Source organism: Manihot esculenta, chromosome 11, assembly GCF_001659605.2.
Source record: "Manihot esculenta cultivar AM560-2 chromosome 11, M.esculenta_v8, whole genome shotgun sequence".
In the NCBI taxonomy this organism is placed as follows: domain Eukaryota; kingdom Viridiplantae; phylum Streptophyta; class Magnoliopsida; order Malpighiales; family Euphorbiaceae; genus Manihot; species Manihot esculenta.
The window spans coordinates 25,025,832-25,160,482 of NC_035171.2; the positions used below are offsets into that span (position 1 = coordinate 25,025,832).

The 134,651-nt window shown below is 36.0% G+C and overlaps 6 protein-coding genes and 2 non-coding genes across 14 annotated transcripts; 5 read left to right on the plus strand and 3 right to left on the minus strand.

The window, feature by feature from the left end:
• Positions 1-26,497: 26,497 nt before the first annotated feature.
• LOC110626271 (glycine-rich RNA-binding protein RZ1A) lies at positions 26,498-36,334 on the plus strand. 5 transcript variants are annotated; one of them, XM_021772077.2, is made up of 4 exons: positions 26,515-26,651; positions 34,212-34,328; positions 34,702-34,820; positions 35,558-36,334. In XM_021772077.2, exons 3-4 carry the CDS (start codon positions 34,710-34,712, stop codon positions 36,083-36,085), a joined length of 639 nt encoding a protein of 212 aa, XP_021627769.1. In that variant the 5' UTR covers positions 26,515-26,651; positions 34,212-34,328; positions 34,702-34,709; the 3' UTR covers positions 36,086-36,334. The 5 variants fall into 5 exon arrangements, with proteins under 5 accessions (XP_021627768.1, XP_021627772.1, XP_021627769.1 ...); XM_021772078.2 differs by having other exon boundaries at positions 26,523-26,651; positions 34,246-34,328; XM_021772076.2 differs by lacking the exon at positions 34,212-34,328 and having other exon boundaries at positions 26,498-26,651.
• Positions 36,335-44,636: 8,302 nt separating this feature from the next.
• Positions 44,637-49,203, minus strand: LOC110626065 (putative calcium-transporting ATPase 11, plasma membrane-type). Its single transcript, XM_021771802.2, has 7 exons — positions 48,707-49,203; positions 48,551-48,605; positions 46,428-48,358; positions 45,868-46,026; positions 45,581-45,752; positions 45,171-45,469; positions 44,637-45,095 (listed from the first exon to the last, which is right to left on the minus strand). The coding sequence occupies exons 1-7, from the start codon at positions 48,878-48,880 to the stop codon at positions 44,781-44,783; spliced, it is 3,105 nt and encodes a 1,034-aa protein (XP_021627494.1). The 5' UTR covers positions 48,881-49,203; the 3' UTR covers positions 44,637-44,780.
• A 6,969-nt stretch (positions 49,204-56,172) lies between these two features.
• Positions 56,173-61,872, minus strand: LOC110627187 (photosystem II stability/assembly factor HCF136, chloroplastic). Of its 3 annotated transcripts, none has more exons than XR_002489855.2 (9): positions 61,473-61,872; positions 61,154-61,389; positions 60,937-61,067; positions 60,311-60,443; positions 57,929-58,051; positions 57,512-57,586; positions 57,307-57,422; positions 56,557-56,684; positions 56,173-56,475 (listed from the first exon to the last, which is right to left on the minus strand). XR_002489855.2 is itself a non-coding variant. In XM_021773459.2 (9 exons), the coding sequence occupies exons 1-8, from the start codon at positions 61,774-61,776 to the stop codon at positions 56,618-56,620; spliced, it is 1,185 nt and encodes a 394-aa protein (XP_021629151.1). In that variant the 5' UTR covers positions 61,777-61,872; the 3' UTR covers positions 56,173-56,335; positions 56,609-56,617. The 3 variants fall into 3 exon arrangements, 2 of the variants coding, with proteins under 2 accessions (XP_021629151.1, XP_021629150.1); XM_021773459.2 differs by having other exon boundaries at positions 56,173-56,335; positions 56,609-56,684; XM_021773458.2 differs by having other exon boundaries at positions 56,173-56,684.
• Positions 61,873-66,996: 5,124 nt separating this feature from the next.
• On the plus strand, positions 66,997-68,082 carry LOC122725029. Its single transcript, XM_043961446.1, has one exon. It carries the CDS (start codon positions 66,997-66,999, stop codon positions 68,080-68,082), a length of 1,086 nt encoding a protein of 361 aa, XP_043817381.1.
• A 53-nt stretch (positions 68,083-68,135) lies between these two features.
• On the plus strand, positions 68,136-73,544 carry LOC122725030. Its single transcript, XM_043961447.1, has 6 exons — positions 68,136-71,838; positions 71,905-71,999; positions 72,545-72,850; positions 72,963-73,096; positions 73,188-73,371; positions 73,428-73,544. The coding sequence occupies exons 1-6, from the start codon at positions 68,136-68,138 to the stop codon at positions 73,542-73,544; spliced, it is 4,539 nt and encodes a 1,512-aa protein (XP_043817382.1).
• Positions 73,545-74,388: 844 nt separating this feature from the next.
• On the minus strand, positions 74,389-86,114 carry LOC110627029 (probable prefoldin subunit 5). The gene is made up of 4 exons (XM_021773250.2): positions 85,871-86,114; positions 85,680-85,783; positions 85,424-85,501; positions 74,389-74,695 (listed from the first exon to the last, which is right to left on the minus strand). The coding sequence occupies exons 1-4, from the start codon at positions 86,076-86,078 to the stop codon at positions 74,612-74,614; spliced, it is 474 nt and encodes a 157-aa protein (XP_021628942.1). The 5' UTR covers positions 86,079-86,114; the 3' UTR covers positions 74,389-74,611.
• Positions 86,115-86,190: 76 nt separating this feature from the next.
• TRNAT-UGU lies at positions 86,191-86,262 on the plus strand. The gene has a single exon. It is a non-coding gene; the product is annotated as a tRNA-Thr (tRNA).
• A 189-nt stretch (positions 86,263-86,451) lies between these two features.
• On the plus strand, positions 86,452-86,523 carry TRNAT-UGU. Its single transcript has one exon. It is a non-coding gene; the product is annotated as a tRNA-Thr (tRNA).
• The last annotated feature ends 48,128 nt before the right edge of the window (positions 86,524-134,651 follow it).

Consider the following 134,651-nt stretch of genomic DNA (forward strand, 5'->3'; position numbering starts at 1 on the left):
TGGCCAGAAAGCTGAAGTCCAGCGCCAATATGAGGCCTTAAAGGCTGATTTCGAAAGACTTCAAGCTTACCTGGATGAGGTGAAAGCTCAGAAGGGAGGTGCCCTAGCCCGGGTGGAGGTCCTTGAGCAGGAATTGGGTGCAAGTTCTGTGGAGTTCAACCTTCGCCATCAACAGCTTAAAAATGAAGTCAGGGCTGTGGAGCGTAAATGTTTAGCCCTGCTCGAGGTGGTAAAGTATGCCGAGGGGAAGGCTCAGCTAAATCGTGAACAGTATATAGCGGAGTATCAGGAGTCTGATGAGCTGAAGGTTAAAATCGAACAGGCCTGTGAAGCTCATCTTCAGGACTACAAAGACTCTTCTGAGTTTAAGGAATTTGTAGCTGAGGCCTGTGAAGAGCATCTCGATGAGTTTAGAGCTTCTGGTGAGATGAAAAAGGCTATCCTTGATAAGGCCTTCCGCATGTATGCGACTGGCTACAATCGCGGTTTAAGAGAAGCTAGACAGGCTCCTGATATCCCTTTGGCCAAGCTTCGCAAGCGAGAAGTGGACTCAGATGGTGAGTCAGTGCTGTATGGGGAGGATGATTTCCCTATGCCTCGAGGAGATTCCCGGAGGAACCGAGATCGGCCAGCTGAGTCTTGTTCAGAGGAATCCGAGCTAGGGTCGGAGGAAGACGACTCTGATTCTGTGAAAGAGAGCCTTCACCCTGGGTCAGATGTTGCTCCTGTCATTAATGTTGCGAGCTCTGGCCCAAGGGACACCGAGCTTCCTTCTGAGGGGGCTGTAATTAGAGATAATGTAGGTGAGGGTGTTCTCACTGGTGTAAGTCCTTTAAGGGCTATTTATCCTCCCACCTTGCCGGAGGGATAATTTGTAATTATCACCTTAATGAAATATCAGTTTCCTCTACTATTCTTGCTCTTTATGTGTCTTCTTTATGTATCTTTGAATTCATCTTAAGTTGCGAACTCAGCTCTTTAGTCTGATAGTCAGAGAGAGCAAATCTCATACCTTTTTATTGGCGACTTTGCATGTTTGCTTTTTAGCCCTGCCTTCTTGGCTGTGACTTTGTATACTTGTTCCAGATAAACTGATTTAGGCTTTGATTACAGCCGTAGTATCCTCCTAAGGATTTCATTTATGAGTCCTTCTATTGAGGGAGCTCGGTCTTTCTTCTTGGCCTTTATGTCTTGATCTTTTGAGGATATGAATCTATCCGAGCTGGGAGCTCGGTTTTGGGCTTTTAAGCATATCGATCCGAGTTTGGGAGCTCGACCTTGGCACTTCTTTAGCTGTTACGTCCCTTTAGTAGGTCGGAACCTTGAATTTTCTTAGCGGCTCCGGGCCTCTCTGTTTTTGTGAGGTCGGAAATATATTGTTGTAAATTGTCCCTGTATGGGAAATTTTTATTTTTGGGAGGCTCTTAAGTCCTTCGCCAACTAGTTTTGTTTTCAGGAAATCTTGGGGATCCTGGTCTTCTGCCTCACCGAGGTCTCTATGTCTCAGTAAGGTTTTCTTTTGCCAGGAGATCTTGGGGATCCCGGTCTTCTACCTCCAGGAGGTCTCTATGTCTCAAGGAGGTCTTCTAGTGCCAGGAGATCTTGGGGATCCTGGTCTTGTATCCGGGAGATCTTGGGGATCCCGGTCTTCTACCTCCAGGAGGTCTCTATGTCTCAAGGAGGTTTTCTTTTGCCAGGAGATCTTGGGGATCCTGGTCTTGTAATTCCGGGAGATCTTGGGGATCCCGGTCTTCTACCTCCAGGAGGTCTCTATGTCTCAAGGAGGTTTTCTTTTGCCAGGAGATCTTGGGGATCCTGGTCTTGTAATTCCGGGAGATCTTGGGGATCCCGGTCTTCTACCTCCAGGAGGTCTCTATGTCTCAAGGAGGTTTGCTTTTGCCAGGAGATCTTGGGGATCCTGGTCTTGTAATTCCGGGAGATCTTGGGGATCCCGGTCTTCTACCTCCAGGAGGTCTCTATGTCTCAAGGAGGTTTTCTAATTCTTGTTCTTTCTTTTTCAAAGAGAAGTAACATTCATAATGGGGATAACATCATGGCGTTATTTTATTTATTTGTGCTTTTCAGGGTACAATATTTTTCTTTACACATATTTCAAGGGAAGTACCTTTTTAAGTGCTGGATGTTCCAAGCGTGGGGCTCGGGGTTTCCTTGCATGTCTTCAATTCGGTATACCCCGGGCTTAACCACCTTTGTTACCTTGAACGGACCTTCCCAGGTCGGTGCTAGCTTGCCTGCGGCTGCTCTTTTTCCTGTGGCTTCCAGGTTTCTTAAAGTCAGGTCTCCCACCTTTAAGCTTCTTTCTCTGACCTTTTGATTGTAATACCTTGCCGCTCGTTGTTGATAAACAGCAGTTCGGACTTGGGCTTCTTCCCTAACTTCTTCAAGAGCATCGAGGTTACTTCTTAATTTGTCCCCATTGGTGTCCTCACTGACAAATTGAATTCTATGAGTGGGGATCTGTAACTCAATTGGAACTACGGCCTCTGTACCGTAAGCGAGTGCAAACGGTGTTTCCTTAGTGGGTGTTCTGGGAGTAGTTCGGAGTGCCTATAGGATGCTATTGAGTTCTTCTGCCCAGTTTTCCTTTGCACCGTCCAGCCGCTTCTTTAATCCTTGGAGGATTGCTCTGTTAGTGACTTCCGTTTGGCCATTGGTCTGAGGATGGGCTACAGAGGAGAACTTATGCCATATGCCAATGTTTGTTGTGAAGGCTCTGAAAGTGCTGCAGTCAAATTGTCTACCATTGTCTGAAATAAGTACTCTTGGTATGCCAAATCTGCAGATGATATGTCCCCATACGAAATCTATCATCTTGCGAGCTGTGATTGTGGCTATTGCTTCTGCCTCTGGCCACTTCGAGAAATATTCCACAGCCACTACTACAAATTTCCTTTGCCCCGTAGTCTTGGGGAAAGGTCCCAGGATGTCAATTCCCCATTGTGAGAAAGGCCATGGACTGGATATGCTTGCTTGAGGAGTGGCAGGAGTCCTGATGGCATTAGCAAATCTCTGACATACGTCGCATCTTCGGACGAACTCTTCTGCTTCTTTCTTCACAGTGGGCCAGTAGTATCCTTGTCTGAATATTTTGTTAGCTAATGTCCCTGCTCCCTCGTGGGCCCCACATAGGCCTCTATGTATTTCCTCCATTACCTTTGCAGCTTCTTCTGGACTCACACATCGGAGCCATGGGCTGGACTTCCCCTTTCTGTACAATGTTCCCCTTATTACTTGGTAGTTGGCAGCTCGAGCTGCTATCTTTTTGGCTTCGTCTTTATCTTCAGGAAGTTCGCCCTTCTCTAAATATTTCAGATAGGGGCTCATCCAAGTTAAGCTCTGTTCCACCTGCAATACAGTGTTTGTTTTCTTGTAAGCAGGTGTGAGGACATGCTGTATGTATACTTCGTCAGGGAGCTGCTCTAACTCTTCTTTGGTCAATCGACTAAGCAAGTCTGCCTCCTCATTTTCGTCCCGAGGTATTCTTTGAAATCTGACGATAACTCCCCGTTCTGTGAGCTCGGCTTCTATGGTTTTTACTTTATCAAGATAGTTCTGCATGACGGGATCTCTGGCCTGATATACCCCCGTTACCTGGTTGATCACCAGCTGAGAGTCACTATTCACCTCGAGGTCGGTTACCCCTATTTCCGAGGCTACCAACATCCCATTCACCAAGGCCTCGTACTCGGCCATATTGTTAGAAGCCTTGAATTCTAATCGCAAAGCATAACACACTCTGAAGCCCTCCGGCCCCTTAAGCATTATCCCCGCGCCGCTGCCCTCAGAGCCTGATGCTCCGTCTACATATAGCTTCCAGCTGAATTCTCGGGAAAGCTCTCCCTCTCCTTCCTTTCTAGGTATCTCCGAGGATGATCCTTCCTTTTCCTCATTGAATGAGCATTCTGCTATGAAGTCAGCCAGCGCTTGAGATTTTATAGCTGTCCGAGGTCGGTACTCCAGACAGTAAGGGCTGATTTCCACAGACCATGCTAACATCCGTCCTGAAGTTTCCGGCCTGCGTAAGATCTTCTTTAAGGGTTGGTCCGTCATTACAACTCCCTGGTGGCCTTCCAGATAAACTTTGAATTTCCGAACTGCCAACAGCAAGGCATAAGCCAATTTTTCAATGCTCGAGTACCTGACCTCAGTGTCTCTGAGTACCTTGCTGATGTAGAAAACAGGTTTCTGCTCGCCTTCTTCCACCCTTACTAGTACCGCGCTGATTGCCTGTTCTGAGGCTGCCAAGTATATCAGAAGCTCTTCCCCTTTTATGGGACTGCTGAGCACATGAGGCGAGCTAAGATACTTTTTAAGTTCCGCGAAAGCTTCTTGGCAATCCTTTGTCCATTCAAAATTCGGAACCTTCCTCAATTTTTTGAAGAATGGCAAACACTTTTCTGCCGACCTCGACATAAATCGGTTAAGCGCCACTACTCTCCCAGTTAATCTCTGGACGTCCCTTACGCAGGTCGGCTCTGGCATATTCAATATGGCTTCTACTTTCTCCGGATTGGGCTCAATGCCTTTTCCACTCACCATGTATCCCAAGAACTTTCCCCCTCTGATGAAGAAAGCACATTTTACTGGATTTAACTTCATTCTGTATTGATCTAACACCCCAAATATCTCCTTTAGATCTGCTACATGCTGTTGAAAAGTTGAACTTTTAACCACCATATCATCCACATACACTTCTACATTTCTGCCGATCTGATTCTTAAAGATTTTATTCATTAATCGTTGGTAAGTTGCCCCGGCGTTTCTTAATCCGAAGGGCATAGCTTTGTAGCAGTAAGTCCCATCTTCAGTTATAAATGAGGTCTTCTCCTCATCCGTCTTTTCCATTGGGATTTGGTGGTAACCAGACATAGCATCCAAGGAAGACATGTAATCAAAACCGGCCGTTGAGTCGACCATCTTATTAATATCGGGGAGGGGGTAACAATCTTTAGGACAGACCTTATTCAGGTCGGTAAAATCTATACACATCCTGTATTTGCCATTGGCTTTTTTGACTAACACAGGATTTGCCAACCACTGTGGGTACATAACCTCCCTAATAAAGCCTGCCTCTTCTAGCTTCTGCACTTCTTCCTGGGTAGCCTGCTGCTTCTCTCTTCCCACTACTCTCTTCTTTTGCTTTACTGGTCTGGCCTCGGGGAGGACGTTCAATCGGTGTGTCATCACTTTGGGGTCAATTCCAGGCATGTCTGAGGGCTTCCAAGCGAAGGTCAGCGCGTGACTTCGAATCAGGGTCATGACTTCACCTTTTTGTTCTTTGGTAAGGCTGGCATTAAAACTGAAGACCTTGCTTGCATCTGCTTCTGATAAAGGGAAGGTCTCCAATTCTCCGACTGGCTCTGTCCGGGCTTCTTTTGTTTCATCTCTGACCTCCAGAACTTCCGAGTCAAGTGCTTCTCCAGTTGAGCTTGGCTCTGTTACCGTGGCCAAGTATACCGCCCTCGCTTCTTCCTGGTTGCCCCTGACCATTCCCACTCCTTCTTTCGTTGGGAACTTGAGTGCCAAATACCTGATGCTAGTGACAGCTTCAAAGTTGAACAACGCCGGCCTCCCCAAAATCACATTGTAGCTCAGCGGGAGTTTGACCACCACAAACACCTCATGATGGGTGCGAGCTCTGGGTGCTTCTCCCAAAGTAAGGGCCAACTTCACCTTCCCTTCTACTAGTACTGGTGCTCCTCCGATCCCTTTGATGGGTGACTGGTCTCGAACAAGCTGTTCCTCTGGGATTCCCATCTGCTGGAAAACCCGATATGGCAATAAATTGACCTTACTCCCATCATCCACCAGAACCTTTTTCACCCGAAAATTATGAATGACTGCTTCAATGACAAGTGCGTCATCATGGGGCATCTGGACGCCCTGTGCATCTTCTGAAGAGAAAGCGATGGTCATGGGAGAATGTTCAACGATCTGCATAACCTCGCCGTTGCTGGTCTCCCCTTCCCGGTTTCTCTTCTTTCCTCGACGGCTCATCCGTCCTCCGGTTCCTCCAACAATCATATTAATAGTCCCACTAGACCCATCATTCACTGGTCCGGCTCCAGTTCTCCTGGGCATCTGGGCTGCCGGACCGGGCTGAGGCCTCTGCCCCTCCGGTTTCTTCACAAAATTTTTGAGATGCCCCCGTTTTATCAGTCTTTCAATCTCCGTGATTAATTGAAAACAGTTATTTGTGTCGTGGCCATGTGTCCGGTGGTACTGACAATACTTGTCGGGATTCCTCTGATCTGCTTCCGACCTCATGGGTCTAGGCCACTGGAGGAACTCCTTATCCTGGACTGCCATGAGCACTTCGGCTCTAGAAGCGTTGAGGGGAGTAGGCTTCTCGGGCACCCAAGGAGGGAGTACTCGTGGCTCATGAGCCTTGGGAGGAGGGGGAGGCCTTTGATCTCTTCTTTCCCAGGCCTGTTTGTACGGCTCAGGCCTCTTTCCACGCTTCTTCTCGTGTTTCTCCGGCCTCCCCTCCTCTGGGGCTTTCTCCTTTTCTGCCACCCCTTTGGCAAATCTACTCGTTACTAAGGCGTCATCCTGCCTTATATACTTTTCTGCCCTCTTCATCAACTCGGCAAGTGAGGTCGGAGGTTTCCTGCTCAGAGAACCGAAAAACTCGGCAGAGGTTGTTCCCTTTTGCATGGCCTCTACCGCCCTTCCTTCGTCAAGCTCGGGGATCTGCAAGGCCTCCGTGTTGAAACGGGCGACATACTCTCTGAGGGATTCACCAGCTTTTTGTCTCACTGTTTCCAGATAGCTCGTCTTTCTTTCTGCTGGTACCCCGGCTACAAAACGGCTGATGAAGCGGATGGCAAGATCTCCAAAACTCTTAATGCTTCCGGCCTCCAGGCTGTTGAACCATGCCCTCGCTGGTCCCGAGAGGGTTGTTGGGAACACCTTGCACATCAGAGCATCCGACATGGTTTGCAACTCCATGAAGGTCTTATAGTTCATGACATGCTCCCTCGGGTTACCAGCCCCATTATAGGCCGTCATCGGCGGCATCATAAACTTTTTGGGAACGGTCTCCTGCTGTATTAACTTTGAGAAGGGAGAAGAAGTAGGCAAGGAGGTTTGACTCTGATCTTTCTTACCTAGCTCGGCTAGGAGTTGCTCCTTCAACCTTTTCAACTTTTGGTTCATTTTCTCATCTTCCGGGCTGGATCTTTTGCCTAAACTACACTCTTCCTCCTCTGTTTCAGTTCCCGTTTCCCTGGTTGTTTCAGCAGAATAGTCGTCCACTTCTTCATTTTCTATCAACTCTCTTGCCCTTCTCCCATGGATTCGGGCCTCCAGCTCTTCCTCTCCTCCGGCATCGTGGCTGTTGGTTTGGAGGCGGGCAGAGGTAGGTCGGGGTTCATCGGTTCTGGGTTCCTCCACTACTGGGAGTGCGTTTACTGGGGTACTAAGTCCCCTTTGTTGCATTATCTGCCCCAACCAGTGAGCAGTGGTTTGTAGCTGGAGAGCCATGGTTTGAATGTCTTGGTTAGACAGGGTCATGGTGGGAGTATTCCCTACCAAGCTTGGCGAGGGGTTAAGAGAAATAGGAGTTTGGTTATTCATTGTTGTAGGGCTAGAAAAAGAGAACTGCTGCCCATCTTGGGCAGAGCTCAGGTCATTTGGAATGTTAAGGTTACTTTCTTGGTGGTTTGTCATCGTGGATCTCAGTGGGTTTTGAAAGTAAAAACTCCGGTGATGAAAAGATCTCCTTCGTTTCCCACAGACGGCGCCAATTGATGATCTGAGATCCAATAGAATAGGGTTTTACAAGGGTTCTTGTATTACAGAATAAGGCTTAAAACTTTCTGAGGAGGGGACTCCTCTTTTATACATTGTCTTGCTTGCTGGTGACGTGTAAAGGTCTCTCCAGGATTGGGCCACGCGTCTCTGCCATACAGATTCGGGTGTACTAGGGTATCAGCTGCCTGCTACATGCGTAACGGCCTCTGATTCTCCTCATGCGTACGTTCGAGCGGATCTGCCAGGCTGTCTGGTGAGTACTGTTCTGGACCCCGGGCTGGGCCGAGAGTTGGGCTGGACGCTGGGCCTGAGAGGGGTCTGCTGGTCAGGGATCAGGCTGGACTGAGTGAGGAAGCTTGGTCGAGCCCGGCCCGGAAGCTGGAATGAGCCAGGCTTGTTGGAGGTATCAAGTACGTGGGCCTCTGTGTCATGGGCCTTTGGCTGTGGTCAAGCCCCTGTTCTGGGGTGAAGAAATCCAGCGGTCATCAGGAGGTAATAAGAAGCTTGATGATGAAAATTCATGATGAATTTAAGATTTTTAAAATCGCTGGGAAGATAATCTGAGTCATAGGGGTGAGCAGTATTCGGTTCAAATCGAAAAAACCGATCGAATCGAATTGATTTAAAATTTTGGTTCGGTTTTTTATATATTTCGGTTCGGTTCGGTTAGGTTTTTAATTTTAAAATTTTTGGTTATTTTGGTTCGGTTCGGTTTTGATCAGAAAAAAATCGAAAAAACCGAACCGAACCGATTAGTGATAATAATATATTTTTTCAATAATATAGAGAAATTAAATCATATTAATATTAAAATATTTTAATTAAATTTTAAAATATTAAAAATAAAGTGTAAAAAATAAAAAAATTAGTAAAAATCGAAACCGATTAAACCAAACCGAATCGAACTGAATCAGACCGGTTCGGTTTGGTTTCTGACCAAAATCGGTTCGGTTCGGTTTCTGACCAAAATCGGTTCGGTTCGGTTTTCATAAACACTAAAATTTCAGTTTTCGGTTTATTCGGTTCGGTTCGGTTTTGAATCGAACCGACCGAATGCTCACCCCTAATATGAGATGTTCTATTTGACAAAAATAAATAATATGTGAGTTAGGTTTTAGGAGTCCAATGGAATCCATTTGAAACATAAAGCTATTTTTATTTGGGCTTAACCTTGAATATTTTCATTCTATAGCGATTAAAAATATTCATGGTCGAGTTGAATTAAAGCAAGGATCAATAGACCCATTGGAGCCCCATTTGACTATAAGCGACACATAGGGGCAAATTTGATAATTCTTAAACATAAAGATTCAACTCATGAATATTTTTCCATTTTCTGAGTGGAATCGGCCGTTTTTAACATTGGAAAATCGGGAATTCAAGTCTAAAATAAAATAATTATATAAAAAATAAAAAAATAATTAACAATTTTTTCAAAGATAATATTAGATTCCTGGGAGGCCTTTGGTGCAGTAAAATGCTTGGTTACATAAAAGGCGGCCCAACCCAAAATAAAATCTACCAAGAATTACAAGCCCAAAAGCAAAAACCTTAAATTAGTAGAATTCCAAGAGAAGTGGCACCACTCTTATTGTCGTTGCTGTGCCTCTGGCCAAAATTCTAAAGAATAATCACTAGCTAGAAAGGAAGGAAAAAACTAAAATCAATGACTTTATTTAGGCACAATGGGAAAGAAAAAGTCATTAGCATCATAGAAAACATGAAAGGATGGATTTAAGGAGCAGTTTTGTATCGTTATAACACCGGCAAAGAATGAAGGATTAACATCTCATGAATTAGCACGTGGAGTAGAATCATTGCATGCATATTATATCACTAGTTTAAGACTACCTTTAACTTGAAAACCAAGACCACAAACAAAACACCTCAGGTAAAGAAGTTTTGTAAAGCCCTGGAAGAGAAACCTCGAGTACTTTGCAAACTCAGGTGATAGGAGACAATGATAGGGCTTATCGGCATTTCACTCATGCCTTATGGATCAGTGCTACTATCATAGTCTCAAGCTATTTTTCCATTTTAATAAAGGATAATCATAAATATAAGATCTCTAAAACCTAGAAAAAAAATCACCAAACAACTACAAAGAAAGCAAGTAGATTGAAAAAAAAAAACTCACTTAGTAACTTAAATCTACTAAAAAAACTTACTTTATTTGAAAAATAAAACCCCACGCGAGAGTGTGGAGGGAGAGACCCACTCTCCGGACTGAGGAATGACAGTCGTCTCCTACCTGGACGGATACTAACTGTCATGGACCCGTATTTTGACACTTATTTGGAACCATACGGCATTTGACTTGAACGCCTTCAAGTCAAGTCAGTTTTAAGAATCACCCAATTTCTTGTGAATATGAATATCCTGATTAATCAAGGTTAAATTGGCGAACAACGAAGGCAACATGCAACATTCAATCAGAAGAAGCTTCACAGTAGCACAAAAATAAGAACTGAATATGAGAATTCATGAACAAGCTACTTATTTTATTTCAAGAGCAAAATAGTAATTATACATTATATCGATACCATCATTACAATAATTCTCACCTCCCTTGTAGACAGGGGAACAGTCTACATTACAATAATTCTCACCTCCCTTGTAGACAGGGGGGCAGTCTACAAGGAGAGAAGGCACAGCTCAGGATTTCCGTAGGTCTATGGTAGTCAATTGGGCCCGGCCCCTACTGGTGGCCAACTTTTAAAGAAAAATACCCATATTAGTACTCATAAATTTCTACATAGAAAAAAAAGAAAAAAAAAATCTTTTAAATTTAGTAAACTTATTTAAAAAATAATAATTAATATGAATCGATGATAAATGAAAAACCATATTAGTACTATTCTAAATGAATGCTAAATGTATATCTATACCCTTAAATTTTACCAACAAATTTTTTATTATCTTAAATTTTTGAAAATTATTCATAACATACCCATTATAAATTTAATATTTTATGGTGAGATTATTTTAGAGTGCGTTCGTTTTTGCTGTGGTTTTTTATTTTTTATTTATTTGATAAAAAACCATAAAACTTGTTCCATTGTAAGTGTTTCATTTTATTTTTATTATTTGTTAGAAATTATTTTTAAAATTAAAAAACACAAATATGGATTTTTTTATTATAATTCCTATCAAACCATTATATTTCTTTACGATTTTTATTAGATTATTATTAACAATTTTAAAATCATATCTTAATCAATCAAATTCCTTTTTTTAAATATATATTCATTCAATTAATTTATAAATATATTTTTATTTTATTGTTATAAGAAAAATATACTATTTAGTTTTTTACTCATTAAATAGCTCCTTTATTTTAAAAATTATATTAAAAAGTATTTGAAATTTTAACAAATCTATTAATTATCCTTCTATTAGTTTTAATTTTTAAATATTTTATTATTTAATTTCTGTAATATATCGAAGGTATTTTAAACTTTTTACAAGAAAAATTTATTATTTAGTCTATATTATATGACAACGGATGGATTAATTAATATATTTTTTAAAATTTCAGGATATTTTAATGTATTTTTTAAAATTAAATAACTAATTGTGTGTTTTCATATATTGCAAGAGCTAAATAATAATTTTTTATTTTTGCAACACTTAATGGCTAAATTAATGGAAAGATTAACTAGTAAGCTTTTTAAAATTTCAACGATATTTTAACGTATATTCAAAATCAATAGACTAATTAATGAATTTTCTATATTATAGGGATCAAATAGTAATTTTATTATAATATCATATACTCTGTAAAATAATTTAATATTTATTTTTATGTACAATTGTTTATAAAATTATTTATATTATACTTAAAAAAACTTATTACTTATTTTTATGTAATAGAGTATAAATTTATTTTTATACAAATAATTTTTAAAAAATAAATATGAAAAACAAAAAAAAATATTTTTAATGTTTAAAAAATAAAAAACAAAAATCATACTGTATATATTTTTAATTTTACTTTTAAATAATTTAAATGTATTATATAATATTTTTAAATTTCATAGCGACATGTGAAACTTTTCTATATTATATATCTAAAAGTGAGAAATGGGAAGAGGATAATATTAGGATTATCCATTATGTCTCTAAATTATTTATTTATTATAATTAACTTCGATTTTTAAATTATTTAAATTTATTGTAACGATCCGGAAATCGGACCGCTACCGGCACTAGGATCCAGATCGGCTTAAGACTGCGGGGACCCGTAGCAAGCCTAACATACATCTTGTATACCTGTTTAATCCCATACATGATCAACATATACATAAAAATTTTGAATTTTCTCATTCATTTACCAAACTTAAGTATAAACATCAATTCCCACACTGGAGTCCTCATCAAATGCTCCAATGGGGTAACATAACATACCTTAAGTTTGGTTTACATAAACATTGATAAAACACTTTATAGATTATGTACAAAGGGATTAACCAACATATTAGGGTCAAACACAACTCTAAACCTTATTAAATATCATTACATTACATTACTGTACTATACTTTACATTATATCATTTTCATGTCCACATCTAGCTATTACATAAAACATGACTTCTTATTCTTGCTGACCTCCTGATTCTATCCCGTACCTGCAACCTGGGGGACTAAGGGAATGGGGTGAGCTACTAGAGCCCAGTGAGCAGAATAGTAAAATATTTAAAACATATGTTATCATGGAATGCATCACATCACAGACAAATTACATTAAGGATGAACTTGTCACCAATAGCCCACTACACATTCCAATAGTGCCAAGGGCGTAGAATGGGCCTCACTGGTCTTTCATACCGTATCATCACTATCTCATATCATATCATATCATAGTGCGGGCTAAAGGATCATCCAACATTCATCCACATCAACAACATAATATGCAATGCAACATATTCGTGAATTCTAATGCAAGCACCCTAATATATCTCATGGCATTCATGATGTGTGAATCATGCTAAAACTTTCATTATTTACTTTGAAACGTAAAGAGTCATTCTACTCACCTCTGGCTAGCTCTGACAAGACACTGAAGCAGCTGACTCACTGCTGGGGTCCTCGGTTCCTCGAGTCCAAACCTACACAGGTGGACTCAAATGAGGGACCAAACATACATGAACATGACTCTAAAATACTCCCCAAAAACCCCTAAAACACCTTAAAACAATCATAGGAATCATGCAAAGGAAGGCTGAATAGGGCACTTTCGGCGGCAGGTTCGGCGGCCGAAAGTCCCTTCCAGAGGCGAAACTCCCTTCCAGAGGCGAAACTCATGCATGTTCGGCGGCACCTTTGGCGGCCGAATCTCCCCTCTAGAGCCGAAAGTCCACTTTCAGGGGCAGGGTTCGGCAGCCAAAGGCTGGCCTCCACAGGCAGGTTCGGCGACCGAAAGTCCTTCGGCTGTCGAACCTGAGTTCTTCCAAAGGGCAGAACTCAGCTCCACATGCACATTTTGCCTCCCAAACCATTCAAACATGCATTTACCTATTATACAACATGCATACACAAGCAAATCAGCATTTAGGGGTCTCAAACTATCCTAAACCCCAACACAAACGCAAAAAGCGACTCAAACAACATACATTACTCATAAACTCAACATTAACCCTACATGCAATCAACTAACTTACACATGCATTTCTACCCCATAAACTTCATAAAACTTGTTTAAAACATACAAGAAAGGTAGGATCTAGGCTTACCTCTTGAAGATCGAGAGGAAAGACGATCCTAACTTGGAGATGGGAGAAATCTAGCTCCTTGGACCTCCAAGCTCCAAAACTTGCTCTAAGCTTCAAAAATCTTCAAAACCAAGTTAAAAACTTGAAGGATTTGAGGAAGAACATCAAAACCAACCATGGGAGGGCATGGACTTACCGTTGGCCGAAAATAGGGGAGAAAGTTCGCCCATTTTCAGCCATGGGTTCTTTTATAGGTGGCAAGCCAGGCCACCTTTGTAACGCCCCGGAAATCCGGACCGCTACCGGCGCTAGGATTCAGGTCGGCTTAAGGCCGCCGGAACCCGTAGCAAGCCTACATACATCCTGTTTACCTGTTTAATCCCATACATGATCAACAAACATACATAAGAATTAAAAACTCTTCTTTTTCTTCATATACCAAACTCAACCTGTGCATGCACTGTAATCATCATATACATAAACATTAATCCCTCTGTGGGATTTCATCAAAGCCTTTATGGCAATATACATTCAGTGTTGAGTTGGTTCACATATTCATCATAAAAATAAGATCATGTACATACCAAGGGATTAACAAATACTATGGTCAAGCACAACTCTATCCTCAATAACATAGTTACATAAACATAACTGTTTCAAACTTTACATTACATTCTTATCATTTGTCATGTCCACATACTCTAGCTATTACATACATATGACTTTTCTCTTCTTTTCTTCTCTATCAATCCCGTACCTGCAAACCTGGGGGTTAGGGGAGAGGGGTGAGCTAAAAGCCCAGTGAGCAGAAACTAAAAACATTATATTAAAATTCATGCTTTCATGAAATGCATCATATCACAGACAATTCACATCAAGGGTGAACCTGTCACCAATTAGTCCCAACATAGTCTCGTGCCAGGCCGTAGCATGGGGTCCTGGTCTTCCTGTCACAACATACATAAAGTCTCGTGCCAGGCCGTAGCATGGGGTCCTGGTCTTCCTGTCATATCATATATAAAGTCTCGTGCCAGGCCGTAGCATGGGGTCCTGGTCTTCCTGTCATATCATATATAAAGCCTCGTGCCAGGCCGTAGCATGGGGTCCTGGTCTTCCTGTCATAACATACATAAAGTCTCGTGGACTAATTGGATCATACAGCATTCACCCACAACCACAAAAATAAAATGCAATGCGACATATTCGTGAACTAATGCAATCAGCCTATTACATGTCATCATGATGCATGAAACATGCTCAAAACATATAATTACTTGATTTAAAACATTAAGCTTGTTTCCACTCACCTCTGGTTAGCTCTGACCAGACACTGAAGCAGCTCACTCACTGCTGGGGTCCTCGGTTCCTCGGGTCCGAACCTACACAGGTGGACTCCAATGAGGGACCAAACATATATAAACACAACTCTAATATATCCCCCAAAAACCCCCTAAAACATCATGAAAACATCATAGAAAATATGCATGAAATGGCTGAACAGGGCACCTTCGGCGGCACCTTCGGCGGCACCTTCGGCGGCCGAAAGTCCTGGACAGAGACGAAACTCAGCTAGGTTCGGCGGCACCTTCGGCGGCCGAAAGTGCCAGACAGAGACGAAAGTCTCTTTTCGGGGGCACCTTCGGCAGCCGAAAGCTGCCTTCACAAGAGGGGTTCGGCGGCCGAAACTCCCTTCGGCTGCCGAACCTGGTTTCTGCCAAACGGCAGAAACTTGGTTCAAATGAACCTCCTGCCTCCCAAAACCATAGATCATGCATATTTCTCAACCAAAACACACATACAAGTTCCTAGGGGTCTCAAACATGCATATACCCCATCTACAACACTTCATACACACACAAACAAGCTACATTGCTCAAACATCATCAAAACCCATAAACTCAACCTATGTCCTAACATGCATTCCTACCCATAGATCTTACTTAAAACTTGTTTAAAACATAAAAAGGGTTCAAGATTGACCCTTACCTCTTGAAGAAACGAGAGGAAAGCGATCCTAGCTTGGAGATGGAGAGATTAAGCTCTTTGAACCTCCAAGCACTCAAAACTTGCTCAAAGCTCACAGATCTTCAAAACAAAGTTATAAACTTGTTAAAACCATGAAAGATCTAGAGGAAACACTCAAGATCGAGGGAGGAACGGTGGAGACTCACCTTGGCCGACAATGGGAGAGAAAAAGCTCGCCCGTGCGGACCAAGGGGACCCTTTTATAGTGGCTGGCCAGGCCACGTTCGGGGGCCGAATGTGCCTCCGCATCCATGCAATGTTCGGCGGCCGAACATAAGGTTCGGCGGCCGAACCTGCACTTCCCTCACTTAGACTTTCGGGGGCCTAACGTGCCTCCCAAAGTCCATGCATGTTCGGCGGCCGAAAGTGAGTTTCGGCGGCCGAACCTGAGTTTTTCCTTAAAGAATCTTCATGCAAAAACTTATTTAAAATCATACTTAAAACATTAAAACACATGAAAACATTTTATAAAAACATGCTTTTACCCTTCTAGAGGTTTCCGACACCCAAATTCCACCGGACGGTAGGAATTCCGATACCGGAGTCTAGCCGGGTATTACATTCTCCCCCCCTTAAGAACATTCGTCCCCGAATGTTCCTCAACTAGTACATGCATAGCGAAACAAACATAACATACACACATATAGCACATGGAACACATCTCAACTGACCTCAGAAGAGGTGGGGGTACTGCTGGAGCATGGACTCCCGGGTCTCCCAAGTGCATTCTTCCAAATTGTGGTGGTTCCAAAGGACTTTCACCATCGGGATTTCCTTGTTCCTCAACTTTCTGATCTGAGTGTCAAGAATCCGCACTGGCTGTTCAACATAAGTGAGATCCTCTTGGATCTCCACATCAGGCTCGCTAAGAACCTTGCCCGGATCTGACACGAACTTCCTCAACATGGAAACATGGAAAACCGGATGGATTCTCTCCATAGAAGCAGGCAAGTCCAGCTTGTACGATACATTCCCAATCCTTTGCAGGACTTCAAAGGGTCCAATGTACCGCGGAGCTAGCTTACCCTTTTTACCAAATCGAACCACCCCTTTCATCGGAGACACCTTGAGCAATACTAGATCCCCCTCCTGAAACTCTACTTGTTTCCTGCGGATGTCTGCATAACTTTTCTGCCTGCTGGTGGCAGTCTTTATCCTTTCTCTGATAATGGGCACCACCCTGCTGGTGATCTCAACAAGCTCAGGCCCTGCTAAGGACCTCTCTCCAACCTCTTCCCAGCAAACGGGTGACCTGCACTTCCTCCCATACAAAGCTTCATATGGAGCCATCCCTATGCTAGCATGATAGCTGTTATTGTAGGCAAACTCCACCAAAGGTAGATGTTGCTTCCAAGAACCGCCAAAATCTAGCACACACATTCTGAGCATATCTTCTATGGTCTGGATGGTCCTCTCTGACTGTCCGTCTGTCTGTGGATGGAAGGCAGTGCTAAAATCCAACCTAGTACCCATAGCACTCTGCAGACTCCGCCAAAACCTGGAGGTAAACTGGGGCCCTCTATCTGACACTATAGATACCGGGACCCCATGTAGTCTGACAATCTCCTCAACATACACCTGCGCTAACTTATCCACAGAGTAGTTGCTCCTAACTGGGATGAAGTGAGCAGATTTGGTGAGTCTGTCCACAATCACCCATATGGAGTCTAGTCTGTTGGATGTTGCCGGTAACCCCACTACAAAATCCATAGCTATGTTCTCCCATTTCCATTTTGGAATAGGTAGCGGGTTAAGCATTCCAGCCGGCTTCTGATGTTCCAGCTTCACCCTCTGACATATTTCGCAGGCTGACACGAATTGTGCCACTTCTCTCTTCATAGCTGGCCACCAATACACCCTCTTCAGATCTTGATACATCTTGGTGGCTCCAGGGTGAATGCTGTATCTTGCATTATGAGCCTCTCTCATAATGTCTCCTTTAAGCCCGATGTCATCTGGTACACATAGTCTGTTCCCATAGCGGAGGATCCCCTTATCATCGAATCTGAACTCACTATCTTTGCCTGACTGAACAGTCCTGGCAATCTTCACTAACTCTGGGTCCTCGTGCTGTTTCTGAGCCACCTGCTCCAGAAACACGGGGGTTACTTTCATCTGTGCAATCAAAGCACCTGTACCAGACAACTCCATCTGTAGACCCTCCTCAATGAGCTTATAAAATTCCTTCACCACCGGTCTCCTCTCTGCCGTGATGTGGGATAGACTGCCAAGTGATTTCCGGCTTAAGGCATCAGCTACTACATTAGCCTTACCCGGATGGTACTGTATCTTACAATCATAGTCACTGAGCAGTTCTACCCATCTCCTCTGCCTCAAGTTCAAATCTCTCTGACTCAAGATGTGCTGCAGGCTCTTATGATCTGTGAAGATCTCACATTTTACCCCATAGAGGTAATGCCTCCACATCTTGAGGGCAAAGATAACTGCTGCCATCTCCAGATCGTGTGTGGGGTAATTCATCTCATGCCTCTTTAGCTGTCTAGAAGCATAAGCGATCACCCTACCATTCTGCATCAACACACAACCCAAGCCTACTCTGGATGCATCACAGAATACTGTGAAGTCCTCATTGCTGGTTGGCAGAGCTAACACTGGTGCTGAAGTCAACCTCTTCTTGAGCTCCTCAAAGCTTTCTTCACATCGATCGGTCCACTCGAACCTCTGATTCTTTCTGGTCAATCTGGTTAAAGGAGCTGCAATTTTGGAGAAGTCCTGTACGAACCTCCTGTAATAACCAGCCAAACCCAAGAAACTTCTGATCTCTGTCACTGAGGTGGGTCTGGGCCAGTTAGTCACAGCCTCTACTTTCTTGGGGTCTACCTCTATTCCATTCTCTGACACTATATGCCCCAAGAATGATATGCTCCTTAACCAGAACTCACACTTGGAGAACTTGGCATACAAGCCATGTTCCCTCAAGGTCTGCAAAACTATCCTCAGATGATGGGCATGCTCCTCTGCATTCCTGGAATACACTAGGATATCATCTATGAAGACAATAACGAAGTGATCCAGGTATGGTCTGAATATTCTGTTCATGAGGTCCATGAATGCTGCAGGGGCGTTGGTTAACCCAAACGGCATTACAAGGAACTCATAGTGCCCATATCTGGTCCTGAAGGCCGTCTTTGGCACATCCTCCTCTCTGATTCTCAACTGATGGTACCCTGATCTCAGATCTATTTTGGAGAAACAACCCGCTCCTGCTAGCTGGTCGAATAGATCGTCGATCCTTGGCAATGGGTACTTATTCTTGATGGTGACTTTGTTCAACTGCCTGTAGTCGATACAAAGCCTGAGGGATCCATCCTTTTTCTTCACAAAGAGTACTGGAGCACCCCAAGGTGAGGTACTCGGTCGGATGAAACCCTTGTCGACCAGTTCTTGCAACTGTTCCTTCAACTCTTTCATCTCGGCTGGTGCCATCCTGTAGGGAGGGATAGAGATCGGTCTGGTACCAGGCATTAACTCAATTTCGAACTCTATCTCCCTAGCAGGTGGTAACCCTGGCAGCTCGTCTGGGAAAACATCTAAGAACTCACTCACCACAGGCACTGAGGCGGGCTCTCTAACAAGACTATCCAACTCCCTCACATGAGCTAGAAACCCCTGACATCCCCTCCTAAGCAACCTACGAGCCTGAAGAGCTGAAATTAGACCTCTAGGTGTACCCCTCTTGTCTCCTCTGAAGACGACCTCTGACCCATCCTGACATCTGAACTTAACTACTTTGTCCCTGCAGTCCAAGGTAGCACCATGGGTAGATAGCCAATCCATCCCTAGAATGACGTCAAAGTCTGTCAAATCTAGAACCACAAGGTCGGCGGACAAGCATCTTCCCTCTATAAAAACTGGACTACACTGGCAGACTGACTCTGCAACTGACGGGTCACACTTGGGTCCACTGACCCATAGGGGACACTCTAACCCAGAGACCATCAATCCTAACCTCTGAACGGCTCTCGGTGCAATAAAAGAGTGAGATGCACCCGGGTCCATTAATGCATACACATCAGAACACCCAATGATGAGATTACCTGACACCACGGTGTTGGATGTGTTAGCCTCCTGCTGCGTCATGGTGAAGATCCTGGCTGGAGCTGATGGACCTTCACCTCTGAATCCTGCTGAGGAAGAAGCTGACCCTCTCCCTCTGCCTCTGCCACTGGCCTGTGTAGCAGCTAGAGCTACTGGCTGTGCCACACTTCCTGAAGCTGTCTGCTGTGTCTGTGCCATAGGAACTGCTTTAGGACATTGCCATGACATATGCCCCTCTTGCCCACATCTGTAGCAGGTCGTCGTCCCATACCGGCATAAACCCCTGTGTGGCCTACCACACTTCGCACAAGCTGCATTATCTGCCCCAGAACTAGAACCACTGCCAAATCCCAGACTAGACTTGACCTTGTTCCAGAACTTATTCTTCTTACCCTTGGGTTTACCCCATCTCTTACTGCCTGAAGCTGCTGCACTCAAGGTAGAGGGATCTAACCTTCCCCCACCCGGAGTTTTAGAACCAGAAGCTTGTGCCACTGTCTGTTTGACTGTCCCCTGAACGATGGCACTAGCCTCCATTCTCCTAGCCATATCCACTATGGCGTGAAAACTCTCTCTATCTGCTGACTGTACCAAGGAGGAATACCTGGGATGGAGCTTCATGATATACCTCCTCGACTTCTTCTGGTCTGTGCTAAGGTCTTGCCCAGCAAAAGGCAGCAACTCCATAAACCTGTCAGTATATTCATCTACACTCATGTCATCGGTTTGCCTCAACTGCTCGAATTCTATCATCTTTAATTCCCTTGAACTATCAGGGAAAGCCCATCCTGCAAATTCATTAGCGAACTCTTCCCACGATAGGCTATCCACCCTCGGCTTCACATAGTTTTTGAACCACTCACGGGCCTTTTTGCATTTCAAAGTGAAACCAGCCATCTGAATGGCTCTACTATCATCAGCTCCGATCTCCTCTGTGATCATCTTGACCTTCTCCAAATACACAAACGGGTCATCACCTGACTCAAACTGGGGAGCACCCAACTTCATGTAATCTGTCATTTTAGCCTTACTTCCCCCAGATGAGCTAGGCTGAGGTATCTGGGTATCTGGGCATGTAGGTGCTGGTGGTGGTGGAGGTACAGCATCCCCAGGGGTAGGGTTTGCTGGATTTGGATAGTATGGTGGAGGTGGGTACACTGGGTACTGTGGATATGGTGGGTAGTATGGTGGGTATGGCATCTGTGTGGGGTAGGGGTTAAAACTAGGGTAATCCGATGTACCTCCCATCGAATACCCGGGATTTTGGGTGTAGGGCGGATAGTGAGGTGACTGAACAAATCCCGAGGCCTGAGTGCCTCCTTGGGATTCTCCCATACCCTCTTCTGACATACTGACGCCCAAACTGCCATCCCTCCTTTGATCAACATCCATCTGATCCCCCATATCCTCTGACATACCTCCCTGCACTGTTCCTCTGACTGATCTGCTTCTTCCCAGATCTAAAGACCTTCTAGGGTCTCTCACTGCTCGGTCCCTGTTGGACCTACTTGACATTGCCCTAGGCAATGTTGAAGGACGGGCATCAATGCCCTCGTCCTGAGGTGGTATTCCAGTCAATCGTGCAGATCGACGGGTTCCTCTCATCCTGTTTTCTGAGAAACAGTAAACATCACATAAACATCAGCATTAAATGGTTCATGTCGGCAAACATGAACCTATCAGCTACATTACACACATAGCATATCATCATGGCATATCATACAATCATAGCAAGACAGGACTCTACATCCTATCCTAGTGGACATGATTTTTGCCTATTGTGCTTGACCTTCTATAACTTCTATGAGCCCGACACTCTAGGTCCGACCATATGAACCTAGGGCTCTGATACCACTCTGTAACGCCCCGGAAATCCGGACCGCTACCGGCGCTAGGATTCAGGTCGGCTTAAGGCCGCCGAAACCCGTAGCAAGCCTACATACATCCTGTTTACCTGTTTAATCCCATACATGATCAACAAACATACATAAGAATTAAAAACTCTTCTTTTTCTTCATATACCAAACTCAACCTGTGCATGCACTGTAATCATCATATACATAAACATTAATCCCTCTGTGGGATTTCATCAAAGCCTCTATGGCAATATACATTCAGTGTTGAGTTGGTTCACATATTCATCATAAAAATAAGATCATGTACATACCAAGGGATTAACAAATACTATGGTCAAGCACAACTCTATCCTCAATAACATAGTTACATAAACATAACTGTTTCAAACTTTACATTACATTCTTATCATTTGTCATGTCCACATACTCTAGCTATTACATACATATGACTTTTCTCTTCTTTTCTTCTCTATCAATCCCGTACCTGCAAACCTGGGGGTTAGGGGAGAGGGGTGAGCTAAAAGCCCAGTGAGCAGAAACTAAAAACATTATATTAAAATTCATGCTTTCATGAAATGCATCATATCACAGACAATTCACATCAAGGGTGAACCTGTCACCAATTAGTCCCAACATAGTCTCGTGCCAGGCCGTAGCATGGGGTCCTGGTCTTCCTGTCACAACATACATAAAGTCTCGTGCCAGGCCGTAGCATGGGGTCCTGGTCTTCCTGTCATATCATATATAAAGTCTCGTGCCAGGCCGTAGCATGGGGTCCTGGTCTTCCTGTCATATCATATATAAAGCCTCGTGCCAGGCCGTAGCATGGGGTCCTGGTCTTCCTGTCATAACATACATAAAGTCTCGTGGACTAATTGGATCATACAGCATTCACCCACAACCACAAAAATAAAATGCAATGCGACATATTCGTGAACTAATGCAATCAGCCTATTACATGTCATCATGATGCATGAAACATGCTCAAAACATTTAATTACTTGATTTAAAACATTAAGCTTGTTTCCACTCACCTCTGGTTAGCTCTGACCAGACACTGAAGCAGCTCACTCACTGCTGGGGTCCTCGGTTCCTCGGGTCCGAACCTACACAGGTGGACTCCAATGAGGGACCAAACATATATAAACACAACTCTAATATATCCCCCAAAAACCCCCTAAAACATCATGAAAACATCATAGAAAATATGCATGAAATGGCTGAACAGGGCACCTTCGGCGGCACCTTCGGCGGCCGAAAGTCCTGGACAGAGACGAAACTCAGCTAGGTTCGGCGGCACCTTCGGCGGCCGAAAGTGCCAGACAGAGACGAAAGTCTCTTTTCGGGGGCACCTTCGGCAGCCGAAAGCTGCCTTCACAAGAGGGGTTCGGCGGCCGAAACTCCCTTCGGCTGCCGAACCTGGTTTCTGCCAAACGGCAGAAACTTGGTTCAAATGAACCTCCTGCCTCCCAAAACCATAGATCATGCATATTTCTCAACCAAAACACACATACAAGTTCCTAGGGGTCTCAAACATGCATATACCCCATCTACAACACTTCATACACACACAAACAAGCTACATTGCTCAAACATCATCAAAACCCATAAACTCAACCTATGTCCTAACATGCATTCCTACCCATAGATCTTACTTAAAACTTGTTTAAAACATAAAAAGGGTTCAAGATCGACCCTTACCTCTTGAAGAAACGAGAGGAAAGCGATCCTAGCTTGGAGATGGAGAGATTAAGCTCTTTGAACCTCCAAGCACTCAAAACTTGCTCAAAGCTCACAGATCTTCAAAACAAAGTTATAAACTTGTTAAAACCATGAAAGATCTAGAGGAAACACTCAAGATCGAGGGAGGAACGGTGGAGACTCACCTTGGCCGACAATGGGAGAGAAAAAGCTCGCCCGTGCGGACCAAGGGGACCCTTTTATAGTGGCTGGCCAGGCCACGTTCGGGGGCCGAATGTGCCTCCGCATCCATGCAATGTTCGGCGGCCGAACATAAGGTTCGGCGGCCGAACCTGCACTTCCCTCACTTAGACTTTCGGGGGCCTAACGTGCCTCCCAAAGTCCATGCATGTTCGGCGGCCGAAAGTGAGTTTCGGCGGCCGAACCTGAGTTTTTCCTTAAAGAATCTTCATGCAAAAACTTATTTAAAATCATACTTAAAACATTAAAACACATGAAAACATTTTATAAAAACATGCTTTTACCCTTCTAGAGGTTTCCGACACCCAAATTCCACCGGACGGTAGGAATTCCGATACCGGAGTCTAGCCGGGTATTACAACCTTCGGAAGCTGAAGGCGACTCCAAAACGCATGCATGTTCGACGGCCGAACATGAGCCACATTCGGAAACCTAACGTGCCCCCTTAAACTATCCCACGTTCGGCGGCTGAACTTGAGGTTCGGCGGCCGAACCTAGAAATGCCTCCATGGTCTTTTTCATTCAAAACTCAATTTCTTTCTTACTTAAAACCTTAAAATACATTAAAACATTTTATGAAAACATGATTTTACCATTCTAGAGGTTTCCGACATCCGAGATTCCACCGGACAGTAGGAATTCCGATACCGGAGTCTAGTCGGGTATTACACTTTTTGTAAATTTCAACGATATTTTAACGTATGTTCAAAATCAATAGACTAATTAATGAATTTTCTATACTATAGGGATCAAATAGTAATTTTTATTATAATATCATATACTCTGTAAAATAATTTAATATTTATTTTTATGTACAATTATTTATATTATACTTAAAAAAATTTATTACTTATTTTTATGTAATAGAGTATAAATTTATTTTTATACAAATAATTTTTAAAAAATAAATATGAAAAACAAAAAAAAAATATTTTTAATGTTTAAGAAATAAAAAACAAAAATCATACAATGTTACTGTATATATTTTTAATTTTACTTTTAAATAATTTAAATGTATTATATAATATTTTTAAATTTCATAGCGACTTGTGAACCTTTTCTATATTATATATATAAAAGTGAGAAATGGGAAGTGGATAATATTAGGATTATCCATTATGTCTCTAAATTATTTATTTATTATAATTAACTTCGATTTTTAAATTATTTAAATTTATAATATATAATAATTGATTTAAATAATGTTTTATTTTAAAATTACCTAAAATTATTTATTTTATAATAATTATCTAGTATATTATTTGATTTAGATAACTATTCGATGGATGAGTTTTACTTTTTTTTTTTATAATAAATAATGATTTATTATTTAAATTAATTAAAATTAATAATTTCAAATATATTTATTAAACTGCACTTTTTGAATATAATTTTTAAATTAGTTAAATTTATAATAGATAATAATTTATTATTTATAATTAATGATTTATTTGAAAATTATAATTTTATTTATCAAAATGCATATTTTAAATTTGATTTAAAAATTATAATAAAATAAATAAATTTTATTCGATTAATAATAATTTATTTTATAATATATAAATGAATTTAAAATTATTTTTTTATATGCACATATTTGAATTTAATTCAAAAAACTATAATTAAATAAATTATTGATGAGTTTAAAATTATTATATTTATTCAAAAATTATAATTTTATTTATCAAAATGCATATTTTAAATTTGATTTAAAAATTATAATAAAATAAATAAATTTTATTCGATTAATAATAATTTATTTTATAATATATAAATGAATTTAAAATTATTTTTTTATATGCACATATTTGAATTTAATTCAAAAAACTATAATTAAATAAATTATTGATGAGTTTAAAATTATTATATTTATTCAACTATTGTATTGTTTAATTTAAATAACTATCTAAGTCGATGAATTCATTATTTAAATTGTTTAAAATTAATAATTTTAAATATATTTATTAAACTTCACGTTTTTTACTTTAATTTTTAAATTAATTAAATTTATAATAGATTAAAAATTGTTTTTTACTTTGATTTTAAAATTAGTTAAATTTATAATAGTTAATAATTTATTTGAAATTTTTATTTATATTAATCAAAATGGGTGTTTTTGAATTTATTTTAAAATATATAGATGAGTTTAAAATTATTCAAAATTTTATTATATTTATTTAATTAGTATATTATCTGATTCAGATAATTATTCAATTGATGAGTTTTATTTATTTTTTTTTAATGTAATAGATAATGATTTATTATTTAAATTATTTAAAATTAATAATTTTAAATATATTTATTTACTGCATGTTTTTTAGTATAATTTTTAAATTAGTTAAATTTATAATAAATAAAAAAATAGTTTTTTACTTCAATTTTTAAATTAGTTTAAATTAATAATAGACAAAAAAATGCACCTTTTTTTACTTTAAAATTTAAATAGTTAAATTTATAATAGATAATGATTTATTATTTAAATTACTTAAAATTAATAATTTATTTAAAAATTATCTAATTTATGATGGATATTCACTGTACTTAAAGGATAAATTAATTTTTTAAACGAAATATATGATAATAAATAAAATAATAGATTAATTATATCACTAATTAATTTTAATTTATATATATAAGAATTACGAGAAATAATAATTTATATATACAAATCAATTTTATTCGGTTAATAATAATTTATTTTATAATATGTAGATGAGTTTAAAATTATTCAAAATTATTATATTTATTCATAATCTATTAAGTTATAATTTAATATAATATTAATCTTGATAATAAAATATCTTTTTTATAATTTGGAATATAAAAATTTAATATTTTAAATAATATAAAAATTAAAAAATGCATAAAAATAGTAAATAATTCTTAAAATTACAAAAACAAAATTTTATTATAAAAATATTTTATTTATTAAAAACTAATATTTTATTATTAAAAAATATTATATTAATTTAAGACTTAGTTCCACTTAGCAAAAATATAAGAAAAAAAAAATAAATTAGACTTACCTTAGTAAAAAAGAGTTTAATTAAATTTATTTTTAATAAAAATTTAACAGTTGATTATTTTTATTATTATTATTATTTTTTAATAGAAATGGATGTCCCAGTAGTTTTAGATGTAGGGTTACCACTCGCCATTAAAAAAACTTCTCTCACTTATTCCCATCGGCAGCCGCTCGCTCTTTCTCTCTCTCGTTTTCCATTTCACGCCCGACCTTCCTTCCTGCCGCTTACCCAACCCCTGCTCTTGTCAGATTGTAAAGGTATGGTTTCTTTCTTTCTTTCTTTATTCTTTGTTTGAATTTTCATATGAACTGGTATTTCAATTCTCCGAGACTAACAACGGCACCCACCCATTTGAGTATCATTGTTGTTGAGTGCTAACGTTTGTGCAAAAAGTTGGGAACTTTTCCTTTTGAATTGATTAATTCACTTCTCTCTCTTAATTTCACAATTTCCCTTTTTCAATAGCAATTACTTCTCTTCATTGAATTGTGAGAATATTATCTTAGAGATATATGTTTGAATTTTATGTATTTTTGACCTAGAGATGTACTTACTCTGAAATAATTAATAATTAGTTTGATGTGGATGTGTAGCAATGACTTTGGTTTCTGGGATTAGATGATTATCACCCTTAGAGCGCTTCATCTTAATTAGTTGATCCTGGTGCCTCAACCATTAACTCGCACTTAGGCAAGGAGGAGACAAAGATAGGGAGCTGCTAAGAAGAGGCAAGCATAAATTAAAAAGAGCAAGTCTTTGAAGAAAGGCAAATTTGAATACAATTTTATTGAAGATCTAAAATCGGCAGGAAGTTTAGAGGATAAATTTACTTTGTGTAAGGAAGCAAATATGAGGTTGTTGATTGTGACATAACTTATGTAGCGTTTCTTTTAGCTTTTCAAGTACCTAAACTAAGAGAAACTAAGCTACTGAACCAATACCTCTGGACTTGGAAGTGTGTAATAGGGTTACAATTCAATTTACCAATCCTAAGGAGCCCAAGAAGATAATCATTGAAAAACCTATATAACGGACGTGAAAGCATCTAAGGTTATTAGACATTTCAGCTTATTTGAACATGAAGCTTGTCTCTAGAGTGGTATTAGCACTAGTGAAGACTGAAAAGGGCTTGATTACTATAGAGTTACTAGTCTCGGGATGTATCCAAGATTATTGAGGCATTCCAGTAGAGGTAACTTTTGGAAGTAAGACTTATTACTACATTTTTCATTGTAAGATCCATAGCTAGTTAATAGATATTCCTTGAGAGGGATTGCATTCATGCTAGTTGGTGCATACCTTCTTCCTTTCATCAATTTCTTTTGTTTTGGATATGTTTTAGAGATGGTATAGGCAGACCCTAGGCAATTTACTGATCATATAGGCGCCTTTAAGGCCCAATTTTATGATTCTGATATTAGCCAATCCAATTTGTGAAAAAAGAAGACTTAAAAGGCATCAAATAGTGGGATTCCAAAAGAAAATGTCACAGTACCTACTAAAAGAACGATAGTCTCATATGATGAATTGCATGACAAGTCAAGAACGTAAGTAGTATCAAGTGATAAAGTAACTAAAGAATATTATGATGCATTAACTGATGTGTCATAATAAGAGTTGATAATCTAGAAGAGGAAGATGTAGTGTTTTTCAGTTATATGATTATGACCCCACACCTTATAAACTTACAAATTTACAAATATTCTTGCCAGTGTATAAGACCCGCTGGAAGAAGTCAACCTTGGGTCATCAAAGGATCCTAGTATAACTTTTATTAGTTCACTTCTTCATGGGTTTAAAGATTGTTTTTCTTGGAACTATGATAAAATGCCAAGTCTTCAGAGGAGTTTGGTAGAGCATTAATTGCTGATTAAAGAAGATTTTATGCCTCATTAACAACCACTTAAAAGAATGTCCATGGAAGTTATTTTGAAGTATAAGTCAGATATTGAGAACTTATTGAAGGCTAATTTAATTGGACACGACCAAGGATAATTCAGAGTAATGAAGAAGAATAAAAAGTTGCATATATATGTATTGATTTTAGGGATCTGAATATTGCATACACAAAAGATATGTATGTGATGATTATAGCAAACATGCTTGTTGATGTCACTGCCAAACATGATTTGCTATATTTCCTTGATGGTTTCTTTAGTTCCATTGAAACATTTGAATGGTTGGTCATACCATTTGAGTTGAAGAACACTAGAGCCATATACTAGGGAGCTATAAATGTGATATTTCATGACATGCTAGGACACTTTATGGAAATGTACATTGATGATATTTTTGTAAAAGTTTAAACAATTCGGTAATCATGTGGATCGTTTGAGAAAAGCTCTCAAAGGTTGAGATAGCCCTGATTGAAGATCCTTCTACTCAAATGTGCTTTTAGAGTTAAAACAAGTAACTTTTTGGGTTTCCTGGTATATGAAAGAAGAGTAGAAAGTAGAATAGAACAAAGCAATGGCAATTCAAGAAGCAAGGCCACCCAAGAATTAGGAATAATTACAAAGGTCCTTGGGGAAAATAAATCACCTAAAACAATTCATTTCTATCCTTGAAGGGAAAGCCAAAGACTTTTTATACCCCCTTAATTTGAAACATGAATAAGAATTCATATGGGAAGAGAGGCATTAGCAGGCTTTTGATAGAATCGAGAAGTACCTTACAAAGCTACCAATGTTGGTCCTACCTAAAGAATAACATTCATTGCATATGCATTTATCTGCAGCTTTTGACTTTATTGGATATTTGTTGGCTCAAGATAGCTATTTAGGTAATGAGCAATGTATATTATCTCACTAGGATATTGACTAGTACTAAGGTTAGGAATTCTCTAATTGAAAAGTTTGCTTAACTCATATGCCTAAAGAGATGAACATAGAAGTTAAATAGTTCGCTTAGTTGGGATATGGGTTAAGAATCTATGAAGATTGATATATAGAATGGTCTTAGTCAAGAAAAGGAGGCACCTGTCTATAGAAGAGAGGTACATTAGTTAATGTTTTTAGTATTGGCATCACTATTCCAAATGACTAGAGACTTCGACTGAAGTACTTAGAATCTCGTCCAACCAAAGTTCCTTATTGTGTCATGATTGAAGCTTTGAATTGTGTCATTGAAGGTCATTATTCAAAAAATTGTATGATGGGTTACTGCTATGGTGTTTGAACGATGTAGAGGCCATAAAAGATGCAATAAGTATATGAAGGTATCTATAGTAGACATCAAGCTGAGATCAAAATGAGATGGCTTCTCAAGCAATTTGAATGAAATTTTTGAAAGGTTGCATTACCTATTCCAAACGGCATCAATATTTCTAGAGAAATGGAAGTATCAAGAGGAGGCTACTAGAAGAGATGCATCCAGTTTGCGAACCTTAGCCTTTTAGAGGATAAGTTATTGACTTGATTCATAAAATCTATTTGTTATCATCCTTAGATCATTCTTCCATTACCGTTGCTGCAATTTACTTTATACAAGTGGTTAAAGTTGTTCATGCTAAAAGACTTAAATAGGGAGACTTGAATAGTTTCATTAAAGAAAATATCATATATAGGTTTTGGATACCACAAACATTATAATTGATCAAGGAACCTTGTTTACTATGCAACACAATTAAAGATTTTACCAAGGACTAATGGTATCACTTTTCTTATTTCAATCCCATTTTAAGTCTAAGCGATAGGAAAAAGCATCTATTAAGATTACTATTATGATTTTGGAGAAAGTGATTGAAAAGAAACTAAAAAAGTGGCACCTTCTTCTATCAGAAACCTTATGAGTGTGTAGGATTTCAAAGCAGAACGAAACTTAAATAAGTCCCTTTTCTTTAACTTAAGGCCATGATGTTGTTTTGCTAATGGAGGTAAGGTTCCTTTGACCACTTTCTAGAAAAATGGTATACCACATATAAGTACACATAGGATATAGTTGTAGAGCTAGAGGATTTGGATAAAGTTCGAATGTAGACTTTACCCATATAGATACGTAAAAGAAAAAGGTTCAAGAATTTACAATTAGGAAAAAAAAAATCAAAAGATAGTTTTTTCAAAAAGATGATATATTATAGAAGACAATGTTACTTGTTGGCATAAAAAAAGAGAAGTTTTGGCAAGTGGTGCATCGAGTCTTGAGAAAAAATGCCTAATGGTTGTCAAGCCTTTCAGAGAAACTGCATAAAATATTAATCAATAAGCAGCGTCTGAAAAAATAGTTTTCCATTATATGGGAAATCTAATAATAAATAGAAAAAGCCATAGCCGATTCTACTATCTTAAGAATAAAGTTGATATAACGGGTTAATTTTAAAAACTCCTTGCAATATATAAGGTTAAAATTAATTACTGCTATAAATGGCTAAGTATTTATTATTTTCATATGTGTCACATTGGAATATGTAAACAAAAGGGGCACTTAGTCATTTGTTTAGAGAATTTTTGTAAAGACGAGAACACAACTAAAATTATTGAAATAACGATGTATCAAATATAGTTGAATATTTAATTAATTCAAGTGGGGGAAATTGTTGGTGGAGAACCTACAACCAGAGAACTACCTGAATTGAAAGGTCAAAAGTATCTAGTTAGTAAAAATTTTAGTACAACCTCCTCTGTAAATAGAGCATTTCAGTAAATTGCTTTGTACTTTTAATTAAATCAATGTCCACATTATTAATGATCAATACAACCTGTAGGAAAAATACACAATCCTATTTGAATGTTTTCAAGTTCCTTACTAGTGAACATGTTTTAGAAATGGGTGATTTTCATTCTTAATTCACCTTTTTAGGTTTAAGAAAATCTTGAACCAGAATAGACCAAAATGGGACACTTTGTAGGATGGTTTATGAACCACCGATTTCGGTTCAAAACTATTAGATAGACTGTTTGGAATTGGAAACATGGTTTAAAGGGTTGTTTGAGGGGTTTAAAACAAAAAATTTAAAATTAAATGAATAAAAACATAAGCAATATATTAGCAATAAAATACACAAGCAATAAAATGAAAAATTTCATTTAAAATGAAGCAAATAATGGAATCAATTTGTCTTTTAAAATTAAATTAAATCAAATTAAGTAAAAATAATTTAATAAAAATATATTAATTTAATAAAATAAATAAAATAATTTAAAAGGGAGAAAACTAATTAAAAAAAAAAACTAAGTTTTCCATTCCCAAGAAATCCTTAAACATTAGTTGTTTTTGGCTATTATGGATTAAAATGGTAATTTTATAACTAATAAGTAGGGAAAATTACACTTTAGTCCTTGAATTTTAGTGTAATTAATGGATCAGTCTTTGTATTTCAGAATCGAATACTTAAATCCTTGTATTTTACAACCATCCAAACTAAAAGTCCTTGCGTCCATTATTCTGTTAATTCAATCATTTAAAGGTTAGTCAAAGGATAAAAAATATTTTTTATTTTCAAAAATACCCTTTCATTCTTTTCCACTACCTTCAACCAATTTTCACTTGTATATCTCAAATTTTCCAATATTTGAAGCATCTCTAGAGCCAATAGTTCTTCAACCATCAAACTAATACTAAAAAAATAATGAAGTCAAATTAACTTCTTTTTAAGAGTGCTTTTTCTAGAAAATTGCAAAAATGAAATGTTTTCATTAACAATTTTTAATATCATTTTAACAAACACATTAAGTGCAAACCAACCTGGTGCCACTTTCCTTTGATTTGATGATATTTTATACTATCTTCATCAATAGTTTTCAAGCACAACAAAAGGATGATAAAAGGAGAAAATAGGTTGAAAGTCTCAAAAAATAAAATTTCATTATTTTAAAAAAAGATGGCAATTACAATATCATCAAAAGTAATACCTAGGAAATGACAACTTGTTTATTGTTATACCCATGAAAGATTTCCTTAAACACACAGGCTGCTCTCAATGCCTCAGCTCCAAATTTCGGATTTGTATGTACTAATGCTCAACAAGTAGATTCTTTCCTTAATAATTCATTTACAAGTTTCCTTCATAAGTATATGATCATCTGAAGGGGTTACAATTGGGATAAAATACACGTGATTGCAGACATGCAATAGGGGATGCATGACTTCGTGTTCTACCCTTATTTTAATCAGCAAATATATATGGTTGTGCTCCATGATGCCTTTGCAACCCTTTTGATCAGGAATTTTTGCTTATAGGTTGAAAAAGCTTGCACAAATTCTTCACATATAGATAAATAGTAATCTCCAGCAGCTTGTAAGCCAAATTCTTCACATAATGAGGGATGGTGTGTAGTGATGAGGAGCTTTCCATATCCACTTTGGGGATACATGTGATAGAGATCTTTGTTGTGATTTTTGTAGCAACAATATTGAGGTGGAAATTAGATTTAAGTGGAATTGAGAATTCTATAGTGGCAAAATCTATGGGTAAAGAAGAATAGAAGCATATTGAGAGATGTATGTATCTTGTTAGATAAAATATTTAAGAGAGAAACTGAGCTATTGTGTTAGAGTGCTAGGTTTTTTTAAGAGATTTTTTAAGTTAAATGAGTGTAATGTGGTCATTACTATTAGATAAATTACACTTTGGTCCTTGAGTTATAGTATAATTAATAAATCGATCGCTGTATTTTTTAAATCGAACAATTAAATCTCTTTATAATCAATCTGTCTAAATAAGAGCTGTTAAAAGTGTGAAAATGTCTTTGTTACCCTTTTAAATGGGTAAACTACACGCTAGTCTTTAAGTTTTAGCATAATTAATGGGTCTGTTCTTGTATTTTTAAAATTAAACACTTAAATCCCTCTATAATCAACTTGTTTAGATTTCAATCTTCTCATCCATTTCTTACAATTAAAAGTATGAAAATGTCTTTATTGTCCCCTTTTTAAATTAAAAATATTAAGGAGTTAGGATTTCATCCATTTTTACTCAATTATTAAAATTTAAACATTTCGATCCTTTATTTTTCATTTGAAAGATCACTTAAGTCCCCATTAATTTATATCCAGATTATCATATTCAACTAAATTTTAACACTTTTTGTTATTCAATTTTCATTCATTAAAATACTCCACTACTTGATAATTTCAGAACTTTTAGCAACTTAAGCCATTTTTAAGTGGTACCAAGTAACTTTTAAATAGATTGTAGATTTTTATAAAAAGTATTTTAGGAAAAATTTATATTTTCAGAAGTTTGACTACCCATTAGCTTTAAACTAATGTCTATAATGGATGAAAAAACTGGACTGAATATAGAGGGATTTAATGATTCAATTTTAAAAATATAAGGACTAATATATTAATTATGCTAAAACTCAGAGTTTAAAGTGTAGTTTATACAATATAAAATATTTTATCCACATTGGCAAGGATTTAAGTGTTCATAATGCTATTTTAGATATTTAAAATGTTTATTCTTCTTTTGATCTGTTGACCAACAGAATTATGGATGGAATATTCTCTCATTTGGATGGATTGATTATAGAGGGATTCAAATGTTCTATTTTAAAAATACAAAGACTGATCAATTAATTATCCTAAAACTCAGGAACTAAAATATAATCTATCCTTTTTTATTTTCTTAACGATAATTTTAACAGAATTTAATTTGGACCGTGATAAAACTTAGGAATTTAAGTGCTCAATTTTAAAAATATAGAGTATCTATTTGTTATTAAAAAAAAAAGTAAATATTGTTAATTCATTAAAATTATTTACTATATTATAATAAAATCAATTAAAATTATTAACACTAATTAAACATTGAACCTCACATCCATTACTCTATATATATATATTAATTTTTTCTATTTATCCAATTAAAATTGTAGAAAGGTTGACTGGGTATCTCCGCTTACCATCTAGGATATGCTGCCTTCTCTCGTGTTCTGGCTTTATGTAAGGCAAACCCAATAGAAAAATCTTAGCAGCTCTGTTTTAAGTTTTAGGTAAGCCGATTCAATTCCCTTATGATTATTGTTTCCTTTTGCTGTTTTTTCATTCAGAAAAAGCAATTCCCTTTTCTTTTAAATTTTAGCCTTTTCAGGTCAACTCCTCGTATATGCTAATTTGGCTTTTGTTTCAGAGCAATCCAATTTGTTTATTTCAGTAAGATCTGTCAACAGATATTTTTTTGAGTATATAAACTTTAATTAGCTAATTCTGACGATAAAGGGACTCATTTTTTGGCTGAAATTTTTTTCAAAAATTTAATTTCAAATATATGTTGTTTAATTTATTGGGATGCTTTTCTTTTTTTGATTTAACCCTTTTTTCTTGATAATTTTGAGATTTACCCTTCGTGATAAGTATACGTTGCAGTTTAGGATATGTCAGAAGAGGTAGAGTACCGCTGTTTTATTGGTGGGCTTTCATGGTCTACATCTGATAGAGGTCTGAAAGAGGCATTTGAAAAGTTTGGTCATCTTCTTGAGGCTAAGGTAATCATTTTTTATTTCTTTTTTTTATCCTTGCTATGTTTTTCTTGTAGTCTCTTTTCTTGTTCCTCTTATGGTTTTGTTTTTTTTATTTTTGTTACTTATTTTTACGTGCATTATTGTTTGGCGAGAATGAGATGGAAGGAGTTTCCCTCCATTTTTGTTATGGCTAGTATCCTTTGTTTTCTATATATGTATACGCACACACACACACAGAGGAAAATAGGATAAAATTGTAAAATACATTGGTTCCAATTGATTTGGATTTCACTGTTGAATTGGAAACTGGCTTTTATTATATTTATATAGATGGTAGTGTTCCCTTTATTACTGGAATCTGGAGTTGGTTTCTGCTCCAATTTCAAGGAGAAAGTATGATTGGGATTAAGACTTTTGAGTTTATATATATATATATATATATATATATATATATATGCGCTATTGTTCCCTTTGTTATTGGAATCTGCAGTTGGTTTATCCAATTCGAGGAGAAAATATGATTGAAATGAGATGATGTGTCCGTTACTACTTACAAATTTAGTGGCTATTTATTTCTTTGAAGATGTATGCATAAGCTTAGATTGGGATTAAGACTTAATTGAATTGCTCGTCTCTTAGAGTGTGTTAGTACCTAAGGAAAAAGGTAATATCTGTAAAAGTTATGTTGTGATGAATATTCTTAATAAATGATATATAATGTCACTTTATTGTTATCAGTTATCTTTTCTTATGTGATTTAGGTAGTTGTTGACAAGTTCTCTGGACGATCTCGGGGGTTTGGATTTGTCACTTTTGATGAGAAGAAAGCGATGGAAGAGGCTATTGAAGCAATGAATGGAATGGACTTAGATGGGCGAACGATTACTGTTGATAAAGCCCAGCCACAACAAAGTTCTGGCAGAGATTATGATGGTGATCGCAACCGTGAGCGTGGGAGGGATCGTGATCAGAACCGTGAATCTGGAGGCAGACGGGCAGGTGGTGGTGGAGGAGGAGAATGCTTCAAGTGTGGTAAGCCTGGACATTTTGCTAGGGAGTGTCCAAGTGAAGGGGCAAGAGGTGGTCGGTATGGTGGCAGAGATGAGAGGTATAGTGGTGGAGGTGGCAGTGGTGGTGGTGGTCGCTATGGTCCTGATCGAAATGGTGATCGATTTGGTGGTCGTAACAGGGATGCTGGTAATCGTGGAAATCCAGGAACTGATCGATATAATCGTGACCGGTCTGGACCATATGAACGTCGTGGTTCGGGAGGATTTCGTTCTGGATAGAAGTACTTCTGATTGTGGTATGCCACTTAATACTGAACTCTGCATGTTCCAGTCAATTAGCAGAAAATGTTTGTCCTGCAACTGAGGAAGTGGAACTCTTGGTGCTACTGTCTATGAATTGTTGAAGGTTTTTGTTTTACTATTGTTATTATTTTTAGATTATTATGGACATGTTACTGTTATTGGTGTCTTGTCTTGCTGAATCATTCAGCTTTATCTAGTGCTAAATTTGACATTCATGTTTTGATCTGATAGATCTTATGCTTGCTTGACATGCGCATTCGAGTTGGGTCTTATTGTCTTAGAGTGCCATCACTACTGCGGGTTACTTGTGACTTTTATACATAAGCAGCTTTGAAACCATATCACCACTTTGCTTAGGCAATTACAGTAATGAGAGGTGTTTTGCTGTTGGAAGGCCCATTTGGAGGACTAATGGTGAGTGTTCCACCATTGGGATTGTGCCTTTCTTACTCAGGAACAGAAGCTGTCTGATACATAGATGATCATTTGGGTTACCCTGTTTTTCAGTGTCTTATTATATTGGATGGGATCGGGTAATTCTTTTTTGTTTTTTGTTTTCCTTATACAGGCTACCTGCTAGTTGTTAATTTATGGTTTTTTCCCTATTAATATTATTAACCTTTTGGCAGGATGCGTGACTATTTATGGCCTTTTTGGATACATGATTGGGTTTCTTTGTTGCTAATTGGACATCATTTTTTAACTTTAAACTAGTGAAATTCCTTTGGGCTGGCACAAGCTATCTACGATTTTACTGAAATATAGTCCACAACATGTTCTTGGTGGAGTATGGATGAAAAACATGGGAGAGTTCCATTCATCATAAACACTTGTCATTGTTCGGAAGCTCTTAACAAGTTCTGCAACTACCATCTTCTGTTTTACTGTCTTATGGATGTCTGTTCTGTATCGCTTTGGTAGAGGATTCTTGTTCTTGCATTGTTTACATACCTGCATGCGCTGTCTTGGCTTTGTTTGCGGGTGGGACGTCCAGATAGATAACGGTTATGGTCCTTTCTGTTCAGACTTTGGTTTCTCTATCAGTTCCCTTTTGCTCTGTCTATTGGAGAATGCTGCTCCTTTTTTCCTATCCTCTGGGAAACACAACTCAAAGAAAATGTGCTTCGTGAATGTGTATTGTTAAGCTGATAGGCACATAACCTCGTTATAAAATTGTGCAAAGGTTGGCCTGGTGTTTTAATTATAGGTGCCTATGCCCTTTGCATCCTGTTATGCCATGTTTGTTTATATACATATAGTGAATTTTCTAATGAATAGCTTATGAAACATGGAATTATATTACAAACAAATAAATGTTGGTAATTATTCATGTTTATATGCATGAATATGTTGTTAACATATGCTTGCAGTGTTTGGCATAGTAGTTGCTTTACTCTTGAAAGTGTTAATCTCATGTGTAGGAGTTGAGAGAATGTTGATTTTTTTTTTCTCTATCAAATTTCATTAAATGTTATTTGAGAATAATGATTTTCTAAGATCACAGGTTTTTTTTAGTGAAATTAGGATAAGATAGTTTACTGATTTTATCCAGTCACATCTCATTTGTCCGATGAGATTTGCCATATTTACTAACTGGAAGTAATTAATTATGGCATTAGGAATGATTTAATACTCTAAAGTTTAACCAGTAATTATTTTCAAATTTAGTTATTCTTATTTTAAGGTTTAGGTATACAAAAGAGTAAATAACTTATTTAAATTAAATAATACTGAAGACAAACTAAATAATACTTAAGAAAATGGCTGTGTGCTTGTCATAAGATGATGTCAAAGTGCGAGTAAGGCTAATGCAACGTTATATTTGGAAAAGTGCGTATATGTAATATAAGGCGCACAAAAAAATCATTTTAATTAGATTCGTATTGCAATATTATACAATATGAGCCGCTCATAGATTTTTCTCTGCCTATGAGTATGAGACGAATCGAGTGGTATAGAGAACTTAAAAAAAAAAAAAAAAATTATAGATGTAACTTTTAAAAGTTCCTAAAAGGAAAGCATTATATCACTAGCGAAAGTAGCAAGACCTCTTTTTACTTAACCTCCTAAATCAATAAAGAGAATGACAATATGCAATACAATCTAAAAGAGCAAGGCACAAGCTCTGTCTAGACAAGCTGGAAATGGACATGACGACATTCGGGCTTAATAGAGATGCTTGGATAGTAGGCATGCCAGTCGAGAAGACCGCTTTTAGCAGCACAAGGAGTCGAAGAAAGCAACACATACACTTCCATATAGACCTCTATACCCTTAACACTATAGGGAATTTAAAACTCTCGAAATTAAAGACTAACCATTCAAAAAACTAAAGTATCAACAAAAGCAACTAAATAAAAAAAAAAGGGGTAAGGTTGGCATCCCGATCACCGTCTCCCTTTCGGTATTAAACTATGTATTGAAAAATTATAATTTTTGAGAGAAAAAAAGAGAAAAATATACAAAGAAGTTAAATTTTTTTAATTAATCTCATTTTTTCCCATAACAATAATAGATAAATATAGAAAATGAAGAAAAATATTAGGAAGAGAGATGGAAATCATTTCTTTCAAGTTATTATAGGGGACATAATTTATTGGGCGTGTATGAAAGATGGGAATTTTTTTTTTATTGAAACTCATATTTTTGTATTGAAATTTATAATTATCATAATAGATGGGAGAAAATTTGACATTTAAATGTTTGCTTTTATATATTTTTTTTTATAAAGAAGGATAATCATGTAAATGTATAATTTTTTTTTTGTATGAAATTATAAAGAAATCCATTTGATTCACATTTAATATGATCAATTTGATCCACTTAGCATTATTCATACTGTAAAATACAAAATTTTTGTTACATTACATAAATAATTATGTAAATAAGAATCCTTTCATCTTTTTCCATAATAATTTAATTTTTTGTAATTCGATAATAATTTTAAAAAAATTAAATGGTAAAAAAAGTTTTAAAGTTATCGATTTTAATGATTGTATTCTATTATTTTTTTAAAATAAATATATCTGTAATTTAGTTAATAATTTATTTCTACTCTTACATAACTAATGCTGTTAATTTTGGATAGATTTTTAAAATATAAAAATACAGGTATAATTATAAAAATATAAAACTTAAGTTTTTTATTAATAAAAGATAAATGAAACATGAGAATATTTGATATGTTGTTATTAGATTTGTTAAAGATATATAAAATATAATAATAATAAAATATAATAATAATAATAATAATAATAGAACTTTCTATTTTTAAATATATTCTTTAAGATTATTGAATAAAATAATTCAAATGATTGAAAAAAATTACATTTATATCATAAACTTTATTTTTTAGTCAATAAAGCCAAACTTTAAGATTATTCGTACCAATAGGCTAAATTGAATTTAAAAAATTAATAGGTAAAATGTAATATGGTCCTTGGTGTTTAATAAAACAGTTTTTTGAAATAAATATTTTTATTTGTATTAAATTCAATAATGTCTTATTTTATCAATTATATTATTTTTTCCTTCTCAATAATAAAAAAAAAACTATGGAAATGAGGTTTAAAGGAAATAAAACTGATATCTGTTATTTTTATTTAAATAAAAATAAAATAAATAATAATAAGAGTCAATTGTTAAAAAAATTCTATATTTTTTTATTTTATTGCAATTATACCTTATATTTTTTTTTTTGCCAATTAAAACCTGATTTTCTAGTTGTCTGTTAAATCTACTAATTGAGAAATGCGATGTAAGTTAACGTGTCTAACACAAAACCCCTAAAAGTTAAACCCCTAAAAGTTATTCCCTAAAAGTAACCTCCAAATTGAACCCCTAAAAATTAACCCTAGTTTAACTCCTAATTAAAAACCTTTCCTTCATATTCAAGAGAACATCTCCCCTGTTGTTGAGGTCTATAAATTGAAGAATCTAAAATTAAGCAATGTCGTCTAAGTTTGGAAGTGGATGATCGCACCCAAAGCCAATCGGAGGTGACTCGATGGTTTTCTGTCAACATGGAACAAGAGCAACACTTTATACATCATGGGCAGTCGGAAATCCAAGGCGCAGGTTCTTCAGATATGGAGCTTGAGAGGTAACTCAATTTTATAGAGATAATTTGTGGCATTTGAATAGACTAGTTTGATTGTTAATAGCAAATGGATGGTGTCTTTGTAGGGTAATGAGTGTTCTTTCTTCCAATGGTATGATCCACCATTTATTAGACGTGAGAAAGAGGTCATGACATAAATGGTTTGACAAAAAAATAGTATCAAGGATAAAATTAAAGGATTGGAAGAGAGTGCTATGTCATTAAATGAAGATTTGAAGATTCCTAAGGAAGAGTGTGAAGAATATGAATTTGTGATAAAAGATTTACAAGATAGACTTGAAGTTATGAGCAAAACCAATAAAACTATGGAAAAAGAGTTATGTCAGTTGAAGAATAAGTTGCTAATGCTGAAGAAGAAGAAGATATATTTAGGGTTTATAATTACACTTTTTTTTGTGTAATTTGGATTGCTATGAAGATATATTGTAAGGCTGTAATGAAGGTGAAGGATATTTTGATGTTACTTTAAAATCTGCAATGAACAAATCTTGTATCTTTTTTTCTATTAATGAAGAGTGTGCACTGTTATATTATTGTTGAGGTGCTGTATTGGTTTTGCGCAAGTTATATTATGATCAATAATAATATATGGTTATATTGCAAATAAACCTGAGTTACAATAAAAGGACAAATAATAAGATAATATGAACCAAAATCAAATATGTAACTTTAATTTATCTTCTCATTATAATTATAAAAGGACAAATAAATATTCATTACAATAGAGTAAACGTCACAAAATTCCTGAAGATGAAAATTATTAATGTTTTGTGGATTTTTGGGCTAAGATATAATGGTATTTTATATCATAATATTACAAAATATACTACAATTCAAAGTACTTAAATCTAAAATTTAGTTGTCATTTTGAGGTGTTGCATTTTCAGTCACAATTGACTTCTGATTGCATATGTTAGCGTATGCAGTTCCTATTCTAGTGTACATCCATGTTCTAGTAGTACTCATGTTATATTCCTACAGCAATATGTAAATATCAATATGCAAGTAGGCCATTAAATAGGTATGGATCTAATCCATTTAAAAATGCATCATCTCACTGTACAACACGATTGATACTTTTTCATATATTTGATTAAATTCTAACAGTATATCCCTTCAGTTCTCCAAGTGCATGAAATAGGTTGTGCACTTGGAGAACAATGGAGAACTACTGGTAGAATTTATATAAATATATGAAAAAATAATTCAAACATTTGATTACTAGAAGTGTATACAATTCTGAACTGTCTATAAAGACAATTCAAAACTATGTTTAATAATATTTGGATACTCTATTAGAAAATACAGAGTTATTTATCAAATTTTTTAAAAAAAGAACTAATTGCCAGCCATAAATATGCATAAACAAATTCAATCAAAGCAACTTTTGCAATCGTAAAAATATTAAAGACAAGTTAATTTTAATTATACATAATAGGAATCATATATGATATTCGAGTGTACTTGCAGAAAATCTCAAGTTGACTTTTTTAAAATCACCGCTTTGAAAAAATCCTCTTTGCAGCCATACAACCTGCACTCGCTACAGAAATAAATACAAAAATAAAAATGAGACCGCAACAAATACACACAAATAGGCAAGAATGGATTAATTTGAGAAGCCATAAATGCATAAAGAAATATAAAAAAGAAATGAGATTGCAGCCTGCACCGTGTGCAGTGCAGCAAGTCCTTGCTGAAGCAATGCAACAATTGCCTTGCTGCACACAGTGTACGTAAAATAAACTAGCTTTTAATTTTGGTATGTAAAATAAATTTTGATATAATAGATTTCATATTTTATCAGGAAGGGGTATGAATACCTGCATATCATACTTAGTTGATGGGGTTATTCATTTACTTTCTTTCACTAAATTATTACAAGTTAATTTCCTATTCTTTTACACAAAGTTAGGGATTTGGGTAATCAACTCAGTTTTCATTTGGCTTAGTTAGTTACTTCAAGGAACTATATTTAAGCCTTGTCCTTCAGTTGTTTAAGATTTCAAACTAAGACTATAAAATTAATAGCCTATTTAGATGAATAGATTCCAAATGTTGAACAACTGAAATGTAGCTCTCCCACAACTGAGCAAGTCTTGCTAAACAACAAGAAGAGCGGAAAGAAAAAAACTATGCTCAGCAGGCCATATCCTGAAGCACAGTGTTCATGTCGTTCGTTCTAACCATAGCCATAACAAAGTTAAATTGATTACAAGTCAATTATTGGCACTGAGAAAAAAAGGAAAAGTATCTGCGACATCAAAATGCATGGAGCTGGTCACAGACTTTTATAGGTTGTATAATTCATTATAGAAATTAAACTAATATTAATTTCAGTTTATATACCTGTGAATAATGTACTAGAGATTATATTTAAGTTTCCACTCAAACCTAAATCAATTTTAATTTCAGTCATGCCAATCAAAGCTGTAATCAAATTATAACTATTGTAATCAAAACTATTAACATGTTACACAGACTCACATTATTAAGGGTGTAAATGAACTAAACCGTTCGTGAGCTATTGGAGGTTCGATTCGATAAAAATTCGATCGAGCTCGACTCGATTTCTAAACAAGCCAAGCTCGAACTTAATTTTTAGGCTCGTTTGGTAAACGAGCCAAACTTGAGCTCTATAGTATTCGACTCGTTAATACTCGTGAGCTCGGCTCATTTCTGAGTTCATGAGCAGGCTCGCGAATAAACTCGTGAACAGTCTCGTTAAATAAACTGAAATTACTATCATAAGAGAAATAAACTCAAACCCTACATATACTTTTATGAGCCAAATTTAAATTTTCTAAAATTCAGGTCTATATAGTTTAGTTACACTCTTAAATTTGCATATATTTGGATTATTAAGATTTAAAAACTCATTTTTATAAGTTTACGTGCTAATTTGTAGATATACTTATTTAACTAAAATTATTTTAATTTTAAACTTATTAGTTTTAAACTAAAACTCATTATACATATAAATAAATTAAACTACTCATGAACTATTCGAGACTAAATTCGAGAAAAGTTCGACTCAGCTCGATAAAAACTCGCTCGTCTAAACTCGTTTGCTAAATGAGCCAAACTTGAACTTCTTAATACTCGGCTTGAGTTTAAAATGAATAAAACTCGAATTCGGCTCGAGTTCGAAAAAATTTTAACGAACCAAGTTTGACCTTTTCAAAACTCGGCTTGACTCATTTATACCTCTACACATTATCAATGAAAAAATAAATTACAAAACATCAAAACAACTTGGAAATGGAATTTTACAAAGAAAATATATGATAAATAAAACATATATAACTGGAAAATTTATAAAACTCTAAATAAAGAAAAATAGTAAAATTTGTAATTTTTTTATCTTTTAGGATCGAGATAGGAAGACAGTATGAGTTGTAAACGAGAGAGGAAGAGAGAAGAGAGGGAGAGGAAGGGAGGTTGAGGGATACAGATTTTGCAAGAGAGAGAGAGAGGGAAGAAATTTTAAGTTGATGAGAAATGAAATTTTTTTATTGTAATATAACTATAATTATAATAATTATTACCGATTAATTTATTACAAATTTAATGTACAGATTTATTACAATTATAAAAAAAAAAATTAAAATTTCCAGATTTATTGTAATATAACTAAAATTAAATTTATTACAAATTAATTTTATTGTACCAATCACATATGGCGTCAATACTAAATTAAAATTTTAAATTATCTGTTTAAATTATGTCCATAATATTTTGTCCTCGGTATTATATTTATATTAAAATTATAAAAATCACTTAAATTTAAAATTTTATAAATTTAATTGACATCTCCTAATGTCGGTAAACATTTTTTAAATTTTAATTATCATAATGTACCATGATATATTAGTGTTGGTAAGAATCGACACAACGTCATCATTACTAATAACGTAGTTATAAATATTATTTATACTAATATTTATCGATAATTATCAATGAAATTGGATTATCCATATCAGTAAAATGTAAATATTATTTGTCGATAATTTTATGAACGAAACTGAATTATTGATAACATTGTTATCGGTAGAATGTTAATAAAAAGTCGGTACTATTGCTTTAGAAATAAAAGATATTTTGAAATTTTTTTAAAGTTTGCTAAATATTTTTTTCTAACAGCAATTAAAATTTCATATTATACCTTTATCTTTTGCCAGGTTCCTCTAAAACAAATTAAATGAAGAACACACACACACACAAAGACATATATTATTTTAGTATATTAGTAATATTACAATTTATTTTATTTTGATCAAATAATATAAAAAATATAATAATAATTATTAATAATAAGATAATTAAATATAAATATAATTAAGATTTAATAATATAATAATAATAATATGAATGATAAGAAGTAAACTTGCATGGTAAGAATAGTAAGAAATGAAGCAATGAGATTGGCATAAAAAGAATAAAGAAGAAACAAAATTCTCAAGTTTAATTTCATGTTCCAAGCATACAATTCTGCTCTAAATCCTTTTGTTAAGCAATAATAAAATAAAAAACAAAAGAAGAAGTAAACTCTTATGCCATATCTGGACCATTAGGAAGCGGCTCATAACCATCATGACCAATGGCAAGCTTGTTGGTTTGGTCAGTTTGAATAGGAATGCACTTCAAAACAACTGCAACAATTAAGCTTACAGCTCCAATTAAGATACTGTATAACCACAACTCCAAGCTTAATGGAACAGTATCAGCAAATGGTCCCAAAATTTCTACCATTATAATTTGGAAACCTACTGTCGAAACCATTACACCTAAGAATACCCAGCTATCAAAAATTTTCTGAAATACATTTATCTTCACCATATCTCTGCTGTTTATTTCATTGAACACCTAAAAAAAAAAACATTTTACTCTTAATTTGTAATAAATATTTTAGAAATTAATGTATTAAGACAGTAGAGGTACCTGGCAAAAGACAAAGGTGTTAAAAATGAAAGTGTTGAGGATGTCAGTTGAATCTGAACCTTTTAGCTTCAAAACGCCTTTCCCATAAAACTGAAGGATTACAAGAACAATAATCTGATAGATGCTCTGTCCAATAATGTTCCTCCACATAATCTTTGTGATGAAATTTACATTCCTTCCAATTGGAGGTCGTTTCATGAGTCCATCATTAGGAGGCTCTGTAGCTAATGCCAGTGCACCAAGAGTGTCCATTATCAAGTTCACCCATAGCAGTTGCACTGTAGTAAGTGGAGCATCACCTAATTTGTGAAGCATGCAAATTTATGTAATTATTATTTAATACACTTGCATCAAGAAAGTAAAAAAATATTATTTAAATGTGTAATAAAAAAAATATTATAAAAAAATACCTGAGGCACAAGCTGAAATGAAATTAATCATTAGGGCAACCACATTAACGGTTAACTGAAACTGAACAAACTTCTGGATATTAATATAAACAGATCTACCCCATCTTCCGACATTCACTATAGTAGTAAAGTTGTCATCCATTATTATAACATCTGCACTTTCTTTTGCAACCTGCATGAGCTCATACACGTACTAGAATTAGATTACATGCTTAATCATCTACTAATTCTTTTAGAAGTAATGACAAGAAGCTTAGGGGACACGAATATTCTAGAAGATAACAAACCTCAGTTCCTGCTATACCCATGGCAAGCCCAATGTCTGCTTGGGCCAAGGCAGGAGCATCATTAGTCCCATCTCCTGTCACTGCCACAACTTCTTTAAACACATTCCTCAATTGGGTTACCAATATATGCTTGTCTGAAGGAGAGGAGCGAGCCATAACCTGTTCACACAGAGGATCAAGCATCAATTTTGAATATTACCAACTTTTGTTATTTGTTTTAGAATTGAATTGTAAGAAGGAAATTTGCTGAATAATATAAACAATCGGGTTCTCTTAAAAATATAAAACAAGCGGATTCTTTTAAAAATGTAAATAATGGATGAGGAACAATAGAGAAAAATTGTTTAATTTTCATATTTTAGAAAAATATTTTAGAATTTTTTAATGTATTTTATAAAATCAAAGAACTAATTAATAAGTTTCTGTATGTCACATAGACTAAATAATAATTTTTTACTTTCTTAATATGAAGAGCCTAATAATAATTTTCCAAGAACATATGCACAGTAAGCACTAAATACTAACATCCCTTATAAAATGTGATAAATTAGTTGAGAAACCTGAAGTTTTGGTATTATCTTTTGCATTTCCTGAGGGCTTTTTTTACGAAAATCTGGGCCCTCAATTGCTAAGCCATTATTTGTCAAGATCCCACATTCCCTAGCTATGGCTTTGGCAGTGTTGATATTATCACCAGTGACCATCCTCACAATAATCCCTGCCTCTAAACAAGACTTTACAGCTTCCTTTACCCCAGGTCTTACAGGATCCTTAATTCCAATCACAGCTATTAATGTATAGTTGTCTTCAGGAATACAATCCCCACTTGGAGGTTTCTCCATATCCTTGAAAGCCAAGCACAAAGTTCTTAAAGCTTGACTTGCAAAATCATCTATGACACCTGTGATTTTCTTTCTTTGTTCTTCAGACATCTTCACTGGCTTGCTATCTCTAGCTATGACCTTGTCACACATTTTCAGTATTATTTCTGAGGCACCTTTGCAAAATGCTCGAAACCCATTTTTGTTAGGTAGAGAAACAAGCACAGACATCTTCTTTTTCACAGAATTGAAAGGCTCAACCTTTACAATATGAGACTCATGGCGATGGATTTTAAATTCACCTCCCAAATGCAATCCAAACTCCAGTATTGCTGTCTCTGTTGGTGTCCCTAAAATGTTGGTCTTTCCATCTTTTCCTTTGGCTACCTCAGAGGCAGTGTTTTGAAATATAGACTGCAGAAGGATTTGCTGCACTTCTTTAGAAATAGAAGACAAGATATTATCTTGTTTTGTTAATTTTGTTTCTTCACATATCCATATTTTATTAACCACCATATGATTTGTTGTCAATGTCCCAGTTTTATCAGTGCAAATACAAGTAGCAGAACCCATTGTTTCACATGCAGAGAGATGTCGCACTAGGGCTTTATCTCTCATTAGTTGCTTCATTGCAAATGCTAGACTTAGTGTTACAGCTAGAGGAAGCCCTTCAGGAACTGCAACAACAATTATAGTAACAGCTATAGCAAAGAAATTTAAAACCTGTAATGCATCAGATGTAGACCATTTTGTGATCTCTTGATTATCTGTCTTTATCATTACAAGCCTTCCCATCAGAACCAAAAATGTCATCACTGCAAAAACTAAACCGATTTTCCCAATAATCGTGGCAACCCCATTAAGCTTCACTTGCAATGGTGTCTCATCTTCGCCAGTTTCACTTAGAGTAGCCATTAATCTACCCCATTCAGTCCTCATCCCAACTGCTGTCACTAGCATCTTACCATACCCATCTTGCACTTTTGTCCCTGAAAGTAGAAACGGCCTTTTCTTGTTTAAATCCACAGGCTCACTCTCACCTGACAAGCTGGATTCATCAACTGACAAGCTATGGCCTGAAATAAGAACCCCATCTGCAGGAACTACATCTCCAATGGATAGATGAACAATATCGCCAACCACTAAGTCGTAGATGGAAACCTTCTGTCTACATCCTTCTCTGGTCACTTGAACAAGTACATTTTTCTTCTCCTTATCTAAGACCTTAAATTGCAAAGATTGCTTGAAGTCGCTAATTGCAGTAACGATTACTACCAGGAAAATACAAAGGATTATTCCAAGCCCATCGTACATTCCTTTTGGCCAGCCTTCAGTAGCAATACCAACGCCAATAGAAACCGCAGCACAAACCATGAGAATAATCAGTGTTAGATCATGCAGAGCTTCCCAAACGAACATCCAAAAAGATCTAGAAGGTTTCTCTGCATGTTGGTTAAGACCATATATATTTTGTCTGTTGGGAACATCGGTAGACACGATCCCATTATTTAAAGACACAGAAATATGTCTGGCTAGTCCTTCAACTCCTCCGTGCAATCCCAAGGATTTGGAATCGTGGGATCGAACAATGGAAGCTAATTCATCAGGTCCCACACAGAAGCCAGCTTCTTTTACATCGTTGGAGAGCTTGTACTCGACTCGATTAACAGCTGAATCATATGAAAATTTTATTATCAAGATGAAAAAAATACTTTGCAAAGTGACCAAATGTTTTGAGATGATCGTCCCATAATAATTGTCTATTTAGAGAATACTTTTTTGTTCCAAATTATCTGTCACTATCATATCCTCTCTCTAGCCAAGAAAACAAAAAGTCATTATGTGTAAAAAATTAATCATACCATCAACAAAATGCAATGCAGCTTTTTGCACGTAGAGAGCTATTCGAATCTTTTCCTGAACACCAAACTTTAGATCAGTTAAAACGCATATATATTCATGCCAATTAGTTTGAAAAAACTAAAATCAAAGAAAAAAAAAACAGAAATTTAATTAACCTGAAGCTTTTTACGTTTTCTTTCAGCTTCAGCTCGCTTGGCAAGATCTGCAACCATACGAAACCTTCGACGAGGGTTCTTAACCACAGAAACAGCACATCTCCATCGCCTTAGAGCTTCTTCAGATGGTCTCTTTGCATCAACATCAAAGTTCTCTCTCAAGTACTTCTCCATCTCTCTCTCTTTCTCTCTCTCGATAGATCTCCTTTAGTTTGTCTCTCTCCCTTTCTCTTTTAGATATCAAAACAACTTAATCTTACTCTTCGTTCTATGATTTGGTTTCATGGTATTCTATAGCAGAATGATTCAAAGTTAGTCCGTGAAAGGTGGATATAGAGACAAACTAGTGATATCATTGCCACAATCACGTCCATTCATTAATTTAACCTTTCAGCTTTTATATAGTATTTTGTTTATTTTTCAGTTAAATTATTTTAATTAATACCTATAATATTTGAATTTTGAAATAGTTAGCATATAATAATGATACTAATACCATGCGTAATAATAGGCTATTTCTTTTCAACGAAAAAAATAATAGACCACATTTAACTTAAGGTATAATTAAGTTCTTATGTTTTAAGCACAGGAGTATATAGCTATCTATAAATAGTTACAAGTAACTTATTGAAAAAAAAAAGATATATAAAAAGCGTTAATTTGCTTTCTGATGTTGTAAAGATTAAATTGATAACGTGGTCGGAATGAAACTGCGCTGTAATTGGATGGCCTGCAAAGAAGAGAACGTGATGTGATGGTGGGTGTCCACGGCAACCACTCCAATACTCAAGTTAGTAAATCAAAAGATAGAGAGAATGCAATGAATTACTTAAAGTTTGAGCAATATTAGAGAATAATGTACATTTGTCTCTGTGATCGTTGCTCTTTTATACTGTAAGAGGGTGGGGATAAATATAACATTTCCTGATAATTCGGTAATGGTGTAGCAGACTCATTGGTAAGGGAACTTCACCGGCTAATTGGTTGGGAATCCCGTAATTTCAAGCATAAAAGAGATCTATTAGATTGTAACGGTTAACGATAACTTTTTTATGGAGTTTCGCCTTAATGTTAAGAGGGCGAGTCTGTCCAACCTAAGGCCGACCTATCCTGAAGTGTCCGGGTCTTATTTTCTCTCGGTTTCAGGCATTATAGTCGTCAGAGCCTTCTTTTCTATGAGTGGGACCATGTATTAGTTTATCAGATCCTTGCCACATAACCCTATCTTATGGTGATAGGTCATTGCCTACTTTGGGCAATTGTCGTGTGATATTAGAGGTCCCCTCACTGGTCTTCGATTCTTTGGATTCGAATGTGACAATTGTTTTCATGATTTGGGGCATGAAATGCCTTGCGATCTGGCATGAAATGCCTTTAGATCTTTTTGTGAACGAGACTAACACCTGGTTAGTCGGCTTGGCGTATGCCCGCTTTATGGTCTTATTTCAGTGGGACTAACACCCGGTCTTTTGGTCTAATAGATTTTTAAATTATGATATTATTTTAGTGGGAATAACACTCGGATGGTCTGGCGATCGCCTTATGGCTTTTCTTTGTTTATGTTTGTTTCTACGGTCCAACGCCTGGATTATGGCTTGAGATACCTTAATATGCGGGACCCATTCATTATTTGTTTCCACGGTCCAACGCCCAAATTATATGTGGGACCTATGCCCGAATGGCCTTATGGTCTTTTATTAATTTGTTTGTTTCCACGGTCTAACGCCTGAATTGTGGCCTGGCGATTGCCTTATAGCCCGACATGAATGCCCTGTATGTGGGACCTATGTCTGAATAGCCTAGTGGCCTTTTATGAACTTCTTTGTTTTCACGGTCCAACACCCGGATTGTGGCTTGGCGATTGTCCTATGGTCTAGTATGAAATGCCTCGATATGCGAGACCCATGCCCAGATGGCCTAGTAGTCTCTTAGTAGGACTAACACCTGGATGGTCTAGCAGAACTCGCCTTGCGATCTTTGTTCTTATCTCCACGTTTTCAGCCATTCAACATTTCTGATTTTCCTGTTAAAAAAGAAACTCGAAGAATACATCCTAATTTTATAACATTTTCATAAATCACAAATATTTTTCTAAAGATAAAAGAAAAGGCTTGGTCATCTATCTTGACCAATTTCAAAACTCGGAGTTTGACCCAGGAGTTAAACATCTGTGATATTCTCCTTATGGCCATCTTTACTGACACTCGGTCTTGCTACATGAGTAACCCCCACAGGTTCACTATCAGGGGTGGTTTTAGTAATTGTTACCTCGCGCTCGGACCTCCTATCTCTTATATTCTTTATGATAAACTTTCGAAGTGTAATGTTTCTTATTAACCTCTCGATCTCGTCTTTCAGATGATGACACTCCTCTGTTGTATGCCCGTGGTCTTCATAAAAACGACAATACTTGGTCTTATCTCATCTTCCGGCTTTCTTAGGATTGAGTTTAAGAAACCATCTAATTTTTTTGTCATTTTTCCTGATCCACACTAAAATATGTGTCCGTGAGTCATTCAATAGAGTGTAATTCTTATAGTTACCTTGATCATTCCTTCCTCAGGAGACTAGGCAACTCTTGTGGTCTCTCCGACATCCTTGCCTTTCTGGCTTTTAGTCTTACTTTTTACTCGTTCTTTGATCCTCTTCCTATCCTTTTCGGTACCTTTGAGCAGCTCGTACCTACTTCTTGCTAGCGTCTTTTAGAACATTATCTGATGGCTCTTCTTTTTCGGACTTATCATTTCCTTTACACTGCATCTGAATTACCCCTATTCAAGTCCTTAAGGCATTTATGGGGACTTTCTCCCTTCCCTTGGGAGCCATGAGTAACGCCTCTCCCCGAACTTTGTATTGTTAAAAAATAACATGCAATCTTCGAATGTACTGGAGCATTTGTTCAATGCTCAGATTGTTGAGATTTTCTTCATTGACCATTGAGGGCGTGTTTTATCCATTGCCATGGGTGGAAGAAATGATGGCGTCCTTATTGACAGCAACCTTAGCAGCAGCTTGAGAATTTTTAGCCATGGAAGAGAAATGTGAGATTTCTTTTTAAGAGAAAAGGAGATAAGAGACCGGTATTAATTCAAATGAATTTCCAACAATGAAATCAAATGATGTTGCAAGGATTAAATTGATAAAGTGGCCGAAATATAGCTACGCTATGATTGGATAGAACCTGCGAAGAAGAAAACGCGAGGTAGTGGTGAATGTCCACGACAGTTACTCCAACGTTCAAATCAATAAATCAAAAGATATAGAGAATGCTATAACTAAACATAATATAATCTTTCTATTATAATTTTTAAACTTTTAAAAGAAAAAAAATAAAATAAAATTTCCAATAAAACTTCTAAAAACTTTGTTTTAATGTTTCTATAATAAATAAATTCTCTTTTATTTTTTATAACAAAACTATATAGTTTTATTTAAAATTATATAATATCTAAAATTAAATAGTTTAACTAAATATTATTATTTTTAAATAGACACAATTATTTTAATTTAATTTATTTTTAATTTCATCAAATTATATTTTATTAATATATACAATATACTTGACGTATATATATGTAAGAGTAATAATAGCAATTACATGTAATTGATTTTAATAATTTATATTCGATTAGTATAAATTTTATTAATATAGAGATAATATATAATATAATCTATTTAAATAAAATAAAATATAATTAACTAATTAAATTATACTCTTATAAATTTTTAATAATTAATTACCAATTAAAATATATAATAATTATATATATATATACCCTTATAGCTACTAATAACAATTATAAATATATATACATACACATATCGATTAATATATAATTATTTTAGTAATTTATACTCTATTAGTATAATTATATTAATATTAAGATAGTGTTTATACATAATCTATTTATATAGAATAAATTTTAATTAATTAATGAATTAGTTAAATTATACTATTATAAATATTTAGTAATTGATCAGTGACTAAAATATATAATAATTTTATATTATTATTATAAATATAAATAATAATAATTATTATTATAAGTATATATATATAATTATTTTAGTAATTTATATTCTAATGTTATAACTCTAATAGTAAATTCTATCAGTGTATATTATATATATATATATAATCTATTTAAATGGAACAAATTATAATCAACTAACTAATTCGCTAAATAAAATGGTAAGAAGTATTTAATAATTAAATAATATTATAATTATATGTGTAATTTTATTGAAATTATATGATATATAAAGCATATTATTAAAACAATATATTAGAGTTATAGTATTATTATAAAAATAATATATATATAAATCAGTTTTTCAGTACGGATTTAGTACGATTTTGATTCAGTTTCAATATGGTTCATGACAAAGAATCAGAATCAAAATCAAATATCTAAATAAATTTGATTCGGTACGATTCAATTCTTACACCATTGATTTTTTTTCAGTTTCGATTCGTTTCGATATGGTTCTTCGATTCGATTTGATATTCTCAGGAACTCTAATTATAAATAATGTTACAATTGTGGTTCAATGAATAAATTTCTTCATACCATAAACACAAACCTTATTCCCTTCTTTCATGTATTTTTGAAATAGTTTTTGTGATTTAGAGATGAATATCCATGGCAGGAGTTTAATAGGCTTGATTTTATGTAATTAAATGAGCAAGAATTTAGGGATGCAATAAGAGAAACACACTGAATGTTGAGAGAATGGGTCAACAAGCTGTTTGGTAATAAGGAAAGTAGAGAGAAAAGGAGTACAGAAAGGGAAAAAAAAATTATAAGAACAGGGGAAGAATTAGAAGAACCCTACGTTTAAGAAAGGAGGATTATTAAAACCAGAAGGAAGGATTAATAATCCTGTAATTCCATTCTTCAGTGTCATCATTCTCTGCTATGGCCAAGAATCAACATCTCTGATACGAATTGATGCAAACAAAATTTAAGAAACCAAAAACAAAGGTTGAGTGAAGAAATTTGTTATAAATTTTTATATATTTTATACATTAGTTTAAAGAAAAATACCTATGTTTCATAGCAATACGCGAGTAATGATCTAGTTAATCAATAAAATTGAAAATTCAAGTCCTCAACGAAGAACTCCAATGTAAGCTTTTCTTTTCTATTTAGTTTTATTTAATGGATTGCTTTTTTTAGGGTTAGGAAAATAGCAACTCAATTCAAACCGTAAAAAGTTATTTGATTTACTTTAGTAAATTGGGGATTTTACTTCGATTCAATCTCTTATATGTTTAACGTTGCTTGGTGTTTTTTCACAGAGTTTGCATGATCTAATACATCAAATAAAGGGTGAAATTTGATACAACAACAAGAGCTTGAACTTAGAATTTTTAACCTAGAAATAGTCCAAAAGTCTTTGAGGAATTTTGTTAAATAATTAAATAACATAATGGGTTTAATTAACATAATACCATGGAAATGGATATTAGTTTGATATAATACAAAGAACATCAGATTACTAGGAGTAAAATACATTGTAATTTAATGAATTGAGTTATATATCAATAATATATAAATTTATATGAGACCCTTTTGATTGTGACATTGACATGTATTCATGATCCTGGCAAATTTGGTAATCGCGGAGAATCTATCTCGGTACACATTGGATAAGCTGGACATGGTTCGGTAAAATCAAGGTGTGATTCCAACCACTTACACACATCGTTTTCTCATATTATCGCTGAGTCATAAATGCGCATACGGTAAATTAGATTGATATGACGCACGCGATAAATAAGGTATGAGATAGCTTACTCTATATTTATTAGCCAACTGCTCACCGTTAATAAACCACCAAATACACTTACAAGAAAAACATTCCCGTCTAATCTGATGGGACATAATAGAAGGATGTCAGAATGAAACTGTATATATATCATTAATCTAAACCCAAATAAGGGACATTCCTAAATTTTGAATCCTTACTGAATCTACTACACTTATTTTCTCTAAAAAAAACCTTAATATCTCCTGAGCAATTAATTCATTAAATCTCATTTATTTTTTGCATTCACTTTCTTTGAATTAATTTCAGATCATTGATTTCCTCACTAAATTAAAGTCTAGGTGTCCACATCAAGATTACCGGATCTCAATTCATTATATATCATAGTTAGTTTATAGTTAGTTAATTGATATTTATAAATCTAACTGGTTATTTAGTTTATTTATTGAATTTGATGGATTATCTTAATTAATAATATTAATTTTAAATTTAGTTTTATAATTTGGCATAAATTCACTCATTCACAAAATTGCAATTATTACCTACCGCTGATTCAATATATTAATAAGACATGTTATCTTCCGGTGATTATAGTTCAATTTCCTTCCCAGAAAAATTCCAAAAATAAACCCATCTCCAAAAGCTTCTCAAATCCATTAACACAAATCCCAAAATTCAGAGATCTTCAATCTTCCCATCCAATCCAATTGAATGGATTTGGATTATTTTCATGAGTTATTAATTATTAATAATTCGATAATACGAAAAATAAGAAGAGTTTATATTAAAAAAATACCAATTACTACAAAATAAAAAAAAATCTCATCAAATAACATAAAGCAACTAAATTTAAAAAGAAAATTAATTATTAATTATTAAATTACTAATATATTATCATTTAATTTTAATTCAAATATATTATTTGTATTAAATTAATATTATATATAATACAAAAGATTACTCAATATAATATAAATAAAAAATATTATATGTGGAATAAATATCTTAATATAAGTACAATCAATTTAATTTCTTTTATATATATAATATATATATACATATATAATATACAAATTTCACCAATTTTATTAATTTAAACACTTAATTTATGAAATTAATAAGATAATAATAAACATAAGATAATCATAAGATTATCAGTATAAGCAAGTGAAAGTAGCGATAATAATAATAGTGAAATAAAAAAGATATTTTTAAAAATATAAAAAGAGTATAGACTTAAAAAGATATACAATATATAAAAAAGAATTATATATGTTGAATCCACATCGGTTGTTGTTGAAAGGGGTAATGTACCCCTTATATAAATTATAGGCAATCATCCTCCTTGAGCTAGCTTTTGTGGTGAGTTAGGCCTTACCCAAATTTAACATGGTATCAGAGCCTCCCCATCCAATGTTGAGCCTTCCATAAATACGTCACGCACCAGTAAAATTCTGGACGTGAGGGGTGTGTTGAATCCCACATCGATTTTATTCATTACTTATATCATATCTATCAAGAGTATTTATATTGATAATTAATATTTATTATTTTATATTAAGATTATATTTATGATTTAATATATTAAATTTATTCTTTTTTATTATAAATTTTAAATTAAATTAATCATATTTTTTAATTTATTTATATTTCTAAAAAATAGTTAAAAAAAAAGGAAATACACAACTTGCTCATTTTAGCATAGGAACCCAAATATAATTATTTTCCGCTCTTTCTTACAGGAGGGAATGTTTTCCTCTCCTACTCTTATAATCTATTCCAATAAAAATAAGAAAATTAGAGTTCCTTTTTATTATTTTCTCACCATTTCCCCTGCTCAATTTCTCTTTATTTCTCCTGCACAATTAAAGCATCCAAACAAAGGCTTAAAGGACAATACTTTCTATCAGTAACTACAGAATTCACATACAAAAATCACACTGATTGCAACAAATTTACCATTTGAAATACACTTCTTCCTATATTTTGAGTAGCCATAAATACTAATAATTATATGGAAAAAATATAATTTTTCAATTATTGAACAGAGACTTTGCACATTTTACGTGTGTTCATCAGTAAAATTTCAGAAAAAAAAGTCATTATAAAGAGGAGGAAAAAGAATACTACCATCAACTTTTATCCAAGGTATCGAAGCAAGACTCCATCATTTCCTAGCACAAATCCCTTTCTATCATCGATAAACCTGCAAAAGAAATATCCCAAATCCTTCTAAAACCACCATCTTGAGGATGAATCTGTTTAGGAAGCTAAACATAAACAATCATTGGCCAGTTAAAGACCGGAGATTTACGTGTTGTACAACATAAACAAGTATTGACTGAAATGAAATTGTAAAGGCTTTATGTACCCTGAAGAATCTTCCATTTTTCTTTGTTTCCTATTATTTTCTTCAAATGATAAAGATAAGCTATTTCATTTTCTATAAAGCAGCACTCAAATATCTTAAGTAATTGAGTGGAGGGGAAAGAGCGCTCTTATTTTTTTATTTTTTTTTTACTTTTATTTTTTTGGTTTGAGAGGGGATGGGGGGGAAGGTGTGAGGGGATTTTAGCAGTTTGAGCATGATTGCTAAAATTGATAAGCATGTCTGGATTAAAATTGAAATCGGTAACATGGACAATGTTGTGGATTACTTTTGTCTGTTGGACGGATAATTGAGCTAAAATCGAAACCAATGTCAAAATTCTTTTTTTAAAAGAAAAAAATGGCTAAAATTTAAAAGAAGGCATAAAGGTTTTGATTTTCTTATCTTGATTTTTCAACTGAGAAAATAATGTCTAATTTTTTAATAAGATCAAGCTTACTTCACTGAATACAGATTTGCAGCAATATTGTCAGCTGCTTTGTCACGAGTCCATGTTTTACCACCATTAGTGGTTCTTAACAGAATTCCACTGCCTCCTGCTGCCCAAGCCTCATCCTGCAGCAAAATGAAGCCATTTACCTATGAAATACACTACCACCAACATGCAGAGTATCATATTGATATTTTGGTGAGTAAATTACAACCTTGGATCGGTATCCAACATCAAGAATGCCAAAACCTCGACTTTGCACTGGAACTTCTTCAAAATCCTCTGTTATCTGGAACATGAGTTATACTTCAATAACGATGTGATAGGAAGCAGCAGAAATAAAATAAGGGGAAAAAATCAACTCCATCCATCTTCTATCTTTTTGTAAAAAAAAATAAAATTCTGAATATAAAATCCATCTCTACTTTTTTTTTTTTTTTCTGGTTGTTGTTCTCGACAAAAGATGCGCATGATTCATTTATTTTGTTATTCATTACTGTTTCAACTTACACTAAACAACTTTCTGTGATTTCCTACTTTTAGTCAACAAAAATTTGTAAAAAAGCATATATGCAGGAACATTTCATAAGATTTTTGTGCTCAAAAAACAAACATTCTAAAATTTACTTACTCCTGTGCCTTTACTGAGAAAAAGTCCCCCACCACGGACAAGAAGCCAAAGACCACCATCAGCTCTCCATCCCATGTTTTGAATTCTTCTTGCAACTGCTCTGTTATGTGGCTGCCAGAATGGCTGCAAATAGTGGAAATCAAAGAATCCAAATTGATATAATTGCACATTCATATCAAAATCAAAACTCAGAGCGAAAATAAGGCACAAACCAATAAAATGAAATGGGCATAAAATGAAAATAAAAATGTAAAAGAAGTCAAGGGGCAGATAGATATGAAAATACAGAGTTAATTTGGCCTCTTCTCATTAAATCTCCAAGAAACGGAAAGGAGATGTAACCCAGGAATCATATTTCAAAGGTTAGGACTTAATTGTTTACATCAATAGAGGTTAGCATACAAGACTGATTTCACAGCGAATACCAATAGATTGGTGGTCTTTAGTTTTATTCCATATGATAAAAGTATCGACTGTTGAAGATCATTTGATAATAAACACACTGAAATGAGAAGGTACAAAATGGGTATCTGCAAGTGCACAACAAGTTTGGAATAGATTCCAGCACACAAGCAAATGAGACAGTGACAAGGAATTAAAAAGACAATAAGCAGAAGATAAAAAGAATAAAATAAATAAACTAAAAAAAGAGACTGATCCTGTATTTTATGGTTCAGAATGTCAATTTTTTTACTGATAATTTTACAAAGGACAATTTTGTTAAGCATGAGGAAGAGGAGTCCATTAATTACTGGTTAGCTTGAAACTTTCAAAACCTGCTAGACTCCCTTGCCTAGATAGAATAATTGCAGCCCTTATTCCAAAAAGTTATCTCATTTAATCATCTTTTTCCATTCCTAAGAGTCTCACTATATCCGTCAGCAAATGACTCTGAAGAATATGAGACTAGAGGCTTTAATTGGAAGTTGTTGTTACAATCATTCACAAATAATAGAAAAACAATATAAAATGTTCATGTAGTCATAAGTCTATTCCACAATAAATCCACTAATTAAAAAAAATTTGCAACCACTAATTATTTTTTCTCCCTCATAAATCACTCACAAATTACCAACTGTCATAAACTTGGGAGCCTTGATGCATGCTCTATCAGATTCTCACTTTGGTTGCATATACTTTCCTAACAACCTCTCCCATAATAGCCACAACTTTTCCTTCTTATAAGCCACTGCCACAATGGTGTACTACAAGAACTCAAACTTGGACTTTACAAATCTAGTCCCAAACAGAAATAAAGCATCTTCCTTTTTCAGCTTTAATTTCTTTCTAATAAAGTTCTACTTAAAACTTTCTAAATAAATTTTAACTCTAAACTTCCTATTTAATTTGTTTAACTTCTAATTCCTAATATTCTTTGAACATGGTTGTTTAACTTCTAATTCCTAATATTCTTTGAACATGGTTCTAATGATCACCACCTCCCAGTTAATTTGTATTAGTTTTCACAACCTCTGCAAAAATCAACTTTTTCTTGGGTACTCTCTTGCTCTATTGATTGTTGGTATGGCCCTTGTTTCAATTTGCATGCTTCCAACTGGTATGCTCCCTTCAAACTTTTAGATATTATTTGCACCAAACTTCTTGCCTTTCATGATTATAAGAGCAACTTATCTAACTCTTATGACCCTACCTTGAATAGAACACTCAATCCAAAGAATCTAACTTACATAAGGAAATCAAGTTCCTCTTAAACTTAGGAACATATCTCACTTTATCGAACACTTTCACAAGATTATCACGTAGCTTGATCTTTATTTTACCAATAACTTCAACTTCCACTTTATTCCAATCGGCTAGCTTCACCAATAGTCTTGAGTCATTCAAGGGTTTAGCTACTTATAGTTTTTTTTAACTAGTTCAGAGGAGGGATTTGTGCATCACATGTCATCCTCTCCATATAAATATGCAATGAAATTAATTAATTTTCTATATCAGGAGTAAACACATTGCAATTTTTTCAACAAATAACTGTTAGCTACTGTCAAAAAATTGCAATTGCATTCATCAATGAAGATCTTTTTCTTCTTTTTGTTCTCTTTTTAAAAGATGAAGTAAAAGATGTCTAAGCCACATCTTTATCAAAGTCACATGCACCCTCTCCCCCTCAATTGAAATGCCACCAAATTCACCAACTTAGTATTTTGTATTGAACCTCATCCAAACTAGAGTTAAGATAAAGTGCTAGTGATTGCTAGAGTTAGATCTCTAGGCTTCAAGTTTTCAAAAGCGTGTCAAAAAGGATCAATTGCCATGTGAACAACGTGAGGAGGTTAAGAGAAAGCATGCCCCATGAAAACTAAAAGTATAACATGAAATGTAATTACAAGGATAGCCAGACATCAAAGGAAAGGAGAACCTCACCTGTCCGGGTTCCCATGTCAAATAAAAGTTACCACGGCTTGAGACAGCTACATAGTTTCCATCAGGAGAGCGATTCACAGTATTAAAAGTCCCTGTATAGTAACTTGCACCACTAATACCACTAGAAACTGTTCTGCAGCAATGATAAAGCTAAGTGAACATCTAGCCGGTTAGTGATTAAAAATCATTGAATAAAGAGATATCACAATACTCCAACTTTAAATTTAATAAACTGCTTGAGCTTAAAAAGAAGGACATAGATATGAAAATTGAAAATCATCTCCGGTCCAGCAATCAGTAATCTAAAACACTCGGGGTACAATTGTATAATGCAAGCACATAAAATAAAGTATCCAGACGGATGAAAGAGACACACACAATCATCTCATGGACTGCAAAATTATCTTTGACACAAGTACTATAAATCATACAGGGAAGAGCCAATATGCATAAAAACTAGCAAGAAAAGGATTACTCAATTATAACATACGTATGTAGATATGAAGCAGAATAAAAACAAGCATTCATGTGAGAAACCACGAGCAACAAATATTTAACTTGTTAATCTACAAATTCAAGTATTTAACGGAATATATAAAATAGATTTTCAGCAGAAGCATACCTACCTATTAAGAGTTGCCGAAACCGTCTCCTGAACTGCAGCCCTCCAGTTATAACCCCCATTTGATGTGACATATATTGCACCTTCGTCAGTCACCATCTCTGCACTTTTTTCTCCAGTTGCTTTTATATATACCTGCAGATGTTGTACCAGAGCCAACAAGGGTAACCTTTGCGTATCACTATCAAGTATCTAAAAAATACATAGAAGGTTAAGGTTACCATATCTCCAGGAAGTTGAGCACTGAGAGGTATCCTCTGCCAGGTTTCTCCAGCATCGGAGGTGTACAGCAAAATTGCAGGTTTTCCAACGATCCATCCCTCTTTACCGTTGAAGCTAATGGAATTGAATCTATAGTTGAAATCCTCATCTTCAGCCGATGGTATTGAACGCGAAACCCAAGTTTCTCCACCATCTTTAGTCTCCAAAATAGTTTGCCTGGTTCCCAGCAGGAAACCTACAAATCGGAAAAATTCCCATCAACTTTTTTTGCGCTTTCTGGAATCATTAAATAAAGGAAAAGAGAGGAAAGAAAGTTACCATGATTCATATCATCGGGGACGAAGGCTATGTCGAGGAGGACGACACCAGGGTCAATGGGTAGGGAAATTTTATCCCACTCGGAAAGGGTCTCTTCAGCGTTGGCCGGTTGGTGGATTAGTGGAGCTAGCAAGGGAAGTGAAATAGCCGCTGTTTGGGATAAGAAATGCCTGCGATTGAAGTGGTGGTGCTGAAGGCCATGGAGAGAGGCCCTGGGACTGTGCGAGAAGTGAGGTTGAGGATGGAAGTTTGGTCTCTTAAAGAGAAGAACCTTCGCTGTGAATGCAGAGGTTGAAGAGGCCATTGTCGCAACCACTATCGTCACTCTCTCTTATCCAAAGGTTATTATCATCAACGGCTACGCGGGTGTTTTCAAGCGTCTCCAATTCCAATGTGAATTATGAAGGAAATTTAATTATTTAATTTTAGTAATTTAAGAATTTTTTTAAGGCAAGAAACATTTTATTTATTTTATAAATAGGTCGTAGATTGCTTTTATATGTCTTTTTTTTTTCATATAATTTATGAATACTTCATAACTGCTAACTAGAAACTTCCACCCGTCACATGATATCAAAATTGAATTGAAATGATTAAGATTACGACCAACCTATGAATGTTCTAATGTTTGCTTCTTTGAACTTGTTACTTCCCCACCCAGCATTACCACCGGTCTGGGCTATTGGAGCTGGCTAAGACTTATAAAGTAAACAGCAGATTTTCATGCGGGATTGTTCCTCGGCACTGAACTCCTTTACTCTTTGAATCTCTCGAAAAACTTTAACATCCTCGAAATCAGAAGACTATGCGGAGAGTTTCCCAAGATGAGGTCTCCAGGTAAAGGGATTTTTAAGATTAGTCATCCGATAGCATCATAAGAGTGTGCGTGGAAAAGTGAGAGCGCAAGGGTTATTGTTCAAAAGAGAATTTGGTTGTGATTTTAGTACTGGCTTTTGTTTGAGTCTATTTCTTTATTTTCCTATTAGATCATTGGTGCCATTTTTCGGTTGTCTTCGGCCAGGGAGGGTTGGCTTCTCTTTTATTTGTCTATTTTTGTGTTTTTGTGAATCTCTACCCTCGATTTTCCTTCTCCTTCGCCGTGGGTAGAGATTTATTTCTCTTTTTACTTTTTTTATTGTTTTTCATGTCCGATGTCGGCTATGGAAAAGTTTTGTGGACCTGAGTTGATGGTGTTTTGATATGACTTCCAAGGATCTGTTGAGGTTCGTCCGATGATTTTGCTCCCGTCGGCCATTAGACAATGGCTACACTTTGTCGCGTCTCTCCCAATCGATATGCAGGTGTTATTCTTCTAACCGATTGTGTTTACATGTCGCTTTTGTTTGTTTTCTTATGTATTGGTCAACTTCTGTGCATTCCATCATTTGCTCATATTGTTGTTCTCTATTTTGTGATAGAGGAGCTGCAATTACCATGCGATTTTCTCCGATAGTGTCTGCTGGCATTTCGATTTTGAATTGTTTTGTTTGATTTGATTTTTGTTTGGTTTAGTTTGATTTGGGTTGGCCTATTTTACTTTGGTTCTATTTTATTTATGTGGAAAGAAAGCCATTTCAAGAGAGAGTGTAAGTTTTACAAGAAATTGCAAGTAAAAGAAGGTGTTGCACAAAATTCACAAAAGCATACAAATATTCTTGAAAAACAATCATCTTCTACAGAGATAGTTGTGATGGATGTTAGACTTAATATTAACATGATAATATAATATAATATGGCAACTCACGAAAAATCTACAGATTAGTAGTATGATTTTAGTGCTACTGTGCATGTTTGCAACAGTAAAGATCTATTCAAGAATTATGAAATTGCAGCAAATAATGAAATAGTCTTTATGGGAAATCATATTACATCCAAAGTCATTGGAAAAGAAACCATTAAAATTAAATTTACTTCTAGAAATAAGTTAATTTTATTGAATATATTTCATATTCTGGATCTGCAAGTTATGCAAGAAAAGATCGAAGGTTGTTTTAGAGGTAAAAAAAGTTATTTTTCTCTAAGATGATACATTATTGGACAAAGCATGTTAAGTATATAGATGAACTAAATATATGTCAAGACATTGATTGATACGTTGTGTTAAAATGAATTCTGAAAAATATAAAATAAGTATACAAGCAAAAATGACAAAGAAATCTTTTTCAAAAAATAAAATGACATTTGAATTTGTAGGACTTATGCACTCTGATATTTGTGAATTAAAGAGGCGGAAATAGAAGTTTTATTACTTTTATATATGTTTATTCTAGATATATTCAAACTTTTGATATGTTTAAAATTATAAAGTCTTATAGAAAATCAAAATTTTATGAAGTGATCGTATTGGTGAATATTTTCCAAATGAATTTTTGTTAAGTTACTGGTTTGGTTTATAAAACTATTGCATCTTATACTCCACAATAGAATAGTTTGAGAAAAAAAAAAGAATAAAACATTGGTAGATATGATCTAATATTATGTTTATGTATGCTAAATTACCAACAAATCTATAAGAAAAGACTTTATTAGTAGTCTATCGTGTGCACAACCGAATACCTCAGAGCATTTTAAAATTCTTCATATGAAGCATAGAAAGAGAGAAAACCTAACTTAGGGCTGCATAACCTATTATTAGGGGTGAGCATTCGGTCGGTTCGGTTCAAAACTGAACCGAACCGAATAAACCAAAAATCGAAATTTTAGTGTTTATAAAAACCGAACCGAATCGATTTTGGTCAGAAACTGAATCGAACCGAATCGGTCTGATTCGGTTCGATTCGGTTCGGTTTGATCGGTTTCGATTTTTAATAATTTTTTTATTTTTTACACTTTATTTTTAATATTTTAAAATTTAATTAAAATATTTTAATTTTAATATGATTTAATTTCTCTATATTATTGAAAAAAATATATTATTATCACTAATCGGTTCGGTTCGGTTTTTTCGGTTTTTTTCTGATCAAAATTGAACCAAACCAAAATAACTAAAATTTTTGAAATTAAAAACCGAACCGAACCGAAATGTATAAAAAACCGAACCAAATTTTCAAATCGATTCGTTTCGATCGATTTTTTCGGTTTAAACCGAATACTGCTCACCCCTACCTATTATAGAGCTGCATATCCAAAGAGAACCAAATTAGGACCTAAAGGTCTTAAGAAATATTTTTGTGGGATATGCTAAAAATTTAAAAACTTATAGATTGTTGAATTTGGATTCTAATATTGTCGTAGAATCCAGAAATGTTGAGTTTTTAGAAACTAATTGTATTAGTGATCCAAATCCTAATCCGCAGGCAAGAATTAAATTCTATAATAATACAAAATATTAATCAGAGTGATAGTTCTTCTTCTAGTAGTAACTCAAAGGAAATTCATAATTCTATTGAATCTAGAAGAAGTCAAAGAATTCGGAAAGAGAAGAATTTATATTTAAATTTTATTTCTTCATAAGTATTAGTCTTTTTAGTAGAAAGTTGTAGAGACTAATTATTCATTAAAATATCTATATAATTTTAAATCTAAAAGAAGATCTTAAATCTTATAGTGAAGCAATAGCTTCAAGATATTGCATTTTGGAGAAGATCTTAATTTAATTTAATTTTAACAAGATTTTAAAATTTTATATTAACAGCAGGTTTAAATTGAAATATACCTCTTTTATACTTAAATATTTAATTATATCTAGATATACTTTTGCTAACTGATAACCGTTGACCCTCTCATTCTCCCTGGGCCGAGTCAAGCCCCACAAGAATAAATGAGGTCTAGACCTCAGGACGATCCTAGGCAAGACTGTCCGTCAGCCCAAACGTGGGCCACCAAATGCTCAGCGGGTCGGGTCGCTTGAGCCCAAGGACCCAGCATGATGATAAATAAACCGACTCAGTTCTTCCGCATCCCTTTTTCGCATATGCACTAAAGAAAATTAAATGGCCGCCTGACGTAGGTGAGAAAACTGATACTTCTGCTCGTACGGATCTGTCTGACAGGGATGGGCATCACTGTAATGGAAAAGCCGTTAGGCGTCACTAGCAAGCAAGAGAAATCCTCTCGGATCAAGCTTACTCAACTATTGTAAACCCTATTTTCTGTAGATCTCAGAACATCACTAACTAAGTGAGAGATTATCATATATAGTTAGTAAAAGTTAGCAATCACTAACTAAGTGAGAGATTATCATATATAGTTAGTAAAAGTTAGCAATTTTATATCTGAAATTTATGAGAAACCTATTGAGTTTATAAAACTTAAATAACCAATCCAATCAAATTTGGTTAGTTGGAAGATTTGGAAGGAAACTCTAAATAATAAAATTGTAATAGATTTACAAATAATTTAAATATTTAAAGGTTAAAGATGGGCACTTGGGAGAATTGAAAATAAATTTTTATTTTAATTTTAAAAATTATATTGAATTTTTCAAGCACAACTGTTCAAAACCAAGAGTTGCAAATGTTGTCTTAATAATTATTTTTCAAACAATTATGTCCTAAGATATGGCTATAAATACTTTGCAAGAAAATTGTTTGTGATTATCTTCTAAAATTCGTTTCTTATCTTTCCACTACCTATCCATTAAATTTTTATTTTAGTATTGGCAAAAAATTTTTTCTTTAAGAGTAAAAGAAAAACAATATAATAAAATTATATATACATAATTAAATTATGAATATATATAATAATATCATTCACCTTAACTAAAAAAAAATTGTAAAATAAGCACCAAATTGTTAAAATTTAAATGGTTCAGGTTATATTGCTATACATCAACTAAATTATATTTTGAGTTATTTGAACTCAATTTCATAGAAATTCAACTTATATTAGAAAAAAAAATAGTTTAATTTTTTTATTCTATTTATTTATGATTCAAACCACGAGCTTATTAATATTCAATTCGGTAAAATTTATAAGCTCATTTATTTTAATTCTTTTTTTAGAAGTAAATTTTTCGGGTCGAAATCGTTTTACTTATATTTTTTAAAATTTAAATTTAAACTTATTACTGCTTTGAACCGGAAAAAAAATCTTCATAAATCAAATTCAAAGTTCACCTCCACTCAATTCATTGGCATCTTATTAGACACTATGATATATTTATCCCTTATTTCAATTAGGCCTAATTAAACAAAAGTTCTACTTTGAGTTAACCTCAGGCCAGACTGTTATAAAATTAGTAATAAAAGAAAGAATTAATCACTAAAAAAATCTATCCCTTTTAAATTTTTATGATTGAACCTCATACTAATTTAATTATTAATTAAACCCTAAATTTTATATATTATTTTAAATTTAATTATTAATTAAATCCTAAAATTTATATATTATTTTAAATGTATCTTACTATTACTTTTATCGTTACTATGTAATGAAATTGTCATGTTATCTGCCGCATCATACTGTCATGTTAATAAAATATTAATAAATTTGACTTTACACTGATAAAAACTTAAAACGTCATCTTCACGTTTTTCGTTCAAAATCTAGGGTTTTCCTAGGGTTTCTGCATTTTTCTTCTCCCATGGCGGATAATTTACAGCATCTTTCCTTATCTGATGAGGAGGATCAAGCCCTGGAGGTTGTACCCTTGGTGGATACTTCCTCTTTTTCCTATGATCTGTGCTTTGTGGGTATGTTTTTGACATATAGTAGGATCAATTTTAATTCAATGCGGGACGTTCTTGCTGAGCTTTGGCATCCTCTTGGGGGAGTTAGTATTACTGATCTTGGTGCTAAAAGATTTTTGTTTCGGTTCTATACCCCTGTTGATTTTGAACGTGTTTGGAATGGCACTCCTTGGCTTTTCAATAACCATCTCTTGATTTTACACCCTCTTCAACCTGGGGAGGTTCCATTATTGGTTCCGTTAATTTACGTTAGTGAATGGGTTCAGATTCATGACCTCAAAGCGGGATTTTTTTCTGAATCAGTGGCACGTTCCTTGGCTAATTTTATTGGGGATTACCTGGACCATGATTTGACCAGGGTTTCTACTGTTGAATCGGAATCTTATGTTAGGGTTCGTGTCAGGATGGATGTGCGAAATCCTCTAAAAAGGCGTCGTCGACTAGTTGCCCCTGATGGTACCTCTTTCTTTGCCTGTTTTGCATATGAACACTTTCAGGTTTTTTGTTTTCTGTGTGGACGGTTGGGCCATACAGATTCTTTTTGTGACCTTTTGCTACATCATAAGAAGGAGTCTTTGACGCCTCACTGGGGTCCTGAGTTAAAAGCTGTTCAGCGTAGGTACCAACGTCCAACTAGCTCTTGGCTGCGGTTTGAAAATTTGAGTTTACACTCACAGACTCCTGCTTCTGGTGGGAACTCTTCTTTCCAGAACCAGTTGCCTTCACAGGTTTTCCTTAATTCTTTTTTGGGAGCGCTTGCTACGGATGGTGAAAATGATTTTAGTGCTGGTTCTATGGAGACTGATTGTAATGGGGATAAGCAGGATGCAGGAGAGAATGATCCTTTATACAAGCCTGATGATGGTAAGAAGCGTCAACGGGTTGTTTCTACTGGCATTGTTTCTGATACTATGGATTCAAGGTCAGGCTCCTCTTCTCTATCGGCCGAACCCGTTGAGCGGGTCGCCCGTCAACAATGAGGATAATTTGCTGGAACTGCCGAGGTGTGGGCAATCCTCAGGCAGTAAATGCTATGGTGGATATTGTACAGTATTATAAACCATCTATTCTTTTTCTTATGGAAACAAAAGCTAATGGTGTAAGGATGGAACAAATAAAGTCTTTATTACGTTTTTCTCATTGTTTTTCCGTTGATTGTGTTGGTATTGGGGGTGGTCTCTGTCTTATGTGGAAAGATGATGTCAAGCTAGCCATTACAGGTTATTGCTCTAATTTTATTGATTCTACAATTGGAGACAGTTCTGATTGTTGGAGGTTTACTGGGTTCTATGGTTGCCCTGAGTCGGGTCGTCGCCGAACTTTGTGGAATTTGTTGAAGGATTTGGCGGATAGGAGTCAGCTTCCTTGGTTATGTAGTGGTGACTATAATGATATTGCTGATCCGTTGGAAAAAGTTGGTGGTCCTCTTCGTTGTATTTCTTTGATTAATGGGTTTCGTAATGCTCTTGCTGATGCCAATTTAAATGATATTCAGGCTGTGGGGTCTTTTTTGTCTTATACATATAGAGAGGGTACTGATCAGTGTTCGAAGGAGAGGTTGGATCGTGCTTGTTCTAATACAACCTGGGATGCTCGTTTTCCTGATGCGATTTCGTCTAATTTAGTTGCTCCAGTTTCTGATCATACTCCTTTATTGATTGAAACTGTTGGAACTCAAGTTAGGGAGGATAATCGACGTTTTCGTTTTGACAATTCATGGCTTGAGGATGATGAGTTAGGGGAAGTGGTTTTGACGTCTTGGCAGCAAGGTTTGGGGTTGGATTTTATTCAACGTAAAGACCAGCTTGTGAAGCGTGTTCAGTATTGGGGGAAGAATAGAAACCGCATGCGTTGGCTTCAAAAAGAACGAATTAAGAAGAGATTGGGGGAGTGTTCTGAATCGCTTGATACAAGGGAAGTGCGGCAACTGAAGGATGTTTGGAATCAAATTTTGGCAGAGGAGGATATTAGACTACGCCAACAAGCAAAAAAGTTCTGGTTTCGACACGGGGATAGGAACTCAAAATATTTCCATAATAGTATCAAAGCTCGGCGCAGATGTAATCGGATTCAGCAAATTGTGACATCGGATGGTTCATTATCTTCAGATGTGGGTACTATTCAGGATGCATTTTTGCAATATTTTTTGGGTTTATTTTCCAATTCGCCTACTGATTTTGCGGAGCTTCTCCCTCTGGTTCAGCCTAGAATTGGGGCCGAAGATAATGTTGAGTTATTGGCAGATTTTATAGATGAAGAATTTCGTTCAGCGCTCTTTCAAATGGACCCGAATAAAGCTCCTGGGTTGGATGGTCTTAATCCGGCTTTTTTCCAGAAATATTGGCCAATTATTGGGGTGGATGTTTGCAATATTTGTCGGTTGTGGCTTGCAAAAGGTACTATCCCTTCTGAAATCTCCAGTGCTTTAATTGTTCTTATTCCGAAATGTGTGAATCCTGTTGATGTGAAGGATTTTAGGCCTATTGCTCTCTATAATGTGATTTATAAGATCTTGTCTAAGGCCTTAGCCAATAGATTGAAGAGGGTCCTGCATAAAATTATTTCACCAAATCAGTCTGCTTTCATTCCTGGGAGACTAATTACGGATAATTTTATTGTTGCTTTTGAGACCATGCATGGTTTGAAATTACAAAATAGAGGTAGTGTGGGGTCGTGTGCTCTGAAAATTGATATTGCTAAGGCCTATGATAGAGTTGAATGGTCATATTTGTTTGCGATGTTATCTGCATTGGGCTTTTCTGATACTTGGGTTGGATGGATGCGTATGTGTTTTTCAAACATGAGCTACTACCTTGCTGTTAACGGAGCAGAGATTGGTCCTGTGGTTCCAAGTCGGGGTCTCCGGCAGGGGGATCCCATTTCTCCCTATTTATTCTTAATTGTTGCTGAAGGACTGTCTTTGTTGATTCAGGATAGTGAAAATAGGGGCCTTTTGCATGGGTGTTGCGCGAAAGTTGGTTGCCCCCGGGTTTCTCACCTTTTCTTTGCAGATGATTCCTTACTATTTTTTGATGGTACAGTGGAGGAAGCTATACGGATTAAGCAAATTCTTGGTGTTTATGAGAAGGCTTCAGGTCAGGCTGTAAATTTTGATAAATATGGTATCATGTTTAGTCCGTGTGTGTCTGAGGAAAACCGGTTGACCATCTCTGGTATACTTGATGTTCATCTTCCTTTGGGTAGCGGTAATTATTTGGGGTTACCATCTCTTATTGGCCGTAGTAAAAAGCAAATTTTCTCTTTCTTGAGGGATCGCATTTGGAAACGTATTAGTAGTTGGAGTAATCGTTTTCTTTCTCGTGCAGGCAGAGAAGTATTAATTAAATCTGTATTACAGGCAATTCCAACATATTGCATGAATGTTTTTTTATTACCTGTTTCCACTTGCCGACAGCTACAGGTCATGATGAATAAATTTTGGTGGGGTGGTTGTCGTGAGGATGGGAGAGGGATGAATTGGCTCTCGTGGGATCGAATGTGCGGCCGTAAATCGGAAGGTGGGATGGGCTTTCGGGATTTGGCTAGTTTTAATACTGCCTTATTGGGAAAGCAAGGTTGGCGTTTGTTGGTTGACACCAATTCTCTTCTATATAGAGTGCTCAAAGCTAAATATTTTCCGAATGGGGATTTTTTGTCAGCTCGGTTAGGTTCTAACTATAGCTTCGTTTGGAAGAGTATTTTGTCTTCTCAACAAATGTTGCAACGTGGGGTAAGGTGGCGAATTGGTGATGGTAAGCAGGTTTTTGTTGTTAATTGCCCTTGGATTCCTCGGGATATTGGTTTTATGCCTTTAGATGAGGCGATGTTTGTTCCTGAAGCCATGAGAGTATGTGATTTGTTTGTTGAAGGTGAGCTGCGTTGGGATGTAGAGAAGCTAATGAATATTTTTAGTGTTGCTGATATGAGAGCTATTCTTACTATTCCATTGCCTCTATTCCCAAAACCGGGTAAATTAATTTGGCACTTGCATAAGAAGGGTGTGTACTCAGTTAAATCTGCCTATTTTTGTGCCTTAGAATTGTCGGGTAGGACTGGTGTGCTGGGTTATAATGATGGGTGGAATCGTCTTTGGTCTCTTGATGTTCCTCCCAAAGTTCGGGATTTTCTTTGGCGTACTTGTCGTGGAGTGCTTCCTACTCGGGATATTCTTTTGAGGCGTGGGATACATGTACCTGCTGCATGTCTTTTTTGTGATCATGATGAATCTATTTCACATGTTTTTTTGCATTGTCCAATGGCTGTTGAGTTATGGAGACTTGCTGGTTTTTCTACTGCTGTTGATTTTTCTATATTCATGGATTTCTTTATTCATATTTATAATACTTTTGGCAGAGAAAGGACTGCACGTATGGCTATACATGCATGGAAGTTATGGCATGCCAGGAATGAAAGATTGTGGGTCAATAAAGTTTTGTCACCCAGTGAGGTTCATCATGCTGCTAGTTCCTATTTTAATGATTATGTGGCTTCACTTGTGTCTCGACCAAGGACGTTATCCCACCCATCTGTTCCTCGTGTGCTCCCATTGGTTGAGGCTACCACTCTTGAAGTTGATTGGATTGCATTCATTGATTGTGCAGTCTTTGCTAGTGCTGATTTGTTCGGTTTTGCAGCAGTATTTGAGGACTTGGAAAGCTTCTTTTCCATTGCAATTTCGAGTTTCTATGAGGGGGGTGGGCAACCTGTTATTGCTGAAGCTTTGGCCTTGCGTCAATGTTTATCCTATGCTAGAGATTGTTTTCTTTAGGCGGGTTGTATTTTTACGGATAACCAATCCTTAGCCTTGGCTATTCGCTCTCCTCTGGATGACTTTTCAGAGTTTGGATTAGTTATTTCTGATTGCAAAGATGTTATGCGGTCTCAGGGTAACATTCATGTTTGTTGGGTACGGCGTTCAGAAAATAGAGCCGCCCATTTATTAGCTAGAGAGTCTATTCATCATGGTAGATTCAAGATTTGGATTGACATTCCTGATTATCTCTTGGATTATTATTCTACAAGATAAATAAAGTCTTTCTTGATTCAAAAAAAAAAGATATAATTATAAATTTTTTTAAATTTCAAAATTATTTTAACCATTTTGCCTAAAATTAAAATTTATATTATTATTATAATATATTTTTTAATTTTATCTATAATTTAGATATACTATTTTATATTAATTTAATTTCAAATTAATCTACCTCCTAAACTATTTTTTTTCTGAAATTTACTCTGAATATTACTCATTCCTTTTTATAATTTTTTTTTCCACTTTACTTTTTTAGGCATATTAAAAAATAAAGAAATTTTTAATTTTATCCATTTTAAATGCATTAAATTTTATTATTAAATAGTATGAGATATTTTGAAAAATTTCTTAAAAATAATATAAAATTAAATAAAATGGATTCATAATTACCGCTGCCCAGTATTTCGCAGCCAGATTCTCTATATTGGAGGTTATCTACTAATGGTTTCTATTCTGTAAAAAGTGCTTACAAAGCACTAACTTGGGATGAGTCTCTTGTGGTAATGAATGATCAGCAACAGTTATGGAAGAAGATCTGGTCCCTTCAGCTAATCCCCAAAGTTAAGAATTTCATTTGGCGTGTCTGTAGTAATATCTTGTCGGTCCGGTCAGTTTTGGTATCAAGGCATGTATCTATTCAGGATGTCTGCCCCTTTTGTTTGGTTGAATCAGAAGCAGTGTTTCATGCACTGATTTCTTGCCCGTTCGCTAAGCAGGTATGGAGGGCTTCATATCTCAATTGGTTTTCTCCTCCCTCTGCTACGTTTACTGAATGGTTATGGAAGGTTTTAAACCTGTTTAATGGTAGTGATGTTGCGTTGGCCTTAGTACTGTGCTGGTGTTTATGGGAAGCACGCAATAAATGTGTATGGCAACAACAAACTTCTGCTGCACTTTAAATTTGGAGTAATGCCCAGCTATTACTCCAGCAATGGACTGCAGCTTTTAAGGCCCCTGCAGTGGTGATTCAGTCTCAATCTCGACAAAGAGTGTGGTCTGCTCCGCCTGTAGGGTGGATAAAGGCTAATGTTGATGCCTCAACAAATAATGCAGGACAGATAGGTATTGGGGAGTTGTTAAAGGTGATAATGGTGAGTTCTTGGCATGCAAAATGGTTGTGATACTTCAACCTTTACGCCCTCGAGATGCTGAGCTGGTAGCTATAAGGGAGGTCCTTAGCTGGTTGAAGTCTACCCCTTGGAGAAATATTGTGATTGAAACAGATTGTTTTGTTGCAGTAAATGCCTTAACCTCAAATTTGACTCTGGATATTTTATAATTCAAAATTGTAAGTCTCTAGCAAACGAGACTGATTTTGTTGTGAGATTTGTTCATGTAAATCGTAGTGGTAATGAGCTTGCTCATGAGATTGCTAGGTTTGCTTCTAATACTTCACAGAAGGGTATTTGATTTGATGTACCTCCTCAATTTGTAAGCCGCTTCTTTACATGAATAACGATCTCCTCTTATTTCAAAAAAAATAAAATAAAATTATAATAGTCAATTTACATTCTAAAAAAAAGTGAATAATAAATTTTAAATAATTAAAAAATGAAATATAAATAAAAATTATTGAACGTAGAAAGTGTTATGATTCTAAAAAATAGATGATTAACAATATAGTTAAAAGGAAAATAAAAATTTTAGAAAGTATGCTTAATAATATAATTCCAATCACACTATATACTAATTTATTGATTAATTAAATTCTATTTTTACAATATGCTTTTTTTTTAAATAGCTTTTTTTAAATAAAACACTTTTAATTATATGGTTAATAATGTATTTTTAAACTAAAATAATAATTAGAGTGTATTTAAAAAAATAATTTAGAGTAGATTAATTTGAAATTAAATTGATATATTCAATTTATTGATAAATTAAAATAAATATAATAATAATATTAAATATTTTAAATATTAAATATTTTAATTATTAAAAATTTTAAAAAAATTTTAAAAATATAAAATTTTTTAATAATTAACTCTCAAAAAAATCTTCCAGTATCTTTTTCGCAATTAATCAAAGAGGATAATAGAGATATTTATTTATTTATTTTTGCTGACGTTAAAACTTTTGAGGCTAGAGAAGTAACTAGAAATTTGTTATCCTTTTATACATTTTCTCCATTTGAAAATTAAATTAAAAAAATAAAAATAATAAAGACGCAGGCATTTCCTTAAACGAGAGTGCTTTCCAAGTAATCCTAATAGATTCTCAGCACTGCATTTCAACAGAACAAAATAAAGCAAAATTTCTCCAAAAAAGTTTCGCTCAATATATACTTTCAGTAAAATAAAGAGTAGCTTAGTTCCCACCTCAACCAATTAGGGATTAAAGCTTGGTGGTTCTTAACAGTGGCATGCTCCCAACTTCTCATGAAAAAGAAAAAGTGTAAAATATCCTCTTTCTTTTTAACTTTTCTAATGTTCCAGAAATTCAAGATCTTAATTGAACGTTGCAAGATCCCAGAATCACTATGTTGCAGGGACCATCTGCTTCAACTTAGCCTGTAAGACTGCCCCAGCTTCATCTGCCACTGTCTTCTTTTTGGATGCAAGCTGCATTTTATATTGCAAGTAATTTGATCAAAAGAACAGTGAGATATGTGAAAAAAAAAAAAAAAAATTAAAAAAGCTACTACATTTAATAAAGCTTCCATTTGGAAGGATTAGTCCTAATCCTATATAAGCAGTAAGGAAATGCATCACAGCCTCTCATACAAAACTATAAATCATGAAAAGTAATTCCATCCTAGCCACATTTTCCCAGAACAAGAGCAACCAAAAATTCACATCATATATGAACATATGCAAGCTTGCAAAAGGATTTTTTTTTTATTTTTTCATTTTTTGGAGGGGTAGGGGGGGGATTGGAGCAGCAAGACCTACATCATGCATGGTCCTATAGCAAAGGAATTCAAACATAAAATTGATCCAACCTTAAACTAATTGACCATTAACTATATAATGACCGAGTAATTAGTTATAATGGGGTTTGGACGTGTTCATGGTAACAAGTTGAGGATGTTATAAAGATCTAACAATATTACAACTTATGTAGTAATATAAATGACCCTAATGCGCCAGAAATCCAAATTTTAAGTTTTGTTTTCGCAATTTTGACTAATTCTTTTAATTCTGTTAATTTTAGACTCATTTGAAAACTTAGTTTAATTCTGTCCAGTCAATCAATTGAAGTAAAAGGATAATATTTACTACTAAATGGAACATAAACTTTTCCTTTCCTATTGCCCTTTCCCTCCCTCCAGCCCTGCCCCCTCTCTCCCCACCCTTTCTTCTTCCTTTCTCTCCAAACAAATTAACAATACGTTTGAGGTTCAACCAGAACCAGAGATCTCAATGGCTCTTACATTAGGTCTCCTGGCATCTGCCATCAGAAAAGTGACAGCAAGCACTTCATAGATCAGAGATGCCTTAACATGATTCCTTTGGCATTTTCAGACAACTTGACTGATCATTCTCTATGCATATTTGAAACGTATTGTCACCATAAACAAAACACATCCTTGCTATAGGACTGAAGAACACAGCTGGTTCCCTTCCAGCACTACTTAGCAGCAAGTGTAGCTTGCTGTACTTCATGTGCAAGAAGAGCAATTAAAGAACCAGAGGGCCCAGCGAGTTTAGTGCAATGGCACCAAAATGGGATAGGAAAGAGGAGACGGGTTGTAGACAAAAGGGGCATGGTGGTGGGGTGCAGGATTTGGAGGTTGGGGTTGGGGGTATAAAAGGACTAGGGTGGGGAATGAGAGGGAGAGGAAAGGGGGGAAAATATATTTTTTAAATCAACTAATAATATATATTTCTTTTCATTCAACTAACCATTTTTAAATAGAGGGATACAGCTGAAGCTAAGTTTTCAAAACAAGGTAAGTTGACAAATGAAAAGGTTTGTACAAATGTTTTTGAAATATACATGTAAGGATTGGAATTTAAGAGAAGATAAGATAAAAAATACCATTTGATTTCTTTCTTCTGACATATTAGAATACACGTGTGTGTATATTAACAATTTAGCACCCTATGCCAACATCAACAATTTTAGGCCAAATCCCTCAATGTTGTTCTATTGTGATGATGTGGTACATTTTGCTGAAAAAAATATAATTTTTACATGATGTGAACCCCATTCCTAAATAAAGATTCATTTAAATTAAATAAAAACAATTGTAACAAATATAGTAAAAGGATTTTCTGAAGAACAAAAATTGACAATCCACAAATCAAAGTGCCAAAATCCAAAATCTTCTAGCCCAATGGCCATAATTGACAGCTCACTGAATGATTCTAGGAACAAATGGGTTTTTAATGATCACTCCTTTCAAATCAAAAGCTTTTTGACAAATCACAACAGTGATAATTCGTTTTTAGTTTAATTAAGAAAATGCACGAAAATTCAAAACTCAAGTACAACACTGATAATACAATGGCAATGCATTGGAACTACTGAATTTTTCCTAAAGTAATGATTTATCATGGGTTCTTTCGGTTTGTATTTTTTACTCCATAGAAATAAAGAGATGAGTTTGGGGATTTACATGTAACATGGGGAATCAAGGAAGAGAAATCAAAGACACAACGAAGAAAATGCATGAAAATTCAAAACTCAAGTACAACACTGATAATACAATGGCAATGCATTGGAACTACTGAATTTTTCCTAAAGTAATGATTTATCATGGGTTCTTTCGGTTTGTATTTTTTACTCCATAGAAATAAAGAGATGAGTTTGGGGATTTACATGTAACATGGGGAATCAAGGAACAGAAATCAAAGACACAACGAAGAAGATGCCCAAGAAGTAAAAGAGGAAGAAGCTCAAGAAAGTAGCCAAACAGATCCAACCTATCATGCATAAATGCTAAATGCAAACACAAATGGCAGTTCAAGCTCCTCTCTGATTGTGTTGCTTGAATTTTCTCCTTTTTTAATGAATAAAAAAGTTCACGGAAAGATAAGTGGGAACAAATGCTACAAGTACAGAAGAAAGTCCTCACAAGCATAGTTGTCAAATCGAGATTCGAATCGAGATTCAAATCATAAGATTCGCTAAGACTTCCAAAAATCAATTAAAAATAACATATGTTCTAAAAAATAAGTAAAAAATATATTATAATAACATATTTTGATAAATATAGAATTATCATTTATTTAATTAGAAATATTCTTCATAATAGAATAATATATATGAATTATGCTATATAGTTTTTCGTTATAAATTATGAACTTTGGAATTGTAGACAATAGTTATCATTATACATATACTAAAACTCTCATTTAAATTTGATCAAATAATTAAACAATAAAAAAGATAGCATATTTGAATATTATAAATATTAACTTAATAACTATAATTAGTTAAGTAAATTAACTGAAAAAAAAAAAAAAGAAAAAGACAAGAAGGAGAGGGAAAGGAATGGTTGGTGGAAGAAAAATAGCAATCAGAAGATTTTATATACTCGTTTTTATAGCAAAAGTGAATAAGATCTTAAATTTTGAAAATATAAGGGCCAACAAGCTCTTTCAAATAATTAATTGCATTGGGTGAAAATACTTTGATTCACCTTGTTCACTATCATTTTTTTTTGTATCACAGTTCATGTACCCTATAGAATGTAAAACCAAATCGAGAATCATAAGATTCAAATTAAGAATCGTAAGAGCCAGATACATTTAGGATCCACCCATAGATTTGAATCGATTTGTTGGAAAATATATTCGAATCGAGAATCATAAGGTTCTGACAATAGTGCTCACAAGCACTAGGTCAAAGTCCAAGCTTGACTGGTATTTGCAGTAATGAAGCTAAAAAATATATAAAAAATTCATCTAACGTTCCTGATGGCATAGAGTTCACTTTAAATTGATTTTGTTTTGGGTCTTTTATATACACAACTCACTAAGATGAAACATTAAGATGAAAAGACCCAAAATATATTTGTGGTTTTTTGCTTCAAATCAATTAATGAAAAATATATATAGAAATGTGATGCCCTCGGTAGGGTTAGGAAATTTGTTTTGGGAATTGTGAAATTTTGATTGAGGGATTGTGTTCTTATAGTTCATAACTTATTTTATTATTTTAAAATGATTTTTAATTAATTCTAAAAGAATTATTATTTCATATTAGGACCCAAATCATGTAAAAAATTTATATTTTATTGAGAAAAATGTGCTTAATCATCAAAAACAATAATCATTAGGGTATATTGTTAACAGCATCAAACAAAGAGAATTAGATTGTCAGAACAAGGACACAAAGCTACAAAGCATCAAAGCATAAATTATTAAAAAGTCATTTGTTGCCTGTATTCCTATATCAACATTTCTCAAAAGTTTACTAAGAGTCGACTGATTCATAGATCCTAATGAGCACATTTCTTGAACACAGCAATTTTTGAAAGACTTCCTGAGATTGAATAATTAAATTATAAAATAGATATAAAAGAGAAAACATCATCTGAAATGCCAAATATTAAATATTTACCCTATACAAGTAAAAGTAAGCAAAATACTAGAAGAAAAAACTTAACAACACTCAGAGTACCTTTTTCTCCAAGAAATAGCATATGATGATGATACAATGTAAAGGAAGTTGAAACGGAGAATAGAAAAGTAAGAGTACCATAAAAGGATCTGTACATCAGAGTTATACAGAAAACTTTCATTTATCCTAATTTATTCAATTCTTTAATTTATGTTCCATATAAATTTAAATTTATTATGCTTTAGAGCAACTTAGTTGAATAAAAATGTCAAAAAGTCGTATTTGTCCAAAACTTACCTGAACATTTTGAACCCCATTACTTCTATTATTGGGTTGGATTAGTATGGCAACAACCAATGTCTAAAATCAAACTATCAAGGACATAAATAATAACTTTCAAACTTCACAGGAAATTTATAATAACAGCACAACAGCAACCAAAGTCTAAAGAACTAGAATCTCTATTGATGTATGCACACATTATATAGAAAACAATGGAGCAACCAGACTTATATTCATCAGCTCAAAGTATATAATGAATTTAAAATTTTAACTGTTTCTTATTTTCCCCTTCCCTAGTGCAAATAGCTTGAATATAATCCATTAAATGTAAAAAGCTTGAACAGAATCCATCTTCTTGCTGCACCATCACTGAGGAATAATGGCGCTTAATCACTAGACCACCTCCTTCTGGCTGAGTTATTATGGATTAAGAGTTGTTTACTGACTGGATTTTGGATTGTTTATTAAATATTCAATTTGATTGTTATTTGATTAAGGGTGATATATGTGATTCAGGGTTGATTATCGAACAAATAGATTTTGCTTCTGATTATTTTTGTTTGGATTATTGAAGGTTTAGTTTGGGATTCTTTCATCATCACAATAATTGTTGACTTATTTGCTAATTCTAGTGATATGATTTGATTTAATTACGGATTCTAGGCATAAATTAAGATCCATAATTATCTTTGTAATTATAATTTGATTATTTGCTTCCTGTTTAATTGTAATTCTTTGTATATAAATAGTCATGTAAATCACTTGTAAAGATCAAGAGTGAAATACAAGAATACTCTAAAATTCTTCATGCTATCGGAACTTTTTCCTCAAATTTTCTTCTTTAGGGTTTCTAAAACCCTAAATCTACCTTTTTTGGTACTACCCTATTTAGGGACTTTTTCACATCTCACCGCCGCCACCAGGAGAACCGCCATACTGTTGTCGGCCAACCACCTAGCTCTAACGCCGGAAATTCGCAAGTGAGGCTCACGCGCCCTTCCTTCCCGGTGCGTGAGATCTGTCTGATACTGCTTCACTGCTCCGTCCACTCCGGCATCGTTTCCGACCCCCTTTCCGGCCATCCCATGCTGCTACTTGGTCTTTTGGTGATTTGATTGGACTCTCTTGTGTGTACAACCTTGGGTACCTCCTATTCTTTCACGGTTCATTTGTTTTTACCAAGGAAGAAGGTAAAAAGGTCTCGAATTCTAATTATGATAATCCTTCCTTGCAAATTAGTCCCGGTCAAAGTCTTATTTGTTGTTTATCAAGTCTAAAGGACTACAGAGCTATGTCACTAGCAATAAGAAACAACCGAATGAGAGTTATCCAGATTTTCCTCAATAGGACTCAAATAATTGTCTTGTTATGACATGGTTACTTAATTCTATGCAACCTCATATTTCTAAGTCCTATTTATTAATTGATACTGCTGCAAAAATATGAAAGGTTTTATCTTTAACTTATTCCAATATTGGGAATGATGCCAAAATTTATTAGATTCGGAATAAGATCCATAGTACTAAACAAGGAGAAATGACTATCTCTCAATTTTATTCTAAGTTATGCGGCTTATGGCAAGAACTTGATTACTATCAGGAGTTCCAGGCAGACTGTACTAGATATGCAGTCAAATTTCGGAAAATGAATGAAAAGGAGCGGATCTATGATTTTCCTGCAAGGTTGAATAACGAATATAATCCAATTTGAGTCTAAGTATTGGGGGAAAAACCCTTTTCCTTCTCTAGAAGAGACCCATGCCCATGTTCAACAAGAGGAAAGTCACCGACATGTTATGCTTTATACTGCACTAGTTGACAAGGCACACCGCAGTCTCCTAATTCTGAGAAAGATCACCTGCAGTGTGACTATTGTGGGAAACTGAGGCATACCAAGGAGACTTGCTGGAAGTCGCATGGTCATCCCACTAAAAGTCGTGGAGGGAAACGAGGTACCTCTAGAGCTTAAGCTAATTTAGCAGAAACTATGGAAGAGCCCTTTAAGGAGACAACAGTTGCTGAGTTCCTTTCCCCTAATGAAATTCAGAGTCTCAAGCGCCTCCTGTCTCATATTGACACCTCTTCCTCCTCTAGTGTCACCTCTAACTTTGTAAAGTCAAGTAATGCTTCCTCTCTTGATATTGTTCCATGGATTATTGATTCTGGTGCAAATAGACACATGACAGACTCTTCTGAAGATTTTCTCAATTATTTTCCTTTTCTAACCAAAGACAGTGTCAGAATTGCTTATGACTCTTTTACTCTCATATCCAGAAGTTCTGTTATTTGTGTACCCAATATTAAATTATCATTTGTCCTTTATTTCCCATTTTTCTGTCAATCTTTTTATCTGTCAGTGCTATTACCAATGCTCTTAACTCTGTAAAATTGAATTCTTTCCTGATCATTCTATTATTCAGGATCTTCTCACAAGGAAGAGAATTAACAATGGTAGACTGCATGATGGCTTGTACATGTTGAAAGGTGATTCAGGTTTTTCGATATCTCAAACCTATTTTGGAGAAAATAAGAATGTCAATCAGGAAATACTCAGTGGCACAGGCAGTTAGGGCATCCATCACTTTTTTGTCTTAGAAAAACTTTATCCTAGTATTTGCTAGAATTCAATTTGGTTATTTATATTGTGATGCTTGTGAGTATGCTAAGCACACTAGAACCTCCTATCATTTGAGTCATAATAAAAGCCAAATTCATTTTATGACAATTCATTCTGATGTTTGAAGGCCTACTCAAACTGTGTCTCCTTATCTGGTAATCGATGGTTTGTCACCTTTATTGATTGTTGCACTCAAATGACTTGGGTCTATTTAATTAAAGCTAAAAGTAATGTCTTTCTTATTTTCAATCATTTCACAAGATAATTTGTACTCAATTTAATACTAAGGTAAAAATTTTGAGAACCGACAATGGAAAAGAATCTATGGATAGTAGGTTTTTTGCTTATTTGGAAACCAATGGATAATACACCAAACAAGTTGACCTTATACTAGTGCACAAAATGGCGTTGCTGAAAAAAAAAACAGGCATCTATTGGAGGTAGCTAGATCTTTTATGTTCACCATAAACCTACCCAAAGCATATTAGAGAGATACAGTCCCGTATTTGCTTATCTTATCAATAGAATGTCCCTCAGGACCCTTGACTTTATGAATCTTTTGGAGGTTCTACAAGGAAGATATTCATACATTGTTCTACCAAAAGTATTTAGGTGTGTTTGCTCTGTCTATACTAGGACGACGGAAAAGTTGGACCCCAAAACCCTTAAATGTGTGTTTGTTGGGTACTCTCCAACACAGAAGAGATACAGGTGTTATTATCCTCCACTTGGGAAATACTTTGTCAGTATGAATGTTACTTTCCAAAAAATTGAACTCTATTTCAATACCACCCACTCACCTCTTCAGGGGGAGAATAATGAGCAAAAATAGGTGATCCTGAATTCTATATTTCTAAATGATATAGTTCAGCAAGAGTTCTAGTAGACAGGGGGAGACGTCCAATCAGGGGAAGAAAATTGGACATTGGGACAAGCCAGATTTGAGGAGGTATTCGAGGAAAGACAAGGCAGAAGAAGCTATTATGCAGTCTACTCAACGTCAAGAATCTTCTTCTGGTGAGTTACCCATAACTCTTGAATGCTCCAATAATTTAGATAAACCTATTGCACAAAGAAAATGTGTCAGATCGTGTACTAAACACCCTATTTCTAACTTTGTTTCTTATGAATTCTTATCTCCTTCCTATAGAGCCTTTACCTTGTCTATTTCCTTTGTGTCTATTCCACAGGATTGGAAGGGAGAAATGACAATGATTGAAGAGATGAAAACACTGATAAAAAATGAGACGAGAGCTTGTCACTCTTCTACTTGGGAAGAAACTTGTTGGCTGTAAGTGAGTGTTCACAGTGAAACACAAAGCTGATGGCACAATTGAAAGATTTAAGGCCAGATTGGTTGCTAAAGGATTCTCCCAAACTAATGGAGTGGATTATCAAGAGACATTTACCCCAATTGCAAAAATGAACTCAATTAGAGTCCTATTATCTTGTGCAGCCAACTTAGACCGAGACTTAGAACAGTTTGATGTGAAGAATGCTTTCCTCCATGGAGATTTAGAGGAATAAGCGTTCATGGAGATCCTCCTGGTTCGCTGACGAGAAGACACAAAGAAAGATGTGCAAGTTAAAAAAGGTTGTGTATGGGGCTAAAACAATCTCCCAAATCTTGGTTTGGCAGGTTTAGCAGAGTCATGATGTCTTTTGGTTACCAACAGAGCGATGTTGATCACACTCTATTTATTAAACATCACAAGTGTAAGATCACCCTTGTTATTGTGCATGTTGATGATATAGTGGTGATAGGTGATGACAAAGAGGAAATAGTTCAACTAAAAAGGTTGTTCGCTCAAGAATTTGAAATAAAAAACCTAAAAAAGCTTCAATATTTCATAGGTATTGAGGTGGCTATATTAGAAAAATGAATTTTTATCTCCCAAAGAAAGTACATTCTATATCTTTTGAAAGAAATTGATATGTTGGGGTGTAAACCAGCAAAATCTCCCATCGAAAGCAATCACATGATGCAAACAGAAATTGGTGAGTCCGTGGATATTAGAAGATGCCAGAAATTGGTAGGGAGGTTAATTTATCTCTCACACACTCAACCAAATATAGTTAATTTATCTCTCACACGCTCGACCAAATATAGCCTATAATGTTAGCTTAGTCAACCAATTCATGCATGACCCTCGCAAGACTCATATGCAGGCAGCCCTTTGCATCTTGAGATACTTAAAGTCTGCGCTAGGAAAAAGGCTTCTTAACTCCAAACATGGTCATCTCCGAGTTAAAGCTTTTAAAGATGCAGATTGGATAGGATCTGTCGATGACAGGAGATCCACCTCTGGCTACTATACAATTGTAAGAGGGAATCTTGTCACCTAGAGGAGCAAAAATAAAATGTTGTTACTCGGCCAAGTACTATAGCAGAATACAGAGCAATGGCACCTTGGTGTTTGTGAACTTTTATGGTTCCAGCAGTTATAGGAGGAGCTGAGGTTTCTCGAGAAAAACAAAATAATTTTGTATTGGGACAACAAAGATGCCACCAATATAGTACAAAATCTAATTCAACATGACCGAACGAAGCATGTTTAGATTGATTAGCACTTCAATAACAAACGGTGTCTTGAGCTTAGTTCATGTGACTTCTACTTGGCAACTTGCGGATGTGTTTACTAAAGAGCTCAACAATAGAATTTACCATAATCTGATTTGCAAGTTGGGCATGTACGACGTCTATGCACCAACTTGAAGGGGAGTGTTGACTTATTTGCCTATTCTAGTGATATGATTTAATTATGGATTCTAGGCATAAATTAGAATCCATGATTATCTATGTAATTATGATTTGATCATTTGCTTCCTGTTTAGTTATAATTTTTTGTATATAAATAGTCATGTAAATCACTTGTAAAGATCAAGAGTAAAATATAAAAATACTCTAAAATTCTCCAAAATTCTTCAATAACTATATACTGTAAGCTTGTTAATTATTGAAATCAGAACCAATGGACAGAACAATTTATTTCATTTCAGTTAGGCACTTAAATTTGGTTTGGTTCAGTTGTTAATATCATGTATTTCAATTTTCTAATTCAGTTTGGATCAAAACCAAAATGATCAAAATTTTCCCCCAAGAACAATAATGAAGGAAGCAAAGGAACCAGGGATACGATTGCCTGCAAAAATAAAATTTAGATATGGTGGTCCTGTTGGATTTTTGGTGACTTTAACATGACAGTAATAATGTTTCCAAAGACATTTTGGTGCACTGGTGACAGATTCTATTAGTGTGGAAGGTTGCAAGTTTAGTGCTAGACTGCTAGGTAGGCCTTGCAGCCACAAAAGATATCAGCCCTTTTTATGTCACTTCACCTCACCCTAATCTTGTTGGCTCAAAGGCCTAGTGGGCCTTGTGCCTTAGGTGCACATGCATCAATGGCGTGCCTTAAACAACTATGTGTTTATATAAAGAACTCTGAAACAGAGAGATTTGGATTCAATAAGGTTTGAACTCCACAGTTTGCTGGTTAAATAGATTTAAAAAGGAAAAAGGTTGCTTAAAAATAATTTGAAATCTAAGATAGACTCAGTAATAGTCATACACTCTATCACTTGATTTAAGCATTTCTTTCTCCTTTTACAACTCAGGATCTTATTTATACAGTTAGAACTAAAAGCTGAAACTCAAATACTGAGTTCCAAATCTACATAATAGAACATGAAACTCATTGGATGGATTAAACAGTAAGCAACACGTTCTGGCATTCTCAGTAGTTTCAGAATAGACACCTTCATCTGATAGGTGCCAATAAAAATTAGTCCTTATAAAAAATTGAAAAAATCTCCGTTAAAGTGACAAAATTAAGTTGTCCTTAATCAAAACAGATAGTTACAAGACTTTTTCAGATGCATACCTCAATGAGTTGATCAAAATTAGATTTGAGCAAGTTGATCTTGCGCTCGCAATAATCTTTGCCCTCAGCCATTGTTTTCTAGCATTTAAAATAGGAAAAAAAAAAAAGGAACAAACAAGGAGATAAAAATCAAAGTGGGATGATGAAAGCATTAAAACCCCAGTTAAAAGCATATTCTTGTACCCTTTTGCTCTGCAACTCATAAGAAAATTATCTATCCAACATTATATTAAACAAGACAAAATCAAATATAGACCTCAACAAAGTAGCCAGTGCCGATATCGACAAGTACTTTATCGGCATCATCGAGCTTTCCAGGAACATAAAGCGATGCAGTGAGAGGCACTAACATTTTCTTCCCTGCAATTAAAATTTCCCCGAATAAATAAATAAATAATAATAATAATAAAGAAGCAACATGGTTAGAGAGAAATTAAGAAGGGCAACCTTGGGGACGGAGGGAGAGATCGTAAAGGGCGGAGGAGGCAATCTCGAGGCGGCCGGTTGCTGTGCGAATGTTGTTGAGACTTTCTTGTAACAAATTGACTTCGAGATCCGATTGCTCTTTAAAGGCTTTTAGTTGCTCTAAACTCATCTTCTCCATCTCCGCGACTCTCACCACTGAACTACTCCCTACACCTTTCGCCGACGCCATCCTTGTTACTCGCTTGCTCTCTCCCTAGTTTCAAGTCTTCCCATTAAAACGCCATTCGCCATTTTACGATACTCTTATACAAATAATTTATTTCTTCGATTAAAATCGAGTGGCCCCTATAGCTCAGTGGTAGAGCGTCAGTCTTGTAAACTGAAGGTCTGCAGTTCGATCCTGCATGGGGGCAATGAATGCGTTTTTTACAATGCTTCTTTTTAATTTTTAGAGAAATTTTGCTGTTGGATCCCTTAATTTTGAAAATTTAATCTCCTAATCTTGACTAATGCTTTTATTAAAAATCAAATAAGTAAATACAACATAATCTTGAAAACTCAAAACAAATAGACAATCAAAATGATTTACACAAAATTAAGTGGCCCCTATAGCTTAGTGGTAGAGTGTCAGTCTTGTAAACTGAAGGTCTGTAGTTCAATCCTGCATGGGGGCATTTGAATGCTTCTTTCTAATTTTTAGAGAAATTTTGCTGTTGGATCCCTTAATTTTGAAAATTTAATCTGCTTAAGGATGCTACAATATTTCCTCATTACGCCACTAATTGAGGGATCACCTATTAGCTGGCAATATCTCTTATTAAGAAATCGGCCATATCATCATCGGATTACTAGAAAATACTATATTTATCTTCATTTTCTTATAATATAAAAGGAGAAAGATCACAGAGACAAAGGTATGCAATCAATTTGAATAGGCACCCACCATCTCACGTTCTCTTTCTTGCAAGTCTAGCCAATCATAGCACAGCTCTATTTTTTGACCGCATCATTTGGTTTCGTAGCCGGAAAGTCCATTGAATCCTTTCTATTATTTGGAATAAAATCGGTCTCTTGTTCCTTTTCTCTGAAAAAGAAGTCTCTCCTTTCTATCTATTGAAATGGCCAAAGTCATACATGTCATTGCAAGAGGACCTAAAAAGGGTAAAGGAAAAAATAAGCGTATAGTAGAAGATGTCCTGTTAGTAGAACAAGAGCCATGGCTAAGCATGAGGTAAGGCTCAATCCTGCAGACAAAGCAAGTAGATTCTTTCAAAATGACCCGCTAGTTGTCAAGATCTTCGAAATAGGTACGAAGTAAGGCGAGTATTGGTGGATACAGCTAGTTCTGTTAACCTTCTCATCTTAAATGTTTTGAACAAGTTAGGCTTAGATAAAAACAGTCTTGTTAGAGTTTTCTATCTGTTAGTAGGATTAGGAGATAAGACCATGGCAATACTAGATACCATCAATCTCCCCCTAGTACTGGGTGACGAAAGATATAGGCGAGAGTTGTATTACGAGTTTGCAGTGATAGATATCCCATTTGCGTACAATGTAATACTCGGCCACCCAGTTCTAAACTGCCACGGGATTGTTATTAATATGGGTGCTATGTGTCTTAAGCTACCAGCTCCAAGGGAGATAGCCATGGTTCGAGGCAGTCCAAGGTTGGCCAAAAAATGTTCCGGAGACCCAGTAAAAAGCCTCGGAAAAGCAACGATGGCCATCGACTTAAAGAAGCCAGAGTCTCATATAAAGCCAGAACCAGTAAACCCGGTAGAGGAGATCCAAATAGGTAAGGAATAAAAGGTACGATTCAGTACTGCGTTAACTAGTAAAACAAAGACTCATTTAATAGAGTTGTTAAAGTGCCGAGTAACCTCGTTCGCTTGATCTCAAAAGATGCAATAGGGGTGGACCCGGCTCTCATCACTCATAAACTGTCTATTGACAAAAACACCAAACCAGTCCAATAAAAGAAAAGAAGGTTAGCACCAGAGAGGCAGCAAGTAATCAAAGAGGAGGCTAACAAGCTATTAAGTGTAGGATTAATAAAAGAAGTCCAGTATCCCACATGGCTCGCCAATATGGCCCTAGTGAAGAAGGTTAATGAAAAATGGAGAATGTGTGTAGACTTTACTGACCTGAATAAAGCATGCCAGCAAGATCATTACCTATTGCCATCTATCGACAGGTTAGTAGACTCGACCTCAGGTCATGCAGTAGTTTCCTTTCTTGATATTATTTCATGTTACTACCAAATCATAATGGACATCGAGGACGTAGAGAACACTATGTTCATAACAGATGTAGGAGTTTTTTGCTAAAAAGTGAAGCCTTTTGGATTAAAAATTGTGGGAGCGACTTACTAAAGGCTGGTGTCATGCATTTTTAAAGACATGGTGGGGTCATCAATCGAAGTATACGTGGATGACATGATTGTCAAGAGCCGATTCTTGGAAGAACATCCAGAAGATATCTAGAAAGTTTTTTACGTACTGGACAAGACGAGTATGAAGCTAAATCCTAAAAAATGCACCTTCGGAATAAAAGCTGGAAAGTTTCTAGGGTATATAATCTCTAAAAAAGCCATAGAAACAAACCCTAAGAAGATTAGCGCCATCCAAAACATGAAAGAACCCAAAACCATTACTGAAGTATAGAGGTTGAATGGGCGAGTCACAGCCCTAGGTCGATTCATATCATGCTCTGCTAGAAGGTGTCTATTGTTTTTCAAGGTCTTAAAAGGCAAAGGTAAGTTTGTGTGGGGGGAAGAATGCGTGGAGACATTTGAAAATTTGTAAACCTTTTTATCATCTCCTCCATTGCTAAGCTCGCTTGTCGAAGGTGAGGTGTTATTTCTATACTTATCTGCGATACAAGAAACAGTTTGCTCGGTACTCGTTCATGAGAATAATGGGGAACAAAGCCCAACATACTATGCCAACCAAGTCTTAAAAGGGACAGAGCTAAACTATCTTCCTCTCGAAAAATTGGCATTTGCAGTCCTAATGTCAACCACAAAGCTACAACCATACTTCGAGTCACACACCATAGAAGTCAGAATAGATTATCCCCTGTGAAAGGTTCTACACAGGCCGGAGTTGTTAGGGAGTCTATAAACCTGGGCGGTAATTTTGTCTGCCTTTGATATCAGATACGTTCTAAAAAAGGCAATGAAAGCCCAGGCAATAGCCGATTTTGTCGCAAAAATGACTCTGCCATTAGAGTCTTCGAAATCCCCTAAATTAACCATGGAGGAGTGGAAGGTTTTAGTGGATGGAGCTTGTGAGGCTGAGGTTCTGGAATCGAGATCTTATTGCAGTCTCAATCCGATATAAAGCTTCGGTATATAGAAAAACTTGCCTTCAATGCTACCAACAATGTAGCTGAGTACGAGGCTATAATAATGGCTATAAGAATCATCAAGGAAGTAGGTATACAAAAATCACTATTTTTAGTGACTCAAGTTGGTTGTTAATCAGTACCATGGACAATTTAAAGTCCAAGAATCGAATCTTGTCAAATACGAGTAAAAGGTTTGGTCTCTAATAGAGAGGATCAAAGACAGGCAGGGCAATTGGAAGCTTCGCCAGGTGGCCAGAGGCGATAACAAAGAGGCAGATTCTCTAGCCAAAATGGCGGCGGCGGGTGAACAACACCTAACTCAACCGTTACAGTTCGAGAAACTGCATACTCCGACAAGGGATGTGGAGGAGTCCTTTCCTATAGAGGCAAGGGAATCATAAATGATGCCCGTATACAAATTTTTTGATACAAAATGATCTTCTAGCCAATGAGTTATCAGCTAAACAGGTAATAAGAAAGTCTTCTAAATATGCACTAATTGATGGCTGGTTGTACATAAGGTCCTCAACACAACCATGACTGCATTGTGCTACGGAGGAGGAAGGTCAGGAAATCTTAAAGGATATTTATGAAGGTGATTGTGGGAGCCATGAAAGAGCTTGGAAAATCACCCGAAAAGCCTTCAGACAAGGGTATTACTGGCCTATGATAATAAAAGATGCGAAGCAGCTTGTCCATAAGTGTTGAAGATGTCAAGTACATGCGAACATCCCAAGGACCTCGAAAGGGATGCAAGCAGCAATAGGAAGCCCTTGACCTTTCTTTCAATGGGACATAGACATTCTTGGCCCATTCCCAAAGACAACCGAGTCGAGAAAGTTCATAATAATGGCAGTAGATCATTTTAATAAGTGGGTCGAGGCTGAGGCAATGCAGTCCATCACCACCCAACAAGCGATCTTCTTTGTTAGCAAAAACATCTTCACTTAGTTCAGAATACCAAAGGTAGTGAACACCGATAATGGAACTCAGTTTGCAAGCTCCAAGTTTAAAGACGTATGTGGAAGTGGGAGATTGACTTGAGGTTCAGCTTAGCCTATCACCCCTAGATCAACGGAATGACCGAGATAACAAACAAGACCATCCTATAAAGGCTAAAGAAAAAGGCTCGACCAAGCTAAGGGCAACTAGCCCAAGGAGTTACCTCACATACTATGGGCATACAGGACAACCATGAGAATAGCTACAGGAGAAACGCCCTTTTCTCTTGCATATGGGGCTGAGGTAGTCATCCTCGTGGAAATCCAAATAAGCAGCTTTAGGACACAACACCCTGAGATTTTAGGAAATCCCAAAGAAATGCAATTCAATTTGGATCAAGTTGAATTTCTATGAGAAAAGGCCACAATCAAAATAACGATTTACAGAAACAAAATGTCCAAGATGTTCAATAATAAGGTCAGGCCACGTGCTTTTAATGTGGGAGACTTAGTCCTTAAAAGAACAAATGTAACAAGTAGTAATTTTAGGTCTAGTAAGTTGGCCGAGAACTGTAAAGGACCATTTAGGGTCTCGAAAGTCATTTGTCCAGGGTCTTATAAACTGAATAAGCTTGATGGTTGAGTCATTCCCCATTCATGGAATATCTTAATCTGAGAAAATTTTATCATTGACAAAGTTAACGAGGTATTTTTTTCACATGTTGTGTTCTTCAGTGATAAGGAATAATGGATTGCCTTCCTAAAAAAGATTAAGAAGACAAAAAGAGGCCACAGGGCAGGTTTTTCCATGCCATAATTTGAGTTTTAGTCCCACTAATCAAGGTCATAAGGCGGGTTCTGCCAGGCTAGGTCATAATGTAGCTTCCGCCAGACCATCATCTGGGTGCCGGTCCCACTAAATAAAGACACAAGACAGGTTCCACCAAGCCAAGTGTAATACCCGGCTAGACTCCGGTATCGGAATTCCTACCGTCCGGTGGAATCTCGGATGTCGAAAACCTCTAGAAGGATAAAATCATGTTTTTATAAAATGTTTTAATGTATTTTATGATTTTAAGTAAGAAAGAAGTCGAGTTTTGAATGAAAAGAACCATGGAGGCATTTCCAGGTTCGGCCGCCAAACGTGGAATGGTTTAGGAGGGCAAGTTAGGCTTCCGAAAGTGGCTCAGGTTCGGCCGCCGAACCCCATGTTCGGCCGCCGAACTTGCATGAGTTTTGGAGGCACTTTAGGCCTCCGAAGGTGGTCTGGCAACCCCTATAAAAGAGCTCCATGGCCAAAACAGGCGAGCTTTCTCCCCATTTTCGGCCAACGGTGAGTCCATGCTCTCCCATGGTTGATTTTTAATGTCTTTCCTCAAATCTTTCGAGTTTTAACAAGTTTTATCTTGGTTTGAAGATATTTGAGCAAAAAGAGTGAAGTTGGTAACTTTGAGACCCCAGGAGCTCGATCTCCCCTATCTCCGAGTTGGATCACCTCCCCTCTCGATCTCCAAGAGGTAAGAGTAGATCCTTAGCTCATTTCATGTTTTAAACAAGTTTTATGAAAGTTTATGGGGTAGAAATGCATGTTTAGGTTATTTTTAAGTTTATGGGTTAATGTTGAGTTTTTGAGTAATGTGGGTGGTTTATGTATATTTGATGTGTTATAGTTGGGGTTTAGAATAGTTTGAAGCCCCTAGGAGCTTATGTATGTGTGTATGCATGTTGTGGAAGTGTTGGTTTTGAGTTGAATGGTTTGGGAGGCAAATGTGCACGTTGGAGGCAAATGTGCACGTTGGAGGCTGAGTTCTGCCCTTTGGAAGAACTCAGGTTCGGCAGCCGAAGGGACTTTCGGCCGCCGAACCTGCCTATGGAGGCAAGCCTTTGGCTGCCAAACCCTGCCCCCGAAAGTGGACTTTCGGCTCTGGAAGGGAGTTTCGGCCGCCGAAGGTGCCGCCGAACATGCATGAGTTTCGTCTCTGGAAGGAACCTTCGGCAGCCGAAAGTGCCGCCGAAGGTGCATGATGTAATACCTGGCTAGACTCCGGTATCGGAATCCCTACCGTCTGGTGGGATCTCGGATGTCGAAAACCTCTAGAAGGGTAAAACCATGTTTTTATAAAATATTTTAATGATTTTAAATAAGAAAGGAATTGAGTTTTGAATGAAAAAGGACCAAGGAGGCATTTCCAGGTTCGGCCGCCGAACATTGGATGGTTTAGGGCGGCAAGTTAGGCTTCTGAAAGTCTCAAAGGTTCGGCCGCCGAACCTCATGTTCGGCCGCCGAACTTGCATGAGATGTGGGGGCACGTTCGGCTGCCGAAAGGTGGTTTGCCAGCCCTATATAAGAGCTCCATGGCCGAAACGGGCGAGTTTTCTCCCCATTTTGGGCCACGGTGAGTTCATGCTCTCCTGTGGTTCGTTTCTGATGTTTTTCCTCCGATCTTTCATGTTTTAACAAGTTTTAAGTTGATTTGGAGAGATTTGAGCAAAAATAGCAAGTTTTGGAGCTTGGAGGTTCAAGGAACTCGATCTCTCCCATCTCCGAGCTAGGGTCGTATTTCCTCTCGATCTTCAAGAGGTAAAAGGCAATCTTGAGCTCATTATATGTTTTAAACAAGTTTTAAGTTGGTTCATGGCGTAGAAATGCATGTTTAGGTTCTGGTTGGTTTTATGGGTTTATGTTAAGTTTTGAGCAATGTATGTTGGATATGCATGTTTAATGTGTTGTAGATGGGGTTTAGGATAGTTTGAAGCCCCTAGGAGCTTGTATGCTTGAGTATGCATGTTGTAGAATAGGAAAATGCATGATTGAATGAGTTAGGAGGCGTTTATGCATGTCGAGCTGAGTTTCTACCCTTTTGGGAGAAACCAGGTTCGGCAGCCGAAGGTTCTTTCGGCCGCCGAACCTGCCTGTGGTAGCATGGATCGGCTACCGAACCCTGCCCCCAAAAGATGACTTTCGGCTCTGGAAGGGACTTTCGGCCGCCGAAGGTGCCGCCGAACATGTATGAGTTTCGTCTCTGGAGAGAACCTTCGGCTGCCGAAAGTGCCGTCGAAGGTGCATGACTTTCGGCTCTAGAGGGCCTTTCGGCCGCCGAACCTGCCGCCGAAAGTACCATGTTCAGCCCTCCTTTGCATGTTTTCTATAGATGTTTTAAGGTGTTTTAGGGGGGGTTTTTGGGGAGTATTTCAGAGTCATGTTTATGTATGTTAGGTCCCTCATTTGAGTCCACCTGTGTAGGTTCGGACCCGAGGAACCGAGGACCTCAGCAGTGAGATAGCTGCTTCAGAGTCATTAGAGCTTCAGCCAGAGGTGAGTGGAATAACTCCTTATGCTTTAAAATAAATAAATCAATTTTAGCATGATTCACGCATCATGAATGCCATGAGATATAATAGGATGTTTGCATTAGAATTCACAAATATGTTGCATTGCATATTATGTTGATGATGTGGATGAATGTTGAATGATCCTCTAGTCCTCGTATGGTATGACATGATGTGATATGGTATGGTATGGAAGTCCAGGTCGAGGCCCATTATACGCCCCTGGCACTATAGTAAGAGAAAGACCAGGTCGAGGCTACGCCCCTGGCATTATTGGAATGTTATATTATGTATGTTATGATAAAAGAAAGACCAGGTCGAGGCCCATTCTACGCCCCTGGCACTGTTGGAATGTGTGGAGGACTATTGGTGACAAATTCATCCTTGATGTGATTAGCTGTGATGTGATGCATTCCATGTTACCATGTGTTTTAAATTATAATGTTCCATTATTCTGCTCACTGGGCTCTAGTAGCTCACCCCTCTCCCTTAACCCCCAGATTTGCAGGTACAGGGTAGACCAGGAGGTTAGCAAGAGTAATGAAGTCATGGTCATGTAATAGCTAGTGTGGACATGATAAATGTTAATATGTTATGTTCAGTACAGTCATGTAAAAGTATAGTATAGAAATGCAATGTAATGATACTTATGAAAGTTTAGAGTTGTGCTTGACCATAGTATTATGTTAATCCCTTTTTAGTACATGATCTCAAATGTTTAATGATGATTATTGAAAACCAAACTTAATGTATGTATGTATGTTACCCCATTGGAGCAATGTTGAGGACTCCAGTGTGGGTTGATGATTATGATTATGTATAGTGCATGCACAGGTTGAGTTTGGTGAATGAATGGAAAGAAAAGTTCAAAATTTTATGTACGTTGTTGATCATGTATGGGATTAAACAGGTTTACAGGATAAATGTTTGACTTGCTACGGGTCCCGGCGGCCTTAAGCCGATCTGGATCCTAGCACCGGTAGCGGTCCGATTTTTGGGTCATTACAGAGTGGTATCAGAGCCCTAGGTTCATATGGTCGGACCTAGTGTGTCGGGCTCATAGATGTTCTAGAAGGTCAAGCACAATAGGAAAAATCATGTCCACTAGGATAGGATGTAGAGTCCTGTCTTGAATGATGATGTGAAATGCCATGATTATATGCATGCGCATTAATGATATGCTATGTATGTGATGTATGTGATGCGGGTTCATGTGTTTGCACATGAACCATTTGATACTAATGTTCCATATGATGTGTGTTGTTTTTCAGAAAACAGGATGAGAGGAACTCGTCGATCTGCACGATTGACTGGAGTACCACCCCAGGACGAGGGCAATGTCAAGTAGGTCCAGCAGAGAAAGAGCAGTAAGAGACCCTAGAAGGTCTTTGGATCCGGGTAGAAGCAGATCAGTGAGGGGAACAGTGCAAGGGGATATGTCAGAGGATGTGGAGGATTAGATGGATGTGGATCAGAGGAGGGATGGCAGTCTCGGAGTAAGTATGTCGGAAGAGGGAATGGGAGGGTCCCAAGGAGGCACTCAGGCCTCGGGATTTGTTCAGCCACCTTACTACCCACCCTTTTCACATAATCCCGGGTATTCGATGGGAGGTACTTCGGATTACCCTAGTTTTAACCCTTATCACTCTCAGATGCCATACCCACCTTTCTACCCACAGTACCCTATGTATCCACCCCCACCCTACCATTCAGGCACATCAAACCCTACCCCGGGGGATGCTGCACCTCCTCCACCACCAGCAGCCCCTACTGTCCCAGTAACCCAAATGCCTAAGCCTAGCTCATTTGGGGGGAGCAAGGTCAAGATGACCGATTACATGAAGCTGGGTGCTCCCCAGTTTGAAACTGGTGATGACCCGTTTGTGTACCTTGAGAAGGTCAAGACAATTACAGATGAGATAGGAGCTGATGACAGTAGAGCCATTCAGATGGCTGGGTTCACACTAAAATGCAAGAAGGCCCGAGAGTGGTTTAAGAATTATGTGAACCCGAGGTTGGATAGTCTATCCTGGGAGGAGTTTGCCAATGAGTTTGCAGGATGGGCTTTCTCTGACAGTTCCAGGGAGCTGAAAATGATTGAATTTGAGCAATTGAGGCAGACAGATGAGATGAGTGTGGATGAGTATACAGACAGATTCTTGGAGCTGTTGCCGTTTACTGGGCAGAATCTGGACACAGATCAGAGGAAGTCAAGGAGGTATATCATAAGGCTCCATTCCAGGTATTCCTCCTTGATTCAGCAGCAGAGAGGGAGAGTTTCCATGCCATAGTGGATATGGCTCGGAGGATGGAGGCTAGTGCTATCATCGAAGGGAAAGTCAAGCAGTCAGTGGCACAGCCTTCTGGTTCCAAGACCCCAGGTGGGGGAAGATTAGATCCCTCTTCTCTGAGTGCAGCAGCTTCAGGCAGTAAAAAGTGGGGTAAAGCCAAGACTAAGAAGAACAAGTTCTGGAGCAAGATCAAGTCAGGTCTGGGATTAGGAAGTGGCTCGAGCTCAGGTGCAGATTGTAATACCCGGCTAGACTCCGGTATCGGAATTCCTACCGTCCGGTGGAATCTCGGATGTCGGAAACCTCTAGAAGGGTAAGAACATGTTTTATAAAATGTTTTCATGTGTTTTAATGTTTTAAGTATAAAAGAAAATGAGTTTTTACATGAAAATAGCATTGGAGGAAAACTCAGGTTCGGCCGCCGAAAGGCAAGTTCGGCCGCCGAACTTGCATGCGTTTTGGAGGCACGTTAGGCCCCCGAAAGCATAAGTGAGGGAAGTCCAGGTTCGGCCGCCGAAAGTCAAGTTCGGCCGCCGAACATTTCATGGATGCGGAGGCACATTCGGCCCCCGAACGTGGCCTGGCCAGCCACCTATAAAAGGGTCCCTTAGCCGAAAATGGGCGAGCTTTTTCTCCCCATTTCGGCCAAAGTGAGCATTCCGCCATCCTTCCCCAATCTTGAGTTTTTCCTTCCTTTTTCCATGATTTTTACAAGTTTATAACTTTGGTTTTGAAGATCTTTGAGCTTAGAACGAGTTTTGGAGCTTTGGGAACTCAGGAGCTCATTTTCGTGGATCTCCAAGTTTAGGTCGTCTCTCTCTCGATCTTCAAGAGGTAAGAGCCGATCTTAAGCTCCTTATGTGTTTTAAATAAGTTTTATGCAAGATCTATGGGTAGAAATGCATGTTAGAGTATATATATGATGAGTTTATGGGTTTTGATGCTTTGATGAACAATGTAGCTTGTCTTTGTGTGTTTGAAGTGTTGTAGTTGGGGTATATGATAGCTTGAGACCCCTAGGTGTAATGTATGTGAGGTATGCATATTTTAGAACTAGTTTTTACATGATTTGAGCTTGGGAGGCAAAATGTGCATAGAGGAGCTGAGTTTCTGCCCTTCGGGAGAAACTCAGGTTCGGCCGCCGAAGTGACTTTCGGCCGCCGAACCCTCTTTTGTGGAGGCAGCATTCGGCTGCTGAAGTTGCCCCCGAAAAGAGACTTTCGTCTCTGTCTGGGACTTTCGGCCGCCGAAGGTGCCGCCGAAAGTGCCTGACTTTCGGATCTGTCCAGGACTTTCGGCCGCCGAAGGTGCCGCCGAAAGTGCCCTGTTCAGCCATTTCATGCATATTTCTATGTGATGTTTTCATGATGTTTTAGAGGGTTTTTGGGGAGTTTATTAGAGTTATGTTTATGTATGATTGGTCCCTCATTGGAGTCCACCCGTGTAGGTTCGGACCCGAGGAACCGAGGACCCCAGCAGTGAGATAGCTGCTTCAGAGTCTGTAGAGCTTCAGCCAAGAGGTGAGTGGAATGAACCTTAAGTTTTTAAATAAATGAAATATAACTTTTTGGAGCATGTTCATGCATCATATATGCCATGTGATATCTTAGGTTGTTTGCATTAGTATTCACGAATATGTTGCATTGCATAATATGATGTGGATGCGGATTGGCTATTGGATGATCCTCTAGTCCTCCTATGGTATGATATGATGATGATGATACGGTATGGATTGCCAGTGAGGCCCATTCTACGTGTAATACCCGGCTAGATCAGGCATCGGAATTCTTACCGTCCGGTGGGATTCGAGGATGTCAGTGGTTTCTAGAAGGGAAGAGTGAAGGTTTTCTAAAAGATCTTAAATGGTTTTAAGTGTTTTTAGAGTTTTGGGTTAGAAAGAGTTGAGTTTTGGAGAGAAAAGGGTTTAGGAGACATTTGCCAGGTTCGGCCCCCGAATGTTAAGTTCGGCCGCCGAAAGTGCTCAATGTTCGGCCCCCGAAGGTTAAGTTCGGCCCCCGAAAGTTGCATGGTTTGGCATGCAGTTTCGGCAGCCGAAACTGGGGTGGTCGGCTAAGCTGTGCATGCTCCTCAGTCCGTGGTTTGGCCAGCTGTTGCCTCCAGATCATGGCTAGAGGATTAGGCCACGTCTCCCATGACTCATCTGCAAGCTTTTATCAGCTTATGCAGAGGGTTTGATCATTTGCAAAGGGTTTGAAGGGTTTGAGAGAAAAGAGAGGTTTTGGTGGTTTGAAGTTTGTGAAGGGGTGTTACAGATGGTATCAGAGCATAGGGCCTCTTAAGTACGGTGTGTTGGGCATTTTTGTTCACGGATTAGAGATATCCCACATCGGAAAGAGGTTGGTTTAGATGTTCTAGGAAGGCAAAGCACAATAAGCAGAATCATGTCCACTAAGATAGGAAGTTGTTTGCAGTTTTGAAATGCCATGAATATATGCATGTGCATAATTATTGTACTGTGTATGCATGTATACAGTGTGTAGGTTCATGTGTTTTCATATGAACTCTATGTGTGTGCTAATGATTGTTTCTTTGTGTTGTTCTTCAGGAGAGCTAAGATGAGTGATGCTGGTTACCTTGTGGAATCAGATCCGTCTGAAGAGTCTTGTGAGGAAAGTAGAGAAGGAATAGATCTAGGAAGAATGTCAGGAAACAGGAGAGAGACAGGAGGAGATGTGCAAAGAAAGGATGTAGGTATACAGGTGAATTTGACCAAGGACGCTAGGATAGGAGAGAATGAACCCTCCACTTGGAGTACAGCTACCTCGAAAGGAGTGATGTGGGGGAGAACCAGTAAGAAAAAGGTTAGAGGCTTGAGACGATCAAAGCAAAATAAGAGTCTAGGTTATGATGTTGGTGCAAGTTCTGGTAGAGGCAGAGCAAAATGTTTGAGGTGTGGAAGGTTGCATAAGGGAGTTTGTCTTGTTGGTACGACAGGATGTTATAGGTGTGGACAAGAGGGCCATGTGATGCGTGAGTGTCCTTTTGCGCCCCAGTTGGTTCAGTCTCAGGGAGCAGATACAGATAGAGCAGCTCAGGCTGATAGGCAAGGAGGAGAGGCTGACACATCTGACACCTCTGTGCCAGGTATGCGCATGATTGAGTGATCTGATATGTGTTTGTATGAACTATAGTAGGAGATCAGTTATGTGATAAAAGTAAGTAAGATCGAGCAGAAAAGAATACATAAGAGTAGGAATAAGTTCAGAAAGAGGTTAGAGCCAGTCTAAGATTGGGTGGTAGTTGAGGCAAGGGAAAGGGTTAGTTTTCCCTTTCGTAGATTCCCGAGGGAAGTTCCATTAGCTTTGGCTTGGATCTTCACCCTGATATGGTAGGAGGCTAATACATCGAACGTGGTGACGTTAAATACGTTCACTTAGAGGCGTTTGGATGTGTATGCTTTTTATCTTGAACCCCAATGTTTCATTTTCCTTGTTGTTGTGAGCCGTTGATAGAGTGGGTTTGATGACTTCTGGGCTTAGAATGTGTTTCTTGGGTCAGTGGACCTAAGAGTATGATCCATCTGACGCAGAGTCCGTCAGTTCCGTTCAGAGTTTATAGAGAGTAGGCGATGCCTTCCAGCTGACCTTGTGGTTCTAGGGGTGACTATTGGTGTCAACCTAGGGCGGAGTGGCTAGCTACTCATAGTACTACCTGAGTCCACAGAGACAAGGTAGCAAAGTTCAGAGCTAAGGATGGATCAGAGGTAGTCCTATAGAGGACAGAGTACAGAGTATAGAGATGCTCAGAGGTTTGATGTCAGCCCATCAGGCTCATAGTACTCAGGAAAGGTTATCAGAGGGTTCTAGCTCTGTTGAGCGAGTTTAATAGTCAGGACAGGGAATTAGCCTCAGTACCCAGTGCTAGTGAGCTCTGGATGTTTTTCAGACTAGTTGTCAGGTTTTCCATCTGTTAGGGAGTCAGAGTTTGGAATGAGAATGGTATCTGGACGCGGAACTATTTCTTTCCTTCTACCCTACAGGATGGCACCTGCAGCGAAAGAGAGAGTTTAGAGTAGTGAGAATAGCGGAAAAGTTTAGTAGTTAAAGGTTTTATCTAACTGAGTACCTTACCCTGGAATGTTTCCAGTATGGTTATGGGAAATGAAGGATAATTCCTTAAGTTTTGATTGTTACAGATTAAGTCTTGCAGGTTGGTGTTCCTAGTTAGCATAGATGCTCTACGAACTATTCTACTCAACGATGATTGGATTTACAGATTGGTATGATCAGAATACAGATTGGAGTAGTAGCCTGTTGAGAGTTAAAGCTTAAGGTAGTTTAATAAAGAAGCAGAAAGGCGGGCAAGGATTAGGAGTACAGGTTGATATCAGATTGATATCGACCCTACTAAGTGGTAGAAAAGATTGGTGATCTAGTGGAACTGTTAGTGGACATTGGTTGTGATTTCAGTATGATTACAGATTGCTAGACTTTATTGAGATTACAGAGATGAGTGAGTTAAGATGAAAAGAGAAAGAGAAGAGTATAGATCAGAGTAGCGCAGCGAAAGCTATGGAGGTCAGAAAAAGGTTATGAGTATGAACTCAGATCAGGAGAGTAGAGGGATAGATTCTCTCTTTAGAGAGACGTGATCGGCTTTATTTGCTTATCTGTTTGTTTTTAACATTCGAGGACGAATGTTTTGTAAGGGGGGAAGATTGTAATACCCGGTTAGATCAGGCATCAGAATTCTTACCGTCCGGTGGGATTCGAGGATGTCAGAGGTTTCTAGAAGGGAAGAGTGAAGGTTTTCTAAAAGATCTTAAATGGTTTTAAGTGTTTTTAGAGTTTTGGGTTAGAAAGAGTTGAGTTTTGGAGAGAAAAGGGTTTAGGAGACATTTGCCAGGTTCGGCCCCCGAATGTTAAGTTTGGCCGCCGAAAGTGCTCAATGTTCGGCCCCCGAAGGTTAAGTTCGGCCCCCGAAAGTTGCATGGTTTGGCATGCAGTTTCGGCAGCCGAAACTGGGGTGGTCGGCTAAGCTGTGCATGCTCCTCAGTCCGTGGTTTGGCTAGCTGTTGCCTCCAGATCATGGCTAGAGGATTAGGCCACGTCTCCCATGACTCATCTGCAAGCTTTTATCAGCTTATGCAGAGGGTTTGATAATTTGCAAAGGGTTTGAAGGGTTTGAGAGAAAAGAGAGGTTTTGGTGGTTTGAAGTTTGTGAAGGGGTGTTACACTACGCCCCTGGACTATGTTAAGAGAAAGACCAGTGAGGCCCATTCTACGCCCCTGGCATATTGGAATGTTATGTTATGTTATGTATGTAAGAGAAAGACCAGTGAGGCCCATTCTACGCCCCTGGCACGACTGGACTATGTTGAGGACTATAGGTGACAATACCATCCTTATGTGATATGTTTGTGATGTGTTGCATTTCATGGAAGCATGAACTATTTAATATATGTTTTCTTTATTCTGCTCACTGGGCTTTATAGCTCACCCCTCTCCCCTAACCCCAGATGTGCAGGTACAGGGTAGACCAGGAGGTTAGCCAGAGTATGAAGCAATGTTATGTAATAGTTAGATGGTGGACATGACAATTGTATATGATGTAATGTAAAAGTGTTTTAAGTTATGTTATGTAATGTGAATATTGAGGATAGAGTTGTGCTTGACCATTACAGATTGTTAATCCCACTTGTATGTACATGGTCTTTATGATATGAGGTTATGTTTCAACCAGGCTTATGTATGATGAGTTACCCCATTGGAGCATTTGATGAGGGCTCCAGTGGAGGTTTATGATATGTTTATGTTTATGTATAGGTTGAGCTTGGTTGTTATATGAAAATGTTTACAGGTTTATGAGTTTTGTTGGTCATGTATGGGATTTACAGGTTTACAGGATTTATGTCAGGCTTGCTACGGGTCCCGGCGGCCTTACGCCGATCTGGATCCTAGCGCCGGTAGCGGTCCGGATTTTCGGGGCGTTACACAGATAATGCAGTATGCAGAAAGTGTGGGAAGCTGCACAAGGGTGTATGTCTGGTTGGGACAGCAGCCTGCTTCAGATGTGGGCAGGAGGGACACATGGCTCGGGAGTGTCCTAGAGCAGCTTTTGTGGCACAGTCTCAGCAGACAGCTTCTGGTAGTGTGGCTCAGCCAGTAGCTCCAGCCGCGACTCAGGCTAGTGGCAGAGGCAGAGGAAGAGGGGCAGCCTCTTCTTCAGCGGGTTTCAGGGGTGAGGGTCCGTCAGCTCCAGCACGGATCTTCACCATGACTCAGCAGGAGGCAAACAGATCCAACACCGTGGTGTCAGGTAATCTCATCATTGGTTGTTCTGATGTGTATGCATTAATGGACCCTGGTGCATCTCATTCTTTCATTGCTCCGAGGGCCGTTGAGAGGTTGGGATTGATGGTCTCTGGGTTAGAGTGTCCCCTATGGGTCAGTGGACCCAAGTGTGACCCGTCAGTGGCAGAGTCAGTCTGCCAGTATAGTCCAGTTTTTGTGGAGGGAAGATGCCTGTCCGCCGACCTTGTGGTTCTAGAGTTGACAGATTTTGACGTCATTCTAGGGATGGATTGGCTATCTACCCATGGTGCTACCTTGGACTGCAGAGACAAGGTAGTTAAGTTCAGATGTCAGGATGGGTCAGAGGTTGTCTTCAAAGGAGACAGGGGGAGTACACCTAAAGGTTTGATATCAGCCCTACAGGCTCGTAGGCTACTCAGGAGGAGTTGTCAGGGTTTTCTAGCTCATGTGAGAGAGCTGGATAGTCATGTCAGAGAGCCCGCCTCAGTGCCCGTGGTCAGTGAGTTCTTAGATGTTTTTCCAGACGAGCTGCCAGGTTTACCACCTGCTAGGGAGATAGAGTTCGAAATTGAGTTGATGCCTGGAACCAGACCGATCTCTATTCCTCCCTACAGAATGGCACCAGCAGAATTGAAGGAGCTTAAGGAGCAGTTGCAAGAGTTGGTAGATAGAGGATTCATCCGACCGAGTACCTCACCTTGGGGTGCTCCAGTGCTATTTGTGAAAAAGAAGGATGGATCTCTCAGACTTTGTATCGACTACAGGCAGTTGAACAAAGTCACTACCAAGAATAGGTACTCGTTGCCAAGGATCGACGATCTATTCGACCAGCTAGCCGAAGCAGGTTGTTTCTCCAAAATAGATCTGAGATCGGGGTACCATCAGCTAAGGATAAGAGAAGAGGATGTGCCGAAGACAGCCTTCAGGACCAAATATGGGCATTATGAGTTCCTTGTGATGTCGTTCGGGTTAACCAACGCCCCTGCAGCATTCATGGATCTCATGAACAAAGTGTTTAGCCAGTACCTGGATCACTTTGTTATTGTCTTCATAGATGATATCTTAGTGTACTCCAGGAATGCAAAGGAGCATGCCCATCATCTGAGGTTGGTTTTGCAGACCTTGAGGGAACATGGTTTGTATGCCAAGTTCTCCAAATGTGAGTTCTGGCTGAGGAGCATTTCATTCTTGGGGCATGTGGTGACAGAAAATGGAATCGAGGTAGACCCCAAGAAAGTGGAAGCTGTAGCTAACTGGCCTAGACCCACCACAGTGACAGAGATCAAGAGTTTCTTGGGTTTGGCAGGTTACTACAGGAGGTTCGTTTAGGACTTCTCTAAGATTGCAGCTCCCATGACCAGATTAACTAAGAAGAACCAGAGGTTCGTGTGGACCAACCAGTGTGAAGAGAGCTTTGAGGAGCTAAAGAAGAGGTTGCCTTCAGCACCAGTGTTAGCTCTGCCATCTAGTAATGAAGACTTCTCAGTCTATTGTGATGCGTCCCGTGTGGGACTGGGTTGTGTGCTGATGCAAAATGAAAGGGTGATTGCTTATGCTTCGAGACAGCTAAAGAAGCACGAGTTGAATTACCCTACACATGACCTAGAGATGGCAGCGGTAATCTTTGCACTCAAGATGTGGAGGCATTACCTTTATGGGGTAAAATGTGAGATCTTCACAGATCATAAGAGCCTGCAGTACATCCTGAGTCAGAGAGAGCTGAATATGAGGCAGAGAAGATGGGTAGAATTGCTTAGTGACTATGATTGCAAAATCCAGTACCACCCGAGTAAGGCGAATGTTGTGGCAGACGCCTTAAGCCGGAAATCACTTGGCAGTTTGTCCCATATTTCAGCAGAGAGGAGGCCAGTAGTGAGGGAGTTTTTCGAGCTCATCAATGAAGGTCTACAGTTGGAGTTGTCTGGTACAGGTGCTTTGATTGCCCAGATGAGAGTAGCACCCGTGTTTCTGGAGCAGGTGGCTCAGAAACAGCACGAGGACCCAGAATTAGTGAAGATTGCCAGGACTGTCCAGTCAGGCAAGAATGAGGAGTTCAGATTTGACAGTAAGGGGATCCTCTGCTATGGGAATAGATTATGTGTACCAGATGACGTGGGACTGAAGGGAGACATTATGAGGGAAGCTCATAATGCCAGATACAGTGTTCACCCTGGAGCCACCAAAATGTATCAAGATCTGAAGAGAGTGTATTGGTGGCCAGATATGAAGAGAGAAGTGGCACAGTTCGTGTCAGCCTGCGAAATATGTCAGAGGGTGAAGCTGGAACATCATAAGCCGGCTGGAATGCTTAACCACCCACTACCTATTCCAGAGTGGAAATGGGAGAATATAGCTATGGACTTCGTGGTGGGGCTACCGGCGGTGTCCAACAGATTGAACTCCATATGGGTGATTGTGGACAGACTGACCAAATCTGCTCACTTCATCCCTGTCAAGAGTGGCTACTCTGTGGACAAGTTAGCGCAGGTGTATGTAGATGAGATCGTCAGGCTGCATGGGGTTCCTGTTTCAATAGTGTCTGATAGAGGGCAATGTAATACCCGGCTAGACTCCGATATCGGAATTCCTACCGTCCGGTGGAATCTCGGGTGTCGGAGACCTCTAGAAGGGTAAAACTATGTTTTCATAAAATGTTTTAATGTGTTTTATGTTTTAAGCATGAAAGAAAATGAGTTTTTGCATGAAAACAACCTTGGAGGAAAACTCAGGTTCGGCCGCCGAACCTCAAGTTCGGCCGCCGAACATGCATGCGTTTCAGGTGTGCCTTAGGCCTCCGAAAGCATAAGTGAGGGAAACTAGGTTCGGCCGCCGAACCTTATGTTCGGCCGCCGAACATGGCATGCATGCGGAGGCACTTTCGGCTCCCGAACGTGGCCTAGCCAGCCACCTATAAAGGGGTCCCTTAGCCGAAAACGGGCGAGCTTTTCTCCCCATTTTCGGCCAAGGTGAGCTCTCCGCCATCCCTCGCCGGTTTTGAGTTCCTTCCTTCAAATCTTTCTCGATTTTCATTCATTTTACCCTTGTTTTAAAGGTTTTGAACATTTGAGCAAGTTTTGGAGCTTGGAGGTTCAAGGAACTCTCTCTCTCCCATTTTCCGAGCTAGGGTCGTTCTCCTCTCGATCTTCAAGAGGTAAGGGCCGATCTTGAGCTTATGGCATGTTTTAAGTAAGTTTTAAGTAGATCTATGGGGTAGAATGCATATTTAGCTTATGGTTAGGTTTATGGGTTCATGTTATGTTTTTGGACAATGTGGATGGTTGATGTGTTGTAGATGGGGTTAAAATAGTTTGAAGCCCCTAGGAACTTGTATGCTTGAGTATGTATGTTGTAGATTAGGAAAAATGCATGTTTGGATGGTTTTGGGAGGCAAATATGCATGAGGAGCCAAGTTTCTGCCCTTTGGCAGAAACCAGGTTCGGCAGCCGAAGGACTTTCGGCCGTCGAACCTGCCTGGGAGGCAAGCCTTTCGGCTGCCGAAGCCTGCCCCCGAAAGAGGACTTTCGTCTCTGGAGGGCAGTTTCGGCCGCCGAAAGTGCCGCCGAACATGCATGAGTTTCGTCTCTGTCTGGGAGTTTCGGCCGCCGAACCTGCCTGACTTTCGGCTCTGGAGGGACTTTCGGCCACCGAACCTGCCGCCGAAAGTGCCCTGTTCAGCCTTCCTTTGCATGTTTTTGCATGGATGTTTGAGGTGTTTTAGAGGGTTTTTGGGGGATGTTTCAGAGTCATGTTCTAGTTGTTTGGTCCCTCATTTGAGTCCACCTGTGTAGGTTCGGACCTGAGGAACCGAGGACCCCAGCAGTGAGTCAGCTGCTTCAGTCATTGTCAGAGCTAGCTGAGGTGAGTAGAATAAACCTTTATGTTTTAAAGCAGATAAATTATAAAGTTTGAGCATGCTCATGCATCATGAATGCCATGTGATGATTTAGGTTGTTGCATTAGAATTCACGAATATGTTGCATTGCATAATTTTGATGATGATGTGGATGGTTATTGGATGATCCTTAGTCCTCGATATGATGCGATGTGATATGATACGGTATGGTACGGAAGTCCAGGTTGTACCCATTCTACGTCCCTGGCACGATGTAAGAGAAAGTCCAGGTTGTACCCATTCTACGTCCCTGGCACATTGGAATGCTATGTTATGTTATGTTATGTTAAGAGAAAGACCGATTGACCCATTCTACGTCCCGGCACTTTGGAATGTAGAGGACTCTTGGTGACAATACCATCCGTGATGTGATTTGTCTGTGATGTGTTGCATTCCATTATAGCATATGATTTAAATGTTTTATTATTCTGCTCACTGGGCTCTAGTAGCTCACTCCTTTTCCCTAATCCCCCAGGGTTGCAGGTACAGGCTAGACAGAGAAGTCAAGGTGAATGAAGTCTTGAGTTGTAATAGTTAGAATGTGGACATGATAGATTGTAAAATGATGTAAATGTTAATCTTGAGATTGAGGTATAGAAATTGTGCTTGACCGAGTTGTATAGTAATCCCTTTTGTAAACATGATCTATGTTTAAATTGTTTATGTTTCACCAAGCTTGTGTATGATGAGATGCCCCATTGGAGCGTTTGTTGAGAGCTCCAGTGTGGGGTTTATGTTTATGTTTATGTATATGTTTTTGTGCATGCACAGGTTGAGCTTGGTAAAAGAAAAGAAAAGTTCAAATTTTTAAGTATGTTCTTAATCATGTATGGGATTAAACAGGTTTACAGGTTGTATGTCAGGCTTGCTACGGGTCCCGGCGGCCTTAAGCCGACCTGGACCCTAGCGCCGGTAGCGGTCCGATTTTCGGGTCGTTACAGAGGGCCCCAGTTCACCTCCAGGTTTTGGCGGAGTCTGCAGAACGCTATGGGTACCAGGTTGGATTTTAGCACTGCTTTCCATCCACAAACGGACGGACAATCAAAGAGGACCATCCAGACAATAGAGGATATGCTCAGAATGTGTGTGCTGGATTTTGGCGGTTCTTGGAGGCAGCATCTACCTCTAGTGGAGTTTGCCTACAATAACAGCCATCATGCCAGCATAGGGATGGCCCCATATGAAGCTTTGTATGGAAGGAAGTGCAAGTCGCCTGTCTGTTGGGAAGAAGTAGGAGAAAAGGCCTTGGCAGGGCCTGAGCTAGTAGAGATCACCAGCAGAGTGGTGCCCATAATCAGAGAAAGGATCAAGACTGCCGCAAGCAGACAGAAGAGTTACGCAGATATCCACAGAAGGCAAGTAGAGTTTCAAGAGGGGGATTTGGTATTGCTCAAGGTGTCTCCAATGAAAGGGGTGATTCGGTTCGGGAAGAAAGGTAAGCTAGCTCCACGGTACATCGGACCCTTCGAAGTCTTGCAAAAGATTGGGAATGTATCGTACAAGCTGGACTTGCCTGCTTCAATGGAAAGAATCCATCCGGTTTTCCAAGTTTCTATATTGAGGAAATTCATGTCAGATCCGGGCAAGATTCTTAGTGAGCCTGACGTGGAGATCCAAGAGGATCTCACCTATGTTGAACAGCCAGTACGGATCCTAGACACCCAGATCAGAAAGCTAAGGAACAAGGAGATCCCGATGGTAAAAGTCCTTTGGAATCACCACAACATCGAAGAGTGTACTTGGGAGACACGGGAGTCCATGCTCCGGCAAAATCCTCATCTCTTCTAAGGTAAGTGTTATGTGTTTTGTATGTATGGTTATGTTTTATGCTTTGTATGTTCATGTCTTATGCTATGCCATGTTTGTTTGGTGAACATTCGGGGACGAATGTTCTTAAGGGGGGAAGAATGTAATACCCGGCTAGACTCCGGTATCGGAATCCCTACCGTCCGGTGGGATCTCGGATGTCAGAAACCTCTAGAAGGGTAAAACCATGTTTTTATAAAATATTTTAATGATTTTAAATAAGAAAGGAATTGAGTTTTGAATGAAAAAAGACCAAGGAGGCATTTCCAGGTTCGGCCGCCGAACCTCAAGTTTGGCCGCCGAACATTGGAGGTTTAGGGGGGCAAGTTAGGCTTCCGAAAGTCTCAAAGGTTCGACCGCCGAACCTCATGTTCGGCCGCCGAACCTCATGTTCGGCCGCCGAACCTCATGTTCGGCCGCCGAACTTGCATGAGATGTGGGGGCACGTTCGGCTGCCGAAAGGTGGTCTGCCAGCCCTATATAAGAGCTCCATGGCCGAAACGGGCGAGTTTTCTCTCCATTTTCGGCCACGGTGAGTTCATGCTCTCCTATGGTTCGTTTCTGATGTTTTTCCTCCGATCTTTCATGTTTTAACAAGCTTTATGTTGATTTGAAGAGATTTGAGCAAAAATAGCAAGTTTTGGAGCTTGGAGGTTCAAGGAACTCGATCTCTCCCATCTCCGAGCTAGGGTCATTTTTTCTCTCGATCTTCAAGAGGTAAGAGGCGATCTTGAGCTCATTATATGTTTTAAATAAGTTTTAAGTTGATTCATGGGGTAGAAATGCATGTTTAGGTTCTGGTTGGTTTTATGGGTTTATGTTAAGTTTTGAGCAATGTATGTTGGATATGCATGTTTAATGTGTTGTAGATGGGGTTTAGGATAGTTTGAAGCCCCTAGGAGCTTGTATGCTTGAGTATGCATGTTGTAGAATAGGAAAATGCATGATTGAATGAGTTAGGAGGCGTTTATGCATGTTGAGCTGAGTTTATGCCCTTTTGGGAGAAACCAGGTTCGGCAGCCGAAGGTTCTTTCGGCCGCCGAACCTGCCTATGGTAGCATGGATCGGCTGCCGAACCCTGCCCCCGAAAGATGACTTTCGGCTCTAGAAGGGACTTTCGGCCGCCGAAGGTGCCGCCGAACATGCATGAGTTTCATCTCTGGAGGGAACCTTCGGCCGCCGAAGGTGCATGACTTTTGGATCTGGAGGGCCTTTCGACCACTGAACCTACCGCCGAAAGTGCCCTGTTCAGCCCTCCTTTGCATGTTTTCTATGGATGTTTTAAGGTGTTTTAGGGGGGTTTTTGGGGAGTATTTCAGAGTCATGTTTATGTATGTTAGGTTCCTCATTTGAGTCCACCTGTGTAGGTTCGGACCCGAGGAACCGAGGACCTCAACAGTGAGATAGCTGCTTCAGAGTCATTAGAGCTTCAGCCAGAGGCGAGTGGAATAACTCCTTATGCCTTAAAATAAATAAATTAGTTTTAGCATGATTCACGCATCATGAATGCCATGAGATATAATAGGATGTTTGCATTAGAATTCACGAATATGTTGCATTGCATATTATGTTGATGATGTGGATGAATGTTAAATGATCCTCTAGTCCTCGTATGGTATGACATGATGTGATATGGTATGGTATGGAAGTCCAGGTCGAGGCCCATTCTACTCCCCTGGCACTATAGTAAGAGAAAGACCAGGTCGAGGCCCATTCTACGCCCCTAGCATTATTGGAATGTTATATTATGTATGTTATGATAAGAGAAAAACCAGGTCGAGGCCCATTCTACGCCCCTGGCACTATTGGAATGTGTGGAGGACTATTGGTGACAAATTCATTCTTGATGTGATTAGCTGTGATGTGATGCATTCCATGTTACCATGTGTTTTAAATTATAATGTTCCATTATTCTGCTCACTGGGCTCTAGTAGCTCACCCCTCTCCCTTAACCCCCAGATTTGCAGGTACAGGGTAGACCAGGAGGTCAACAAGAGTAATGAAGTCATGGTCATGTAATAGCTAGTGTGGACATGATAAATGTTAATATGTTATGTTCAGTACAGTCATGTAAAAGTATAGTATAGAAATGCAATGTAATGATGCTTATGAAAGTTTAGAGTTGTGATTGACCATAGTATTATGTTAATCCCTTTTTAGTACATGATCTCAAATATTTAATGATGATTATTGAAACCAAACTTAATGCATGTATGTATGTTACCCCATTGGAGCAATGTTGAGGACTCCAGTGTGGGTTGATGATTATGATTATGTATAGTGCATGCACAGGTTGAGTTTGGTGAATGAATGGAAAGAAAAGTTCAAAATTTTATGTATGTTGTTGATCATGTATGGGATTAAACAGGTTTACAGGATAAATGTTTGGCTTGCTACGGGTCCCGGCGGCCTTAAGCCGATCTGGATCCTAGCGCCGGTAGCAGTCCGATTTTCGGATCGTTACACATGACTTTCGGCTCTGGAGGGACTTTCGGCCGCCGAACCTGCCGCCGAAAGTGCCCTGTTCAGCCTTCCTTTGCATGATTTCTATGATTATTTTAAGGTGTTCTAGGGGGCTTTTGGGGAGTATTTTAGAGTCATGTTCATGTATGTTTGGTCCCTCATTTGAGTCCACCTGTGTAGGTTCGGACCCGAGGAACCGAGGACCCCAGCAGTGAGATAGCTGCTTCCGAGTCTTGTCAGAGCTAGCCTGAGGTGAGTAGAATAATTCTTATATTTCAAAGTAAATAAATCAGTTTTGAGCATGTTCATGCATCACGAATGCCATGAGATATATTAGGTTGTTTGCATTAGAATTCACGAATATGTTGCATTGCATAATATGATGTTGATGCGGATGAATATTTAATGATCCATTAGCCCTCGTATGTTATGACATGATATAATGATGATATGATATGGAAGTCCAGGTGTGGCCTGCACTACGCCCCTGGCACAATGTAAGAGAAAGTCCGGGTGTGGCCTGCACTACGTCCCCGGCACGATTGGATATGTATGATATGTTATGTGTAAGAGAAAGACCAGATGTGGCCTGCACTACGCCCCTAGCATGATTGGATTGTGTAGAGGGCTAAATAGTGACAAGTTCATCCTTAATGTGTTTTGTTTGTGATGTGATGCATTTCATGAAAGCATGAATTATAAATATAATGTTTTATTATTCTGCTCACTGGGCTCTAGTAGCTCACCTCCTTTCCCTTAATCTCCCAGGTTTGCAGGTACGGGATAAAGCAGGAAGTCAAGAGTAAAGTTATGTTCTATGTAATAGTTAGCTGTGGACATGAGAATGATGTAATGTAGAGTACAGCTATGTAATGAAATGATGAGTATTAAGGTTTAGAGTTGTGCTTGACCCTAGTATGTTGGTTAATCCCTTTGTACATGATCTATAGAATGTTTTATCATTATTTATGAAAACCAAACTTTTATTATGTTATGTTACCCCATTGGAGCATTTATGAGGACTCCAATGTGGGGTTGATGATTATGCTTATGAGTTGTGCATGCACAGGTTGAGTTTGGTAAATGAAAGAAAGAAAATTTAAAGTTTTTATGTAAATATTGATCATGTATGGGATTAAATAGGTGTACAGGTTGTATGTTAGGCTTGCTACGGGTCCCGGCAGCCTTATGCCGATCTAGATCCTAGCGCCGGTAGCGGTATGATTTCCGGGTCGTTACACCAAGCCACAAGGCGGGTTCTGTCAAGCCATAATTTAGGCATTGGTCCCTTCAATCAAAGTATTCACACCAAGCCACAAGACGGGTTCCGCCAAGCCAGAAGACCAAGTGTAAGTCCCATATGACAAAATTTCTTTAAGGCACTTCATGCGCAGAGGGTGGGAGTCTGCCACACCACAAGTTCAGGTATTGATCCTGCTTTGCAAAATTCTCCAAAGTTATTTTTTGATTGCTAATCAAGTGATTAAGCCCTGCTAAATGGACCTACTTTAGCATTTTTTTTTTGGCAAAAAATGGTGACCACCGGGTTCTTGCGTTGGTGGGTGATGACCCCTTATTCAATTATTAAAAGATTATTTAAGTCAATGATTGTATGGGACAAATACGGAACATACGCTTAAGAATAGATATGCAAAATATGTATTTCCATTACAAAAGATCACAAAGGGAGAGGGAGGACTTCAGTTTACTCCTCACAAGTCTCTATTACATCAAAATTTTCTAACATCTATTACATCACTAGCAGAAACACGGTTGGTGGGGTTCTCTTCAGCCTGCCCCTCGTCTTCTTGCTTGACCTCATCTTCTGGAAATGTCTCGTCTATCCAGGTAAAACCCTATAAAGAGGACTGTTTCTCCTACTATCTTCATAGCCTAGCCCTCAAAATCAATCTTGCACAATCCAACCCCCCTCGCAGGAGTCGTGACACTAAAAACCATTATAGTCAGGCTGGTTGCAGTCCTCAGCCAATGCACAAAGCTGAGCAGTACGCTTGTACATATATGAAGGCCCACCTTCAGCTGCTCTTCATAGACCATGATGGTATCCTCTGAATGGACCTAGTTATCCACAAGAGAAGAAAAGAAATTACTCCTATTCATTTCTTTCTCAGTTGAAAGAAAAAGCAGAGAAAGAAGAGTTCTTATACAAGGGAATAGCCAGGAAAAGCTTTAAATACGACTAAAAAAATAAGGCAATCATCCTTTATGGACAAAGGCAGGCAAAACAACGCAAGTAGAGAAGGCCAACTGAATCATGCCACATGTCCCAGACCGAAAAAATGAACTGTCACCTTCAAATATGAAGAATAAAAAATCAGCGTAGGGACCTCTAATGCTATACAAGAGTCACCCAAAGTAAGTCATGAGTTGTCACCATAGAACAGGTCCACGTAGTAAGGATCTGATAAGTGACAAATGTGCTCCTACCCAATGAAGAGAAGACCTGGATATCTTAAACCTGATTTATCATTAACACTCGCCCACCCTTGGATAGGTTGAGTCTGGGCACAAAGTTACCGTCATCACATACAGTCCAGCGTATTCCCATTATGCTTATAATCGCGGGATCATCAACCTATTAGCTGGCAATATCCCTTATCAAGAAGCCGCTCACATCATCGTCGGATTATCAAGAAATACTATATTTATCTACATCTTCTTACAATATAAAAGGAGAAGGATTATAGAAGCAAAGGTACGCAATTCTTACACTACTCAAGTTCTAAGCAATTTATTATATTCACCCTATTCTCCAGTGTACTGACTTGAGCGTCGGAGTGGCTGCCGTGCGCACTCATCACGTCACGTTCTCTTTCTTGAAGGTCTAGCCAATTACATCACAGCTTTGTTTTCCGGCTGCATCAGTTATAAATAAAATCTTAAGTATTTTGAAAAACATCATAGTAATCCAAAATATTTAATATAAGTTTATCGAATAAATATATGAGAGAGGCTTAATATTCTCGTCGAAACCATCATAATCTGGTACATGCTAGTAAGAACCTGGAGGAGGAGATGCTACACTTTATTGTGAAAATTTATGCATATATTTCAAATGAAATTTTTTATATCAGTACTTCATTTGTGCTTCATTAAAATATGAGTCACATTGTTGTTTTAGTTACTCCATTTATCAATTTTATTAGGTTATATAAGTTTGATACAAGTAAAACTATTATTAAAATTAATAGAAAATAATTAAACTTCTCATTCATAAAAAATCCTAGAATGGGGAATTTAAATTTTCTCAAATCATATTCCATGTACGAGAATCAGATTAATAATTTAATTTCTTATAAGGGAAAACAATGTTCTTTTGTAAACAAAAATATTTTTTAAGAAAATAACTTCTAATTTATAAACAAAATTAAGCAAAAAGTTTATTCAGATTACCAAATTCATTTTGGCAATGGAAAAAAATGTAGGGTAGATTTATCATATGAAAAGATTTTAATGAAAGACAAATTCCAATAAAAATCAAAACAACTTAGACGAATACTAAATTGGAATAATATTATTAAAATAAATTAATTATTTAATTAATAAATATTTAGTTATAAAGTGCAAGTCTCTTTGAATTGAGCAATCTTTTATATCAAGAAAAGTGCAGAGTTGGAATGAGAAGCCCCTGAATTAGTTAACGAAAATAAACCTCTCAATAAAACTCTCAAATGGATTTGGTATGCAATCCTTAATAAAAAAAAATCTTTAGAGAAATTACATGATATAAATATATTTTCTAAAACTTTTACATAAAGTTTAAATTCTAACAAATTCAAGTAAAATAAGAAAACAAATATAAGACTGTTTCTATATTTGCACTTTAGATAATTATATATGAACATGATGCTCTTTGTTTTTAAAAATACACTATCTGAATATCAAAATATCTTAAGTGATATATTTCAACCATATTCACATTTTTGCATTTTCTAAATTAATGATGTCTTAGTATCACAAAACCTTACTTCCTAAAAAGTACCCGTCAATCTTGCAAATCGACGTGAGCTATCTATCTTTACTTTTAGAAATGCAAACATCAAAACATTTAGTAAATATATAGTTCATGTGAATGCACATGAACTCAAAACATAGTATATATATAGGTTGTATTCATGGGATTATATCATATCATACATAACAAGACAATACTTTGATATTTTATCCCTTTTGGAAAGACAAATATTAAAACATTTAGTAATCATATAGTTCATGGGAATGTGCATGAACTCAAAACATCATATACATTTACATATACATGCATATGTTTAAGGTATTACATCACATCATACATAACAAGATAAGACTTATAAATTATTCCTAATAGACATTTATTTTTCTAATTGTGATTATTCACTCATATTTATAGCCCATGATAATTAGGTCTAACCATATAATCCTAGTACTCTAATAACAATATATAACGATTCCAAAATGAAATCGCTACTGGCACTAGGATTCCTATTAACATAAGGTTGTAAATCTGTAACAAGACTAACATATATTTTGTTTATATTAACTCATAATTCATCATAAAATTTTAAACACAATATGCAAACAAGATAAAATATCATATGTACATAAGGGCTTCAACCATATGCACAAAACATTACATACATGCATTTATAAAAAATAAAGATAATAAATAATTGAGATTTACATTATAAATTATATTCTTTTAAGAGCCAAGCACAATTAACCTAAAACCACAATTTAATTACTAATCCATCAACCTAAACATGAATTACATAAAACTATTACAAAATAAATTCTATAATGCCCACCTTTGAATTCTATTCTAAATTTGCACCTAAGTACCCAGGAGTTATTGAAAAGGGGTAAGCTACTTGACAATAGCCTAGTGAGTAGACTATTTAACTACATGCATGATAAACACTACAAGATAGAAAAAAAAATTACAATAGTGTATACTTGTTATCTATAGCCTCTGAAACATTCAATGTGCCTAGCGCTCACTAAGGCTCTTTAGGATTCCTTTTTAAAAAATACATAAATTCTATAATGCCAAGGGTGTAAAATGAGGCTTGACATGTACTTTCTTCTAACATAGTATTAAACACATATAATGTGCCTCAACCTAGTCTTTTCACATTCATTATAGTATATACATGTCATTGAAAAGGTGCTAGTGGGTCATCTAATATTTATCATTCATCAACAATTTGAAAAACAATTCAACATATTCATGATTATAGATGCATATACCCTAATAAAATATTACAATCATATCATAATGCATGAGTATGCCAAGTACATGTTTATAATTTAAAGTAAGCTTAGTTCTACTCAACTCTTGTAATCAATACACACTTTGCTAGAATATTTGCATATTCTTTGTTGTTGGCCTTCTTAGTTTTCTAAATATGATATTATATCAACAGGTTTAAATGATAGATTGAACAAAAGTTTTAATATAGCTAATACACTTTTAATAATACCCTAATCAACCTCTAAAAATCATAAAGGCATACTAAAGCAACACTAAAAAAGGCTAAACAAATGACTTTGAGTGGAACCTTTGGTAACTAAACATCAAATATATAGCTAAATGTCCAATTTTGCAAGCATATTTAGCTAACCATAATTGGCGTTTTAGAAATGCAAGGAGGTCGAAACTACCTTTAATGGCTAATTTGAATTTAAAAAAAAAATACTAGAATGCAATTCTGTTGTTTTTCTCTAACCTTAAAACATCACAAAAACAACATTAAAATGTAGAAACACATTTCAATATAGCAAGAAAATCTCAAAGCAACTCAAAATGAATTTAAAATACTAACATGCATTGATCAAATATCATAGGAATCAATTATTATCCGCAAAACATATTAACAACTTGCTAACCATATTCTTCCAAGCTCAAGTGTACATCATCTGAAGGAGTTTAACTTTAAAATAGAGAAGACTACCTAGATGATCATGTTTTAATTAATTAACTCACATGCAATCCCATCCTAGCCATTATTCTAAGAAGAAGAGCATTTAAACTTATCTTAAGAGAAAGAGAAAAGGCAATCAAACCATCACAATCTTTGCCCTCATTGCTCAAGCATTAAATCAACACGGAAAGTTTTCATCGTATCAACCAAAACACATAAATTAAATACAAAGAAGTTTTAGAAACTTACCTCTTAAAATTTGATAAAGGTTGTAAAGATCTATCCAATCCAACAAATCACTTTGAAACTCCAAGCTTTGATTCTTGAAAACAAAGTAAAATTTGTTAAAAACTTGTTGATTTTAGTTTATAAGATTGAAAATAGAGGTGAGCAGTATTTAGTTCAAACTGAAAAACTTGATCGAACCAAATTAGTTCAAAAAATTGGTTCATTTTTTTATTCTTTTCGGTTTGGTTCGATTTTTATTTTTAAAAATTTCAATTATTTCGGTTCGGTTTGATTTTTATTTTTAAAAATTTTAGTTATTTTGGTTTGATTTTTATCAGAAAAAAATTAGTAAAACCAAATTAATTAATGACGACAATATATTATTTTTTATAATATAGGGATATTAGACCATAACTAAAGTTGAAATATTTCAATTAAATTTTAAAATATTAAAAATAAGGTGTAAAAAATAAAAAGTTCATTTAAAAATCTAACCGATCAAACTGAACCGAGTCAGACCGATTCAAATTGATTTTTACCTAAAATCGGTTCGATTTTTATAAATACTAAAATTTTAATTTTTAATTTATTAGGTTCGATTCAGTTTTGAACTGAATCGATCAAATGTTGACCCCTAGTTGAAAATAAAGAAAGGAAGGGCAAAACTCAATTTATATCCAAAGTGAAGAGAAATCTCTCTCAATTTTTTTGACTTGGACTTATTTATAAATGAGGCAATCAAGAAGACTTTGGATAGCTTAAGTTGTGTCGTTAGACAACTAAAATTTAATTTTTAAAATATTTTTTTAAAAGTATCTTTGAAAAAATATTTTATGTCATGAATATATGGTCCTTATATTCCTAATTCCAATTGAGATTCCATTAGGAATTTGAGATTTCAACATCAAAATTCATATCGGTAAGTACATTTTTCCACTCTTAAAACTATTTATTCTTAAATATTTAACTAGATATAGAGAAACATATAGCATAATAGTCACATAATAACATATAAGTCACATCAATCATATAGTTGCACATAAACGTACTACATATAGGACAACAAAACAATATACTACAAAAGAGATAAGGGTATTACTTAAGTATTGATTCTTTGATTTTTTAAGTACATTTTTCCATATTATGGTAATTTCATAAAACCTTTATCACTAGAATTTTATTGTTTCTTAACCTCTTAATTTGAGCGTCTAAAATTCACACTAGCTACTCTACATAATTGAGATCTTCCAAGATCTCCATACCTTGCTTACTAAGAACCTTATTCGAAATGGACATAAACTTTTTTAATATTGAAACACATAAAATTATATGGATATTTTCTATAGAAGCGAGTATATCTAGCTTATAAGATACATTTTTCACATTCAAATATTCCTTAGAGCTAATTTACATTTCCTCCTAAAATAGATCACTCCTTTTATCGAAGAAATTTTAAGCAATATTGCATCTCTTTGTTGGAAATTGAGTTGCTTTTTATAGACATTTGTAAAATTCTTTTAACTACTAGTTGCTACTTTAAGTCTACCTATGGTTATAAGCATCATTCTATTAGTGATCTCTATTATCTCTAGTGTTGAGATATTTTCATATACTTCTTCCCAACAAAATGGTTTTCCGCACTTCCTTCTATATAAAGATTCATAAGGTGTTATGTAATATTAGTATGATAATTAGTTGTAAGAAAATCCTACCATAGGTAGATGTTACTTCCAAGATTCATACACATATCCTCAATATATCTTCAATTGTGATGGCCTGATAACTAATTTTCTTTAAGAAGCGGCAGCATATGAGAATTCATTAAACTATTCTTGATTTCAATAGGAAACTATATAAATTCTCAATAATTTTGCATCATTATTGGTTTGGGATGATCAAATATCCTAAACAATGATATTATTTTGATAATAAAATTCAAGTTTATTATAACATGCAATTCAATTATAGTAATATGTATAATACAATTTGGAGGACAAAATATAATTTTCAACTTAACTTTCTTACTTGAAATAATAGTCGTAATAAATATAATTAACATTTCTCCTATCCATTGTCTCAAAATAATACCAGTTCAAATGAATATCTTTAAGACTTAATAAATTCTGAGATATATAGAGAATGATGCACTACCTTTTGTAAATTTTATTCATTTGTATAATCATAAATATTATTTGTTCTAATGTTTAGGTCTTTTAGAGTTTTTGTTGAGTCTCTAATTAATTTTTCACAATAGAACATTACATTGATATTAGCTACCCAATATTATATTGATATTAGCTACTCGATATATATATATTCATCATTAATATATATATTCATCATTAATATAAGATTTAGCTAGATGAATATTCATGTTTTTCAGTAGAAATCATAAGAAAACTTGCAAGGAATATAAGTAGAAGCAAAGTTAACTAGGAGGATTAAGGAGGTCCGGCCTCTCGTACCCAACCCCTCCTAAAAAAAAATTACATATGCCAATACATTTATTATATTGCATGATTGTAATATAAGTTTGTCCTTAAATGTCTTTAAAAATATTTTAATACGTTAAGGAAATTCAATTCTTTTAAATTAATTTGTACAAATATTTCATTAGTCTCCTTAAATAAAAACAAATATAGTGAATTTTTATTTTTTATTAATTGACTCCTCAAAATTTTTATTATCTCTAATAATATACATTTTATAATTTAGTTAAATTAAAGCATTTAAATTATTTGTTTGTCATAAATTTTTTTTTATTAATAGTAGTTATTTAAAATTTTATATTATAAATTAAAATTTAATTGATAGTTATTATTTTAAAATTAAAATAGAATTAGTCTAATATATTCTCGCCATATAATTTATATTAGCTGAAATTTATTCTATTTTTATTTTTAGTAAATATTAAAATTATTTTTCTCTCATATTTTACTTTCTCTCATTTATTAAGTACAAATAATTTTATTTACATATATATTTATAAATAAAATTAGTGATTTGATTTAAAAAAATTTGTGATATAGACTTCTATAAAAATGTTGAATTAATCAACTCAAATAAATATTTATTTTTTTATGGTATATATGCATTATTAGTTTATCAATTTATAAATTTCTTATCAACTTATAGTATTTTTTTTCAATTTTGTGTTATTATATCAGATAATCTAGTAACATTAGATTTGTATTTACTTTTATTTTTAAATATTTTGAATTACAAAAAAATTATATATACTTTGATATAGATGTTTTTTGAATAATAAAATTTTATACTGAAATTATGTAATGATTTAAACTATAACTTGTGCTACTTATATTTATGTAGATATTTTATTATAACTTTTAATTAATAATAGTTTTTATAGTTTGATATTTCATATTCTATTTAGACAAAAAGGTTAAAAATAGTCAAAACTTTTCTCTGTTTATCAATTATAGCTAATACTTTTAATTTTATTTAATTTAGTCTAATTTCAAATGTCAGTATTAATTACAACGAAGAGCTTAATTTGGTATATAAATTTTATTGACATGCACTCCAATCAACATAAAAAAAAAACTTTTTTTCTTTTAATTTTAGTTAATGTTAATTTTTTTATGCTGGTTGGACTGCATACATAAAATTTATATTTTAATTAAGATTTTAACTATAATTAACATTAACTTTTGAAATTATGCTAACTAAACAAAATTAAAAGTATTGATTATAATTAATAAAAGACAAAATTAAAAGTATTCATTATATTTTTGTGTATTCTATTATATTTGTATTTAATGTAAGGCTCCCTCATGAAAGTTTTTTTTAGCTCCATCTCTGTATATAAAGTAATAAAATAATGGCAAGAGAATACTATATAGAAAAATTCTAAAATATAAAGAAGTCTTGTACAAAAAATTAAAAAAAGACATTTATTCCTAAATATTTCCATCATTATAATGATTATATTATCATTTTACTTCTTAAAATAGGAAAATAACAAAAAAAAATAAAATTCAGAGCTAAATAAATTCTATAAATGGAAATATTGAAGAAAAGTCTTCAGCCAGCAGCCAAAGAAGACAATAACTGTGGTACAAAGAAGTTGAAAATCAAGTTTTACATATATAGTAGGAGCTGGATCAATTTCTTTATTCAAAGAATAGGTCATTAAAAGCATTGAGATGGACATAGATATAAAGATGGCTATAAGGATTTCAATTTGGGATTACTATTGGCATTAGGTCCAAATCAAACTTAAAGTCATGAGATCATGTAGCAAGCCTACCATGCATGTAGCACATTTAATAAAATCCTAAATGATATAAAAAAATATTTATAAAAGATGTCCATTAATTAACACATAAGCATATAATAACTCATTTAGAAATAAATATTCATAATGAGCTCTCATAAAATATCGTAGTTATTCAATTATTATAAATATGCCAAAATATCTAAAACATAAGCATTTTCTTAAATCTTACATATATAGTGAGGCCATATAAAAAAAACTATGATACATAATATAATTTTAGACAAGCCCAATTTCTATAAACATCATTAAATTGTCTACTATATATATTACTAACATATAGTTTTACTGCATCAACAAACTAAGACATTACTCTCTAAAGACTTAAACTCTCAATTCATGAACCTACACACCAAGAGTTTAGGAGAAATGGATAAACTATATGCACTACAATGAATATTAAAATTAACAGCAAAAATATTTTGCAGCAATGTAATACCCGGCTAGAGTCCGGCATCGGAATTCTTGTTGTAACGACCCGAAAATCGGACCGCTACCGGCGCTAGGATCCGGGTCGACTTAAGGCCGCCGGGACCCGTAGCAAGCCAAACATACATCCTGGAAACCTGTTTAATCTCATACATGATCAAGAAAATACATAAAAATTTAAAACTTTTCTTTCATTCATACACCAAACTCAACCTGTGCATGCACTGTTCATAAACATAATCATAATCATAGTCATGACCCCTCTGTGGGATCTCATCAATGCCCCAATGGGCGATACATCATACGTTGAGTTGGTTTGCATAATCATCATAAAATATTTAAGATCATGTATTAAAAGAGATATTTTATACATATAGTCAAGCACAACCTCTAATCCTCAAAATCATTACATACCTAAAACTGTACTTTTACATAACATTAATACATTTATCATGTCCACACTAGCTATTACATAGACAAGACTTCATTACTCTTGTTGACCTCCTAGTCTACCCTGTACCTGCAAACCTGGGGGTTAAGGGAGAGGGGTGAGCTACTAGAGCCCAGTGAGCAGAATAATAAAAACATTATATTAACATTTCATGCTTTCGTGGAATGCATCACATCACAGCTAATCACATCAAGGATGAACTTGTCACCAATAGCCCTCTACATAGTCCAACTGTGCCAGAACGTAGAATGGGTCCTGGTCTTTCCCTTACATAACATGTCATAACATAACAGTCCAACTGTGCCAGAACGTAGAATGGGTCCTGGTCTTTCCCTTACATAACATGTCATAACATAACAGTCCAACTGTGCCAGAACGTAGAATGGGTCCTGGTCTTTCCCTTACATAGTGCCAGCGAACGTAGAATGGGTCCCACTGGTCTTACATTCCGTACTGTACATATCACATCGTCATATCATAGATCGAGGGCTTTGGATCATCCAACGTACATCCACTTCAATCAACAATAAAGTATGCAATGCAACATATTCGTGAATTCTAATGCAAACAACCTAGTACATCTCATGGCATTCATGATGCGTGAAGCATGCTAAAAAGTCCATTAATTGCTTTAAAACATGAGTTATTCCACTCATCTCTGGGTAGCTCTGACCAGACACTGGATCAGCTGACTCACTGCTGGGGTTCTCGGTTCCTCGGGTCCGAACCTACACAGGTGGACTCAAATGAGGGACCAACAAACAAGAACATAACTCCAAACTACTCCCCAAAAATCCCCTAAAACATCATGAAACAATCATAGGAAAACATGCAAGAGAGGGCTGGACAGGGCACTTTCGGCGGCAGGTTCGGCGGCCGAAAGTCCCTCCAGAGCCGAAAGTCAGGCAGGTTCGGCGGCACCTTCGGTGGCCGAAACTCCCAGACAGAGGCGAAACTCATGCATGTTCGGCGGCACTTTCGGCGGCCGAAACTCCCAGACAGAGACGAAAGTCTCCTTTCGGGGGCAAGCTTCGGCAGCCGAAGGCGGCCTCCACAAGCATGTTCGGCGGCCGAAAGTTCCTTCGGCTGCCGAACCTGGTTTCTCCCTTAGTGGCAAAAACTCAGCTCTCCTATGCACATTTGCCTCCAAAACTACCCAATCATGCATAAACCTATTCTACAACATTCCCAAACACACACAACAAGCATACAAGTTCCTAGGGGCACCAAACCAACAAAAACCCCAACTACAACACAACAAGCAACTCACATTGTTCATAATCACATATAAAACCCATAAACCTAACCATGAGCTAAACATGCATTCTACCCCATAGATCTACTTAAAACTTGCTTAAAACATACAATGAGCTTAAGATCGGCTCTTACCTCATGGAGATCGAGAGAGAGACGTCCTAAACTCGGAAATGGGAGGGGTTGAGTTCCTTTGAACCTCAAAGCTCCAAAACTTTGCTCAAAGCTTGAAAATCTTCAAAACAAAGTAAAAACTCATGAAAATCGAGTAGGATTGGAAGGAAAGAACTCAAGATCGGTGAGGGACGGCGGAGAGCTCACTTTGGCCGAAAATGGGGAAAAAGCTCGCCCGTTTTCGGCTAAGGGACCCTTTTATAGTGGCTGGCCAGGCCACGTTCGGGGGCCGAACATGCCTCCGCATGCATGCCATGTTCGGCGGCCGAACTTGAGGTTCGGCGGCCGAACCTGAGTTTTCCTCCAAGGTTGTTTTTATGCAAAAACTCATTTCCATTTTACTTAAAACCATGAAATACCTTAAAACATTTTATGAAGACATGTTTCTACCCTACTAGAGGCTTCCGACATCCGAGGTTCCACCGGACGGTAGGAATTCCGATACCGGAGTCTAGCCGGGTATTACACTTGTCGTCCGGTAGAATCCAGGATGTCGACATCTTTAGAGGGTAAGATTTTATGTTTTTCTACTAATTTTACTATTATATGGACTAACATATGCCAACAATATCAATAGTTGCTACTATTGAGGCATAAAAAGATATAGCAATAAATAAAAATTGTGGGTATTAGTAAAAAGTTGTTTTTAGCATCAATATTTATTGCTAATATTTTTTTGAACAGTAACCATAATCTTGCTATAAAATATATATGGTCAAAATTTTGTAATTGCGACATGCAATAATCATGTTTTGCTGCTATATCTATAACCACAATGTATAGCAGCAAGATTTAATTTGTTGTATGTTGCTGTGAAATTGTAACCTAGATATTTTGTAGCAAAATTATGGTTGATACTAAAAATAATAATTATTAGCAACAAAAAATATTATTGCTAAAATTAATTTTTTGGTAATGCCTATAATTTTTATTAATTGTGATATCTTTTTATGTATCAATAGTAACAACTATTAATATTGTTATCTTATGTTAGTCCATATAGTAGCAAAATTAATATCGCTGCTAAATTTTTTGCTATTAATTCTAATATTTGTTGCAGTAGTAGGTAACCTAATGAAGAGAAATATATATATTATATTATTAATTTAGAAAAACCAATGCTCATATAAATGTAGCACATCACAAACATTTCACATCATCATGAACTTGTCACTAGTAGTTTTCACGTATCCAATATCCTCGTTGCATAATTGGTACTTCTCAATACTTCCTCTTAAATCATAAACATAAATCCATAGTGTTAGGGGTATATAATTGATCAACTTAATCTTTCCCTTAACATAGTGTTGAACATTGGATGGCCAATCTAGTATTTACATACCAATGATAGCATATCATACATCATTCTTGAAGGGCTAATAGATAATCCAACATCCTCCTTTCCACCACAATTAGTAATACAATGCAACATATTTATAATGCTAATACATATAACTTACATAAATCATGGTATTTATAATAGATGAGTGTGCTTAATTTTAATTTATTTGATTTAAGTAAATTAAGTTTGGTTCTACTCACCTATTATAGACACAACACTCTTACTATAATTGTAGTTATCTTATTGCTGCACTCTATAATTTTCTAAGTATGGTCCTATACAGATAAACTTAAATGAGGGACTAAATATAAAGTTTTACAGTTATAGAACTACTCCAAGGAATCCTAAAAGCATACAAGATAGGTATTAACATTATGACTTTCAATTTAAATGGTTTCAATTTCAACTAATATGTAGTTGATAGTTAAATTTGTGTAATTAATCTATGGACTAAAATTATTAACCGTGCTATCCTTGGTATGAAAGTTATGCACGAACATAATGCTCATAACTTTCTTCTAGACTTAACTGCTGTCAAAGCTCCATCTACAAATGGATAAGACTTCGGTTTTAGTGTGTGCGAGTTTTTGAAAACTAAAAATAAGGAGTAATATCAAATTTCTTGTTATATTAAGAGGATTAGTATTGCTTCTTATTTTTAGTTATATATAAGTTATATAACTATGTATAACTATATATTTATTATATAACTATAGTTATGTATTTCTAAATATATATTTTGATATTACATAAACATAAAAATATTTTTTTTACTTCAATAAAAAAAAAAGAAAAATATTTTTATTTTATTTTTATGGGTTGGTTTCTATTCTGATTGAATAATACACATAGGAAAAGTGCTGAAAAATGTTGAGCAAGGAACTTTTGGTGGCACCTTTAATAGCCTAAAGTCCTTGTACATAGACAAAAGTTGACATTCGAAAGAAGTTTAGGTTGTCAAAGCTGATTGCCTAAAAATGCATGTGCAGCAACTGAAGTCACGATCGAACCTGTATTTTGCAAGAGCCTCAAAACTCGATTTCACAGAAACTTAATAGACTCAAAACATAAACAAAACACTAAACTAAGTTGCTTATTTTACTTAGAACCTCTCTAAGGTCCAAAACAAAACAAAACTTCAATAGAACTTCACTGTGCAAACTTCTTAAGAACATGCAAATAATTAAAGAAAAACTTAAAAAGAACATGCAAACATCCCTCAAACACCATTTCTTAAATTCAAAAGGTCTCTCTCATCTTATTGTCTTTGCACACACAACATAAAAATATAACTAAGAAAAGGAAAAAAGGCTATCATTTGATTTCAACCTATCATGGTAATACTAAACCCGTAGCTATAACACACATATAATTACATATTAGTACTCCCTTCTATCCTAAAACATTAAGAAAAAAAAAAGAAGATTTAGGGATTGATTTACCTTTATTTCGAAAATGCCAAGAGAAAAGAGCTTGAAAAGTTTTCAAGTAAAGATCTACTTGAAAACAATCTTGAAAAACCTTGACTCCAAAAGTTAAACCACTTAAAAAAATCTATTTGATTTAGTCAAGAAGTTCAAAAGAAGTAAAGGTAATAGTAGAAGCTTACTCTGTTTGAAAGGGAGAAAATTTTCTTCAATTTTCAAGTTCGTAGGCTTTTATAAGTGGGCTACTAAAAGCATATTTGGAGGCCAAAAGGCCATATTCAACAAACAAATATTAAATTATTTTAAAATTTATTTTTCTTTTTTATTTTAAAATATATTTGTGAAAATACTAGTTACCATATTCTAAGCTTTTCAGTCTTGAGATTTCGAATTCCAATTAAGATTCATTGAAAATTTAGGATTCCAACATTGAAATTTAAGCGAGTAATACATTGTTCTGCCCTTAATATCATTCATCCTTGAATGTTCAATTGAGCATGTAAAACATGTAGAACATAAGCATAACTTAAAGCATATCAAAGAAAGCACATGAGGCACATAGAGAAAAGAACACATAGGACTATCTAAATACTTACCTCAAAAGAGATATGGGTAAATTTACCCTATATTCTTTGATTTTTCAGGTACACTCTATGTTTTAGTGATTTCATAAAGCTTTCAGAATTTTCTTATTTCTTAAATTTTTTATTTGAGTATCCACAGCCGACACTGGTTGCTTAACATAGGTGAGATCTCTTATGATCTCTAAATTAAGTTCACTAAGAACCTTGTGTGGACTAGACACAAGTTTTCTTAGCATAAAAAAATAGAACACCAAATAGATTTTCTCTATAGAAATATATAAATCTACCTTATAAAATACATTTCTAAACTTTTGCAAAATTTTAAAGGGTCTTATGCATCTTAGAGCCAGTTTACCTTTTCTTTCAAATCGAATCACCCCTTTCATCAGAAAAAATTTAAGAAATATCTTATGTCCCTCTTGGAAGTCTATTTACTTTCCATAGATATTTATATAACTTTTTTTTTTGTAATGTCTGCTCATAATTGTTACCTTATTGGTGATCTTTACTATCTTAAGCCTACTATAGCCTTTTACCTTCTTTCTCTCTAATAAACGAGTGATCTACACTTCTTTTCATAAAAAGTTTTATAAGGTGCTATCCAATGCTAGCATGATAAATATTATTATAAGTAAACTCCAACAAGATGTTGCTTTTAAAAGCCACTAAAGTCTAGCACACACATCATCTATGGCCTGGATGGTCTTTTCTAATTTTCCATCAATCTAGGGATGGAAGGCAATGCTAAAATCTAAACTAGTGCCTATAGCATTTTGTAGACTCCATCATAACATAAAGGTGAACTGGGGTCTCTTATTTAACATTATAGACATCATACCTCAATGTAACTTTATTATCTCGTCTATATAGATTTGTGCTAGTTTGTCCATAAAGAAATTGCTTTTGACTAAGATAAAATGAGTAGACATAGACAATGTATCCATTATCACCCATATTGGGTCATGTCTATTGAATGTCACTGGTAATCTAACTATGACATCCATAGCCTTGTTTACCCATTTGCAGTCTTAAATTTGTATGGGTTAAGTAATCTAGCTAGCTTCTGGTGTTCTAAATTTTTCATCTAACACACTTAACATACAGATATAAACTGAGAAGTTTCTCCCTTTATGGATGGTCACCAACACACCTTTTTCAAATATGATACATTTTGGTAGCTCTAGGGTAAATACTGTACCTTGAATTATGAGCTTTTCTCATATTATTTCCTCTCAATCCAATGTCATTCCCTTTCAATCTAATGTCATTCAATACATATAATTTGTTACCATAATAGGGGATCCCCCTATTAAAGTTGAACTCATTATTATTTTCTTATTAAACTTCTACTATTTTCACTAACTTTTGATCCTCATGTTATTTCTATGTTGCTTGTTTTAGAAACACAGGGGTCATTTTCACACATGCATATGTATAAAGCATAAAAGTAAATGTGTCATTCATGGGGCAATGGACCTATAACTGAGAATTAAGACCTATTACAAAATAGTCTTCTTCTTCGAGTTGGGCCAAAATGAATTAGCTCACCAATCAGTTAGGCCAAAATGAATTACCTCACAACTATTGGGCTAAGATAAGTTAGCTCCCCAACTTGGGCTCCATCTTCAAATTTTATACTATAAAATTTAACGTACATTACAAAATTAATAAACGACACGCAGGCCATATTTAATTTACAAACCCAAAATAAAACCCATGAGTGCACCATGTAATGATATTCACAAAACACACATGATACATAATAATAATAATCATGTCATTTTCGATTTTATTTTTTTTAGTGTAAGCCCATTAAGGAAATTGTGTGTTTAGACTTTTAGAATTATCCCGATGAAAGGTTTAGGCCTAAGCCCATTAGGTCAACTATTGACCAACTCATCTCATGAGTCATTCTTAAAGCCTTGAAACACAAAGCAACTTTGATTAGTGCCATTAATAAAAAAATTCAATTTCTGATTTAGTACGATTTACATGTTTAGTGGTTTAACATTTAAAGTATAAACATATAATTTGCATATACAAAAAATATGAAATAAACAATTTAAACATGAAATTATATGAAATAGTATTCGCCATTAAAAGAACAAAATCGATAAAAATCAATTATGGCAAAACAAAATAATTGGCATACATATACAACATGCAAAAGTGTATATTATGAAGATGTTTCGTTAAACATGTTAAGATTAACTATTAATCACTAAAAATCATGTTTATCACTTAATTAAAATATTCATTTCAGATCTGATCTAAATGATGTTTGAATACCCTAAGAGGATTTAAACTTTACTAATCATATTAGAAAAGAAAATCTTAGTAGATTATGAAAAACCTCTCTTAGCTGATTATATTCTTAATTCTAGAGGCAATTCTGAAAATATAATAATTCTGTCCAGATTTATTTTTTTATCACATAAACACTCATATAAGTTATAAAAAAAACCTCCTAATAATCACATTAATCATTTAGAGTGTTTAACTAACTTATATAAGTGAAAACATACAATACAGAAAATTTCAGCTTTGTTGTCTACACGTCTAGGTGAGTGTTTAAGCACAGCAAACCATTTTAATACCATTATTAAAGGTGCAAGATTTACCCTTGCTGAATTGTTTGCAAGACTAGATCAAAACGAAACGAATCAAAATTACCCTTTTGATCTTCTCTCCAACAGCAAAACGTGACCAAAGGACTACCCAATAGCGACTCTCCTCTACGATTTCACACACTGAAATTCTTAGCCAAAGAAAGTGTGTTATCACCTTGAATGTTTGCCTCTTCCTTTTGGTTTTATGAATTCGGCTTAGGTAGAGGTTTGGAGATCTAATCTCTTTCAATCCCTAAAGTGTTTAGTGCAAAAAAAACTTAAGAGCAGTAAGAGAAAAATCTCTTCTTTTTCTCTAAGAGGTTCAGCCAAAGAGAGGAGGTGGAGACCTTCTGTTTCTCTCTCCTTTTCTCACTTATATGTGGCTGTCTCTTAAGAGTCCTATTAGGGCTTTTTTTCTCCCTATTTTAGCCATTCTAATTGGACCAAGGAAGTAGAAAACCTGAAAAGAAAGTTTAATTTAATTTAAATTTAAATCCAGTTAGATATTGACATTTAATTCAAAATAAACTTTCTTAAAATAAGTACTAATCCTATTAGGACTCTCTCTCTCTTAACTAATTAATTAAATATTTTAATTAACTAATTATATCAGACCTTAAGCCACATTAAGTGGGTCTAGGAATGTGTGCTGAAATTTACTTGAGCCCAATGATAATGTTTTAAACAAAATAATTATTAATGGCCCAATAAGAAAAGACCAAAGTACCCTTTGTTCAAATTTCATCTTGTGCAATCCTGTAGAACTATTCAATGTTGGCAATAGATTTTTAAGGTCCATAAATTATAATTGGTCTCTAGCAAGATATTATAATTACCTAAATTGAATAGTTATGAATTTGCTCAGAAAATCACCCTACTAGTAAACTAGTTCAATCCTTTACTATAAGATATCATGATTTGCATAAGGCATGGAACAAGTCATTCTTACTCATTGCTAAATTATTTTCCTTGACCTATTAGTGATATTGAATCAATTAAATTAATAATAACTCTTATCATACAATTTGGGTGTAGCCACACTCTTCTCAGTTTCACTAGTCAAGTGGCTGATGATATTTTCTCTTTCTTCAAGAGAGACAATCCCTTCACTTATGTCATGTTACTTAGCATGAATTATGGCATACCCAATCATACCCATACTTGCCGACCCATTTACGGGCACGTTAGGTGTAAGTCGAAACATACGAGGATTCATTTAGGCATTCATAGAGATTTTCAGTCTAAAGACTTATAGTACAAGTATCACTAGAGAGACACTTATGACTTTCAACCATGTAGTGTTCTCGTAAGTGGATCGTTTTCAAATACAACGTTCTTAACTTGTATTTATGTTCTCTTATTAATATCCAATATTCTATGTCCTGTAAAACATGATCATCTCACAAAGACCATACTAACCTTAGTTCAATGACAAAGATTGACTAGGAAAGTTTAGAATGTTATTCTTTAAAGTTTCAAGGTTTTACTACCAAGTGCCTAACACTTGATAACTTAAACAAACCCAACATTCAAGGATGTTTTATCAATTTAATATTCACAATAATAAATAAAGTGATAAAACAAATGTCTCATCTTTATTTATTGTAGATAAAATGTCTTTATAATATATATGAGATTAGGGCTTACACTAACAATATATTTATTTGGGAGAAAGCATTGGGTTGACCAGAGAGTGCGATTGAATTATTTATTTATACTCATAGTCGCAATCATGACAAAGAGAATTTTATTGATCAGAGGTCGAGACAAATACATATATGTTGATTTATTATATAAGTAATTGCAAAATATTTTGAAATATCTGTTATAAATTAGTGGTATTTTAGTTAACATTCTTTATATATATATAGGAAAGTATTATCTCTAGAAGACAAGAAATAACAGAATTATTAGAAGAAATTGATGATAACAAGGTATATAAAGATGTGGTTGGAGGTAGCAAAAAGCGAAGGGTATATGGTCTTGGTTCTCGGTCTTCAATGATTTATCCCGATTTGACTTCATGCATTTGTTGCATCTTTATAGTTAGCTGAAACACAAAATACTGTTTTAACGCAATGAGTTAATAATCTGCATCAAGAAATTGAGAATGGTAAAAGGAAAAGGGAAGAACTCAGGAATAAAATTGAAAATGGTAAATAAAAAAGAAATTAAATGAGAAATGAGATAAAGAATGAGTTAGATGAATTAAAGTCCTCTTTGATGGAGCAGATGCAGGCCTCAATGATAGAACAAATGACTAGATAGCGAGTGGTTTGCCAACTCCACCTCTTCCACTATGTAGTTGATTGTACTTCATTTTATAATTTGTCTAATGGGTTTTAGCATATCAAAATTAAGTTAGATTTTAAATGAATTATTTTGTTAAATATTTATACTTGTAATACAATTAAATTTTATAATTAATTTTTTTAGAATATTTATTTAATTTTAAGTGAATATTTGTTGCTAGGTTGAAATTTATTGATACAAGTTGAATATATAAAAAATTTAATAACTTATTTTTTTAGATTATATTAATTTTATCAACGAAACAAGTCGTAGATAAAATATTTTGGTCACATTATTTTTTAATAATTAATATTTTACCGATGTTGAATTATTGTCGCTAATATTGTATTTATTAAAAGTAATATAAATTATTACCGATGAAATATTTATTGCTAATTAAATCAATACATTATAATATATTACCGATGATCAAAATCGTTGGTAAAAATAAAAATTCTTTAAAAATATACTAACGGTGTATTTTGTCGGCGATGGCGTCGCTATTTCATCAAATTTAAACTCATAAAAAATAAGAATTACCGACCAATTAATAAATAATTAGTGATGAAATGAGTTGTCGGTAAATATACCGATGATACAATATTGTCAATAAAACGTTGCTATTTAGTTACATGTAAAATTTATTCTAACAATATTACCAACGATAAAAGAAGAAATTAGTGACGCAACATGTAGTCGGTAATATTTTACCAATGCTAGCTTTTTCGTTGGTAAGGTTTAGCGATCAGCTGAATACCAACAATCTGTGTTTCGTCGCTAATTTGTCGATAACTTTATTTACCAACAAAATTTGATTTCTCACCAATGAAAAATTTTGTTAGTATATTTTTGTTTTCTTATAGTGCAAAATCACAGGCATGACATCTTAGATATTCAAAACTTCCTATAAACAACAAATGACAAACTCAAAGAGAATATTCAATCATCCCTCAAATGTCATTTTATTGTCATAACAAATTCAAAAGGTCACTCTCACGGATGCAATATAAAAATATAACACAAAAGGAATTAAGAAAAGGGAAAAAAGCTTTTATTTAATTTCAACTCATCATGATAACATTAAACCCATTCTAACTGTAACACACATGCAATTACACATTACTATTTCCCTTTATTCAAAAACACTAAAAATAAAAGACTTAAGGATTGATTTACCTCTCATCCAAGAATTCCATGAGAAAGAGAGTTTGGAAAGAAATAAATATAATAATGAAAGATTGCATCTATCCAAAATGGAAAAAAAATTCTCCAATTTTTGGGATTGTAGACTTCTATTAGTTGGCTGCTAAAACCACATAAGGCCCTAAAACCGAGATGTCACATTTTATCTAAACTTCACTATTCTCTTTTTTTAAGGACTCAGTAAAAAATCTTACATGCAATACATAATTCTCTAAGCCTATAATTTTAGACTGATGATTGTGCGGTTGTCGAAACCGATCAAAAATAACATTTTTTGTTACCCACAATTTTACAACTGTAGATAGTAGCAAAATGATTGAATCCACAGGGAATTGATACTCGTCTATTTTTCTTGTCAAGATCAAGTAAATAAACTGAAAATAAAATAAAAGGGGGGGGGTTTTGGGTTTGATGCACTAAACTAGAATTAAAAGCCAAAACATAAAGCAAATAATAAAGTAAAGAGAATTCAATAATGAGAAAAGTTTAGTTGAAGAATTAGATCCATTTCAGTTATTGGGATTGATCATTGACACTTATGTTCTTTTATTTGACTCAATAAATTAGTTATGGCGGTGGAAGACGCTTCTCACCACTATATTCCTTCTTAAGCATATATTAACTAGGAAACATTCTCTAATTAATCACTAATCAACAAGTTGCCAAGGAACGTCCTTGGGGCTTTAGATTCATTCAACTGTCAATTGCATTAAGAAATATAGAGACCTAATTCTAGCTACCCAAACGTATGGTGATCTTGCTAGATTATGCAATCTCCTTGGTTTTTACACTAAGAGTTACTTGTGTTTGGATAATTCAAGCAATTACGGACTTAAACTACCCAAACTAATAAATTATCACTTTGTGATCAAGAATCAATGGACCCTATTGATCTAAACAACAAAGCAACAATAGAATTAAGTATGAAATTGCATAAATATTGATAAATAAAATATAAACATCATATGTTCAGATCTCACAATCCATAAACAAACTGAAGTTTTACCTAATCTTCAACTAGAAAAATAGGTTTTAACCACTCATGGCTGAAACTATATAAAAATAAAAGAAAGAAAACAAGAAAGAAGAAGAAGAAGGGCCAGCGGTGCTGCGGCAAGAGGTGCGCGGCTGCTGTCTTCAATTTCCAAAAATTAAGATCTTCTTTTCTTGCTGGTTTGGTTCCCTATTTATAATTGATTTGTGCACCCCCTTTGTTTCCTTTTCCTATTTAGAGTTGGATTCTTTAAAGACAATTGAATCTTCTTGAGATTTGGCTTCCTTGATATGCGGGATAGGGTGCTGAGTTGTCTTGAAGAGTTGCTGAGTTGTCTTCACGTGTTTGGAGAATGATAGACTTCTTGAAGGCTTGAATTTGAAGTTTTCTGCATTTCTGCTATCTGCTGTCGCAAGTTCTGTTTGCCCAGGTTGCTTGGGCAAACAATCTAGTCCAATAATTTGTTTTGGTGTTGTCTGTTACTCTGCTTCTGTTCCGTGGGGTCTGTTTGCCCAGGTTACTTAGGCAAACAATCTAGTCAAACAGCAAGTTTGTGTTGTCCTTCATCCTTCTCCTATTTCAGCTGCAGCTTGGTCTGGGCAAACTGATTTGGGCAAACTAAGCTTGATCTCTTCTACTCTCTTTTGGACAGCTTTAAGGTCATTTTCACCAAATCATCCTTTTACATCATTTTCTGCAGAATAAGATCAAAACTACAAAATTAGGTAGAAAATGTGTAAATTAGCATTAATAACGACATGAAAAATGAGACTAATTTTGGCTTGATCAACTGACTAACGTGCAAACATGTTAGTTGATTAGCTAGTTTTTTAAGAATATCTCAAATACAACCATTTATAGAAACTTATTTTGGAACTTATTTTTTTTTTGTAACTATATGTTGGGCCTTATAGTATGCCAGAAATAATTTTATTTTTAGAATCAAGACTTCAACACAGATTGCATAGTTATGTTGATCATCTCCCAAGTTAAGAGTACCATAATAGTTTAGGATAGTTGCATCATTGATCTAAGGGAGATTTATAATTTAGTCCCTGAGTATTGTCACTATTAACAAGTCAGTCCCTGTATTTTTAGAAACCTATTAAAACGTCCTTATCTTTTCTCTCCGTCAACGAAATAGTCCTTCCGTCTATTTTTGCCGTTAAAAATATAGTAAAAGACTAAATTACCCCCCATTATTTTCCTCCTCCTCCTCCTCCTCCTCCTTCCTTTTCTTCTTCATCAATT

Coding starts and splice junctions, on each gene's coding strand:
- LOC110627029 (XM_021773250.2), bottom strand. CDS start 86,078: ATGGCGTCGGCGAAAGGTGTAGGGAGTAGTTCAGTGGTGAGAGTCGCG. Junction 85,784..85,870: donor TCTCTCCCTCCGTCCCCAAG/GTTGCCCTTCTT, acceptor TTTTAATTGCAG/GGAAGAAAATGTTAGTGCCT. Junction 74,696..85,423: donor ATTTTGATCAACTCATTGAG/GTATGCATCTGA, acceptor TATAAAATGCAG/CTTGCATCCAAAAAGAAGAC.
- LOC122725030 (XM_043961447.1), top strand. CDS start 68,136: ATGGTGGATATTGTACAGTATTATAAACCATCTATTCTTTTTCTTATG. Junction 73,097..73,187: donor CTTTTAAGGCCCCTGCAGTG/GTGATTCAGTCT, acceptor CAAATAATGCAG/GACAGATAGGTATTGGGGAG. Junction 73,372..73,427: donor AAACAGATTGTTTTGTTGCA/GTAAATGCCTTA, acceptor CAAAATTGTAAG/TCTCTAGCAAACGAGACTGA.
- LOC110627187 (XM_021773459.2), bottom strand. CDS start 61,776: ATGGCCTCTTCAACCTCTGCATTCACAGCGAAGGTTCTTCTCTTTAAG. Junction 61,068..61,153: donor CTCAACTTCCTGGAGATATG/GTAACCTTAACC, acceptor CAACATCTGCAG/GTATATATAAAAGCAACTGG. Junction 58,052..60,310: donor TGACATGGGAACCCGGACAG/GTGAGGTTCTCC, acceptor CACTATTTGCAG/CCATTCTGGCAGCCACATAA.
- LOC110626271 (XM_021772076.2), top strand. CDS start 34,710: ATGTCAGAAGAGGTAGAGTACCGCTGTTTTATTGGTGGGCTTTCATGG. Junction 34,821..35,557: donor GTCATCTTCTTGAGGCTAAG/GTAATCATTTTT, acceptor TATGTGATTTAG/GTAGTTGTTGACAAGTTCTC.
- LOC122725029 (XM_043961446.1), top strand. CDS start 66,997: ATGGCGGATAATTTACAGCATCTTTCCTTATCTGATGAGGAGGATCAA.
- LOC110626065 (XM_021771802.2), bottom strand. CDS start 48,880: ATGGAGAAGTACTTGAGAGAGAACTTTGATGTTGATGCAAAGAGACCA. Junction 48,359..48,550: donor TGCATTGCATTTTGTTGATG/GTATGATTAATT, acceptor CATATGATTCAG/CTGTTAATCGAGTCGAGTAC. Junction 45,470..45,580: donor CATTTCAGCTTGTGCCTCAG/GTATTTTTTTAT, acceptor TTCACAAATTAG/GTGATGCTCCACTTACTACA.